The sequence below is a fragment of the Syzygium oleosum genome, unplaced genomic scaffold (genome assembly GCF_021117445.2).
Source record: "Syzygium oleosum isolate NSW1041296 unplaced genomic scaffold, Sole_v2.1 Sole_v2.17, whole genome shotgun sequence".
In the NCBI taxonomy this organism is placed as follows: Eukaryota; Viridiplantae; Streptophyta; class Magnoliopsida; order Myrtales; family Myrtaceae; genus Syzygium; species Syzygium oleosum.
Genome location: NW_026607501.1, coordinates 490,948 through 627,933, shown reverse-complemented (window position 1 = coordinate 627,933; position 136,986 = coordinate 490,948). Strand labels below are relative to the sequence as shown.

Sequence of the window (136,986 nt, the reverse complement as noted above, 5' to 3'; positions counted from 1 at the left end):
GCCTTGGTTCCTACAATTAAATGTCTATGTTTCAGTGACGTGGCACTCATTATGCTGATGTGTATAGCAAGTGGTGTATCTTCTCTCCAAAAAACTACGGCGAATCATTCGAACGATTGAGATCGGGCAATTCTGTCGTCTATCTAAAAAAAACATAGTAATGAGGGTTTCTTTCATGAAAATCAATCGATCCCTTCTTGGGGATTTAGGGTGCGTTTGGTACAGCATTTGGAATGCTACTTTGGGAATGCAAATGCCTTTGGGTGGAAGCCCTTTAGGAAAAATGCAAATGGCGTTTGGTAAAAACTCATTTGCAAAGCTATTTTGACTCAAGTGGTGTTTGGTTAATTTTTTTACAAATGGGCTTTGAGAGGGTTTTTTTAAAAAAAGGCAAAAATACCCTTCGCCGGCTCCGCGAAGGGCTACGGCTCCCGCAAAGGGCTACGGCCGCCGGCGAGCCAGGATCCGGGCGGCCGTCGCCGCCGTCGCCGAGCGACCCCGGCGAGGTCGCGCGACTCCGGCGACGAGGCTGAGGTCGCGCGACCCCCAGCCGGACGGCCGCTGGGGTCGCGCTACCCCAAATGCCGACGGCCGCCCGGGTCGCGCGACCCGAGCCGGCCGCCGCTGGGTCGCGCGACCCCAGGCCGACGGCCGCCCGAGGTCGCGGGACCCAGCGGCCGCACTGGGCGGTCGCCCGACCCCGAGCCGGCCGCGGGCAGGCGATCGCCCGACCCCGGCGGCCGTCGCCTGGGTCGGGCGACCTCGCGGACCTTCGCCGTCCGGCCCTTTGCCCTCGCCGGAGTCCCTTTGGTGAAGAAGATGAACAAGAACTTGAGAGGCAAAGCCGGAATATTGAAATTTGAGTGAGGGTAGTTTGGGAAGTATAAAAATGATTTTGGCATTTGGTTCAAGGCTGAAAGTCCAAAGCTAGTCCTCATCGAAGATTGGGCTTTCAAAGATTGAAAATGCTAGTTTTGAGCATTTTCAATGCTCAATGCTAACTTAGTTTGGTTCAAGATTTTTGGGAAGGGCTTTCGGTGAAAGCCCCTTCCCAATGCCGAACCAAACGCACTTTAGAGTTTAGGGTTTCCAAATCTCCCCCACAAACAATGAGATGGCATTGGTGTCAATTCTTTGAAGGCGACGATGATTCTTAAAGATTTTTTTTGGAGGAGATATCTTCCGTGACGTGTGATGTTATGTTGTGGCTCAAATTCTTACTACAGTAGGGGTTTGAATCGAAGCCCTGAGGTCGAGATAGGTTTGAGACAAGGTTGGAGGTGCTCGAGGTGCAAAAGAACAAAGGGTTGCGCGCCCAGACTGCTAGTCATAAGAAGCCCAATAGGCGAGGCTACCGGGCATGGGGAGGGTGTCTGGCCAGTGGCTGATTTGCTGACCATGCCTTTAGGTGGGAACCCCATAGTTGTGCTGACCCTTTGAGCGTCGTGTTTAAAATCCTATCTTTGTCTCATCTTGAGATAGAACACAATCTTAGTTGGATGAAGTTTTCTCTTAGGTTACATTTGGTCGTCCGGATAAAAGTCAGGATATGATATGTGTTATCCTCTCCTGTGTTTGGTAGCTGCCTAGGATAGGATAAAGGGGGATATAGCTAGGATAAAATAATCCTAGGGAGGAGGTAGGATAGAGTCGAATAGGATTTTTCAAGAGAGCAACACACGAGGGAACTAGTTTTTCCCACAATTACCGCCTCTCCTCCGCGTCTAACCGCCTATCCGCCGTGCCCAACCGCCTCTCTGGCGGCAGGCTGCCTCTCCGTTGTGCCCAACCACCTCTCCGGCAGCGGGCCACCTCTCCGGAGCCAGCGACCGGCCCGTGGAAAGATGAGTAAAACTAGGAGTAGATTTGATGAATAGGGAAGATTTATTACCTGTTTTCTTCTTGATTCTGGGATGTTATGTCATTCAGAAAAAGAAAGTTGATGTTAATTTAGTGTTTGATTCACAGAAAATGTTGGGACATTTTGAGATTTATTTTCATCTTTCTATGCTTCTACTCGAGTGAGATGTTAATTTAGTGTTTGATTCACATGCTTGTTCCTTACTAAGCAACTGGATTGGGGCGCTTTCCCTGATATTTTTGCGTAAACAAATCTGCAAGCAAGAATTTGCAGTGAGTGAAATATGCGATGAAGTTCTCCTTCACGTTGTGCCTATTAGTGGTTTGCTCTAGGAATCAATCAATGTTGATACTCTAATATTAGTTGTGGATTAGGTTGTGTCGGAAAATCGACATTCACTATACTTAGGTAGTCATAATGTCTTGCTAGAGACCGCTTATGACTTGTGGGCCAAAAAGAGTTTTGAGCATACTGCTAATGTTTAGTGAACCTACAGGGTCGCACACAATAACGAACGGACTTAATATTTTCTGTGCGCCTTGATCTACTTAAGAAGTAGATTTTAATTTATTCTCTTATTTAAATTATCTATGCGGTCGTGCGCGTTATGAGATAACGATTAAACGTACGATTAAAGGTGAATGGTTTAGCGGGCCCAAATCGCCCGGCCCACTTCTTTTAATTCTGCTGGATAATGATTCTGTATAAATAGATAGAAAATCGTTCTCTGTTTAGGGTTTTTCGATATAGTATCGAAAATCAAAAGGCGTTGAAAAGAAGAAACTTCAAGATTTTTCGCTAGCATGTGGATCGTTGGAGAATTCCGTTCGTGTGTGTGGATACCGGTAGAGGTGCAATACTTGGGGCGCTAATCCAGACACAATCGGTTGTCGATTTATCTTCGATTTGCAAAAGGTACGTTTCGAAATTCCTTTTCGATTTCAATATACACATGGATCCTGTCTAGGGTTCTATATTCCGCTGCGTTGTTTTTCGTTGATGAACCCTTCAGTGGTATCAGAGCTGCTTGTGATATATTGAAGTTGAATCGGAAACCCTAATTGTTGATACATATGATGTATACCTGAAGAGTCTAAATTAGGGTTAGATGAATTTGAAATACGAATTGATATGATCAATTGAGAAGGAACGAAGCAGGGATGGGTCGATCCTGTTCCGCTAGCGTCGAGGCAGAGATAGCGTCGCGCCTGGGTTGTTGCCCGAGGCGGAGACGGTGGCACGCCTGGGTTGTTGCCCGAGGCGGAGACCGCGGGCGAAGACGGCGGCGCGTCTGGGCCTGTTGCCAGAGGCGGAGACGGCGGCGCGTCTGGGGATGTTGCCCAAGGTAGAGACGACAGCGCGCCTAGTCATCCGGTGCGTCAAGGACTCGAGGCGTCCGGCCAGATGCGTACGGTGAGGGCGCGGGAGGCGGCAGCAACGGATAGTCTCCCGAGAACACAGAATTGAGAATTCTGTCTAGTTTTCGGGGGCTCTTTTCAGAAAACATAATTGTGAATGTCTAGCTTTCGGGGCGCGCCCCGAGCCCCGATGGTGGCGCCCCCTTCGAACCCCACTCGCCGACCGGCCGGTGAGACCACCAGGGGCTGCGCCTCGACCCCTTTGAGGCGCCCCTTGACCCCGCATGGAATTGGTCGTTCCCGTATGATTGATGTATCTTTATTATTATATGTGATGTTTCGTTTATGTTTATCACATGCATACATTCATCGCTAAATAAACATTAAGAGTCCCTAATAAAATTAAGTAATAATATGATGCCTTTCCAATCATACACCTATTAAGACTTGAATCGTCAATAGATGGGTCTGCTAAAGCAGGGTGTCTTTAACTATTTGAGTAAAATAGGATGGATAATGGTTATCCATATGTTAAGATTGGTTTACTTAACGAGGCTATCAAAACAGTTTTGGACCTTGAGGCATAGTGTTTGGGAATAAGATATGAGATGTCAACCCCAACAACCAAGAGTTGTATTTGATACAATTGACAAAGAGTTGTCTACCTAAATAACTTAGTCTTGAGCGGTAAGCCAAAGTTGTTGTAGATATGGATCTTGGTTCACTATACTTATTGGGACACATGTTATAAAAGTATAGTGGGAGTTTATTATAAATAATATTAATGAACAATTCACTTTGCATATTTGTTGTAGATAATGGCAAATAGCTCTGCATCACACTTTTCACTGCGATCTGTCCTTAAGAAGGACAAATTGAATAGTTCAAACTTTTTGGACTGGTATAGAAGCTTGAGAATTGTTCTCAAGCAGGAGAAAAAGGATTATGTCCTGGAGAAACCACTCCCTCAGAAGGCACCTCCTTCCAATGCTCCCCATGCTGAAAGGAATGCTTATCAGAAGCATAAAGATGATGCATTGGATGCATCATGTCTAATATTAGCTATCATGAACTCAAATCTTCAGAAGCAGTTTGAGAACGTGGATGCCTATGATATGATCATGAACCTGAAAAATTTGTTTCAGGAGCAGGTACGCACTGAAAGGTACCAAACGGTAAAGACCTTAATTGAGTGCAAGCTAGCAAGTGGGAGCTCAGTTAGCCCACATGTCATAAAGATGATAGGTTATATTGAAAACCTGGAGCGACTGGCTCTCCCATTAGCCAAGAGTTGGCTACTGACATTATTCTTCAGTCATTGCCTCAAGATTATGACACGTTTGTTATGAACTATAACATGCATAATCTAAATAAGTCTTTGACTGAACTGCATGGGATGCTCAAAACTGCTAAGCAGAATATCAAGGACCCTACCCCTAATGTTCTCATGGTTCAAAAGGGGAAAGGCTTTAAGAAGCCAGGTAAGGTCAAGGGTAAGGGCAAGGGCACTAAGCCCAAACCCAAATCCAAGACCAAACCGGGTCCAACTGCTGATGCTATATGCTTCCATTGTGGTGAGAATGGACATTGGAAGAGGAATTGCAAGAAATATTTGGAGGATCTGAAGAAAAAGGGAAGTGAGACTTCCGATTCAGGTATTTATGTTATAGAAGTAAATGTTACTACTAGTTCTACTTCATGGGTATTGGATACCGGTTGTGGTACTCACATTTGTATGGATGTGTAGGGACTAAAACGAAGTAGAACACTTGCAAAAGTGAAGTGGAACTACGAGTTGGAAATGGAGCAAGAGTTCTTTGCATTAGCCGTAGGAACATATGATGTAGCTTTACCTTCCGGCATGATTTTAGAACTGAATAATTGCTACTATGTACCTGCTATACGCAGGAATATTATTTCTGTTTCTTATTTGGACAAGGAAGGTTTCTATTTTGATATAAAGAACAATAGTTGTTCGTTTTATCTTAATGGATTATTTTATGGTAGCGCTCATATTGTGGATGGGATATATGTTCTAAATCTTGATGTGCCAATCTATAATATAAATACAAAAAGGTTTAAATCTAATGATCTGAATCCAACCTACCTATGGCATTGTCGATTAGGCCACATAAACGAGAAACGAATTCACAAACTTCATAGCGATGGACTATTAAATTCATTTGATTTTGAATCATTTGATACATGTGAATCTTGTTTAGTTGGAAAAATGACAAAAGCTCCTTTTACTAATCAAAATGAGAGGACAAAAGAATTATCGGCCCTTATACATACTGATGTGTGTGGACCACTAAGTTCTACAGCCAGAGGAGGTTATCAGTACTTCATTACATTTACTGATGATTTCAGTAGATATGGATATGTTTACTTGATGAAACATAAATCCGACTCCTTTGAAAAGTTCAAGGAATTTCAGAATGAAGTATAGAATCAACTTGGCAAGAATATCAAGGCTCTTCGATCTGATCGAGGAGGAGAATATTTAAGCCAAGAGTTCAATGACCATCTCAAAGAGTATGGAATTGTTTCACAGCTCACTCCCCCTGGAACACCACAGTGGAATGGTGTCTCTGAGATGAGAAATCGAACTTTGTTAGACATGGTTCGATCAATGATAAGTCATTCAGATCTTCCATTATCTTTCTGGGGATATGCACTCGAGATAGCTGCGTTTACACTAAATAAAAGTCTATCAAAAGCTGTAGAGAAGACACCATATGAGATGTGGATAGGAAAAGTTCCTAGTATGTCTTTCTAAAGATTTGGGGTTGTGAAGCTTATGTAAAACGTTTACTTTCAGATAAGCTTGGACCCAAATTTGATAAATGCTTCTTTGTGGGATATCCTAAAGAAACGAAAGGATATTACTTTTACAATCCATCAGAGAACAAAGTGTTTGTTGCTCGAAATGGTGTCTTTTTAGAGAAAGAGTTTCTTACTAAAGGAACCAGTGGGAGTAAGGTAAACCTCGAAGAAGTTATAGTGCCACAAGAGGGTGTTCCAGTTCATGAGGAACCTCAATTAGATCTACAAAGAGTTGTAAAGTCTACTCCAGTGGCACCTATAGTTCGTAGGTCTGAAAGAACACATCGTGAGCCTATGAGATATGGTTTTCACGTGACAGAACATCGTCATCTATTGTTAATCGAAAATGACGAACCTACAGCCTATACAGAAGCTATGATGGGCCCAGAGTCCGATAAATGGCTTCAGGCCATGAAATCCGAAATGGACTCAATGTATCAAAACAAAGTTTGGACTTTGATTGATCCACCTGAAGGTGTCAAACCTATAGGGTGCAAATGGGTTTTCAAGAAGAAAACTGATATGGATGGAAATGTTCACATCTATAAAGCACGGCTAGTAGCTAAAGGTTTCAAACAAACTCATGGTATTGACTATGATGAGACTTTTTCGCCAGTGGCCATGCTTAAGTCCATTCGGATTATCCTAGCGTTTGCTGCATATTATGACTATGAGATATGGCAAATGAATGTAAAGTCAGCTTTCCTTAACGGAAATCTAGAGGAGGATGTGTATATGATACAACCTGAAGGCTTTACATCACTAGATAACACTGGGAAGATATGCAAGCTTCAACGTTCTATTTATGGATTGAAGCAGGCATCATGGAGCTGGAATATTCGTTTCGACGAAACTGTCAAAGAGTTTGACTTCATCAGAAACAAAGAAGAAGCTTGTGTATACAAGAAGTCTAGTGGGAGTGCAATTGTGTTTCTAGTGTTGTATGTGGATGACATACTACTCATTGGAAATGACATTCCTATGCTTCAGTCAGTTAAGACATCTCTAGGAAAATTTTTCTCCATGAAGGACATGGGAGAGGCAAACTATATCTTGGGGATCAGGATCTATAGAGATAGATCTAAGAGACTTATTGGACTGAGTCAAAGTACATATGTTGACAAAGTCATCAATAGGTTTAATATGCAAGACTCCAAGAAAGGTTTTCTCCCGATGACACATGGCATAAGTCTTAGCAAGACTCAGTGTCCTTCAACACAAGATGAGCGAGACCGCATGAGTAGGATTCCTTATGCATCAGCTGTGGGATCCATCATGTATGCTATGTTGTGCACTCGTCCCGATGTTGCTTATGCATTGAGCATGACAAGTAGATACCGATCGGATCCAGAGGAACCTCACCGGATTCTTTGTCAAAAATATCCTTAAGTACTTGAGAAGAACTAAGGATTTATTCTTAGTCTATGGAGGTAAGGAACAGATCACTGTAAGTGGTTACACTGATGCTAGTTTCCAAACCAACAAAGATGACCTTCGATCGCAGTCAGGTTTTGTCTTTTGCGTGAATGGTGGAGCGGTGTGCTGGAAGAGTTCCAAGCAGGACACTATTGCAGATTCTACGACAGAAGCTGAGTATATTGCTGCTTCAGAAGCATCAAAGGAAGCTGTTTGGATTCGAAAGTTCATAGAAGAACTGGGAATCAATCCCACAAGTTCAAATCCAACGGACCTCTATTGTGATAGCAATGGGGCCATAGCTTTGGCTAAAGAGCCTAGGTCTCACCAGAAGACCAAACACATACTCAGGAAGTATCATCTCATTCGAGAATTCATTGAAAGAGGTGATGTCAAGATGTGCAAAGTTGCAACGGAGTTGAATATAGCTGATCCGTTGACGAAGGCTCTTCCACAATCTAAGCATGAGCGTCATTGTAACGCTTTAGGCCTTAGACACATTAGTGATTGGTCTTGATGTGAGTGGGAGTATATGTGATATACATTTTCATTGTTCATTAATAAAATATATATTATATTTGATTTTGATTTAATTTTAGTAAATAATTGAATGTGAAATCTTTATCCCCTGAATATTGAATATCCTTAATAGATAATCAAATACGTGATTTGATCGTGAAACTCTATTAATAGAGTGGATATTAATATTCTAAATGTCCCTAGTCAATTGACATTGTGCATTGGGAAGCAAATGGTGTTTGAGACTAGCATGTGAGTCAACTGATGATCAAGTTTCACGGGTCATGAATATAGAGATATAAAGTTGATCACATGGAATACATGTTGGAGAACATTGTATTGGACAGACCCACTATGAGAATACTGTAGGATTGTTATATAATGTCATCAGTATTTCTCATCACAACTATAGAGTATAGTCCTTTGACCTGAGTCTGCCATGGTTTCCTAGACGTGGATTGGCATGCTTTAACATTGCCAAACGTCAGCCGTAACAGGTGATTATAAAGGTAATGGCCGGACATGTCATGAATCGTGCTGAGTGATGTGAGTAGACAAGATGGGATTTGTCCCTCTCATATAACGAGGGTATGATTTCCTGCCCTCTCGTAGAGTTGAAACTGTGAAATGCATGGCCATGCTCAAGTGAGTTGAAGAGTCAACTACTTGTTTTGACAGTCTAACTGTGGAATCGGGAAAATGAGTTTAAGCTATATAAGGATGACACTTGTCCTGCCTTATGCTTAACTCGGAAATCAAGTGACAAAGGGACTTAGTTTATATGATTGGTTCTAGTGCAAGTGGGAGATTGTTAGTAGTCTGCTCTAGGAATCAATCAATGTTGATACTCTAATATTAGTTGTGGATTAGGTTGTGTCGGAAAATCGACCTTCACTATACTTATGTAGTCATAATGTCTTGCTAGAGACCGTTTATGACTTGTGGGCCAAAAAGAGTTTTGAGCACACTGCTAATGTTTAGTGAACCTACATGGTCGCACACAATAGCGAACGGACTTAATATTTTCTATGCGCCTTGATCTACTTAAGAAGTAGATTTTAATTTATTCTCTTATTTAAATTATCTATGCGGTCGTGCGCGTTATGAGATAACGATTAAACGTACGATTAAAGGTGGATGGTTTAGCGGGCCCAAATCGCCCAGCCCACTTCTTTTAATTCTGCTGGATAATGAGGCTGTATAAATAGATAGAAAATCGTTCTCTGTCTAGGGTTTTTCGATATAGTATCAAAAATCAAAAGGCGTTGAAAAGAAGAAACTTCAAGATTTTTCGCTAACACGTGGATCGTTGGAGAATTCCGTTCGTGTGTGTGGATACCGGTAGAGGCGCAACACTTGGGGCGCTAATCCAGACACAATCGGTTGTCGATTTATCTTCGATTTGCAAAAGGTATGTTTCGAAATTCCTTTTCGATTTCAATAGACACATGGATCCTGTCTAGGGTTCTATATTCTGCTGCGTTGTTTTTCGTTGATGAACCCTTCAGTGCCATCACTAAGCAACTGAATTGGAGCACACGTCCTTCACGTTGGAAGGCTTTAGCATTATTTCTATTGGCCAATTAGATTTTGAAAAGAAATGCGAGATGAATTTCTTCTTTTCCGCTCTCATAAAGATATCGAAAAAGAAGTGCAATTTTTGTCATATTTCGCCACAAAGAATAGTTTTTTTTTTCGTCGAGCACAAAGAATAGATTATGATGATAACAGCCATATCATTTCATGGGCACTACGAAATGGCATATATATTTTTATATTGAAATCCAGTTTCTACCAAACAATAGACATGATAGGATATAAAAATATCCGACTTTAAATCCGTAGTTCACCAAACAGTAGATATGATATGATAAAATCCCAGGATTTCTTATTCTATCCTGACTAGAAATCCAGACGACCAAACGCAGCCTAAGGATTTTTTAATAAAACTTGGTAAGAGAAATTCGAGAACTTGTTAGGAGTTGTATACTCGGGCTTGGGAAATACGAGAGTGATTGATTTTATTTTCATAATTCTCCTATCTAATGGATTATTTGCAACTAACTCTTCATGTGTATTAGCACTAGGACTGAACCACTTAGATCTTTAGTGTCCTTGTTGGTCTTCATCGATTTACATCGTAATTATGAATCTCTTGTGTTTGATAATGAATTGCACCATCTGTTAATTTCTGCATTATTTCACGACAAGTAAGAAGAACATGAACACTATAGATATACTTATTTTGTGAAATATGTCATAATTATTAAGATTTTTCCCCTAATCGAGTCCAATGTCTGTCATCAGGGGACAGACGATTATTCTGGGCTCCATCTTTAAGATAGTTGCTTCTGGGCCATTTGGCATTGGATGTCAAACAATTGATTGAAACTATGGTTGAAATTACCATTGAAATTGATCAAAATGTATGAATTTTGATGGGATAGAATGCTATAGCAATGTAATGTTTAGGTCGTGAATATCACTTTTAAGCTCATTTGAAAATTAGAAGCTGGAACTCTTCAATTTTCGTTTGGCATCATGTAATTTACCTGTCAAAACGCTTTCAGAATTCTCATTTTAGTGCAACGACTTGTGTCACAAACGAGTGATTCGTAAAGTTTAATCGATTTTGAGCAAGATTGGAATGAGAGTTGTTTGGATCCTTCTTGTGAATCAATGGGTTGGTTGATAGATTGGTAACTAGCCTTAGTTAACTAAGTAGACGCGACTAGGGACCGTGTTTTGTATTTTACATTGATAGGTTGGTTGACTGATGAGAATAAGTTGTTGTTAACAAAGTAAAAAAATTGAGGACTGAATTCTTGTACAAGAGGGATACATGATGGGAGGGAAGTGCGAATTGTTGAGGAAATTTCTTAATAGATTTTGAAGTTGACAAAACTATCCATATTAATCTTGTAAATCTGATATTTACTCTAAAGTATTTTGATTCAGGTAAATATATTCTGGAAGTGGCAACTTTAATACTTCAAGAGAACTTAACTTTCCGGACGCTCAAACTTTACGAGGTTCAGAAGAAAATTTCAGACTCTACGAGTTACAGAACAAGAAGTTCAGACTCTACTGAAATAGATACTTAGACTTCATCTTAAGACGTCAGAGAACTTCAGCTCTACTTTTTAAGGACTCAGACTTTACTGAAAACCTACGCTGACTTTATTTTCCGATCAGAAGCAAGAACCAGAAATTCTTTAGATTTAGAATTTATTCGAACGAAACATAACAGCTTAATAATCTTGCATGGATTTCACAAAATGAAAGTTTTGATTGACTCAATCTAAGGCTAATTGATTGACAATCAAACATTATGGCAACTATATATCACAACAGATAATACTCTACTTATGGAAACCAAGATTCTGGTTGTATGGGCGACCAGATTTAGTGGAATTCAGATTTTGTTAACCAACGGCTACTCAATCCATTTTATACAAATCTGTTCAAGGTAAAGATTGGAAGATGATCCTCTGAAGACTGTCCAACGGCTAGTTTGGAAGTGTAGGAGTATAAAATGAGACCAATGAGGAGCAAAAGGTAGCGAACGAGATCGAGAATCAACAAGTCCAAAGTTTGAGCACATTCTGATTCTATTACTTGTCTTTTCTAAGTTAAATACTGAGATTTTGAGAGACATTTTGTAAAAGTGATTGTGAGTTCTATCATTCACCGAGTGATATCATTCAGATCTTGTAATACCTTTAGATCACATAGTGGAATCCAACCAATAGGCTTCGGCGTGGGAGAGTGGACATGGGCTTGATCTAAGCCGAACCACTATAACTTCTTGTGTGTAGTTTTCTCTATCCCTAATCTCTCATTATATTGTTTACATTAGGGGTGTGCAAAAAACCCAGGACCGCCCAGGACCGCCCGGGACCGGACCGGAACCGGTGGTTCCCAAGGGGACCGGTCCGGTTCCCGATTCCAATTTTTTGGAACCGGTGGGTATCGGTCCAGTTCCCGGTTCCCAATGTGGAACCTCCCACCCGCCCACCCGGACCGGACCGGTAATATAATAATAATATATTTATTTTTTAAAATTTTAATTAAAAAAATCTGACCAAAAAAAAAAAGAAAAACGTAACTAGACACTCAAAACTCTCTGCTCTCTTATCTCTGGACACTCATTTGATGGGTACCCACTTGATTTATGGATGATGTGGTTAACAGAACCGATCATAGTATATGAATTGTATGAAAAGTTATGTTCTTTTCTTTTTGTTCCGTTGATCTGATGTTGGTCCACATATTTTTTTTTTATTTTTCTAGGAAAACTTGGTGGGACCGGTTCCATGGACCCACCCGGGAACCGGACCGGACCGGCGGTCCGGTTCTCGGGCGGGTCCATGGAACCGACGGGCGGTCCTCGATCCCAAAATTGAGGACCAACGCTGTGCGGGTTGGTCCTAGGGTTAGGGGGTGGACCGGCCCAACCCGGACCATGCTCACCCCTAGTTTACACTGCACACTAGCACATTCAGAATCTAAACATTGTTCAGACTTTACTGATTATAAATCGTTTCCGCTTTAAATTCTTCAAAATCACTCAAATCACCTATTCACCCCCTCTAGGTGATACTTGCTATCTCTAACACGGATATCCACCATTAGATCGAGAAATCGTCAAATTGCATATACGGCATCATCACTCCTCTGTATCTTCACCGCCAAGAAATGGACGAATAAGGCCGGATCCGATCAAATTCAGACGACTTGACCATAGGGCGAGCGAATCAAGCATCGCATCAGGTCGAGAGAGCATTGCACGATCTCGATCTCAAGTATCAACGACTATATTAGCCGCAAACATGATAGGAACCACCCCAAAAATGTTCTCTAAACTAACGGATGCAAGTGCCAAAATCAAGAAGAGGTCACAAGGCCGGAACAACACCAGCAAATCTAGAGCTCTCCCACACCCCTCCCTACTACTCACAAACAACAACCGATTACCACCACCTTCTATCCGCCGTATCACTCCTCCCTCACTCTCCTCCTCCTCCACCTATAATTCCTCCTATGACAAAAAGCTTTTTGTTATGTTGTTGCCTGTCCTTTTGTGTTGTGTGGCCGCTCAAGGGTTATATATTTTCGAGTGGTGTGAGGAGCTCCTCCTCTTCAAGCCTCTCCCTCTCAGTCTCCACCCCCTTCATGACACACTACAAATTCACACCCTCCCATCTCCTCCTCCTCATCTCATCTCCCATTGCCCAGCCTCACCTGCTCCATCTTCCTCCCTCTCCATAGTCTTTAATCCTCAACACCCAACCTCAAAACTTCAGCTACCTCTGCTGAGATTTCCAAATATTTTGTACCCCTCTTCCTCTTTGGTTCCTTCTTCTGATATGGCAACCGTTGTGTGCCAAGGTTTGCAGTCATGTCTGGAGTCCCGAATCGTGGAGCCAGTGTCTCTAAGGCTCAAATTGACTTCACCAAGTCCTCCTCTGTTCTCTCAGTTCTTAGATGTGCCCTCAAAGAGTAGCCTTTTGGGTAACTCCAGCAAAGGGTCTGAAGTGCAAAACGAGACCCCCAAGATGACGAGCAATTTCAACAAGCAAGATTTTGCCTATGTCCCTCCATTGACAAAGAGTCCTTCTTCGATATCACTCCGCGAGCGAAGCTTGGAGATGTGCACTGAGGATCTAGGTAATGAGACTGGTATTGTTGGCCATGTTAGCGAAAGCATGGTTTTACTGTCCGTTCTGACCGATGGATCGAGGTACGATCGGAATTTGCCTAAACCCCGTGAACATGCCGGGGCCAAGGAACCGACGCGTCGTGGCTTTCCGCCTCCGCTGACTACTATTAGAGGGGTGAAGTCCCTCCAAGTTAGGCCTCACAGAGAAGACGGAAGGTTGGTCATCGAAGCCATTGAGACACCGCCGTGTTACCCTCACTTTCGAGCCGAAAGGAGCGACGGCTGGCTCCAGCTATGTTTCCTGGGAGAACCCACTTCGTCATGCGGTGATTCTGTAGATGATGAAGAAGAATGTTCGACGACCACACGATGGAAGACGATGAAAAGGAGTGGGAAGAAAGCCGTGTCTTCGAGGAAGAAGAAGCAGATGGTGATGAAAATGATGAGAGAGATGATGCCTCTGGTGATGTCAAGGGCATCTCTCCGAGATGTGGAGGATGCAAGGAAAGAGGGCCTGAAAATAGAAGGTTGTTGACTTGGGAGCCACTCTGGGTGGCCACATCTTGAAGCTTTTTCTCTCTCTTTTCTTTATAATGAATATCATGCTTCAATTTTGTATAGTGTTGTCCTTCTTATCCATTCCTTCTTTGCAATGGTTTTTTTTCTTTTTTTTGGTTTTCCTAACTTGATAAAATCAAGAAAAATCAAGGAAACACAAACACATGTTTTAATCAAGGGGATGCCATTCTTTGTTACCAATCTCCTGTCCCTAAGTTTACACGAGTAGATGTCTGCCAAACTAAACTTCTCCTTCCCTCACTAAACCACCGCTCTCTCCCCTTAAGACCGTTGCCTGCCGTAAAATCGCAGCCGCCCTCGCCGCCCCCATCTCCCTCCCCACGTGTGTGTGTTTGTTTGTGTACGCTTGCGTATGCGCACGCGTCTCTCGTGCCTCTCTTCGCCCTCCCTAGAGCTTCCGGCTTTCATCGTCACCGTTGGCAAGGGTTTCTACAACAATTTTTATATTGGATATCTACGGTGGTAAGTGAACATAGACCACCTATTCCACGAGTGATTATGCTACATCCTCTCTAAATTGAGGTGTTTATATCCATGTATAGAGCAACCTAATTTGAGAGTTGAAGGGCATGAAAGACTTTGGATAATTGTCATAAATCTATTATACGGCAATCAATTTAGTCATAAACCTTTTAGTTATACCAATTTAGTCCTAAACATTTTGACGATTTGTCAATTTAGTTTGAAACCTTTTAAATGTGTCCATTTAGTCCTAACCATTTTGAAAATTTGTCATTTTAGTTCTAAACCGATTGTTTGGATAATTGGCCGGAAGAACTACATTGACAAATCATAAAAAGGTTTAGCATTAAATTGGAAGATCGTTAAAATGTTTAGTACTAAATTGATACAATTAAAAAATTGGAAATTGAATTGGCCACCTTTTTAAAAAATTTTCGATAATTTTTCCGAAAGAGTTGCTTTGTATCCATAACGAGACTGAAAATTACGTACAAATACGTGGCCGTGGAAAGTTAAAACCACATCTTGTCTCGCATCCACCAAACATAAATTTAAAAGGACGTCCGGTGCCACCCTCAGAAAGGTCAAATATTCCTCGATTTTCTGCTTTTGTAAATTTCCTGCTTGTTCGACGTGGCCGATGCCACTCCAGTCTTCTAATATTTGGATTAGGTTGTCTAAAACTATGAACCAAATTCGGTCTACGTACCACCCACATATGAAGCATGTGGGGAAAATGAAAACATGGTGGCGCCATCATGAAAAAGAATAATCTTTTGTCCTCATGAAATGGGGAAAAATGCACTCGAAATTTTAGAACTCGTCACGAGAGTGCAATGAAATTTTAAAACTTTCAAAGAGTGTAATCAAATCCTAAAACTCGTTACAAAAGTGCAATCAAATTCTAAATTTTTTTTCAAAAAGTGTAATCAAGTCCTAAAACTTGTATTTTTCCAAAATCAAACTTTGTTGTCGTTAGGGATTCTTAAGTGTGGCGCCGTGGTGGTGGGTCCTGCGCTAGCGTCACCCCAGGTTTACCCCTCCGGCTGTCGGCCATGCGGAGGGTTCCTGAGTTATCAAAAAAAAAAAAAACTTTGTTGTTTACCATCTTGTGCTAACTATCCCTTAGAAAGTATTGTTAAAGATCATCAATCTCTAATGAAATGGATGGATGTATTGGTGACTTGCTGCAAACCCATAGTCTTTACTTGATTCAGAATGCGTGATGTATAAATAATATTTATCTAAATTAATTAATATTTTTATATAGTTTATAGAATTTGAAATAATTTGAATTATGTTCAATTTATAAATTAATGAAATGATTACTTATAGAAATTATTCTTAGGACTTGATTGCACTTTTCGAAAATTTTAGGACTCGATTGCACTTTCGTGACTAGTTTTAGGACTTGATTTCACTTTTGAAAGTTTTAGAACTTTATTACATTTTCGTAACGAGTTTTAAGACTTTCAGTGTACTTATTCCCTTAAAATAATCTCGATGAGTAATAGGGATCATTTGTTTTAGGGTAAGTAGGTTTCGGATCAAGAAGCTAGAACAAATTCTATAATTCGGTTATTGGTTCTCTTAAGAACCGATTTGGAATCGAATCGGCTGGTTCCAAAGCAACCCAAGAACCGGGCCAACCTTTTTTCTCCTTTAAATTTTAAACACACTTTAGTTAATAGAACTACTATTTTAAGAAAACATACCATGTGTGGTAGTTAAGGCATTGGCGATTTACAATATAAAATTGGAAACTATACTAGTCAAGGTTGATTTGATTCTGTTCCTGGATTGAACCTGAGTGAGTGACCGCAATAACGTGTCTGTAATCCAAGTGTGGGAACATTTATCGCGACGATTTGCATGAAATTTTTAGGACTTGATTGCACTTTTTGAAAGTTTTAGGACTCAATTACACTTTTATGACAAGTTTTATGACTTGATTGCACTTTTTAAAAGTTTTTAAGAATCAATTGTACTTTCGTGATAAATTTTGGACTTGATGGTACTTTTTGAAAGTTTTAGAACTAGATCGCATTTTTGTGACAAATTTTATGACTTTCAATGCATTTACCCCAATCAATGAGGTTTAACTTTCCATTTATTTCGTTCAATGCAGACTTACTTTCTTTGCATTTTAAATTCAAGAATTTATTTCTCGTGATCAACACATGACTCATTACCATAAAAAACCAAAAACAAACCTTTTGGTGAGAGATTTTCACTTTTTTGGGGTGAAAATCCCGAGTGAGACGGAATGGAAGTAAAGGAGCGCGAATAGAAGGAAAATTACCAAAACAGTCATTTTCTATTGCAACCGTGTCAATTCAGTCCTAAACCTTTTCTTTTTGTGCCAATTCAGCCCATCCGGCTGTCTGGTCAACGTTGACGTGACAATTTTTAAAATATTTTTCATTATTTTTTCTTTTCTTTCACTTTTTTTTCCTCCCTTCATCTTCAACCTCTAGCCAGTTACCGTTGGTGAGGGCGAGGCTCAACCTCGTGAGTGACGGTGAGGACAGCCTTGCCCAAGCATGGCAAGGACAAGCTCGCCGGCAACTGGCAAGGTCAACCTCGCCCAGCGACAGCAAAGTCGAACCTTGCCGGCCCCTGCATCTGGCCAATCGCCGGAACCGACAATCGATTAGAGGTTGAAGATGAAGGGAGGGAAAAAAAAGAAAAAAAAAGAGAAAAATAAAAGAAAAAATAAAAATATTTAAAAAATTGCCACGTAAGAGTTGGCTGGACAACCGGCATCATGTCAGTGCCGGCTAGCCAAAATTGGCCGAATGGACTGAATTGGCACAATTACAATATGTTTAGGATTGTTTGGTAATTTTCCCTTAATAGAATCATCAATCATTTCTAATTAACGTTTGGTCACTCGGAATGAAAAAGGGAGTGGATATTGAAAGTTCGAAATGAATCCTTTAACATAGGAGGGGGTGGGAATGAAAGGAAAGGAATGGAAATAAATGGATTTGAAAGGTGACATTAAATTGGACCAATAATTAAGTTTCGAATTCGACAACTTCTATATGAAGAAAACGTGATATGGTAGATACATGTATGACTCTATTCACTTTGCTTATATTTATGGTAAATTACAACCTCAATATTTAAATCGTAAATATGTTACATTCTTATTCCAAGACTTACCAAACGTGATAATTCAAGAATTAATTATCATTTTGATTCCTTGTTATTATATATTCCGATTCCTATTATTCTAGTCCAATTAATGCAAGCGAGACTTTACGGAGGTTTCGGGTTCCAAGGCTATTTTGGGCTCCAAGTTGAGGCCTGCAACCTAGGTCGGCCCAAACAGAGAAAATAATTAAGACCAATAGTTTGACCCGAGTCAAATTCCATATTGAAAAAGAGGATTGGTTTAGACTGATCCCTCTGATTCCCGATTCTATCCTGAATCCATTTGGAACCTTGGTCATTAGTAAAATATGGATTGGATATATAGATAAACAAGAATTGAGTCAATGATGTGCACCCCTTTCATTGATACTTCACACAATATACATAGAGATATCACCCTCCTATAATCACGGTGGAAGTTGAACGCAAACAATTTGATTTACATTAAGATTGAAGAAAATCAATTTGAGGGGAAAAAGAAACCTCCAAATGATCAGATCATGAATGCTTTGCTTGATATAATATATTCGTGCTGATTTGTAAAAGATTCCGCACTATATCCGTGGATGGAAAGAGGAGGACTAGCAGGGATATAGCACCTCAATGATTTGTCCTCGAAAGGATACTAACATTATTATAAATTTGATGCTGGAGCTTCTCGTTTACATTTAAATTCAATTAGTTGTGTTGGGTATTTATATTCATTTTGAAGTTAAGTGTTCAATAGTGGATCCAAAATTCCAAATGTTTAAGCTATATCATACATCCAGCGTTTGAGAAATCAAATTAGAAACGTTCCTAAAATCTAATTTTTTTAAAAAAAAGACAAGTATTATACTTTACAACTTAACCCATCTAAATTTCTAACTGGAAATTCGTCCTTCCATGTCCGCTACTTTTTTACAAATTAAAGGTCAAGAACGGTGCATTCAAGACATTACTTGCAAGACACGAATTGAAACACATTTACAGATAGAGAACCCGCGTCAATCGCGTCCTCGGGGCTTCCGACACACCATCGGTTTAAGCCCCGTCGTTGCATCGAAACATATATTAGAAAACATATAAATTAAAAAAATTACCAAAAAAAAAGAGGAAAAATTACACAAGGTACAACAGTTCACGGGGTTTGACCAGGGCACAACCATATCCATATGTGCCAGTACAACCAAAGCCGTCGGGACGAGCGTCCAGCCTTCATCTGCCGCTCCGCGTTGAGACTCGATGACCGGTCGACGCATTGATTTCGGTCGGTGGGGGATGGATCGGTTGGCAACTGTTTTTAAAGCCCAAAAAATGCAAGAGCTTCCGGGTTTTGACCGCAAGCAAAATGAGTAACATAAGGCTGGAAAACAGGGGCTTTCCGTCCGTGAGGAAACATCGTCAAAGACGCTTGTTTTCTCTCAATGCCCTTTTGTGTTTCTCAAAGTAACAAAGGGTACCCATGCGAAGTCGGATCAACTCGTGGAAAACGATGATTTCGAGCGCTTTTCGGAGCGGTTAACCGTGCGCTGTCAATGGGGTTGGACCGAGTTTCACCGGGTCGATAGCAAGCGGATATTTTACTGAGAAATTCCGAGTCCAAACTGGACTAGTCCAAAACTAAAGCATATTCAGATTCAGCAAGGAAGGATCCTTGCATCTGTTTTGCTACAGAGGGCCTAGCTTTTGTATTATATTTATTGCCTGTCCTCTTGTGTTGTGTGGCCGATCAAGAGTTATATATTTTCAAGTGGTGTGAGGAGCTCCTCCTCTTCAAGCCTCTCCCTCTCAGTCTCAACCCCCTTCATGGCACACTACAAATTCACACCCTCCCACCCTCCTCCTCATCTCATCTCATCTCCCATTGCCCAACCTCACCTGCTCTGTCTTCTTCCCTCTCCATAGTCCTTAATCCTCAAGGCCCAACCTCAAAACCTCAGCTATCTCCACTGAAATTTCCAAGCTTTGCGCCTCTTCCTCTTGGTTCCTTCATCTGTCATGGCAACCATTGTGTGCCAAGGTTTGCAGTCGTGTCTGGAACCCCAAATCATAGAGCCGGTGTCTATAAGGCTCAAACTGACTTCGCCGAGTCCTGCTCACTTCTCTCAGTTCTTAGATGTGCCCTCAAAGAGTAGCCTCTTGGGTAAATCCAGCAAAGGGTCTGAAGTGCAAAATGAAAACCCCAAGATGACCCGAAACTTTCTTGCCAATCCCATCTCGCCAGTCAACAAGCAAGATTTTGCCTATGTCCCTCCTTTGACAAAGAGTCTTTCTTCGATATCACTCCACGAGAAAAGCTTGGAGATGTGCACTGAGGATCTAGGGAATGAGACTGGTATTGTCGACCATGTCAGCGAAAGCACGGTTCTACCGTCTGTTCTGACCGACGGGTCAAGGTCGGATCGGAATTCGCTCAAGCCCCATGAACACGTCGGGGCTAAGGAACCGATGCGCCGCAGTTTTCCACCTCCGCTAACTACTATTAGCGGGGCGAAGTCCCTCCAACTTAGGCCTCACAGAGAAGATGGAAGGTTGGTTATCGAAGCCGTTGAGACCCCGTCGAGTTACCCTCATTTTCGAGCCGAAAGGAGCGACGGCCGGCTTCGGCTATGTTTCCTGAGAGAACCCACTTCATCATGCGTTGATTCTATGGACGATGAGGAGAGAACACTCGATGATGACAAGATGGAAGATGATGAAAAGGATTGGGGAGAAAACGGTGTCTTTGAGGAAGAGGAAGTTGACGGTAACGATAAGAGAGATGATGACTCTGGTGATGTCACGGGAATCTTTCAGAGAAGTGGAAGGTGCAAGAAAAGAGAGCCTGAAAATAGAAGGTTGTCAACTTGGGAGCCATACTTGGTGGCCACATCTTGAAGCTTTTTTCTCATTTATTTTTTATGAATATCATCATGGTTCAATTTTGTCAAGTGGTGTCCTTCTTCAACTTCTTATCCTTTCCTTCTTTGCAATTGGTTTTTTTTTTCCATTTTTCAACTTAATAAAATCAAGAAAAATCAAGGAACAAAAACACAAGTTTTGATCATGGGGGTGTCATTGTATGTTGCTATGTCCTGTCCCTAGTTTAAACACAAGGGTAGATGTCTGCCATTTGTCTACAGTAACTATTCAGGTATTTGCCAAACTGAACATCTCCTCCTCTCACTAAACCACCACTCCCCCCTTTAAGACTGTTGCTCACCGTACCGTCGTAGCGCCCTCGCCGCCGCCCTCGCTACCTCCATCTCCCTCGCCACGTGCGTGTTTGTTTGTGTATGCTTGCGTATGCGTGCTTCTCTCGTGCCTCTCTCCCTGTCCCCCGAGCCCTCTCTCTCTCTCTTCTCTTCACTTGATCCCGCCTTCATCGTCGACGTTGGCAATGACTTCTACGACAATTTTAGGATTCAACAAGTGATGATGCTACATCCTCTCTAACTTGAGGTGTTCATATCCATATTCATAGCAATCTAATTCAAGAATTGGAGGGCATGAAAGAGTTGCTTTGTATTCATAAGGGTTAATATCACGAAAAACTCCAAACCGATATACTTGTGATAAATTTACCTCAAACTAATTTTCTAAGCACCAAAAATTTCAAACTGGTATACTTGTGACAAACTTACCCTATGTTAAATTGGATTAATTTCATGAAAAATAACAAAATGGTACTGGAGGGCAAAACCCCAAATTGGTATACTCATCAACTGCGACGTGTCATCCAACTCAGAAATTTAACAGTAAAATTTAACGGAAACTAATTGAGGATAAAATTGCCACAAGTGTACCAATTTTGGGTTTCTTATTATCAAAAAATTAATTCGGAATAAATTTATCACAGATATATCAATTTGAGATTTTTCGTGATATTAATCTTATTCTTAACGATACTAAGAATACATGTAAATAAGTGTACGTGGAAAGTTAGAACCACATCTTGTCTCGCATCCACCCAGCATAAAATTCAAAAGGATGTCCGTCGCCACCCTCGGAAGTCAAATATTTGTAAATTTCCTGCTTTTGTAAATTTCCTGCTTGTTCACGTGGCCGATGGGACTCCAATCTTCTAAGATTAGGATTAGGTTGTCTAAAACTATGAACCAAATTCGGTCTACGTACCCCCCACAAATGAAGCATGTGTGGAAAATGAGAACATGGTGGCGCCACCATGAAAAAGAAGAATCTTTTGTCCTCTTGAAATAATAAGATTGCACCTTATGAGCGACGGGAGTGATTCGTTTCAAGATGGGTAGATTTCAGATCAAGAACTTGAAACTTACCCTATGGTTCGGTTCTCTTAGAAACGGGCTTGAAACCGAACCGGTTAATTCCAAAGCAACCCGAGATCCGGGCCAACCTTGTTTTTTTTTTTTTTCAAAATTTAAAGAAACTTTAAGTAATATAACTATTATTTTAGGAAAACATACCATGTGAACAATTTGTGGTATAATGGTCAAGTCATTGACGATTCACCATATAAAATTAGAAACCATACTAGTCAAGGCTGGTTCAATTTGGTTTTCGGATTAAACTGGAGCGAAGCAACATCAATAACATGTATGTAATCCAAAAGTGACAACGTTTATTGCGACAATTTGCATGAACATTACTTGGTCTAATTTCGTGGTTCACATGATTTCATAGTAACCATCATACTCAAATCACGTCTATTAACTATAAACAAACCTTGTGGTTATGGTCTCAAAAAGTAATGCCACTATGCTATTTTCTATTTTTCTCTTGCTCATTTGTTGCGAGAATATTTTGGTCCGAGTGAGAAATGAATAGATCCAAAGGACATTTTCGTATAATTCTGCAGAAGATATGGTTCATGTTGCCATCACCTTGCTGTCCCAGGTGGTCCCGATACCATAAATTAATGACTTTTTTTTCTAGAAAGGTGTCATTGCTACAGGACTTCCAATTCATAACGAGATCAGTTTGCACGATACATAATTAAGCAGGTTTCGATTTGATATAAACGAGAGTGACCGGTTCAGGACACAACAAAAATCGTGTTTTACGCGGATTGACTCGCTTAACCCGTTTGGATACGAATTGGCACATCTAAATTAATGTTGTTTTGTTTAGAAAAATGTTAAATGTGTTAACACAAGTTATCACGTACTAAGTGTTTCTTATGAATATCGCTGAATATATATTCATAAATATATGTTAATTTATGGTGTCGTGTCAATACCCAACACGATGACATGCTTCGTAATCGTATCGGTTGTATTAGGCGTTCCATGTTATTGTTGAGTCGGTTCAACAAGTTCATCATATGTGTTGCATTCGGATTAGTCATATTTGCGTCACAACTTGATTCGATATGACACAGCGCGATTAATATGACACAACACGAATTGCCATCTCTACGTAAGAATATATTTTTTAATTTTGTAAGCACTAAAAGAAAATATAATTTCCGCGGTCGACTTTTGATTTCAAATATTGCTTCACGTATATTAACCTTCCATTTCTTTAAAATTAGTGCACTTTGATTGCAATACATCCATGACGTCAGCAAGATATGGACACGGCGGCATAGGTCTAACATGGCCTTCGGCACATCAACCCTGACTAAAATTAAAAATTAAAAAGTTTATGAATATATTAAAAGGTTTAATATCATGAAAAATCTCAAAATGGTATATTTGTGATAAATTTACCATAAACTAATTTTTTTACCACAAAAAATTTCAAATTGGTACGCCTATGATAAATTTATCCTTCGTTAATTTTCGCTAAATTTTACAGTCAAATTACTGAGTTAATTTGTGATTTTTTATGTATTAATGGAGGGTAAATTAGTTTGAGGTAAATTTATCATATGTGCACCGGTTTTGGATTTTTCATGGTAAAAAAATAAATTTAGGGTAAATTTATCATATGTGTATCAGTTGAGAGTTTTTTTACGGTATTAATTCATATTAAAAAACAAAAAGAAAACAAGGGAAGTGGAGCGACCCGCCATCTTTTTTTTTTCCTTATTTTCTATTTTTTCAGATTCTTTTATTTTTCTTGATTAGGGTTGAGTTTGACAACATGACATCATCCTGCAGTTGCCATATTAGCATTATTTGCAGAAAGATTAATTAAAATGTGGTCAAAATGCATTAATTACAGAAAGATAAGCCACTTGTACAAAAGAAATTGGCAAAAGTACCTGTAAAAGAGATGAAATTGAGTCAGGCTACCCGCAGGTGGGTCGATATCGATCGACGACTATTCAAGATCAACTCACCTAATTTGGAGACGCGGTCAATTTCAAGCTACTCCGAACATTTTGTCTAGTTAAATTCAAGCTTGATCAAGCTTTAACTATTCTTTTGAAAATTGTACAAATAAGATACAAAATATTTAAAATTACAAAAATGCTCGAGTTTTATTTGTAAATTGATGGCAACCTAATCCAGTTGAGTCAAGCTCAAGTATCCCGATTTTCTAATTAAGTTGAGTTCAAGCAGGAAAATTAATGCTAGATGAAGTTTGAGTAGCAACGATCTTTTGAGTAACACCACCCTATTTTTATTGGGAAAAGTGTCAAAAAAGTCCTAAACCTTTTGCATTGGTGTCAATTTAGTCCTAAACTTTTTTTTGTACTAATTGAGTCCGAAATCTTTTGCATTGGTGCCAATTGAGTCCTAAACCTTTTTTTGGTGTCAATTCAGTCCCAAACCTTTTGCATTGGTGCCAATTCAGTCCTAAACCTTTTGCATTTGTGCCAATTCAGTCATAAATATATTTTTTGTGCCAATTCAGTCCTAAACCTTTTGTATTAGTACCAATTTAGTCCTAAACCTTTTGCATTGGTGCCCATTCAGTCCTTCCGCCTAATAGCTATTCATGTTTCAAAGGATTGAATGGGCACTAATGCAAAAGGTTTAGGGCTGAATTGGCATAAATGCAAATTGTTTATGATTGAATTGGGCATAAATGCAAAAGATTTAGGACTGAATTGACACCAATGCAAAAACTTTAGGACTGAATTGGCACAAAAAAAAGTTTAGGACTAAATTAACATCAAACCAAAAGGTTTAAAAATTTTTTGACACTTTTCTCTATTTTTATTAATTATTTCAGAATAATTCCATGTCGGTGGTCTAAAAGATACGGTCCGTGTTTTCTTGCTATTTGTACCAAATTTGATGGAGATCCCTTGGGAATTGCGATGCAACACCACCTTTTGATTCTTATCAATTATTTCAGAATCATTCCATCCCATTGGTTTATGAGAGTGGTTGAGTTGTCTTTATGCTAAGTTGCTTTAGATTTTGTGTCGGATAATGGTCCAGAGATGAATTTTGGCTCATCTTCGGTTGTGAAATCCTATTGGTGGAGTCTCGATAACGGGCTTATCAACCTCAAATTTTTTGAATCACTAATGATGCAAAGTAATTATGACTTAAATAGAGTATTTTGTAACGAGTATGAGACTCTTATGATAACACTAAGAGGAGTTACCGACTTGATCATCCCTCCCTACCCTTTTTATCAATATAATTGAACCACTTTTCAGGTATATAAGAAAAAAATTGTAACCACTATTAATGTAGTGTTTGAACCAAGATTTGAATTAGACTGGATAGCTTGAGACACTCGGGAGGTTTCCCTTAGAAGAGCTATCGTTGGAAGAGTGCATAAAGCTCACTGATCGAACGGTCTTTCACCAAGATGAACAGCCATGTATTGTGCCTAAAAGGGGTTACTTTCTAATGAAGAACTTTATACTCAAGCAATTGACTGAGTGGGGATACTACTTAATTATTATTTCAAAAGCGTGGGTATAATTACTAAACATATCAAAAGTAATCTTTCTAACCTCAAATTAATATAAGCATTGTCATGCCATTACTAAAAACGTGACATATTATCGACTCTTATTAATATATGGGATACTTTTAGGATTAGGAAATATTTTGGGACTGCATTTGTTTGAGTCATGCTTGATTCAATCATTGTCATTTGGTTCAATTAGACTATAGGAAAATTCGTTACTTTTTTTATATAATTGTTTAACCTTCCGACAAAACAAAAGGTAAAAATTCCAATTTCTCCTTAGGTTGTGCTTCGATTCTCAAGCGCCCCTAAACGTAGTTTTGTTTCTCACACTGGCCCATAAATTGTATAAATTTGTCTCAATTAGCCCCAACTCCGCCCCAACTCCCATCGAAAGTTGGAAAACGTCACCATCGGCGAGCACGTGAGTATCACGAGCCGTCACTCGCGCCGAATGAAGGGTATTCGGGAAAACTATAGAAAGCTATCCATGATGAATCTTCTATGACTCCTCCTCCCATGCCCCTAATCTCTACCTTGGACTATAGGAAAATAAGGAAATCCGCATCAATAAGTTAAGGTTAATAGTACTTTGAATTTTTCATCCGTACACTACTATAGTAAATGATCGAAACTATTTTAAATGATAGAAAGTCCAACAAAAAAAGCTCAAACTGATAGGTGGATGGACTCGTCAATATTTCAATACCTCCTCTCACGTGCAAGCCGAGTTACGAGTGGCCCGTGAAATTTTGATCACGACACGTGGAATTTGACTAATGGGGGGTGGAGACACATTTGTGAAAGGGATAGCACTGGCTTTGATACCATGATAAAAAGTTCAACCCAAAAGCTTAAACTGATAGGTAGATGTAGACTCTATGATCATAAAGAGTATTTAAGACCCGTTCTCAAACAACGCAAGATAATTCCCACTCGTTTGCTTGGAATATTGCTCGTGCGAATATGATAAATGTGATTATAACGCAGATCAATTTTAAATAAAATAATTGGCAGAAGGGAAAGTCGAGGAATAGAGGTAGAATGAGAAGCCAGATAAAGACTGCGAGCTATCCGGAATAAAAAAGGTGCATGGATGTAAATCATGTACCAATCGGCTAGGACCACTAGATAGATTCCTTTGCTTTTGTTCTTTTCTTTTGATAGTGTCTCATTTGTTTCTTTCTTAGCAAAAGAAGGAAAGAAGTAAAAAGAAAAAAAACAAAGAAAGGTTTCTCATTGGTTAGTTCACATATTCTCCAAAGAACTGGGAATTTGGGTACCAAAGGAGGAGAGGGACGCACTTGTGATATTGCAATCACAAATTTCTTTTTCTAATTTGTTTCTCGAGTTTTGGCTCGGATCCCACCTTGTCTAGGTATCGAGTTCGGAAAAATTGCACCATAAATCCTACATTTTTATGTACATTATTGAATTGAGTTTTGAACCTTTCATTTCGTTCAATCGAGTCCTTAACTTTTGCTGAAAAGTGTGATCGAGTCCTAAACGTTTCAACTGATTTAGTTTAAGTCATAAACCTTTATTAAAAATGCGATTAAGTCCTAAAATTTATGTCGATTGTGCAATTCAAGCGACGAAGGCGATTTTCTAGTAATACATAGGCAATTTTAGATATTGTTAATTAAAAAGACTTGATTTCACTTTTGTAAACTGCGTTAGGACACTTAATTGAACCAATCGAAACATTTAGGATCCAATTGCATTCCGTCGTAAGGTTTAGGACTTTCATTGCACTTGTCCAATTAGTAACTAAATAGATATCTTATGGATCTAATATTTACTTAATTAATAATGGCTTCCTCGTCTTAGGAAAAAAAATGCAAAATGATAAATGCTCAACTCACCTTTGAATGAAAGAATATCCATGAGAATATTAAAATGGAGGCGTGAATGATAACCATTATATTTCTTTATTTTTCTAGTTTTCTGTTGCCGAGAATAGGTTTGGAACAGAAATTCGTTTGGCAACGCAATTTCATTTTTTTTTATTTCCAAGACATAAATTTGAAACAGAAAAGAGAAGTAGATTTTTTTTACTTTTCTATTTCTATATTCTAGAAATAGAAATAATAACTCTATTTTATTGCTTGCCTTTGCCGCCCTTGTCGCCCCCGCCACCACCCAACTGCTGGCCGTCCCCTGCTAGTCATTCGTCGCCTCCCGTGCCTACCGCTCACCGCCCGTCCCCCGCTACCACCCGCTGGTTGTCCATTGCTATCGCCCATAGTTGTCAGCCTCCACCGGCCGTCGAGAACATAAATTAAAAAATAATCTATCGAACGAATTTATATTCCGAGAACAGAAATTTAGGAATAATCTATCAAATGAATTTATATTCCGAGAACAGAAATTTTGTGTCATTATCAAACATTACTTTTTGATCAAAAGCTTGTCCTAGGAATATAACTAGATTTTTTAATTTCTAGCCAAAAATAGAGTTGGGAAAGAGAAATTTTATCATTCGCGCCCTAATTTGTCTCTCTTTTTTTGTTTTATTTTATTCTATTACTTCTCCATGACGACTTCTACATAACTATGTCGCTCTAGGATTGAAGAGAGCTTCATTATAACAGTTATAACTTTTTCTTGTGATTTTACTTATGCAAAATCCCCATTTGTCTCCGATGATATATTGCTTTAGTTAACATTATTGAATTAGTAGAATTTTTGTTAAGTTCAATTTTCATTAATCTATCTATAATTTGAAAAAAAAGTAATTTGGAAGAAAAAGCAAAATGTTCTTAATAAAATAAATTTTGAACAGTCTTAGCAAAACTATGTAAATTTACTTGATTGTCACCCTTTTTCTTTATCGGGCGCGCATAATAATTATTTTGTTTCTCTATTTTTCTATTCCTAAGAACATGTTTGGATCAAAATCCGTTTAGAGCACGAATGATAACCATTCTGTTTCCGTGTTTTTCTATTTTTTTGTTCCTCGGAACAGGTTTGGAACAAAAATTCATTTGGTGAAATAATTTCATTTTTTTATTTCTTCGACAAATTTTGGCCTAGAAATAGAGTTGGAACAGATAAGTTAAAATTTTCTACATTTCTATTTTTGGAACATAAACAGAAATAATAACTCTCTTTTATTGCTCACTCTTGCTGCCCAACTCCGCCCACTCGCTGCCGGCTGCTCACCACCGGCCGTCCATTGCCGTTGCCCACCGCCGTCTGCCATCGCTTACCGGCCGTATGTCGCTGCCCACCGTCACTTGCCGGCCGTGCGTCATCACCCACCGGACGGCCGCCGGAAACAAAAATTTAAGAATAAATTATCAAATGAATTTTTACTCCGGGAATAGAAATTTTGTGTCTTTATCAAACGCTAATTTTTGCTCAGAAACTCGTTCGGAGAAGACTATTTCTAGCTATAAATAGGGTCGGGGAAAAGAAATGTTGTCATTCGCACTTTAAGGGCGCGCAATTTCATTTTTCTATTTCTGGAACAAATTTTTAGTCTAGAATAGGTTTGGAATAGAAATGAAAAGTAAAATTTTTATACTTTTATGTTTCTGGAACAAAAAAAGAAATAAAACATCTTCTCATCGCTCGCCCTCACGTCCCATCGCATGCGGCCGTTGCCTCCCAATGTCGCCTACTTGCTAGCCGCCGCCCCCTGCCGGCCACCGCCCGTCCCTTCCTATTGCCCACCGGCCTCTACTTGCCCCCTCTCGTCGCCACCCTCGTCAGCCACCACAACTCTCACTAGCCGCCGCCCATCGATGAATGGAAAAGAGTGTAAGTGGGAGAAATTTTGTGTCGTCGTCAAACGAATATCTGTTTCGGGAAGAGAAATTTGGTATCGTATCAAACACCTCTGTTCAAAAACACATACAGGGAATAAAAATAGAATGGTTTTTATTCGCACCCAAATGATATAACTAGTCCCTGAATTTTGGTCCAATGCACAATGTAATCCCTAAACTTTAAATTTTATTTAGGCTGTGTTCGTTTGGCGGAAAATGTTTTCCAGGAAAACATTTTCCGGGTTTTCCGGTGTTCGGGGGCGGAAAACCTTTTCCCCTCAATGAGGGAAAACATGACCAAATTGGCGGAAAATGATTTCCACTTCTGAAAAGCGGAAATCATTTTCCGCCAAACTCCTCCTTCCTCCTCGGCCGCCGGCCAGCCGGCCGCCGGCCGGGCCGGGCGCCGTGAGGTCGGCCAGCGCAGCCCGCCGTCCGTCGCCGGCTGCCGCCGCCGGCCGTCGGTCTTCGGCCCGCTCGCTGGCCAGCCCGGCCGCCCACCGCCGGTCGCCGCCCCGCGCGGCCGCCATCACGCTGCTGCCGGCTGCTGGCCGGCCACTGCGGGCCACCCGCCGCCGATTTGCCGGCTGCTACGGGCCGCCCGCCGTCGGTCGCCGCCGATCGCCGCCCGCCGTCGGCCACCGCCGCCGGTGAAAAATATGTTCCGAAACTTTTTCATATTGGTCGCCGAACACCGGAAAATTATGTTCCGGGAAAACATTTTCTAGGAAAATGACTTCCGAGAAAATATTTTTCAAAAGGAGAATATTTTCCGCCAAATGAACGGAGCCTTAATGTGATCTCCGAACCTTAGCCCAATGTGCAATGTCATTACTAAACTTTTAATTTGTTCAATGTGGTCTAAATTGTATGAAAATATTCAGCATTCTCCTTGAACTTGAATTAATGGAAAGTCAACATTGAACATTTTCACAAAATCTTGAAATAAATTGAAAATACATCAAAATTTTAAAGATCACATTGCACATTAAATTAAAATTCAGGGATCATCTATGTCATTATCAAATTTTTTTTTATCTTAGCAAGTTAAGAACATTTACTAAAAGTAAAATATAATTACGAGTATTATATTTTAGCCAGCTTCTTCTTCTTCTTCTCCCTCACACCTCTTCTCCCTCACACCTCAAAGTCAAACGATCGCTCGCTCGCTCGCAGCTTTCCAGCTTTGCTTGTACCCGCGATCGAATTCTCGAAGCGTGGCAACGCCGCACCGGCGCAACCCTGGTCGCCATCGTCGCCGTCGGACCTCAGGTACCCCAGAAATCTGATCGTCTCTCTCTTTCTTGTGCCCTAGCTCGCCGATTCCCTCTGTGTGTCTGGTGCGCGTGTGTGCTGGCCGATTCTATCTGTATGTCTAGTTTGTGCGTGTGTGCGCACGTCGAAACTTGGTGAATTTGAATTTGTGGCAAAGATCGATGCTTGGCATGTGGATGTGCGATTTGTCTCTCTGAAGTTTGAGAGATTATAATTATGGGTCCGTGTTTTGAGGGGTATTCATTTGTGTATTTGGTTTCTGGGTCTAGACGGTTGTGTGAAAGGAAAGGCTAGAAATATAATTATGGGGCATCGATGAAGCAAAGGAGCTTCCATGGCTGAATAAGACTTGTGGTTGGAATTTTGCTCGAATGGGGCGGGCCACCGTTGCCTAATGACAGCTGCCCCGTGGGCGAGTTCTCCCGCTGTGGGGCAGGGCGGCCCCGTTGAAGTGATGCCCTTCGCCCCGTTTTCTTGGAACATTTGTATTTCATCAGAAGTACTCTCTGGCATGATACTAAAACATGTCTGATACATCCCCGAAAGCTCTAATGTTATAAGGAAGAATTGAATCATATGGATTTGGCAAAAACGATTCTTGCTTTTCTTGGTTTTGTATTTGAAAAGGACTCATATTTGGAGTACCCCTTTGAAGGAGTAGCTGTTAAACCTTTCTACATTTTTTAAATCCTGAGTATTTCAATGGACAATTCTTCTATGAAGCTTCTCGTTTCTTGCCTAATGGTGTTTTTTTACGGAATTAACTTATCACGAGATTGTCAACATCCCGTGACCCGTTGGCAAAGAAAACAAGTTCACATAAGAAGTACACTTTAAACCCTCCTCCATTTTTAACCTCATACCTCTTTGCATCCTCTATTTTATACAGCTTGCTCCGCATAGGCTACACAAGCCTTGCTCGAATGAATCGAAGAAGTTCTCAGGAAGCAGAATGCTTTGTAATTGAAGTTGAAGATAAAGAGTCAGTGAAGGGAGAAAGATTTGAAAGCTACCATTTGGACTTGGTTCCTAGAATCTAGTTCTCAAGGAGAAAGGAGAGGCATTCCGTGAATGTCTTGGTGTGGTTAGCATCAATTGAGTAAGGGGTTTTTGAGCAAGGTCACCCAGTAGGCATCTCGCTGAAGAGTTTCCTCACCCAATTTGTCTCTAGTAGGAACCTGACTTCAACCTTCCGCCCACCGTAATTACCACTTTGCATCTTGAGTTTTCATCTTGGAGACCAAATTGCACCTCACAATAGTTGACATCTTCGATTTATTTACAAATTCACCATTTCTTCCTAAATTACCCCCGTTATAGTTCTGAAATTTCCCACACTCCATGAAAACCTCCCTATTAAAAATTCATAACCCTAACCTCCCAACCTAGCTTACGCCGCCACTTCCGCAGCCACCACACCACCCACTGGCCCAATCATCTTTATTGACTGGCTGGTGGATTTCTGAAAGTTGTGCATTACTAGGACTTTATCATCTATTCCTAGGTTTGAACCGGTGTCGCCACCGATGACATAGTCTTCGGCCCTTCTCTTGTGGATTCCAGTTGGTCCTAGGATTTATTGAGATGCTCTGTGCCAGGTCCGGTTAAAATTCTGCAGTTGAATGAAGTCGTGAAGCTAATTTTGAGTCAATTAAAACACATGATAATGGAGTTGGAGTTTCAGTGAAGTTCTGCTGGGAAATTCTAATCTCGAAGTCTTCACTTTTTGTTTGCCTTAGAACCGTTATCATCCAAGGACATTACTCGTAGAATGATGTAGTATTCTTTTATTGCTTGTTGTTTTGGCGATCTTTACACCATGTTTTTATGCCATTTTCTTTCAGATATGGTCTTGCTATCGTACATTAGTTTGTATTAGTGACGAACTGGCATCAATCGCCAAAACTCAATTAATGCTACTGATTCAAATATTTTGCACAATTAGCATAGGCCCTACACTACCTTTGGACTATGGAAAGGCTATGCTTGCCCTTTTTCTTCGACCAGTAAATATGCTAGCCCTTTGTCCATGTAGTTGTTGCCTATGTAAAAGCCAGATTGTTTATGAGAAATCTATGCTTCTGTCGCCTGTGTAGCTGTTTCTTTATCTGAACTTAAATGAAAATAGTGGGCTTAACAATTGCTTTTGGAGACTCACTATGACATAGCCGTACAAACAAAGGTAGCCTACTATAAGCACCTGATGAGCAATAGATGGCAATTTGTATAGGATTCACTGGTTTTAGATCTATGGTTATCTTCTGTCATTCAGAAATTTGAGCTAAGAGTTGTAAGATTATTATTCCAAGATAACCTTTGTATCGTGGTTGACCTTACTCCAAGTTTTGCATGAGAGTTATGTCTACATATAATTCAGAAGCATGCTTCTTATGAGCCCAATGTGCTTTTTCTGTAGGAATTACTTGCAGTAAATGGCTTCTTTCCGAGCTTTCCTGAACAGTCCTGTTGGCCCCAAAACTACTCATTTTTGGGGACCTGTTGCAAACTGGGGATTTGTGGTCGCTGTATGCTTCTCTTCTACTGTCCATTTCTATGTGCCCCAATGAAACATCTTATAGTTTTAGCTTTTCTACTGGTGATTTATTTATTTGGTGCTTCCAATAGGGATTGGTTGACATGCAAAAACCGCCAGAGATGATATCAGGCAACATGACAGCAGGTTAGCAATTTCTGATCCAAGAAAATGCATCAATTTTATCTTCTTTTCATGTCCTGCCAGACAGTTTTCACCTCCTAGTCTTTGTTGCAGCTATGTGCATATACTCAGCGCTGTTTATGAGGTTTGCATGGATGGTGCAACCACGCAACTATCTACTTCTTGCATGCCACGCGTCAAATGAAACCGTCCAGCTCTATCAACTCTCCCGTTGTGCGAAGGGTCAGGGGTAAGTACCAACCACAATATTGGTTTAATAACTCTTTGCATGTTACCTCCAGTATACAATGAAAATTTCTTTGGCCCATTCATCATTATTGTTTTTATCTGATGTCAATTATTGTAGTGCACATGACTGGGAGATGCGTAAACAGATGAACATCATTTTACTTTGCTGTTTTCTCTATCTAGGTACTTGTCAGAGAAGAAAGATGAAGCCTCGTCACAATGATATGTTGCTGGGTCTATCTCTCCTCGTTCCATTTGTCTTGTGATTTTTTCACAGAAGTTCCTCAAAACAGTCTGCTTTTTATGCTATCAAAACCGCAATCGGCATGACTTGAGCGATCAAAACTGGATTTGCATATTTTGGTGTTGCAATTTACAATTTATGTTCAACAAATGATGCTTACAAGTTACGAGTGCACGTACGTGAATGGATAGGATCACGCTGTCTATTTGTGCTTGCAGTGAAAAATGACATCATACAATCTATGAATGTACTCTGCAATCAATTAGTCAAAGATTATTTACTTGTGGGGAGAGGAGTCAGGAAGCAATCTCTGTGGTTTAATGGTGAAATTTCCCCCATCCGGTTTAGTTTGGCATTTGGGTTATTGGGTCTGTCGTATAATTAGCAAAATCGATTCTCGTGGTCCCGCATTGATATCGATCTAGTCATCCTGATATCATTTGCTTGGAAAAATATTGATTCATGTATTTCTCCAGATTTATAGACTTATAATGCATTGAATAGGCTTCTCGAGATTCTTCGGAAGAACAATCTTAGGTAAAAGAACAATCTTCTGTTTCCTATTTGAAATAAATTCAATGTACAAGTCCTAGATTCTAAGGGTGCGTTTGTGTCACGGAAAACTCAAAATTTGGAAAATAATTTTAAAAAAATAATTGGTTATATCATTTAGAAAAATTAGTTAATGGTAAATGTTATCATTATTCACAATAATTTATGATTAACTATGCTCGTGGGAAAATATTTTTCTTTTTATCATTTTTGTAAACGGCACAAGCGATTATTTTTCGAAAAATATTTTACAAATTTTGAATTCACCCCCTCAAAATCTTTTGTAGCGTAGCTAGATTGAAAGCTTTCACTCTAGAATATAACCTGACAAATTTATCTCCATCAAAAACCCAAAATTATTACATTTATGACAAATTTGCTCTCTGTTAGTTTCCGTTAAATTTTACCATCAAATTACTGAGTTGGATGACACGTGACAGATGTACCAGTTTAGGGTTTTATTTTTCATTTGTCATAGATGTACCAGTTTGTCATTTTTCGTTGTATTAATTCAATTTAACGGAAATTAACGAATGGTAAATTTGTCACAAATGTATCAATTTAGGGTTTTTGGTAGTAAATTTGTCACAGGTGTACCTGGATTGATGGTGGTCAAAAAATTAATTTGGGATAAATTTGAAACAAATGTACCAGTTTTGGGTTCTTATATGATATTAACCCTATAATTTATCCAAGGCTAGTGATTTCAAATTAAAAACAAATAATTCGAAATGGGTTGTCGATTTATTGGTTGGTTTCGGTTGGGGTAAGTCAACAAATTGAATTCCAACTTTAGTTCTAAAATTTGAGTAAACTCCATTTTTTAGACAATTAACTAACATGAGAGAAGCGAAAGAGAAGTTGCACAAAGAGAAGCGTCTCATTCAGATTTTGTATCTTTAATGCTATCCTCGTAATCAGTCAAAATGCAATTTTCTTTTTCATGTAAAAGCACATGGGCTAATTAAAATTTCTTTAACTTGTTTGGATGCATATCGATTGGAAATGAAGAAAGGTTGTTCAATTTGTGAATGGACTCAATTATCTTTTGTCTTATTTATTCAATAAGTCATTATGAAAGAAAAGGGCAACATTTGCATTTTTTTTTTCCATTTTCTATTTGTTTTTGGAAGGAAATAGAAGGTCAACTATAAGGATATTTTTCTTTCTGTTCAAAATAAATTTGGGATAGTGTACCACTTTAGAGGTTTTTGTGGGTCCAAAAATGGTTTGGGATAAATGCGTCTAAACAATATCCATTTAGAATTTTCTGTAGTATTAGCCCTAAAAATAATAATTCATATTCCACTTTGTGAATTGAGAATTGAAATATTTCTTACTTAGTTATTTAATAAGTGTTGCGGATACTCTCATGAATTCCTTGATAAAAACACTAATTGAAATAAAATCACAAAGATATCAAATAAGATTTTCTTCAAACGACATCTTTTTAGTTATTTTAGGAAATTGAAATGGCTTTTGATGCATTCAAATGGTAATCATTTCATGCCCGGAAACTAATGCTAGGACATTAATTGTGTGTTTGGTATGGCTTTTTTTTTCGCAAATGCTATGGTTGTGAAATGAGGTGTTTTGGCTTTTCAAGGCGTTGCGTAATAACCACGCAACTGAAGTACTTTCACAGCAGCTTCCACAAAGGTGTATATAGTAGTTTTGGGTGTCGTAACTTTCAATCTTTTTAAAGATTACTTTATTAGGACAACAATATTGTGAATATCTCTCCATAGGACTGCCAATGATCTTTCCAAAGTGAAACTGACTTTCCGTTTCCAACAATACATTTGACACAAGACTTTAGAATTGTTAGAATATGTCTTAAGTTTGAGCAATAAAAAAACCCCATTTTAGTAGATTTCCTTATCTGAGTAGGTTTCTTAATTTGAGATTGAATAGATCTTTTAAAAGGATTTTCTATTTTAGATATAAATATTATGCATATGTAAGATATAGAATTCTACTCGGTGAACACACACTAGAACATACAAAATGAGTGTTAGGTTTTCGTTCTGTGAGTTGTTCAATTGAGTTTTTCTTGAGAGATTGTGACACGCTTGTGGGTTTGATTTGGGTGCAATCTAGGGCTGAGAAAACTTTACCGATTGAGTAATTATAAACTAGTCCCTAAACTATATGAAAATATTCAATATTGTTCCTGAACTTAAATTAACGGAAGGATAAAATTAAACATTTTCATGTAGTCTAGATAATAACTTGAACATGTACAAAAAGTCTGAGGATTACATTAAACAAATTAAAAGTTCATGGACCACATTGCATATTAAATCAAAATTGAAGGACCAGTCATTTTCCCTTTCAACTAATACTTTCAAAATTAATGAGAGAACATGGTTAATGGCTATTCGAAAAATTTCATATTACGGGGACGAGACAATAAATTCTAAATAAGGGGCCACGACCATTGCCATCAGCCGTAGGTCCGCCAATGCACATGGTAGAAAGAATATTTTTAGGGTATTTATGAATTGAGGTCACACATTTTGTATAATCTCCCTCAAATAAAGTTAATCGCGGATAAATGTTCCGTCCTTGTTCGCCCGCACCTAATTTCACTTTGTCTAATTTTTACATCTAAAATGTCATATTTTATAAATAATTTAGGACATCTCATTTTTTTTTGTTGAAAGGTCATATCATTTGAAAATTACGATATATATATATATATATGTATATAAATCTATACATGGTAATAATAACGGTATCTCGACATCAATGGAACAAAAGGGAAACCCATTTGCTGACGTTCACGTTTTCGATTCCCAAGAAGAAGCATTGTCGCACGGCACACTCTCTCTGTAACCCAAGCCCAGCACTTCACTCCTCCATCACTGTCGCTCTCTCTCTCTCTCTCCTCTGTAATCTCTTCCTTGAAGCAGCTGCTAACCTCCCGAAAGACGACGGATGTCCTTCTATACCGAGTTCTTGAACTGGGCTGATGGATGCGGCACGTGAAGTGCGGCAGTAGCTCGGTTCTCCCTTTTCCCATCGGCAAGAACTCGCAAGACTTTTCTTGGATCATGGCGTTTAACCTGGAGTCCATCGCGGAGGCCACGTCCGGAGCCGTCGGAGCTCTGGTCAGCACCACCGTGCTCTACCCGCTCGACACCTGCAAGACCAAGTATCAGGCCGAGATTCGATCCCGCAACCATCAAAAGTACAGGTGATGAGATATTTCTCCCTCCTGGGTCCCGCTCATGAGCACGAATTTTTGATGTTGTTGTGTTTTATTTGAGCATAGTTTCATTTTAATCATGATGGTTAGCGTTGCTTTCTTGATGTTTTTGGATCAGGGTCTTGTGTTAACAATGATAGTTTAGCTTGAGAAGATGCTCTTGCGTGAATTTATTTTAAGTAGTATTATGCGTAGTTTTCTGATTCAAATGGTGCGAGTGTTTTCATTAATGTGATGTTGTTGGTATATAACAATGGAATGAGTCAGAATCAGCAATGGAGATATCAAAATTGCAGTTCATCTCACTGTTCTGTTTCTGCTTTTGACGCGAGTCGAGATGCTATATAGATAGAATGGTCGTCGGCGACTTCAATGAGATTGTTCAAAGTTAATGAGTGTCTAGATGGATCCTTGTACCATGGACATAGAAATGGCGCAATTGGCGTGGCCTTGGATTCGCCTGAGGAATTGTTTCGAGTTTCAACTGAAGGTTTTAAGAGCACAGACATCCGCTGGATGCTAGACTTTGAGGAAGCCTTCATTGTGTCAGGCAACTGTTTTTGCCGAGAAACGTCAGGTTGTATGCAGGAATCATGAATTCAAACTCAGTCCCTTATATCTCATGCTTCTTATAGCTTTCAGAAATCCACTGTCCATTTATTCTTTGATTTCTGCTGGAATTATTCCTCCAAGTACTCCATTGTACTCTTGCCGATGAATGAATCTGAAAAGTGCACCGTGGAGAACGTTCATCATTGATGGGATAATCTAGGACCAGGTCACATGCAAATACTAGGGGATTGTTTTGTTCAGAGCATATAGTCAAAGTGGGTAAGTGACAGTTCTCACACGGCTGAAATATCACAATCTATGCTTGCTGGACTTTGATTCCCAACTTGTGGGACTCTTTGGAGGTTTCTGTGTGGTTGACTATAAAACCCAGTTGTTCATTGTCCTTTAGTTTTCAGCATGTCAGTGTTTTTTTGTTTAAAACATGTTTGGTTGTTTATATATGTATCATGCAAGATAACTTGATGCTGTGCATTTCCTGGTTTCTGCTAAAACTGATTTGGTAGGTGTCTAGTGTTTATGTTAAGTGTTGATTGTACATTGCTTTTGCAATGTCCTTTGTAGTTGGATGGGTTTGAATTGTCATCAAGTCTGTAGAATAGCAAAAACAAGGTTATTGCTGACAAGATGTGAAGCCAGGGTATATGTGTTTTTATTACACCAAGGACTAACTAACTTGGAATTTTCGAACTAGTTGGAGTCAATGTTGCTGGTTCCTTCATGTTATTTCAAATTTCTAGACCTTCCATGCTTATGGAGATGCCTGACCTGTTTCAGTGTTCATATCCTCATCCAAGTTGCTGACATGGAACTTCTGAAGATAGCTTGTATTCTGTGTTTTGCTTCTTCAGAAACATTTCAGATGTCCTATGGGAGGCACTATCTACTCGTCAGATTCTTTCATTGTACCAGGGACTTGGGACGAAGAATCTCCAATCTTTCATTTCACAATTTGTCTACTTTTATGGATATAGCTTCTTTAAGAGACTTTACTTGAAAAAGAGCGGCAATAAAAGTATTGGAACGAGAGCAAACCTGATTATTGCAGCGGCAGCTGGAGCTTGTACTGTCATTGTGACTCAGGTAGTTAACATGGGCTGTTCTCGTGTCTAAAATGATAGACAATATGAGAGGAAGGGATTGGTATTATTTATCTTGAAAACACAAGGGAAATATGGAGAGGTGTCACAAGTAGAATGCTAACAAAGGAGTCAAACCATTAGGTTAATGTCTAATGCGATGCCTACAACATCTGCTAATCTTTTTGTACCATTGATGAACTCACAGACATTGAGACGACTGAAAAGGCACTTTTTCGCCAATTTGTTTAAAATTCACTTCTTCCATAATAGTGTTAATGTCAAGAGTGAATAGATCTGTTTCCATTTGATCTTTTTCAGTAGTCTAATATCAAAAGCATGATGCAGCCTTTGGACACAGCATCATCCAAGATGCAGACAAGCGAATTTGGTAAATCTAAAGGACTTTGGAAGACCTTTTCAGATTTCACATGGGGGGAAGCATTTGATGGTCTTGGCATTTCTCTCCTCCTAACAATAAATCCATCTATTCAGGTAGGTGATTCTCTTTTAATATGTAGTCACATGTAGAGAGCACCTACTTTACAGGGCTGTGAGAATCTCGAGGTTATCATGTATAAAGATGACTATGGGCGTTCTGTCCTAAAGACAAAAAATTGGCATCTAATGCATTCTCACATCCCCAAGATCCGTCTTCATACATGATGTTACTGGAATAGCTGATTTCAGGAACTTATTGCTGTTGTAAAATTTAATGTTATTTGATTCCAATTCTGCAACTTTTTGAGAGAGGGTTAAACTGCATATCAACTGTTACATCCCAAGGAAACAACCTGATGGCAGCTAGTAGAAATTAAAATCCACCTGATAGAATCATTCCAAAAATGAAAAAAGAATCCACCTACTGGAACTATAGATATATGTTTTTCTTATTTTTATGTCTAGTTGAAAAGGTTAAATGCAGACAGCATAGTTAATAATGGAAGTACTTTTGTATTCTACAGTACACTGTATTTGATCAGTTGAAACAGAGATTGTTGAAGACAAACCAGAGCAGAAGTAGTGGCACAGGGTCATCTCCTGAGTCTCTTTCTGCCTTTTCAGCTTTCGTCCTGGGTGCAGCTTCCAAGTGTGTTGCGACCTGCATAACATACCCAGCTATCAGGTGAACTTATTAATTTTTTCTTTTCCTGACACATGGTCTAGTTTAACCTAACTCTTGAATACATAGTTATGTTACAATAGTCAGTTGGGATGAACGAATGGTAATAATTACAGATTTTTTCTTCGTCTTGTCTGCTGATTCAGTTTATGCAAAATACGTTGATAGGAGGCCTTTCATAAAAAAAGTTTGATGGAAAGATACTGCAATCGCAATACTGATCTGTATAGATCACTCCAATTTTCTATAGAAACCAAATACTCAGATATTGTGATAAGTTGTCGACCTAAATATGAGCTTAATAACTACTATCTGCTTGGAATAGTTTTCCAGAAGCTTGATAGAAGATATTTTGATGATGACTTGTAAGTGATGGTTCATTGAGCGATGTTAGTCTAAAAATGAGGGGCTTCTTTGGTAATACATGCTTATTCACATGCTATCAGTCAACCTTAATTAAAGGAGCAGTAGTAAATCTATGAGATACTTAATTCCACATATTTTCCAGCCCTTTATGAGGTTTAGAACTTCAAGACTCTAATTGTGTGTTCCTTGGTTGTTCTCAACTCCCTTTTGTTTTTCTGTGACTTCTACAGTACCGTCGACAAAACTAACTTTATCTAATTTTGAGACAGGTGTAAGGTCACGATTCAGGCCGCGGAATCAGATGAAGACGAGACAAAGGAATCTCAGCCTAAAGCCGAGAAGACAGTTTCTGGTGCAATGTACGCGATTTGGAGACGAGAAGGCTTGCTGGGTTTCTTCAAAGGGCTGCAAGCTCAGATCCTGAAGACAGTGCTAAGTTCAGCATTACTCCTGATGGTTAAGGAGAAGATCACAAAGAGCACGTGGGTTTTACTGCTTGCACTTCAAAGGTATATTTTGGTCAATCGCATCAAATTAAAGAATGCTTGATGATTAGTGCATGTCATCAAAGTAGCGGGTTGTAGAACGTCGGGATCCCGAGGTTGTGATTAAGGGCCTGTTCCGGGGGAAAGGGAAGAAAAATCAAATTTCTAGCCAACGGCGACGTCGACCGTTTCCCCTTGTTTAATAATGTGGGAATGGTTTAGGTTTGTTAAAGGATCATTAGTAGATATCTTGCTAGATTTCTCTTAATGCATATGTGATGTTACTTTCCGGATCGGATGTGATTTGCTTGCGTGCTAGAAAATCAAGTCCAGAAACTCTTTCTTTGTGGAGAAAATGAGCTCTGTCAGCCAAAGAAAAGAATTCTTATTGCCTCGCACCCCCCAATTTCCCCCGTATCTTTGTCTTCGCTGGGAGGAGGGAATACCCTCTTGTTGCTTTACATCCTAGGGATCCCGAGATACGGACGAGCCTAGGATGAAGCAGTTTAAGGACATATTTACATCCAAGAGAAAATGAGCTCTGTAAGCCAAAGAAAATAATTCATATTGCCCGTATGAGTGCTGATACTGATTCAACCGGGTATTTGCACTGTTAGATTGATGCCATTGGCATCTCCCTCGTGTGATTTTTTCTTAAACAGGTTCTCTTCTCTTGTTTAAAATGTTTGAGGTAACTTACGATTCACCGTATGTATTATGTGTTGTGATATAACACAAAAGCTAATGGGATCTCGCAATTAAATCAATGCGAAAATCACTAGAGAAATAAATGAGGAATAACAAAGGATATTTAGAGGTTTACGTGGTTCGGTCTCAGATGTCGGTACTTATTTCACGGGGAGAGCTAGCAACAAATAATCTACTGATCAAATCGAAAAATTAGAGTTACAGTCGCTCACGTGCTCAAATGTTTTCCCACACTTAAGTTTTATCCAAAACCACAGTGTTTACCCTTATGGAGAATTATTTCGCAGCTCGAAACACTCGCGTCTCCGTCAAGGAAACATCACAACAGGGCGTAGGATCTCTGCACAAATCACCATGTGTTTATGGCCAAGAAAGGAGAAAATTATCTAAAAAATTCTAAATTTGTTGCATTTTTGTCAATTTAGTTTTAAATTTTTTAATTTTGTCAATATAACTAAACATTTTCACGTTTTGCAAAATAAATAAGAAAAGAAAAGAAAGGAAAAAAAGCAAATTAATAAAAAATTCGAAAAAATATTAAAAAATGTCCACGTCAGCAGTCATATCACGTAAGACGGATTTCCGATCAAAATTAGTCGGATTGACTCAATTGGCAAAACATAAAAAGACTTAGGACTTAATCGATACAATTAAAAGGTTTAAGATTAAATTGACAAAAGTATAAAAAAAATTTAAGATTTTTTGGATAATTTTCCCGCTTAAAATGTCCCTGCTTGAAAACTTCACCGGGCGTGACCTTGAACGATGAATGATTTTTCGGTTTTTAGTAAAGACGTCTGTTTTTACGCGGCCATAAGGTGATGATCCCCTTCTTTTCTCCTCTTGCGGCTTTCTTCAGTCTCCCGCGCGGCTTCGTAAAAGGAGAGCCCACTGTTCGGCAATCAACAAAGAAAGTCAAAGCTCAAGTTGGGATCCTTCTTTTATCCGGTCAACCTTGGAGATTAATCTCCAATAGATAACAAACCCTCATGTGACTTTGTGTCTAATTCAATTAAGAAAGTGATCCGTTGGGATTTCTTTTATTTTCTAACGAATTCCGTTTAGCAAAACGACCTACGTTCTCCAACTGGATCGGGTTTCGTACACGGGATCAAACTCGACATAATATTAGCAATCTTCATCTTGACGCAACGTTTGTAGCCCAGTCACAGTGTTTATCAATCATGGTAGCTCTCCCAACGCACCGATGGGGGCTCAATTATCATGGACGTTTATTAAGCCCAAGCAGAGCTTGAACTTGTTTGGAAATGAACTCGGTCCACAGGATTCTTTGACGCAAGAAACTTCTTTGTGGTCACATTCTCTCTTGACATGTTATATCCGACATAGAAATTTCGGTCACCAATGAACTCGATACTCCAGTGATATCCCTTATTTCTATCGAACACCACATCAACCGGATGTCTCACATCAACATTATTAACCAAGTCATTAGACTACACCACATCTTCAACTCTTTCCATTGTTACCACATTTCAAGTCTCAATTGTCAACGAATCCATTGTGTCTCCCAATGACGCCTTCCAACTCATAGCACAACTAACATAAGTAGAGGCATAGCTGCTCAGTAGTTGACCATCTTTCAAGTTCCTTGTGTGACCCTGGTTCACAAACCTAGTTACAGCCACACTACCAAAACAACATCCTCCAAAAGGTACCCCAACGTCTATTGTCCTCATAAATCAAGAGAATCCACTTGACACCATCAAAATGCATACGTAGATTAATCATCTAACTTCTCCTGACTGCATGTGATAGATCAAGCTTAGTACTATCCATGGCATAACTCAGACAACCAACAGTACTAACATTGAAGCATGGGACAAATGCTCCACCTCCATCCAAGTACACAGTGACACATTAAACAATTTATAAGATGTAGCGAAAGGGGTACTTACAGAATTTTGAAACTGCATGTTGAAGTGCCTCGGTGCTTTTCTGACGTAACTCTTCTGAGTCACTCGCAACATTTCAGCATTCTCTCTCTACATCTCCATACCCAAAGTTGTCTATATTGCACCCAAATTATCTATTTTAATATTTGCATACAATTGTCGTCCTATCTCATCCACTTCTGCCGACCACCTCGAAGCTTCATCAACTACGACCTCGAAACAACCATCAACTACTATGAAATCTAGTGACTTTGCAGACACTGTCACGTGTATTGTACTCTGAACATCTAAGCTCTATCTGAAGTTCCACTTGTCTAAACACTGTCTAGATCTTTCTCCAGAATTGATCTCTCACTCCTCTTTGAAACAGAGCAGATTCGTCAAAGATGACATCTTTGCCAAATATAAAACTGGGTGAATCCTCTTCAGTACACCATAGCTTGTATCCCTTCACCTCACTTTCTTATGCATAGTTACAATGCACCATCACTCACGCGAGCATAAGTAGGGCAAACGAACACGATCAATTTGGTCTCAGGAGTTTCCAATCAATTGTTGGAGATGGTGAATTGTTCAATAACCAACAAATGGTATTTATTGCTTCAGTTCAGAAATCTTCATCTAATCCAATATTGAAGGGTAAAGGGCGAGCTCTTTCCAATATAATTCTATTTGTTAGTTTTGCCACTCCGTTTAGCTGTGGTGTGTTGGTAACAATGCAATGTTTCACTATGCCTTCCTCTGTGTAAAATTGGCCAATCTCATCAGTTAAGAATTCCAACTCTTTATTAGTCCTTAAGCACATGATCTTTCTTCCTATAAGCTTTTCAATTATTTCCTTCCACGACTTGACCAAGCACCTCACTCTTGTGCTTAAGAAAACAAATGCAGAATTTCCTCGAAATGTCATCAACAAAAGACAACACATACCAGGCACTCCCCCAGGACAAAACTTGAGAGGGTCCGTATAAGTCTGAGTGTACACAGCCTACAATCTTCTAGGTCAGTGAGCTGCAGTAATGAACTTCACTCTCCGCTGACTACCCATTTTAGAGTATTCACAAAAGTTTAGTTTCTCAATCTATGGCCTCCTAATAAACCCCTATGACTTAGAATAATCATCTCACTCTCACTCATGTGTCCAAGTCTCTTATGCCACAACTGTTGTATCTTGACCTAAAGCATAAAACAATCTAGTAGATTAGCCAATTACTACCTTTCCCTCGAGGCTATACAACCAATAGTCTATCTCTCCCGCATCACAAAAAGCATGACTTGAGAAACCTTCAAAACTCCAATTTTAGTAGGAATTCGGTATTCAAACTTGTTAAGAGCACTCAATGAGATAAAATTTTTTCTCAGCTCCGGTAAATGCCTTATGTTAGTCAATGTTCTCACCACTCCATGGTGCATCTTAATATGAATTGTTCCAATCCCTACCACTTTACAACCAGCACCATTTCCCATAAGCATCTTACCACCCTCTGTGTATTTATAGGTAGTAAAACAGTGTCTATAAGAAGTCACATGATAAGAACATCCATAGTCAAGTACCAATCATCACCTGACGAACTCGTGGTGATTGTTAACACAACATCAGCATCACTAGAACTATTATCTGTTGTGGTAACATTATTATTATCGGCTACAGACTTTACCTTAACTCCTTTACCGTTGTACTTTGGGCATTCTTACCTGTAATGCCCTACCTCATCATAGTGATACCATCCACGATATTGGACCTCGATGTAGGACGGCTGTTCTTGCTACCTCCAAACTCTTTTTGTTCGTCTCTACCTTGGATAACCAAACCTCACACCGTATTTTGGGCTAAGTTATCTTCTCATAGTCTCTTTTGCCACACTTTAGAAAACAATAATCCAATAATCGTAGTGAGCCCGTTTAGCAGTGAATCTATTAAGTGCTCAAAAGAATTCGGTATAGATGCCAACAATATAATACATTGTTTCTCATCAGGCAAAGCCTCACTGACATTCTTCAAGTCCATCATGAGTTTATTAAACTCATCTAAGTGGGCCCTGAAGGCAACCGTCCATAATCGAAACATCCTTTTCAACATATACAAGCGATTATTCAAATCCTTCATCAGATAAAGTGCCTCAAGTTTTGTCCACAATGCTGCAACATCCTTCTCTTCGGCCACTTCAACCAATATCTCATCCGATAGGTTCAACATGATTATACTCCTTGTCGTTCTCATTAGCACGTCCTTTTTGGCATTTTTCAATGTTTCATGCAACTTAGTCTTGCTCTCCAATGCTTTAACCAAACCTTGAGTCCTTAACAGCGCCTCCATCAAATGATGCTTCATAATCTAAAGTTGTTCCTCCCGTTAAACTTCTAAATTTATACTTTTGCTTGAGAGATAATTGCAACAACAAAATTTCCAAATAATAATTAGACAAGTAAAAGCCCTTAATCAAAATTCAGAAAATCCCATCCTCAATATGATCTTGCAATTAAATCAATGCGAAAATTACCAGAGAAATAAACGAGGAATAATAAAGTACACTAGAGATTTACTGGTTTGGTCTGAGTGTCGATACCTACTTTACGGGAAGAGCCAGCATAAATAATTCATTTATCAAATTGAAAAATCAGAATTATAATTGCTTATGCACTCGAGTGTTTCCCATGCTTCTATAATACCCAAAATCAGAGTGCTTAGGCTAACGAAGAATTACCTTGCAACTCGAAACGCTCACGTCTCCGTAAGGGAAATGTCTCAACTGGACGTAGGATCCCTGCACAAATCATCGTGTGTACAAGGCCAAGAAAGTTCGGCTCGAAAACTTCACCGGAGGTGACCTTGAACACATAGTTTTTGTGCGGCCATAAGGTGATGATCCCCTTCTTTTGTCCTCTTGTGGCTTTCTTCAGAGAGCTCACTGTTTTGTTCTGGCTTCATAAAGGAGAGCCCACTGTGCGGCAATCGATAAAGAAAGTCAAAGCTCAAGTTGGGATTCTTCTTTATCCGGTCTAACCTTGGAGACTTATCTCCAGCAAATAACAAACCCTTAAGTGAATTTGTGTGAAATTCTAATTCAATGAAGAAGGTGATCCGTTGGGATTTCTTTCATTTTCTAACGGATTTGGTTTAACTAACCGATCTTCATTCTCCAATGGGATCGGGTTTCGTACGCAGGCTCAAACTCGAGACATAATATTAACAAAATGAATGAAGAATGGATTTCAGCTCTAGTTTTGATCAACAAATTCGAACGTCTATTGTAAAGTTGGTATCCTTTTAATTGTTTCCGATATGTCAAATCCTATTCTTGGATTGCTCTAGTAGTTCTTACGCACACAAAAAGGAACTTGGATGTGCAAGAACCAATTCAAAGAGATGAATCACTCAGCAAGATAAGAAGGCGAAATATATTAAAAGTCTTTTATGTTTCGTTGACATTTGCTACACATAATAAAAAACTCATTACGATTCTAAACATATAATAATGTAGCAGAGTTGAGCTCCTATTTCGGTAGTCGATACTTTGGAAAATGATTTCTTAACGACCCGGTCAAGATTAGGTCGATAAGTCCAATTGTTTTGACCAAAAAGAGAGGGTAGTCATCAAACGGACCGAGCTATCTGGTGAATGAGAGCTGCTCCTCAAATGATCGTTCTTGCCATAAGCTTTTCTTAGTCCAAAATTTAAACTGTCAGGATAACAGGGTAGGTTAAAATTATTCAAAAACGAGTAACATGAAGTATGACCGGCCTCATATGAACTCTTTCTTCTAAATGACATCATTATTCATCATTTTATATGCCCAATTGTTACAAATTTTGGTTAACGTTGACATAGGGAAAGCAGAAAGAAAACCAAATGGGAAGACCTTCACGTTGTTTCTCAAGCAAGCTTGAATTCAATGATCGTCTCCTGCGAACCGCCGAGAATTCCTTCGGCAATGATTCACGGCAGCATCGCCTTCTCTTTCTCTACCTTTCGAATCTTCTCTTTCACCCTCGTATTGGTTTTCGGGTTATTACAGTTTTCTTACTAAAGTTTCTGTTATATCCTCAGCCAATAGAGTTGTTTTTTCCATTGATCTGCCATTTGAACATCTTTGATCTAATTAGCATCATAATTAGTTACCCAAGTGCGTGTGCACACATGACAAATCTTTACCATTGTTGATCACATTCGTATTATCAAATTCTTCAAAAAATCCAGGCTTAGAAAGATGGATGGTATAAATGTGTGCAAGAGCGACTTTATCTCTCGACCGGGGTTATTAGCAAGATATACATTCTGAAGTATCTAATTAGAAGAGCTTGGCAATTGCTTCGGTTGACATTCAAAATATAAAAAATACACTTTAAACTTCAAAGCAGTGCATTACATTGATACAGACACAGACTAGAAAATGCATTTATTTGCCCCAAAACCAAAGTTAGCTACTTGCTACTTTTGGTTAGGAACCACATTATTGTTTCTTATTCTTTCACAAAACCAAAAATTTCGAACACACAAGCACACAGCATTATTGCACACAAAGGCTCTTGTTTCTTTGAGGGCCACACCAACTTAAACAGATCCCATCAAGGTTTAACTGTGAAGTCGAAGTTGGCGCAAGTAGTGGTGTAGCCCAGCAGCGAGGAACTGAACCCCAACGTCGATTGAGCCAGATCGAACACGAGGAAGTTGTCCTCCATTTGGTGAGACCCGATCGCCACTGCATGCTTGGCCGCCTTCCCTCCGTCTACGAAGGCCAGGCAGGCCACATCCTTGTTCACTTGCTTCATCGAGTTCGCTCCATAGATTGTCCAGGTCTTCCCACCCGCCACTTGCAGACTGATCTGGGGAACCTGTAAACCTAACCGAGTCGACGCAATCGTGCTTGACTTGAGACAATACTCAAAAGGCTTCACCTTTTTCGTTTCAGGAATGCCCTTGGTGGCTATCTTGAACTCCTTGACGAAGACATCGAAGATATCGCTCCTGAGAATAGTGTAAGGAATCACTGTGCTCAGCACCATGCCTCCTCGGCCAACAGAATCAATGGAAAATGCTTTTCCCGGGATACGGACCGCCTTCCCAGCAATTGATATGCTGTCAAGGCCGATGTAGTAGTCAGATGATTTAGGGTTCTTTATCAATGGGGTGTAGGAGAGAAATCTGGATACATCAACCAAGGCAGGGCTCCTAAAGAAATATGGACCGCTTCCAAAGAAAAGCGTGCCCTTACCATTAGGAACACTAGGAAGACACATTGCGAATCTCTTGGTTATTCCCAGCTGAGGAGGGGTTAGTTGTGTAGAAAGAGCGAGAGGAGCCCACGAAAGGGAAGCCCAACCGGTAGTGCCTGAAGGAAGAGACTTCAAAAGGTACCCAGGAGCACAAGACATGTATATGTCATTCAAATTTATAGAACTTGTCGGGTTTCCGCCATTTGTTAGATAAAGCGTGATGTTCTGGTACGTGAGGTCGGAGAGACCGCAGGATTTGGTAAGTGGGTTGACGGGAGTCGTGATGCAATTTTGGCAAAGGTTGTTGGTGGAGCTGCTGGATGGAGGGCAAAGCGGGGAGAGGTAAGGCCTCGCCGACACACATGGCGGAGCCTTGCAAGTCACGAGAGGGTGCTTGTACGGGCAAGTGTACCACGAGAATGGAGCGCCGAGATCGACGATGTAGTTCTCCCGGAAGTTGAGGGTCGTGGAGTAGAGAGAAGTGGTGGTGTCTTTGGTGATAGGTGCAACTAGGGTTTTGTAGGGCTGAAATGCTGAAACATGAGAGCCAGCAAGGGCAAGTGCAAGGAGCACTAAAGCTTGAACTAGATACATTTTTTCTCTCTTCTTGGATTGGATTAGTGTTCAGGCCTTGAGGGATGATTTTGCGTGATTGGAGCAGGTGGCTACTTATAGGGAAAGATAAGCTTTGACTTCTTGAGATCGATCAAGGAAACAATCGGTGGGACTAGAGAGCATATCCTCATGATAAACAGTGTGCTTACGCGAGCACAAGACTTCTACTGATTCTGACCAAAGCTACTAAATACGGGCAATTGCTGTTATCTAGCTGCAGCTGTATTGACTTCTTCATTATTCGAAGAGAGAACTAATCTCTGTACGTTGATGAGATGAGTGTATTAAATAATTCAAAAGAATTTGCTTGTTAACCATACTTAATCATAAAAATTCAATTTGCAAAATATTGTTCACTCGTAAAATGAGAAAAGTACTGCATTGAAAATTAAGAATTTTACTAAATTGATTGCTTAACAATTGCCCGGTAATCCCTTAATAGACTCCTAATAAAAAATGAATTATTAATTTTGCAATTATGAGAGTAGGCTTTCAAAAAGCATCATCAGAGCATTAATAAAGAATTACACAAACTTCTTTTTAGAACAAAACTAATAAGTAAAATATGAGCAGGTATTTATATTAAGACATAACAAAATGATGAAGAGTATCAACCTATTGAGAATTACCTCGCAGCACGAAACACTCACGTTTATGTAAAGCAAACGTCTCAATCGGACGTCGGATTGTGGCCAAGAAAGGAGAAAATTATCCAAAAAAATCTTAAACTTATTGCACTTTTATCAATTCAGTCTTAAACTTATTAACTTTTCCAATTGAGTCATAAACATTTTTACATTTTACAAAAAAAAAAGGAAAAAATTGAAAAAATATTAAATTATTATTAAAAATTATCTACGTCAGCGCCGGCCGTGTCACATAAGACGCCCGATATCCACGTCAGTGGTTTCCGGCCAAATTAGCCAAATTGACTCAATTGGAAAAACGTAAAAATGTTTAGGACTCAATTGAAAAAAATTAAAAGGTTTAGGGTCAATTCCACGAAAAATCTTAAACTGATACACGTGATAAATTTACCTAAAACTAATTTTTTAGCACGAAAAACCCCAAACTGGTACACCTGTGATAATTTTACCCTCCATTAGTTTCCGTTAAATTTTACCGTCAAATTTCTGAGTTGAATGACAAGTGACGGTTGACGAGTGTATTAATTTGGGGTTTTACCCTACGTTTATCACAGGTGTACCGGTTTGGGGATTTTTCGTGGTATTAATTCAATTTAATAGAGGGTAAATTTGTCACAAATGTAATAGTTTACGGTTTTTTGTGGTCAAAAAATTAGTTTAAGGTAAATTTGTCACAGATGTACCGGTTTATAATTTTTTATAGTTAAAAAATTAATTTTGGGTAAATTTGTCATAAGTGTATCCGTTTGGAATTTTCGTGGTATAAATTTAAAGATTTATGACTCAATTGATAAAAATATAATATATTTAGCAAATTTTGCTGCCAAGAAAGTCCCGCTTGGAAACTTCACCGGGTGTGACCTTAAAGACATCGTTTTTATGCGGCCATAAGATGATAATCCCCTTCTTTTGTCCTCTTGCGGCTTTCTTCAAAGAGCTCACTGTTTTGTTCTCTCTTGTGCGGCTCCATGAACGAGAGCCCACCGTGCGGCAATCAATAAAGAAAGTAAAAGCTGAAGTTGGGATTCTTTCTTTATTCTGTCAACCTTGGAGATTTATCTCCGACAAATAACAAACATTCTTGTGAATTTGTGTGGCCTTCAATAAAAGAAATTCTAATTCAATTAAGAAAGTGATCTGTTGGGATTTCTTTTTATTTTCTAATGGATTTAGTTTAACAAAATGATCTGCATTCTCCAATCGGATCGGGTTTGATACACAAGCTCATATTTGAGAAATAATATATTAATAATTTGCACCTTGGCTCGATGTTTGCAGCCAAATCACAGTGTTCATCAATCATGTTAGCTCTCCCAATGCTCCGACAACCGCTTAACTATCACAGACGTCTATCAAGCCCAAGCAGAGCTTGAACTTGTTTGGAAGAATGAACTCGATCCACATGTCCATAGGATTCTCTGACGCAAGAAACTTTTTGGTTTCTCTCCTGACATGTTATATCTGACACAGAAATTTCCGTCACTAATGAACTCGATACTCTAGTGATATCTCTTATTTCTATCGAACACCACATCAACCAGATTTCTCATGTCAACATCATTAACCAAGGCATTAGACCACACCACCTCTTCAACTCCTTTCGTTGTTGCCATGTCTCTATTCTCAATCATTAACGAAACCATAGTGTCTCCCAACGATGCCTTCCAACTCATAGCACAACTAACAGAAGTAAAGGCATAACTACTTAGATTTACCTTCTTTTAGGTTCTTTGCAAGAACCGGGTTCATAAACCTAGTTACAGCCACACTACCTAAATGACATCCTTTGAAACATGTGCCACCATTTGTCATCCTTAATAAAATCAGGAGGATCCACCTAACAACATCACAATTTATACCTAGATTAATAGTATACAATCTCTTGATTGCATGTGATAGATCAAACCTAGTACTATCCTTGGCATAACTCAAACAACCAACAATACTAACGTGCGAAGCATGAGACAAGTGCTCCACCTCCATCCAAGTATACAATGACATATTAGACAATTTATAATATGCAGTAAACGGGATACTTACAGAATTTTTCAATTACATGTTGGAGTACCTTGACGTTTTTTCGATGCGACTCTTCTGAGTCACTCGCAACATTCCAGTAGTCTCTTTATACACCTCTATAACTGAAGCTGTCTCTACTACACCCAAACTTTTCTATTTCAATTTCTGCGTACTATTATTGCTCTATCTCATCCACCTTCGTTGACCATCTCAAAGCTTCATCAATCATGATATCGGAACATCTGTTAACTACTATGGAATCTAGCGACTCTATAGACACTGTCACATTTATTGTACTCTGAATATCGCTAGATCCTACCTGAAGCTCCAACTGTTTTTGAACACCTTCCAAATCATTCTCCACAATTGATCTCTCACTCCACCTTTGAAACAAAGTAGATTCATCAAAGGTAACATCTCTGTTGAACATAAAACTGGGTGAATCCTCCTCAATGCACCACAACTCGTATCCCTTCACCCCATTTGCATAACCTAGGAATATGCACTTTCTTACCTTCGGCTCTAGCACGCCATCACTCACACAATCATAAATAGGGAAACCAAACACTCTTAGTCTAGTATAATCAGCAGACTTACCTGACTATGTTTCCTCAAGAATTTTCCAATCAATTGTTAGTGATGACTAATCTGTTCACTAACCAAAAAGTGGAATTTAATACTTCAGCCCAGAAACCTTCATCTAATCCAGTATTGAAGCGTAAAGAGCGAGCTCTCTCCAATATAATTCTAGTCATCATTCCTGCCACTTTGTTTAGCTGTGGTGTGTCAGCTACAATGCGGTGTTTTACTATATTTTCCTATGTGCAAAACTGGCAAAGCTCATTATAATAGAATTCCAACCATTTATCAGTTCTCAGGAACATGATCTTTCTTTCTATCTGCTTTGATCATCGCCTTCCACGACTTAAACCGACGAAGCACCTCACTCTTGTGCTTAAGAAAATAAATCAAGAATTTCCTTCAAACGTCCTCAACAAAGGACAACAAATACCTAGCACCACCTTCGGATCGAAGGGTACCCATAAGTCTGAATATACACAGCCCACAATTTCTGAGGTATGGTGAACTGCAGTACTGATCTTCACTCACTGCTGACTACCCATGTCTTAGTGTTCACAAAAGTTTAGTTTCTCAATCTAATGACCTCCTAGTGGACCCCTCTAACTCAGAATAATCATCTCCCTCTCATTCATGTGTCCAAGTCTCAAATGATCTGGCAGTCCAACTGCTTGACACACTTCGGCAAGCTTGAATAAGGGAGGTGCGTAGAGAGGAGCCTCGGTTCCTCCATGTGATCAAGATCGAATCTCGGGTTATGCACGAACAAGTCAAACTCGAAGCAAGGGATGAGTTTATGGGGGCTTGAAGTGAGCGAGGGCATGCTTGAGACGTCGAAGCGGGAGCGATTGACAATGGAGAATGCTATGGCCATTAACTAGGTGCTCCCCAATTTGGGGTCAGAGGCAACAACAATGTCCTTGTCTTTGGCCTTGAAGTGCCTCTGGGACGCGACCACATTAGGAAGCACGAAGATCGGGCACCAAAAGTTTTGGAAAAGGCAACAAGGAGGAAGGCTTGGAACTTTCTCTTGGGGAAGTGAAGCAATCAGCTCATCAATGCCCTGATGCTCGCCTTCTCCCATTCCCATGGTGTTTCCGGAGCGAAACTCTCAATGGTTTTCATATCCTTTTTCACTGTTTTATAATTGTTGCATACCCCCAATCACATGAAAAAAACGACATTATGAGCCCCATGTGAGATTATTATGATCGAATGGCTGAGATAAAAAGTCCCAATTGTACCGCATTCACGCAAATCATGTCTATTGACTTCTTGTGCATGCGCCTTAATCATGTTAAGAAAATGCACGTTTCTTTGGGGGACCTCCGGGTGCTTTATTAGCATGCTGGTTGAGTCATTGCCACATCTTCGATTGAGTAGTTGATTGGGTTTGATTTGAGATGTCTCCTGCTGCTTTTTTTTTTCTTTTCCTTTTGGGGTCCGAAAGTGGCAATTCGATCGCTTGATGGATTCAGCAAGCATGGGTAGGGAACGGGTGAGGAGAACATCCTTGGTTCCGGGAAGTCATGAGATTGGTTCTCGGTTTATTTGCATACCAGGTGAAATCCAAAAAAGAGACAAGTTCGTGGGAATTGGAAGTGAGCAAGGACAAGTTTGAGATATTGAAGTGGAGAACACGGGCTTTTAGCCAAGCGGTTCCTGCTTTGGGCTGAGAGGCTAGAAGAATGTCCTTGTCTTTGGCTTTCAAGTGCCTCCATTGGAAGGATGATGATTGGGTACCCAAAAGTTTTTGTGAAGGCATAGATTAGTAGCCAGGAACCTTCTCTCTTTGTGAAGTGCTTACACTAGAAAATTGCCAACCTTTATTATTGATGAGTGGTGAACTCAATTGTCTATACTAAGGTTTGGTCAGGATAATCAATTAATCATCAAGGCAATTGACTTGAAGAATCGACGGATCAGCAGTAAAGTCATTGACAACGAACATGGAGTAGATTATCAAGGAAGACCGTTGCCAGTCGACAAAGCTCATCACTAGTCCACTACTTCAGTTTTTTTGCCGAGTGTTTGAGTTAAAAGACAGCAATGATGTATCGACTTCAATATCAAGTGGTGGTTCCTGTACGGCGTGACAGTTGGTTATCTCGGTGATCTTGGAAGTTATAAATTTGTTTTGGATGAAAATTACTAGAGTACAAAAAGCACGTCTAAAAACTCGGGGAACGTGTAGCATCAATTGTAATTAGTGTGATAAATATTTATCTGTAAAGGCTGCGTTTGGTTAACCGGATAAAAGCCATGATAGGATATGTTTTATCATATTTTTTATTTGGTGGTGGTCCAGGATAGGATAAGGTCGGATATAGACCGGATATAGCCCGGATAAAAAAATCCGAGGGGGGGTGGGATAGACCTGGATAGGATTTCTAATATTTATTTTTCCAGAAACCCTATGCTCCACTTGCCGTCATCTTCATCCCCACACCTTGTGCGCTTTCACCAAAAAAATTTCTCGGCTTTTTTTCCTTCACCGACTCCTCCAAACCCGTGAATAGCAAAAAAAAAAAAAATTATCCTATCCGACTTTAAATCCGTAGTCCACCAAACAGTGGATAGAATATGAAGAAATCTTAGGATTTCTTATCCTATCCTATCCAGTCCTATCTTATTTAGAAAGCCGGGCAACCAAACTTAAATTGTTGTTAGCTGGGATATAAATACCGACGGTGAACTCTTGTAGTGGCGATCAATCAACCATCGATACCATAACACTATTATTTACAGTTTTAAGCCTTCGTTTATCTTCTTTAACTTTATAGTTCTTTAAATTTCATAACTTGTCTTTTACTTTCTTTTGGTATAAGTCATACAGATTTTCCACCCAAAAATCAACAAAGAACCCCTTTTCATAAAAAAAAACCAAAATCAATTTTTTCTTTTGATATAAGCCATGAAGATTTTCCATCCAAAAATCAGCAAGGAACTCCTTTTCATTAAAAAAAAAACCAAAATCAATTTTTTTGGTGAATTGTCTTTTACTTTTCGGGTGAAATATCTTTTTAGTATACACGGTGGGACCTCTATTGTTAACATGAGGAAATTGCCATGGCAAAAATATGATCAATAGGAAACTGACAATGCCGCTGGCAACAATCCATTGCCAACATGTGAGGGGGTTGTGCATTTTGAATCTTCAGCCGCTCCAGGAATGAAAGATCCTTAATTGTATGGCAAGGATTAAACTAGCATGGTAACGAAGCACCATGGATCCCCCAATGAAAGGCCTTTCGGGATTGTACCTTAATCAATCTCAAGAAAAGAAATTGATCGCTCGTGGAATTTCATGATGGGTAATGACACAAATGGTCTATAAACTTTGGCTCGATGTGCAATGTAGTCACTGAACTCTTAATTTCTTCAAGGTGGTTTCTAAACTTTAACACAATGTGCAATGTGTTCCCCGAACTTTTAATTTGTTCAATGTGGCCCATTAACTTTTGGTACATGTTCAACTTAGTCCCTCAATTATATGAATAAATGGAAGGATGATATTGAACATTTTGATATAGTTGAGGGACCAAATTGAACATGTATCAAAAGTTTAAGTATCACATTAAAGAAATTGAAAGTTCAAGGATCATATTACATTTTGAGCTTCAGTTCAGAGGCCACATTAAATAAATTAAAATTTTAAAATTTATATTATATATTAATTTAAAATTTAAAGATTATTTATGTAATTTTTTCAGGACGATTGGGACAGCAGGTTGGCATTTAATTGTCCATTAATTGGTGACATGACTACTTGGTCGGTACATTGATTGCCTTCTATCGGGACTACCGGCAACGGTGGGTCCAATCAAATTGCTGTGGCTTTCGTTGTCTGGTTTACGTGAAGCGACCATAGCCATACATTGGAGCTAAGTGAGCTACTCATATTTGAGGGCCCATCAAGAAATAGCTGCAAGGTGTCGAAATAATCTTGCTAGGCCTATTTTAAGAGGTATATTATTGTCTCGATAAACTTCACTTTCTTTTTCTTTCCTCACTCTTTATGTCCAACAAGACTCAAGATTTGGTGTATCGTGATGATTAATCGTTCGTTCACGCTTTGTGGAATTTATATCTTAAACTTTGTGCCATATTGTTTCACATGTTTTAGGCTATATATGACAATCATTCTGTGCCGAAAAATAGATTCTGGGCAAAAATAATTCTTTTTGATTCCGTGCCCGGAAATTTCTAAGCATTTGAAGACATTTAGTAACTGCCCAAAATTTTTGTTCTTAAAATAGAAAAAAACAGAAATGTGTTTAGTAACTACACAAAATTTCTTTTTATTAAAATATTTTGAATTTTTTAATATCTTTCTTTTTTTTTCCTTTTTTTTTTTTCTTTTTTTCCCCTCCCTTCACTGGCCATGGCCGGCTGCTGGCGCCGGTGACCAGCCACAGGCTAGGGCCGACGAGGGTGTCGCGGCCCTTGCCGTTGCCCTCGCCGGTTGTGATGGCAAGGTCGGCCTCGCCTTGGCTGGGCGAGGCTCGACCTCGCCGAGATTTGGCGAGGCCAATCTCGCCGTCGCCAACCCAAGCGACGGCGAGGTCGGCCTCGCCAACCCAGGCGACGACGAGGCCGACCTCAGTGTCGCCACCCAGGTCCATCGCCTGAGTGGCGACGACGAGGCCGGCCTCGCCTTGGCTGGGCGAGGCTCGACCTCGCCTAGATCTGGCAAGGCCGACCTCGCCGTCGCAAGGGTTGGCGACGGCGAGGCCTCGCCCAGGAAAGGCGAGGCCAGCCTCGCCGTCACCACCCAGGTGACGGACTTGGATGGCGACGGCGAGGTTGGCCTCGCCATCGCAGTTGCGAGCCGCCGTTGCCCAAGCGGCAAGGGGGACCCTCGCCGGTCATGATGCCCTCACCGGCCCTAGCCTGTGGCCGGCGGGGCCGAAGAACAACAACAAATAAAAATAAAAGAAGAAAATCAAGAAGAATCAGTTCTGGAAAAATTGTTCCAAAATCAATAAGCTACTTTTTTTTACTTCTTGATTCTGTTCCAAAACTGATTCTGAACACAATTTTTTGCAAAATTCTGCCCGGGCACAAAAAATTTAACAAATGGATTTCTATTTTAAAAGTGATTCTGGAAACAAAAGAACAGAATTAGTTACTATTTGGTAAGTTGTCAAACGCACTTGTTGACACCCGAAATTAATTAGAGATTTCATCGTGAGGATATATGTATAAAAGGACAAGAGATGACATCACCCATACTAAAATGGCAGCTGGTAGGTACGGACAGTCATAAGCGGGAAATTTGAAATTCAGATAGAGGGGGATGAAAAATACTGAAGGTATTTTCGTCAAAGATATCAACAAAGGAGAAGACGGAGAAGAGCTATAAAAGATTCGATGGAAGCCTTTGCTCCAGAAAAGACAGATGTCCAAGTGCTAAAAGTGCTTCTCATCGATGAAATCGATGAAAATGGTGATGGATGTTAAGTCAGAAAAGCTCGATGAAGGTCCTTATCTCTGTTAAATAAGTGCCAGACGGAGAAAAGCTATAAAAGATTCGATGAGAGCCTTTGCTCCAGAAAAGACAGATGTCCAAGTGCTAAAAGTGCTTCTCATCGATTAAATCGATGAAAAGGGTGATGGATGTTAAGTCAGAAAGCCTCGACGAAGGTCCTCATTTCCAATGGACAGGTGTTAAGCGGAGGAAAGACTCGATCACGGTTATCATCCCGAAAGACATGTGTCAAACGGAGAAAAGGTTCGATGACGGTTATCATCCCGAAAGACAGGTGTCAAATGGAGGAAAGGTTCGATGACGATTATCATCCCGAGAGACAGGTGTCAAACAGAGGAAAGGTTCGATGATGGTTATCATCCCGAAAGACAGATGTCAAACGGAGGAAAGGTTCGATGACAGTTGTCATCCCGAAAGATAGGTGTCAAGCGAAGGAAAAGCTTGATGACGGTTATCATCCTAAGAGATAGATGTCAAGCGGAAGAGAGGTTCGATGATGGTTATCATCTCATGACAAGTGTTAAGCGGAGAAAAGTTCGATGACGGTTGTTGCCTTAGAGAACCAATGGGCTCGATGACGGTTGTCGTTTTCAGAGACTAAATGGGCTCAAAAGCAATTATCATTTCATACAGAAAATAAGATCGATAACAGTTGATGAATAAGTTCATGTAAAGATGAAATCAACGGTAGAGACTAGATAAAACACCAAGAACGGTTACCAGGTCTGCACTATAAATAGCATCCAATTATCAACAGAGGATCCCCCGGCACACATGAACAAAACAAATGTTGTCTTTTATCTTTACTTCCCAGTTTCGCACTTTCAGCTTTCATAGTTATAGTCTTTATTCATCAGTTTCGCACTTTCAATTTCTTTAGCTGTAGTTGCTCAGATCTTTGTAAAGTTTGGACGCCACCAGCAATTGGATGGATTTGTCTAAATCTTCTGTGAAAATCAAGTTCCTTATTTACGCCTAGATTGCTCCTGTCCGGAATTAGATCTAGAATTCAGCCTCCTCTCATTAAAAGCCGAAGAACGACTTTCGATGAATTATATTTCATCGTAAAGAAAATTTTTGCGACGAAACAGCACCCTTAGTTGTGCCGTGAGAGCTCCCACTTTAATTTCCATGGAACTACCATTATCCTCGTGATGGGTGGACACAGTTTCTTCTTTGTCGTTGCTCCTTCGAAACCCTTTGTAACATACTCTATGGCGATTGATTGATTTCCACGTCAACCCAACTATTAAACAAGCAACTTGCGCCACATTTATTTCTTCGACAGCTGTCATATTTTCTTTCCCGATTCTCCTGCGTACTTGCTGTTTTTAGAGGAGATTTCATGCCACAGTAGTAAAATACAGATGTATCATTGTTGATTGAGGGACGGCCGTCATTTATTGCGAAGAATTTGTCGATCTCTTCATGGATTTAGATGTCGCCAAGACAAGGATTGGGGTTTCTTTGGGGAATTAGGGTTCAAGCACGAAGGATTGATTTGGAGATTTTGGAACTAATTTCAGGCTATTATGCAAAGCCAAGAGACAACACTGTTTATCTAAGCAAAAACAACGTGGTCTTGTTGCAATTAAGTCCACGTCACCCCGTTGCTATTATACCTAGATAGTCGGCTTTTACTGGACTACCATATTAAAAGATAAGATATGTTCTTTTAGAAATAAGAGTAGCGGGTAATTAAAAATAAATAAATGTTGATAACTAACTCAAATAAGAGTTGTTAGCCCAAAACGAGTTTATAATTTGATTAGAGGAAAATTGGTTACCACTCTAAGGTTGATATTTCTTAAAAGAGTTGTTTGTTTAACATGTTGGTAGGAAAAAAATAGAAGCTGGTAATTCAATAAGAAAGTTGATAATTACACAATTGTGAGCAACTCAAATGAAAGCTAGTAAAACGAAGTTTGTTGGTAGTCTAATAAGAGAAATGCTAGTAAGTCACACAAATAAAGATTGATAAATTCGTATAAGAGTTGGTAAATTAGGAAGTTGATAAATGACAAAAAAATAGTTGATGAATCTAGAAAAAAATCAAATGAGCGGTGGTAAATAACTCAATGATTAGTATGTCACATATACAAAGATGAGTAAAATAATATAAGAGTTGATAAATATAAGGAGTAGATAAGAAAAACAAATAAAAATTGGTAAGAGATGAAAAGCTTGTAAATTATCCAAAAAAGTTAGCAATTTAATAAAAATGTCAGAAAGTTATCAAGAAATTACAAAAGAAATTAGGTGATCGGTATTACCAACAGTTTTTTCACACTTATGAACATTTTCAAATATTTACCAGCACGAAAAAAAAAATCCTAATATTTTTAAATGGATCAGTAGAACCGTCCTTGCTCATAAAATGGGATTCTTGTTTGTCAAATATTCGCAGTTTTCCGTTGGTCGATATTGTAATTTTGGGACACGAGACGTAGAGATAGTAGTTTCAATATTAAGATTGCAGATCAGGAAAGTTTTAATTGAACAAAAGAATGCATTTGATCAGCATCCGATTCTTGTCTGATCTTTAGCCCATAGAAAGTCGGGGTTTCTTTAGATCAACTGGGAATGATTCTTTTTCTTTCTCTATATTAACCAAATAATGAAGAGAAGCCCGACATGAGAAGCTGATTGCGAAAACCATTCGATTTAGCTTTCAATTATTTCTACTTATCCATAGAGAAAGAAGGGGCTGAAAGCAACCAACATGTTCAACATGTGTTGAACTCCAACCCAAAAGGGCTCATCTTCTCTTGCATGATGCTATTGAGGTGATCCACTATAGAAGGAGTAAGATGGTTAACCCAATCATGGACCTCGCCTTTCTTAATAAACTTCTCTTCTCAGCAGTTCTCTATACTACACCAATCAGGAGGATTGAAGATCCATCCATTATTAATTTCGTTTATTTCTAATGACACACATACGGAAAGGAAAGTAATTAACACTCAACATGTTTTGAACTCGAACCCAAAGGGGCTCATCTTCTCTAGCATGATGCTATTGAGGCGATCCACCATGGAAGGAGTGAGATGGTTAACCCAATCACCTACCTCGCCTTTCCTAAAAAAGCTTCTCTTCTCAACCTTTGTATTTATAACCAGTACTTTGTTGGATTGGTTGGCCTCTAGGTCCTTGAGGGTCTTGAAGCTGCACATTTTGGTTATCTCTTCAATCACACCTCCCTCCTCTTCCTCCTCAGTGAAGGGAAGCCCCACAAACTCAGCCACCTTTTTCAGCTGCCCTACAATATCTTCCTTCAAGTCCTCATACTTGAGGAACAATACCTTGTGTGGCCTCTCCAAGCTCTCCTTCCAATAGCCCATGATTTGTTCCCAAAAGGGTCCGTACCATATTTTCCCTTGGCAATAGGTCTCGAAATGCTCTTCCAAGGACCACTCCGGTTGGCCCTCCAATCGCGCTATCGCAAGGAAGAAATGCCAAGATGAAACCATGGTGTCCAATGGGTTCCGACAGATGTAAATAATCCGGCAGTCCGACCGCTTGATGCACTCCGGCAAGGATGGGTAAGGGATGTGCGTCGCAAAGAGCCTCGGCTCTGCCAAGCTATCAAGGTCAGGCCTTGGGTTGTTTCTGTACTGCTGGGACTCAACGTGAGGGACGAGTTCATGGGGGTTCAAAGTGAGCAAGGGTGTGTTGGAGATGTCAAAGCGGGAGCGGTTAACAACAGAGAACACCAGGGCCTTTAGCCAGGTGGTCCCTGCTTTGGGCTGAGAGGCCAGGACAATGTCCTTGTGTTTGGCTTGGAAGTGCCGCTGGAACGCGATCACGTTGGCAATCCTGGAGGTCGGGCACCAAAAGTTTTGGTAGAGGGACAGGAAAGGACCAACCACGCCTTTCGTTTGGGGAAGTGAAGCAATTAGTTCGTCAATGGCCTCCTGGTCATGTTCTTCACTACCTACTATGGCGGAATGTGAAGAAAGTTGCTGGCATGCCATTGATGTTTGAGTAAGAATCGAAACAAGCCGATGAATGTGAAGCACTATTCTTCGTCACTGCTTTATATAGGCGAAGAATGACCACAGGCCCCTAGTAAATCCCGGCTCATTTATTGCACGATACGAGTTAAAACACTTGTGTCGGCTTAGGTGACGTCAAAGAGGGCACCAAACTCATGATTAACATTGTAATGGACATTTCTAACATTGTGTGCGCCACAGAACAGATTTGTTCGGCGCATGGTAAATTTCAATAACCGATAGTGAATTTGAAATATTGTTTAAGGTAAAAAATTATTGATAACTTATTGGTCCAGTCAATTGTTTGTAAGATAACAAAGAAATAATAATTTTAACTTAAATCCATTATTAGATTACCAATTGTTTTTAAATTTTCCTAGTAGACTTTTTTTTGGCTTCAAGATCACGAATTGCTTACCTACTTTACTGATAATACTGGTTAACGGTTATAAATAACGATCTAAATAATTATTTTCACACGGTAAATTCCTAGTAGATTATTATCATTGTTTCAAGATTTGATGAGTAACGTGTATCTATAACATACTAAGGAATTAGTTCATTTACCAAGTTGAAATACCCTTGTAGATTACGATAATTATTCTTTTTTACAAGTGGGCATGTATTTCTGCTAATAGATTACTAGTTGCACAATACTCTACTAATGTTGCCATTTGATGGTTGTTTGTAACTTATAAAAACCACTATATCCATAGACTATTGACATTTGTGTCGTTTGACAAGTAGCAACGACTATTTATCAGTAACATGCTAAGTAAATAATCGATTTGCTTCTGAGACTATGGGCACAAAAATAGAAGTCCATAGGCAAGCAAATCTCCTATGAAGAAAAAAGTATGCAAGGAAGTGATATGTGCAAAAGTTGACCATTGCAAATGTAAAAATGTCTGCATGGAAATAATTCGTGCAAAATCCGATCATTGCATTGTTCTCATGGAATTTCATTTCTGCCAAGCATGTCCACGATTACAAAACGGGCACAAAACATGTATTACAACTCATACATGCCTTTACACAAGCAATTTCGACCAACACAGTCTATGGAAAACTCAGCACATCTTTCCCCTTCAGCTTTCCACAAATGTGAGCTAAAATCACACTAACAATAAACACCCACGACAAAACCTTATCTTCAATCGAGAATTTTCTTTGTTGAGCTTTGTCGCATCTTGTTTTGCATGTTTCAGTTGTGTTTTGAGGACTATCACTTCAGCTTTTATGGAGCTGCCATTATTCTCGTGATCGGTAGACACAGATTTTTCTTTGATATTGACCCTTGGAAAATTATTTAATACAATCTTTGGCGAATGAGTGATTTTAGCATCAACTCAACTGATAAATCTGCATCTTGCTTGAAATTTTATATCTTTGACAGCTATGATATTTTTTTCTTCGATTCTCTTTTTTCCTTGCTCTTTGCAAAGGAGATTTTAGGCCACAAAATCAAATCACAAACGTACCACTGTCGATTGGAAAGGGTATTGTCCTTGATTGCGACAACTCAGATGAATTTTTTGTGCATCTGGATGTCGTTGGAACTTCTCCGGGTCCGCATTTTATACATCATATGTCAGAAAGCTAACCAGTGGCTTGGCCAGGACAATTGGACAGCTAGTCGGCATTAAACTTTCATTACTTTGTAACAGGACTACACAGTTGGTGCATTGATTGCCTTGTCGCAGACCCCAAGCAAATCTTAGACATGCATAAAACGCTGGCACGTTCCACGGGTGGGTCCATATCAAAAGCAGCCATACCCATACGTTAGAGCTGAGTGAGCTACTCATATTTGGGGGCCCATCGAGTAATAGCCACAAGGTGTCGAAATGATATTTTCACTCCTATATTCTCCGATTGTTTGCCTTAGTTAGCAAATCAGTAAGATAGACGGGAAAACTCCACTGTTGCCTGTTCTTTAGGGAGCGCTTGAACAGATTCTAGACCTGTATGATGGACACATTTGCTCAAGCTTTAAGGTTCATTTGATTTCCTGTTGGAGGTTAGGAGAATGCTGGAGTTTGTGCTCATTAAATTGAACTTCCACTTGTTTGTTGATTCTTAGTTAAAACTACGGTAATGCAATTCAGTGACTTAGTTGTCGAATATCTAAATTCGATCCTATCAACGATGCAAAAAAGTAATGGAAATTCGCACAACACAAGAATTTACGTGATTCAGCAAGGGAGATGTTCCGCCTACCTACACGTACAAAAGTGTACAGCCACTCTTTCTCACCTTCTGCCTCTAGACCCGTTTCGCCCTAAATATATATAGTGAAACCCTACATGGCATAAATTATAAAATTGCCCACATAGCCTAAAATATTTAGCTTTCCCATATAAATCATTCTATGACTGAACATAAAACGCCTCTGGAATTAGCGACGAATTTGAATCAGTCGCTAATTAGTGACGAAAATAAAATAGTCGGGAACGTGCCGCGAATTTTATAGTTCATCGCTAATTCCGTCGCTAATTTGCGACGAATTTAGCAACGAAAATAAACTTTCGCCACACATTCGTAACTATTTTTATTGTTCGTCGCTAATTAGCGATGGATTCAAATTCGTCCTTAATTTGCGATGGAATTAGCAATCAATTTTTTTTCGTCGTTAATTTTTTGTGGCAAAATTCTTTTTTGTAGTAAAATTCGTCACTAATTTGCCACGAAATTTTTTTTTCGGTCAGTAATTTGCGACGAACTTATTCGTGGCAAAATTCGTCGCTAATTTGCCACGAAAAAATTTTACTTTTGCCACGAACATTGTTCTGGAATGAATTTAGCGACAAATTTTTATTAATTCGTTGCAAATTAGTGACCAATTTGAATCCGTCGCTAATTAGCGACGAAATTAGCGATGAAAATAAAATAGTCGGGAACATGCCGCGAATTTTATAGTTCATCGCTAATTTGCAACGAATTTAGCGATAAAAATAAACTTTCGCCACACATTCGCAACTATTTTTATAGTTCGTCGCTGATTTCGTCACTAATTAGTGACTAATTCAAATTCGTCGCTAATTTGCGACGGAATTAGCAATGAATTTGAATTCGTCACTAATTTAGCAACGAACTATAAAAATAGTTGCGAATGTGCGGCGAAAGTTTATTACAGGTTGGCCTCCTACTAGTCAAGATAACCACGTGCGTCGTAATCACAACTGGCACAGTGCAAACTGTATCTAATCCATGGCTGAAACCTGGTATATCTACCACAAACTCAGCCTTGCAGAGTTCCTTCTAACCTCTGATATCAAGTACATGAATATTAGCAGCAACAGTTCATGCTCTAATATAAATTCTCAGTAAATTACAATCTTTCCATGAAACTCTTGATACGAAGACAATTTGCACAAAAATTACATAGGTTGATAACTTTATTTTAGAATGGTGAAGTTATGCTGCTGAAGCTAAGCTCCAAAGTGTTTTCTAGTATAGTGACCAGGGGTCCACACATTGCCTTAAAGAATTCTACAAGGCATCAGCAACCGGCAATAATGTCAGGAACCCGCAAGAAGTCAGTCTAGAGGGCCTTGCCTCAGTAGTAATATGACATCAAACAAGTGAAGCTATCACCATGTCAATTGTCAAAACTATCCACATGATAATCATTCTGCAAGCACATTACACGGCCGCCTCCTTCTCTGCTTCTTATCAACATCAAATTGCTGCTTGGAAAAAAGAGAAGAGTAAAGATGGTTAACATGTGAGGCAATGTTATGATATGATTCCCTATTCTATTTCATCACCAGTAACAGAATGCAAATACAATGTTTCAAGAAACGGCATTGACATTTAGGTTACAACCACTAGAAGATATGTAGGTGAGGAACTTCACCTGTTGGCACAGAAAATGGGGAACCTGAACTCTCTTGGAACCATCAGCCAGACATTTAAAGGGCAAATGGTTTTCCACGGGAAAAGAATCATTGTTGACCTACAAGTAGATGCAATACAAATGTTAATGCTTTCCTCAAACCATTGAATCTTTGAGATCAAAAAATTTATTTAATATATAAATAAATCTTAAGTTACTGTAAGAAGGACAAAGAAAAGTGGGGGATAGAGCAAGGTATAACTTCTCACATATAGGATTCTCAAGACAAGGGTCTCAACAAGAAAGTGCGACATATAGACTTTCACGTCAGTAGAATATCACATCAAGTTTCCAGCAAGGTTACATTGTCTATGAGGTAGGTTTGTTCCGCAAATTCAAGTTTTAAAGTGCTTGATGATGTAATCAACAAGCTCATATAGGTTATAGAAGCATATTGACAAGCAGCACAAATTGATGTTAATGCTATATTCTGATTAAATTCAAATCGTACCTGATTTTGAGTAACCTCTATTAACAATTCTTGACAACCTGACGCATATACATTCTCTAAACTGGGGCACTAAATTAGCAATCGATCTGAGAATGCAAAGAAAATTAAAGTTAGATTAGGATGCAAATTAGGAAAGCATGTGAGATGCATCAATATCCCATTAATTAAAGTAAGCACTCAATCAAGACCAATACATTTTTTAAAACGTACCAGGGAGCAAATTTTTACAGGCATTGAGATTCAAGTCATTCAACTCTGGGCAGTTCAAATACAGGGCCTGCATTTCAATCAACAAAATAAGAACCACAAGGAACCCATGGTAATAGAATGCAATATACAAATTATAGGATCTCGGAGTCTCACATCTAAGCCACTACAACCCCACAAGCTGAGTTTTTTTAATTTGCTGTGCTTTATAATAAGCTTCTGGTGTATGAGGTGAAGATTGCTGTTGGGCCCTTTCTCCATCCCATGTTTGATGGTTTCATCAGAGATGAGGCTTTCGTCGTTACTATCACATACAGTCATACCACAGTCCACGAGTTCAAGAAGAGGCAGCTGAGCTGTGGCAAACTGAATTCCACCTGAGATATATAAACTGTTAGTGAACCAAAATAAAATGCAAGAAATGATTTGAATAGATTCACGTTCAGCATGACAAACAATGAACCTATAGTGCTAACTGAAAGGAAATGCCATTTATTTACAGAGTAGTCCAGGAAGTTGCTTGAAGAGATGTTAGGACAAAGGGCAAGTAGGAGTCTTGATAATGTTTCAGGAAACACATTGCATATCATCCTGATGCCACTGTCACTAATGCTTGACCTGCACGTAACAACAAATTCATGGTTAAAAAAGAAGTGCAATTGTTGGGGCTGATGATTAAATTATATTCCTTCATGCTCTAAGCTTCTATGGTCATTACCAATGCGCCTTATTTGTCACACTATTTGAAACCAAATGTGCTTATATCATGTACGGGAACTTTTGCAAAAGAAAAAAAAACCATGAATTGACATGATGAAGCTCAATTTTCTATACCACTGTGATATCTCATAAATCAAACAACATAGGACCTCACAGCAGAACATACCCACTGAGATCAAGCAATTCTAAATTCGAAAAGCTTGAAGCTATAGCAGCAACAGATGCATCAGTGATTTCTGATCCAAGCACCAGTGATAGCATCCGCAAACCCCTGTACAATGAAAAAATTTAGCAGTGGTCATCAAAGCTGTATCTAATTAATGATGCTTCAATGCTCTCATGGAAAATTTCGGTCTTTAGTATCTAGGAAGTGAACTTAGGATCTATATGATCACTAGACAGCAAAATGTGTGGAACAAGGACTTACAAAGCTCTAGAGCTTAAAGGAAATAAATGCTTGTTTGAAGCTGTTATCATATGCAACATGCATGACCAAGTTACAGAACACACCTTAAATTTGAAGCTGTAAGAGCTAGTACAACCGCATGAGAAAGCCGAACCGATGCAATGTGAATTATTTGTAAAATTGGACAACTCCTTCCCAGACCATGAACTGTGGCAATCAAATCTGTACAATCATTTCCATTGCGAGAGAATTCCAAGGAGATTTCTCTTAAGTTGGGGCAGTTAAATACCTGTAGGGATGTGAAAATGAGTCAGCATCATTTGTTACAACTATCAAAGACAGGAATAAACATGCAAGATACAGAGGAGAGATCCTAGTACATAAAAAAGCAAAGGGATGCAATCACCATCCTTGAGAGGGAGTTTAGATCAGAAAGCCAGAGTGTAGAAAGACTCGATGAGCTGAGAACCAAACCCCCAAGGTTAGAGCAACCTTCCATTTTAAGACACGTTAGGCATCGTTTGTCAGCAACAAAACGACCCAATTCATCTCTGCAGAAGTTTGCACAAGTTAATATCGTAAATGAAGAATACATTTCCAAGATTTCTGCGTGCACGAATAAGAAAATGGAGATCAAACTGCTTAGATATTACTAAAAACCATTAAACAGACTATGTAACCTCCTTGCTGGAAACAAACAAGATGTTATTTAAGCTGTAAAATGGATATTTACTTGCGAAACTAAGATGTTACAAGCATGAGCAACCAAGAGTAAGATCTCAACACGTTGATCTCTTAAATAGTCGGTTCAAAAAGCAGCATAAAAAACTGACAGCTTTCCTCTCCTAGCCATTTCTAGTCAAGGACGAAATAATGATGCACACACCACAGTTGGAAGAGCCATCACATTTTCTAGTGGCCTTCCTAGAGCCATCACATTTTCTAGTGGCACACACCACAGTTTATTTTTCGTCGCAAATTCCGTCGGAAATTAGCGACGAAAAATTTTTCGTCGCTAATTTTCCGTGGCTAAATCCTTGTTTTTTTGTAGTGTATATCCTTCCAGATCGTCATCCACAACAGAGGCGTGTCCGCCCTCATTACTCACTACCCTAGTGCCGTCCACTAATGGATCTTCGTCCACCTCTTCTTTGCCCATCGTTACCCTAGATCGTTGGCTTTGACATCAAGTGGCACCTGAGCTTCACGTGTGGCATCCACCACCTTATTGCCACCCTTATATTAGCCATTGTTGCCTTCTCTGTCAGATCCTCGTGGTCGCTATCCCCTGGTCGCTCAGCGACCAGAGGGTCATCTTTGCCGGTGTTTGAATCGCTTTTGATACGGTGAAGCTAGGCGGGGACTATAGTCTAGAGGTGGAGATGGCAATGGATCTGGTGTAACTGGCGATGAAGGAGACGAACGGGAGGGAGTTGAAAAGAGCGGGTTCGAGATGCTAGTGAGGGAGATCTCAGCGGTGAGATCTGGATATTGCGTTAGATTGCTATAGACAAGTGAGACTTTCAAAGATTTTAAATTCTATCTTGAATTACACCAGACATGTGATGGGATTTTCTACGATTCAAAGGATATTTGGAGGATTTATTAACCCACCTCATCCGATCATATCCCAATCCAAATTTGAACGGCCAAATGCAACTTTAATATCTAGAACTCTGTAGCTCAAGGGTTGTGGACACAGGACAGGGTTTGCCATATAAAGTTTCCGGTAAATTGGAGTAGGCTTGATTGGTTTTGTCACTGCCGGTGCTTGTTATTGTTTGTTGGATCTTTTTGTTAAAGCAATAGTGAAAATGTTTGATATCTATATGGATGATATTCATATTGTTTTACATGTGCCATTGAATGAACGGGAAAAGAGATTGTGTTATCGAATGCGTATATCAAATGTAAATATGTAGTGGTTTACACTATTGGATATAGGCTACCATCATAACCAATAGGGTTAATACCATGAAATATCCTAAACTGGTATACCTATGATAAATTTACCCTAAACTAATTTTTTGACCACCAAAAACTCCAAACTGATATACCTGTGATAATTTTACCCATTATTAGTTTTCGTTAAATTTTACCATTAAATTTTTGAGTTGGATGACATGTGATAGTTAACGGGTGTACAAGCTTGGGGTTTTACCCTCCGTTTGTCATAGGTGTACCGGTTTGTGATTGTTCATTGTATTAATCCAATTTAACAGGGGGTAAATTCCCCACAAATGTACTAGTTTGGGGTTTTTGGTAGTCAAAAAATTAGTTTGGGGTAAAATTACCACAGGTGTACCAGTTTGGGGTTTTTGGTAGTCAAAAAAATAGTTTGGGGTAAATTTGTCATAAGTGTACCAGTTTGGGATTTTTCGTGGTATTAACCTTAACCAATAAACCTTTCAGATTTTTTTTTTTTGGTTATCCATGTTCTAGATAAATGCATGTAATGTCTGAGGGAAAAGTTTCAAATAGGGGACAGATAAGTTGTTTTTTTTGGTCAATGGGACAGATAAGTTGGATCACAATTATTATTTCTATTTTTCGGGTGCTTTCAGGTCACAAATCTCCCAATTCTGGAGTTTCTAGGTTATCACGCACCAGAGTAACTCATCCCTTGTAACGTAGATGTTGGAGTAAACTGATCTTTTAGGGTTTAGTGCAAGAGAGAAAGACACAGGATGCTTTCCTTATATCTAGTCCTCATCTCATTTTGATACTTGTTTACTCTTTCAGCAACAGAAAAATCGAGGTATCTCAGCGCAATTGCTCATTGAATCTTTTCCACACAGTATAGTATTTGTGAGGAGATCCAAGACAAAGAAAGATCGAGTTCAAATCATAAGAAACGTACTATAATTTTTTTTAGTACCAAAAACTAACTAGACAATTAATATGGGAAGGAGGAGTAGCATGTTTTGAACTTTAAGCCAAACATACTCATCTTCTCTTCCATGATGCTATGTAGACATGCTACCATGGGAGGACTGAGATTGTTAACCCAGTCACCCACCTCTCCTTTCTCAAAGTAGCTTATGTTCTCAAAGTTGGGCATGAATTTGCCAAATTTGTTCACCTCCAGATCCTTCAACTTCCTCATGCTACATGTTTCAGCTATTTCTTGAATCACACCTTGCTTCTCTTCCCCAATTAAAAGATGGAAGCCCCATAAACTCTGCCACCTTCTTCACTTGCGCCACGACATCTCCCTTCAAGTCTTCGTATGGTGCGGTCCATATTCAAGACCAACTGAATCAACCGAGAAGGTTAGCACTCATTTAAGCTCGACGAAACTCTCATCAATAAGCCTACTATCAATAGACCTCATCGATAATTGAAGCTGTTGGGACTAACTATGCAACCTAAAGGGGGGTGAATAGGTTGCTTTGGAAGATTTTACAACTTTCGCGGAGAGCAGTGTGTAACAAAGAGATATCACAATACACCAGCTGTATGAGAGGCAATGTATCACTTGTATGCTAGAAATGATAAACAGAAGAATAAGCAGCTGCACACAAGGATATATAGTGGTTCGGCTTTGATTCCAAGCCTAAGTCCACTCTCACCACTAACAGCCACAAGTCGTGCTGGATTGCACTAGTAATTTACTGATCAAGTTACACTCAACAATCACCACTCCTATCAGTTTGTAGATCACACTACCAGGAGGTGGATGCTGCTATCACTTGGTACACTTGAAATTTTAACACAATTACAATCTAGCAAGTGCTATCGATAAGTAGGAGCTTTTACCTCAGTACATAGCAAGTAAGATATTTCGAAAATATTGTAAGCACACTTTTCTCTTTCTCTAACTTGTTGGCTTCAAGGACCTTCTCTTTTATAGGCATCTTCAAACTAGTCGTTGCTGATGTCCTGGAGAGATAAAATAGCCGTTAGAGTCATTGGAGCTGCTGTCCTTGGAACTGACTGCCTATATAGCCTATTCCTGAACTTCTGCAGACCTTCCTGAAATAGCTTCTACGATTATGCTGTAGATGCGATTCTGACTACCTATTAGACTGACTGATCTCCTTTTTGCCAGGTCTTTTGTTGTGCCTATCTAGTCCCAACGGCTATAATAGTGACATAACGGTCATATTAAATGAACCGTTACCTAAACAATACCATTTACTAGATCTCTTCAGCTTGAGCACGACATCGTCATTTGGCTGATCTTTGAGATCGATGGTGTTGTTTAATTGATCATTCAAGGACAGTCTTGTGATCCTTTCTTCAATGAATATCATTATGAGTATCACTCAGTCCTTTGAATATATCTACACTTAGACAATGTAGATATTATATTAAAGATAGTTTGGGTATCATCAAAATTCATTTGAAGAAGTTTCTCCAACAATCTCCCCCTTTTTGATGATAACAAAACCATCCTAAAGATGTGAAACAAATATATTGAATTGAACGTGTTGTTAATGAAAATCTACAGAGTGAAGATTTTTCATAGAGAATATACTTTGCAGAATGTCTCTTAAAAAGTGTTTGCAAGAAATATTAGAGACGAAATCTAGACGACCTTTTAATAATATACCAGTTTAAGAAGCAGATCTTCTAGATTGAAGTGAGTGAATATCATTAGAAATAGATTGCAAGAGATTAGAGTCTATCTACGCAGTTCCTTTATTTATCTTGTTTTGATGTTGCCCCCCCTGTTTCGATGCGATTTAGTATTTCGCCATCTTTCACATCTAGGCTCTCTCCCCCTTTTTGTTATCAGCAAAAAGACAGTGCAAATAGCAATAGATATCATATGAGAAAGAGAGTACTTTCATTGACAAGGAAGTCATACATAAGTAGATAGGTATAACAGAGCTAACATCAAACACAAGCAAAGAAAAACATGAGCTAATAATAGAAGTTATGTGCGAGGGCGTTTTCTTTGCTGAGTGGTGGAGGGTTGAGCGGCTGGTTCCTTAGGGTCAGGTCGGGCAAGGTTATAGCAATCTAAGCCAAGCAACGTTCATTCGATTTTCACCAAGTAATTGGTGAGAGAAATGATGGAGCTGTTGATTTCCTGAACATCAGCGTGAAGCCTCGAGATTGTAACAGCAGGAGTAAGCGAAGGTTCGACTGGAGAGGGGGACCTCTCTGGTCTGGGTGGACGAGCAGACTGCCTCTATATATGTGCCTTGCCTTTCCCTTTGCTAGATGATGCAGCCTGTGCTGCTAACTTTTCTTGAAGAACCTTCTTTGCTCTTTCATCATCTCCTTGTCTTACGAGAACAACTTCATTCTTCTGATTGACCTATCCTTCAGGTGTCATTCTCAGCATCATTTTGTCCAAAGTCTTTTTCCCGATCTCCACATGAGGCATGCTACGATGGGCAACATCATAGAAGTCGATGTGCTTGTACTTGAAGATGCGAGTGATGAGGGCACCATAGGGTAGCTTGCCTGTCTTGCACTTGGCAGTGCGGTACATGTGGATGAAAATCATGTGTGCCAGGGAAAAATCTTCATATTTGGTGAGAATGGCCCAAATGACCCGTGCTTCATAATGACATACATCGTTGGTTGAGGACAATTTTGGGTGCAGGCAGAGGGTCAAGATTTTCTGAATGAAGTTTGCTTTGAGGGGCAATAGGTACAAGGGAACAATTTCTCTAGAGTCTCGAGTAAAATCAAGAGTTTCGAAATGAAGCTGTATGCAGTGTCTGGCTCAACAGGAGTCTTTTTGAAAACATTAAACTCGGTGTTGATGATCTCAGCTAACTCATCTAATGTAACAATGTAGTTTTTCTTGGCAAAAAAGAAGATGAAGGTGTCTCTGTTTGGAAAATGTAAATTTGAATAAAACAGGGCCACGAGAGTGGGGTGTACTTCATCTTGCATGGTACAAAAATTTTTTAGCCAAAGATCTTCAAACAGCTCAGAGAGAAAGATGTCATGTGTATCAAGATAGTTGAAATTCATAAAATGACGTGGAATAGTACCGCGATTGTCAAAAGATTCAAAAGCGTCCTTGTGTTCTTGATTGAAAAACAGTTCAGAATCGAATGAGGGGTCGAGAATGAAACCTTTGCTAGGTTTAAAATTTTGAAATACCCTGTCATCGTCATCTTCTCGCTTTTTGTCTCTAGCAGTTTCTTCTGTTTTAGTCCTTGAGTAGCTTTGTTCAGTAGGAGCAAGAGATTGAACAGGTGGTGATATCTCTTTTTCTGCTTCTAGTTTCTTGGAGGGTGTAGTCTCTTCTTCTTTTTCAGTGGAAGATTTTGTGGATGCTGATGTTGGTATTGGTTGCGAGGACTCCCTAGCTGGCAGAGCAAGGGGGTAATATTCAGTAGCTTTGCTTTCGGCAGGTAAAGGCACGTATCGTTTTTCTTTGACGAATGCTTGTATTATTTGTTCAAGAGAAGCGCTAGGAAAAATGGTTGGCTAGGAAGGTGCTTCTAGTTGTAGAAGTGGAAGATTAGATGGGATAGCCTTTCCCTTTCCAGAGTGCATTTGTAATTCTGGAGTTTTGGGACTTGGAACAATTTCTTCTGTGGAGGACGGAAGAACCGTGCTTGCAGTGGCAGATTCACCATGTTCACCAATAAGTGGAGAACCAGGAGGACTCTGACTTTGACTTACTTTAGTCGATCCTTTTGGTTGATCAGTAATATCAATGTGTGTTGGTCCTTGCTTGGAGACTCTGGCTAGCATCGTACTGGTGCGAGTGGATTTACGTGTGCCAATGGCTTTGCGAGACTTGGGAGACATTAGAGAGACGGTTTATGTGAATGAAGAAGTTGAGAATGGCTTGGTAAATTATAGAAGATGAAGAGCGGTTTATCCAGGCGGTTTATGAGATGAAAGATAACGTGAGCACTATCTCCTTATAAATAGGAGCAGTTTAGCCACATTAATAAGGTTAGTCATTACTCAATAACGGTAACTTTCTTTTTTATTTTGATGGATTTTCAAGAAAAATCGGGACAATAACAGATCAGGTATAACGGCAGGGAATCAGCATGTCAGAAAAAAAAATCCCAGGGGCAGTTACGGTAACGGTAATAAATTTTTGAATTTGGCGATTGCATACCTGAGGTCCATTGTTCTTGTCGAGTAGAAGTTGATGAATCTTACCTGATTTATTCAAGTGGATTACATATTCCTAGCTCTCCTCTGATGAATTCGAAAGCTTGTTTGTCTAGTGGCTTGATGAAGATGTCAGCCAGCTGATATTTCGAATCAATGAACTAAATGGAGATGTCTCTATTATTTACTAAGTCTATGATGAAGTGATGTCTTACTTCAATATTCTTGGCACGAGAGTGTAGAATTGGATTTTTTGACAGATAGATTGCACTTGTATTATCACACAATACAAGGATGATTACATTTGTTTCTCTAAAATCATGAAATTGCTGTTTCATCCACATGAGTTGAGCATAGCAGCTTCCTAATGCAATATATTCAACTTCCGTCGTTGAGAGAGCAACTGTATGTTGTTTTTTTGAGAACCAAGAGATCAGCATATTTCCTAATAGTTGACACGTTCTAGATATACTTTATGATCAATCGTACATCCCGCATAGTCAGCATCTGAGTATCCAAGTAGTGTAAAATCTGAATTCTTGGGATACCAGATATCAAACTTTGAATATGAGCCAATGTATCGAATGATACATTTAACAGTCGATAAGTGAGATTCTTTTGGGTCAGATTGAAAACGTGCGCATAGACAGGTTCTAAATAATATATCTAGTCTGGATGCTGTTAAATATAATAAGGAACCAATCATGCTCCTATAAAGCTTGGAGTCAATAGATTTACCTTTCTCATCTTTGTCCAGCTTGTTAGTGGCAGACATTGGTGTTTCCACTTTTTTGCTTTCTTCCGGACCAAATTTCTTCATGGCATACTTTTCTTGGTAGATAAAATTGCCATCTTTTGTTTGCTTTATTTGGAGACCGAGAAAGAAATTGAGTAATCCAATCGGGCTCATTTCGAACTCGCTTTTCATGATGTTTGCAAACTCCTTGCATAGATCTTTGTTAGTGGATTCGAAGATTTTATCATCAACATATATTTGTATGATAAGAAGATCTTTATCTTCCTTCTTGATGAATAGTGTAGTATCCACATTACCTTTCTCAAAATTATGTTCCTCCAGAAATGTATTTAATCTTTCATACTAGGCTCTTGGAGCTTGCTTAAGTCCATACAGGGCCTTTTTCAGGCGGTGGACATCCTTTGATCTGCTTGGGTCCTCAAATCCTAGAGGTTGCTCAACAAAAACTTTTTCTTTAATGTAACCATTAAGAAAAGCACTTTTGACATCCATTTGATATAAATGAATATCATAGAAACATGCATAGGCAGTTAATAGCCGTATAACTTCTAGTCTGGCAACAGGAGCATAAGTTTCATCAAAATCAATACCTTCTTCCTGTGAGTAACCTTTCGCAACTAATCTTGCTTTGTTACGAGTGACTTTACCTTTGTCATCAAGTTTGTTTCGAAATACCCACTTTGTTTCGATGATAGGATAATCTAAGAGTCTTTGCACTAATTCCCAAACTTCATTTAGTTTGAATTGATGCAATTCTTCTTGCATGACTTCTATCCAGCTTTCGTCAAAGATAGCTTCTTCGATCCTTTTGGGTTCTTGTTGGGATATGAGAGTCAAGGAATTCATCAGATTTTTGAGTGAAGATCTGGTCTTGATTCCTTCATTCATGTTTCCAATGATTTGTTCTTTGGAAATTATTTTCTGCTCTGAAACATCAGCATTTTGATGCTGTTGTTGTTTATGCTTGATAGGAGAAGGCAAGAGCATAACTTCATCACAATCATTTACTTGTATCCCCTTCTAATTATCCTTGAACTTCACATTTATGGATTCTTCAACTACCTGTGAATCTTTATGGAACACACGATAAGCTTTACTAGTAGTTGAGTATCCCAGAAAAATACCTTCACTTGAACGAGCATCAAATTTCCCAATGTTATCATTCTTATTTTTAAGAATGAAACACTTGCAACCAAATACATAGAAGTATGATATATTGGGTTTTCTGCCTTTGAAAACTTCGTAGGGAGTCTTTTCCATCAACAGTCTTAGTAGTACCCTATTCAATGTGTAACAGGCAATAGCAACTACTTCAGCCCAGAAGTATGTAGGCATACTACTGTCAATCATCATAGTTCTGGCCATTTCTTGTAGAGAATGATTTCTCCTTTCAGCAACTTCATTTTGTTGAGGGGTGTATGGTTTGGAGAAATTGTGTTCTATTCCATTTTCATCACAATAATCAGCAAACATTTGATTTTTGAATTCTCCTCCATGGTCTGTTTCGATAGTTGAGATGGTGTGTCCTTTTTCATTCTTGATCTTTCGAGCAAATTTCTCAAATGAGTGAAATGCTTCGTTCTTGTGGGATAAAAATTACCCAAGTAAATCTAGAGTAATCATCAACAACTACTAAACAGTATATTCTTCCTCCTAGACTCATGGTCCTTGTAGGTCCAAATAAATCCATGTGCATGAGCTGCAGAGATCGATTAGTAGCAATTGTATTTATTGATTTGAAAGACGATCTGACCTAGTTTCCCAGAGTACATGCATTGCATGAGTCACTTTTGCTGAAGTTGATTTTTGGAAGGCCACGCACTAGATCGTTTGATGAGATCTTAGAGATTTGCTTAGCATTGATGTGTCCCAATTTCTTGTGCCACAGATCACATTCATCCTTAATAGACATTGAACATCATCAAAATTTACATTTAGTAAGTAGATATTGCCATACCTTTTACCTGTGAATGATTGGGATTTATCTTGACTTATACCGATACATTTACGTTCCTCAAAGCTGACCTTATATCCTTTGTCACAAAGTTGGCTTATACTTACAAGATTGTGATCTAGTCATTTGACTAGTGAAACATCTTCAATGATCAGATTTCCTAACTTGATGTTTCCATTACCAATGATCTATCCTTTATCTTTTCCTTCGAACATGACAGTGCCTCCGTATATGGTGACGAGACTTATAAACTTGGAACTATCTCCTGTCGTGTGCCGTGAGCATCCGCTGTCTAAGTACCACTTGTTTTTCTTTAAGATTACCTGCATAGAGAGAGATGCTCATCTTTCTTTGATACCCACTTAAACTTGGGTCCTTTAGTGTTAGTTTCAAGAATGTCATTGAATCTTTTATGAACCTTTTTGGGCATCATCTGCTTGTTTGGACATTTTAACTTAAAATGACCATATTCATTGCAGACCGAGCAATCAAGAAATTGCTTGCCAAAAGATGTGATGAATTATTTTTTATAATGACTCTTATAAAGATGTGTAGGAGGACGTTTAACTAATCTTTCCTCGAATTTTGGAAAAGGATTCTTCTCATCTTCATTTTCTCCATGTCCTAGACCACATTTATTGTAGTGAAGAATCTGAATTGAGAGAATGTGCTTCAACGTTTCCGAACCAAGAGAGAATTTTGTGCTAATTTTTGAAATCTCTTCGTTGAGAGACTCATTCTCAACTTGAGAAAGCTTAACTTCCATTTCTTGGAAAAAATAGTCCTTTTTCAAGTTATCAAATTCAGTCTTGCAAGTAAGTTTTTATGTGGTAAGATCAAGTACTTCCTTTGTTAGTTCCTTCATACGTGAGTTCCAATAGATCCCAAATTTCTTCAACTGTGATACATGTACAAATTTTGTTATATTTAGTCATAGATAAAGAACAGTATAGAAGATGTTTAGCTTTTGCATTATGTGCTGCTCTTTTTCTTCGTGCTTCATCTATGTTTTATGTTGCAGGAGCATTGGCAGTAGCATTTTCTGCTAGAACTTCTTGATCAGCTCTTTGAGCAGCAGCAGGTGTAGGTACTTCTACATCATGTTGGATCACATTCCATATTTCGAGATCAGTTGCCTCAAGATAGGCTTGCATTTTGTTCTTGTAGTAACTGTAATTGCTTCTATCAAAGTAAGGCGGCTTGTTAGGAGCAAGAGCATCACTAGTGATAAAAACACCAAAGTTAGCCATAAGAGAGGATCTTTATACTCAGAAGAAATACTCTTCTCAAGTCAAGCAACACAACTCTGATACTAATTGTTGGGACTATCTATGCAACCTAAAGAGGGGGTGAATAGGTTGCTTTGGAAGATTTTACAACTTTTGTGGAAAACAGTGTGTAACAAAGAGATATCACAATACATCAGCTGTATGAGATGCAGTGTATTACTTGTATGCTAGAAATAACAAACAGAAGAATAAGCAGCTGCACACAATAATATATAGTGGTTCAGCTTTGATTCCAAGCCTACATCGACTTCAACACAATTACAATGCAGCAAGTGCTATCGACAAGCAGTAGCTTTTAGCTCAGTACATAGCAAGTAAGATATTTCGAAAATATTATAAGCACACTTTTTCTCTCTCTCTAACTTGTTGGCTCTAAGGACCTTCTCTTTTATAGGCATCTTTAAACTAGTCATTGCTGATGTCTTGGAGAGATAAAATAGCCGTTAGAGTCATTGGAGCTGCTATCCTTGGAATTGACTATCCATACAACCTATTCCCGAACTTCTGCAAACCTTCCTAAAATAGCTTCTCCTACTGTACTGCAGCTGCGATTCTGACTACCTGTCAGACTGACTGATCTCCTTTCTGTTGGGTTTTTTGCTATGCTTGTCTAGTCCCAACGGCTACAATAGTGACATAACGGTCATATTAAATGAACCGTTACCTAAATATTACCATTTACTAGATCTCTTCAGCTTGAGTACAACATCATCATTTAGCTGATCTTTGAGATCAATGGTGTTGTTTAATTGATCCTTCAAGGACAGTCTTGTGATCTTTTCTTCAATGGATATCATTATGAGTATCACTCAGTCCTTTGAATATATATGCACTTAGACAATGTAAATATTATACTAAGGACAGTTCGGGTATCATCAAAATTCATTTGAAGATGTTTCTCTAACAGAAGCCCCTCATCGATAAGCCCTCATAAGCAAGAGTCTCATTTTTTGACTTTGTCATAAATTTTTTGTCATTTCCTATGCATTAGAAGCTTGCAACAAGACTCCTTGATTTGGTCACAAGTGTTCAAAATATTATACTTTTAATAGATTCTAGTTTTTATGTTCTTGAATAATTTCTAGTTTCTAGATTTTAGTCTTTTCCTTTGTTTGCTATAAAAGGCCATCAAGTTTATGTAAAGGGAAAACTGAATTTTGATTAATTCCTTTGAACCTCGAAGAGTTGAAAACCTAGAAGAGTTCAAACCCCTTGAAAACCTAGAAGAGTTTTCACTCCGCTCTTGAAGAGCTAGAGTTTTTAAAGTCTACATCATTGAAGAGTTTAGCCATCAATCTAGGAGATTGATACCATTTCGACTTCCTTAGAGGCCTAGAAGAGTAACCACCGAAGTTCCTATCTTTTTTCGCATCTTGAGTAGTCACAACCGTCCACTTCCTTCTGAAATTGACAGCTCCATAGTGCTTTCTTGAGAAAACTCAAAACATAAAAGTTGTAAATCTACTTTTGGCTTTGGAATCAGGTCAATTCAATCTGTATCGACAAAGTTATGACCATTTTCCTAAACTACCACAGAATTGAAATTTCTGCTCGTATTTGTGACGGAGTTTTTGTGTTTGCAAGTCACTCTCTTGAATCTATTGTTCAAGTAGTTGACCCTTGGGCTACATCATCGTATTTCAAAAACAACACCTTGTCTGGCTTTTCCGGGCTCTCTTTCCTATACCCCACTGTGTGAACCCGAAAGGGTCCAAACCTTGTTTTTCCTTTGTCAAAAGGTTTCAAAATACTCTTCCATTGACCTCTCCAGTTGATTGTTTGACCGCACCGGAGACTTGAAAAAGTGTCACGACGAAACTACGGTATCTAGTGGATTACGACAAATGTAAATAATTTGGCAATTTGATTGCTTCACCGATTCAGGCAAGCATGGGTAAAAGAGGAAAACGGAAGGACTAGGTCTAGGCGGGGAAAAAAACAAAAGGAAGGGGGCTTGAGCTCAGGCACATGTGGCTGGGTCGGACCGGCCTTGATTGGGCCAAATCACACCGGCTCAATCTTTTTTTTTCAAAGAAAACCCCGTGACTACTTGCTATTCTATATTTTTTGTATTTTCATAAGGAAATGATAACCTACTGGACTGGCAAAATTAGTTGTCAACAACTATCAATTGAGTTAGTGCCGAACCAATATCACCAATCCTCATATGAGTCACTTATCACATATTTTATTGAATTATCATATATTATTATGAATCCTCATTTGAGTTATTACCGACGTTTATTTTCTTTACAATTTGCTAGCTTTTGTTATCGTTTGTAAGCTTTTATTTGCATTTTTTTAGCAGTGCGTTAACTTTATAAATTTTTATTTAGAATTTACCAACCTCAATTAAAGTGACCTACCAACTTTCTTAGAATAAGTCAGCAACGAGTTTTGGATCACCAACCCTCATTTGAGTTATTTGCCAAGATTACTTGTCTTTTCAATTATCAACTTTTCTTACCATTTACCAAAATTTATTTACATTTGTTAACTATACTTTAAATTTATCAACTACTATAATGACATTACTCACTTTAAAATGTATTACCAACTTTTCTCTAATGCAATTATTGGCTAATTGGCTACTAACTCTCATATGAATTAATTACCCAAATGCATTTTTTTTTCATTTACCAACTTTTCTTTTGGGAAAACTTAAAAGAAAAAATTAAGTTGGTAATTAATTTGTATGAGTACGGGTTTTGACACATAATCTGGCGGTCCGACCGCTCGATGCTCTCCCGGAAGGATGAGTAAGAAATGTGCGTCATGAGGAGCCTGGTGACTTCACTGCTTTATAGGCTTTCCATACCCTCAAAACACGTGAAAAATGACGAACCTCCTAATTAATTCCTGGTTAGTTATTTCTATTAATTTCTTGTGCGCACAACTTCATTAATTTTAATATGGTGCTAGGTAAAATTCTCATCGCCGATTGCACCAAACACATGATTCGCGCATTGTAATAATCCGGAAGGCCTTTCTTTGGGGGAGTCGAAGGTGCTTCATGAGCAAGGTTTAGTCAAAATTGGCATATCCATAACTCAGTTTTCTTTGTCATTAAAAACATATATTTTTTTTTACTTGTGTCCTCTGCAGGCATAAACGCTGTCGCCCTCGATTTCTGGTTTTATATAATACGAGGTGACCCATATGTGGAGCTACTAAGATTTGAGGTTGCATCAAGAAATACAGGGGTGAAGGATTCTAAATAAGCTTCTGACTGAAACCCCAGAATTTCTGATCATTTTGTACATTGATGGGGCGGTACACATCATGAGCTACCTTTTGTGCATTAAAGTAAGTCCACATCTCACGTATGATCAAAGCAGGCCATCCACGTTAGATTAGGGAATTTGCAAGAAATCGAATAATTAGTAAATAGGTTCCCTTCCATGATTTTGCGACATTCGGTTGGATCGTAATCGTTTTATGTCCAGCATGAATCGAATCGAGACAAAATTGATATGCATTTCACATTTGGATGAGTAGACTACACAAAGTTAAGGCCGGAAAAAATGAATTAGGTTTTGTGGTATTATTTCCCAGTATGGCAATCAATATTATGTGATTAAACCGGATCATTTGCCTTAAATGGCTTCTTAATAGGCCCGATGGGATCACTCCATTGTTGTCTGTTGTGTTGGGAGGGTTTGAACAAGTTTTAGACCTACATGGACAAAGCTGCTCAAGATTCAAGTTTTGATTGATTTCCTGTTGGGGGTTAGGCAAATGCCCAATTTCGATTTAGTGCCCGTGGAGTATGACGTGCTTATTGAGTCGAACTCTTGATTCTTTATTTCGTTTTTAATTTCCCAATCTTCACATGAACCCTTGTCATCGTAGGGACTAGTAAGACAGTTTAGTGTTTTCTTTCTCTCTCACCCCGAATTTCAAAATTCCTCTGAGGGCAAAGCAGTGGCTGAGCAGTAGGCAGGTGACATTAAAAAACGGAGTCAGAGCTATTGTTCGACCAGTCTTATTGGTCAAGAAAGCGTTGAACGAGTCACTAAAGCCATTAGTAATGACAAGTACATGCAAAAATGAGTCGATCGAGTCTTGAGGAGGGGGAGTGACAATATTGACTTGCCTCTTTTTATTTTTGTCTAAACTAAAGGGAAGATGGGAAGAGTCATAGGATCATCATGTTCGAAAGACATAAGAACATGAGAGGATTATCTTTCACTCATGCAATGGCTTTGATCAATTAATCTCGAACTTTATAGCTCATGGGTATAGTAACAGGGTTTTGCCATAATAAGGTTTGAGGCGCATTGGGGTGGGCTTGCTTGGTTCCTTTGCTACTGTTTCGCCGAAATTTCTCTCATGACGAGATATTTTTCACTGAAAGTAATTCTTCGATTATTAATTAAAGGAGATCAGGATCATGTGGTGACTCTAGATAGGAAATATCCAAGTAACTGAAGGAATCGACAACTTTATACGTAATAGGACTGTACAGACGCAAACCTTGCCAGAATTTAACTGACGACAAGACTTGGAAAATAAAGACTTGATGACATAACCATATGTTAATAAATTATACTGGAATTGAATTGACAACATAGGTTGATAACACAAACTAAGACATTACGTCAGAATTTAATCGATGACACAGCACCCAAAATAGAGATTGCACGCCAGAATTTAATCAATAACACGAATCAGAAAGCTACAACTAAGAAAATAAAGTAAAGTGCAGGAAAATAAAGAAAAGATAGTAAATTGTTCGATTTGTGTGCGGGGGTCTCTAGTTGGCTATCTAGTGGTATTTATAATGATACAGTGGTAGTCGCCTTTCGACGGTTTCCAGCAGTTGCATTTCCTTAAGCGGTTTCTATCGATGGCCTTCATGTTCCTCCATTCCTGAAAGTTCGTTGTCCATGCGTTCATGATGCTATAGTTATGCTTTTAAGTCGTTGCTTTTGTCATACTACATGATAACTGCCCCGTGATCTTGTCTTCAATGGTTATTGACTTTTTCATGAACCTATCTTCAAGCAAAAATTGTTCCCTTCAAAAGTGTCATCTCATTTCTCCTCGATCTCAACGGCCTAATACCCTAAAAAACTTCCAATTTTAGCTTTTGTCCAAATTTTACCTTTTGTCTTATAAAAAACCTCCAACTTTAGGTGCAGTCCCAATTCTAACTCAAAATTTCTTTTGTCCTATGAAAGACCCCAAACTTTAGGTTTTTTCCCAATTTTATTGTCCAGTGCCAAGTTTACCCAAAAAATTTTACAGTCTCATAAAAAATCACAAACTTTTACTCGAGTCACAAATCCGCCCCCATTAACCTTTGGTCCAAAATTTCTTGTTGACAACTGAGAGATGGAAAACTCTTGAGCATGTGCAGTCAAGCATCCTAAGCGTGAGCCCTCCGACCGCGAGAGATTGATGAGGGGTGATTTTGACGGAGGGTTATTGAAGAGCAGATTTGGGATTCAAATAAAAGTTGGTGATTTTTTTTAGTCAAAAATATTAGAGTGATTGAAACTGGATCTAAAGTTGATATTTTTTTATGAGACAAAAAAAAAGTTTAGGGTAGAATTGGTATTGGATCTAAAGTTGAGGGTTTTTTATGAGAAAAAAAAAGTTTATGGTAGAATTGGGACTGGACTTAAAATTGAGAGTTTTTTATGGAACAAAAAAAAGTTTATGCTAGAATTGAGACATGTCTAAGTTGAAGGTTTTTTATGAGACAAAAGGTAAAATTGAGACAAAAGTTAAAGTTTGAGGTTTTTTAAGATATTAAACCCAATCTCAATTGCTTTGCTAATTTTGAACTTTGTGGTCACATTTCGCTTGTTCTTCAAGTAGACATCTGCTGGTGGCTCCGTCATCCTAATTGCTCCATCTTGATTGTTGCGTCATGCCTTTTCCACGAGCCTATGGAGGTACTTTTGTTTGTCACAATTGAGGAAACTGCCCCCGAATAAGCTACTAAGGTCCGAAACGGATATTTCGGCCAAACGTCTCACAGATATCTCATCATGAGGGTCTCTCCCAGACCATACCTCATGAGACAGTGGGTATTTGTTTTCTAATCTTTTTTATTTAACTTACGTTTTGATTTGGAGTTGCCACTAGTCATTATTGGTAGGTTGACTAGAAACCTAATCGAGATACGGGAGAAATATCACGATTCTGCAAACCAGAGATTCCATGGGTACGGGGACTTGGTTACGCTAATGATCCCAAATTGAAATCCCTAACGTCCTTTCGGTACCTAAAACAATACGAAGTGTCTAACGTGTCACGCAAGTTCGCAAGGCCTATTTACTAATTCTAACAATTCTAATCGGGAAAAATCAATCAATCAATGATTAAATGCACAATCAATTTCAATCACACAAAACAATCCTAAAATGGTCTCTAAAATGAAAATCAATCAAAACACCAAAAACCTATTAAAGCCCTCTAATGGCTTATTCATTTAATGAATTGTGTAATTTTGGGTTTTATAGGGGTTAAGACCCCTTTTATTTCTAAAGTGAGGATTCTTCAAAAATACCACTTGGACATCTCAAAAAAATTCAATTTCACTCAAAATGGGTGGTCACAAGGTTTCTAAGCCATTTTGTGAATTTTTGAATTCTTTTATTTATTTTCGGAAAAATTTTCTTGAAAATTTCTTTTCCAGAGAAATTATTATTTTTTTATTTTATTGGAAAGTTTTTATTTTATTTTTTATTTTTTTTAATTAATTTATTTTTATTTTTGGGAAAAGTTTTTCTGAGAATTTCCTCTTTCCCGAAAACCTTTTTTTTTTTTTTACATTTTCTGAATGTTCTAATTTTTTTTTAAGATTTTCTGGATTTTCTGATTTTTTAGGATTTTTCTAATTTTTCTTTTTTTTTATATTTTTCTGAATTTTTCTATTTTTTTTATTTATTTTGATTTTTTTAAAATTTTTCTGCCAAGGGATTGAACCGGGTTGAGCCGGTTCAGACCGGTCTGACTGAGTCAAACTGGTCGGCACCGGTACCGGCTATCTCCCCGGCGGGCACAACACCGAAACAACGCCGTTTGGCCTCTTTTTCTCTTCGGTATTATGCCGAATAGGTGGCGGGCATGAAACTGAGTTAAGAGTTCTTGAGGCTGCCGATTTGAACTCATCGCCGACGACCTTCCGGCGAGTTTTCTGCTGTTCTTTTGAGTTCTAAGTAGAGTATACATCACCCCATATCAACCTTAGCCTACTGATTCTCCGCCGGACCACCGTCGGCCAGCGAAAAAACGATTCTAAAAACTCTAACTTGCAAACTTATCCAAAACAAGCTGTTCAAGCCTTCAGATCATCATACAGATCACCCTAGCCGTCTAAATCGTTCAAAATGAGCATAAAATCATCAAACAAAGTCAATGATGACTAACTTGGGTGGCCAATGGCCACGGGAGGCTCTCCGGTGAGGATCTCCGAGCTCTGGCGAGGGGGTTTAATGATGACCGACTCGATTCATGCAGATTTAACCAATCAAAATGCAATCAAACCATAAAAACGTGATAAGAAACTTGTTTTAGACATCAAGGAACTCGGAATCACCAAAGAAATTGCATGATTAATAATATCAAGCTCAATCTCATTTTCTGAGATTCTGGAAAACCGTGATGAAGATCAAACATTACCTGCTTCGACGGAGGGTAAATAGGAGTCTCCGAGCTAATCAGCAGACGTGACGCGGTTCCCTGACACTTGATCTTCAAGTTTATGGCCTTGGTTCCATCGGAGAACTCCGGGATTCGCCGGCCGGGATCGATTTTCAATGCTACTCAACTAGCCTCGTACTGACCACCTGAGGAGGAGATCTTATCACGCCCCGAACCCTATCGAGCTCGCGACATCCCTCTTTGATCGAATTAGTGCGACGTCCCAGGAAACGTCGCCGACCCAAACGATCACATCAGAGTTTGCACACGACGAAAACAAGAACATAAACCCTGACAGTAAAATCATGGGGTAATAGGGAGAGATAATTCACCAAGCCACCAAACATAACATTACACCTCGATATATATACAATATCCATTCTCATCCATTACACAACCACTAGTCGCTTCGTGCACTCACCAAATTTACATCAAACTATGATACACATACAAACTGGCTTCTATGGATCGCGTCATCAACTCCAAAAAGGTTAGTAGTCTGGGTATATTCTATTTCCAAAAATGGGACACTTCAAAAGGCTTGGGTACCCCTAGTCTAGCCCCTACGCCCAGTAGACGGCGTCCATTCCGATTCGGTCTCCCCAGAATCCGAATCTGAGTCCTCCTGAGACACGTGCTCCTCTGAAGTCTCAGAGTCTGCCTCGATCACGATCGGGTTATCCTCATCCCCCGACTCTAATGGCACCTCAATCCGTTCCTTTGATTCAGACTCCTCCTCCAAATTCTCCTTATACTCCTCTCCTGGTTCCTCCTCTGACTCTGCTTCTGGTTCCTCCTCTGGTGCCTCCTCATACTCCTCTTTGGGTTCCTCCTCCGGGGCCTCCTCATACTCCTCTTCGGGTTCCTTCTCCGGGGCCTCCTCATGCTCCTCTTCGGGCGGCTCTTCTATAGGTTCCTCCTCCGACTCTACATCTAAGTCCACATCCATCGGGTCGTATTCGGCCTGCGACTCCTCCGGCTCCGAATCCGGCTCCGCCACTGGAGGCTCGGGTGCTGCAGGAACATGCTGATGCCCTGACTATGCGAGACTAGTGTCTAAGCTAGTCATCTCGCCATCGGGAGGGGGTATAGCTGACGGGTCCCAGTCCCCCACTCCATCAAAGGGGACATCAAAACCTCGGACATGGCCAAACTCATCAAACCCATCCCTAAAACACCAGGCAGTATAGGTGTGGGCTTGCCAGAGGGGTTGCCCTATGTCTACCCAGACTACGGTCGTATGTTTGATCCAAGCCATATTGTCGTCTACCGGATACTCTACAACTGAATGCTCGGTGTGCATCGGTATACCAAAACGCTGGGGCGGCGGCGGCGGCGGCGGATTCATGGTTCAGGGCAGGGTTCTGAAATGATTTGATTAAACAATCATGAGACGAATCTCAATAAGTTGACAGCCTAAACCCCACTTAAGCTACCACGTATCTCCAGACAGGTCCAAACACACAATCATTCAATACATACATATCACACACACAAATGCACTTACCTGGGCTCGACCTGCACATTAGTCTCAAATACACGAATTACAAACCACATGCACATTCCAAGCTATTCTCATGCCCAAAAGCACATGTCGTACACGTGACATTTCTGAACTCCACATTTCACACTCATTCATGCACTACCACACCATTTTCATTTAACTTGCCAACGATCCACGTAAACACGCCTCAGGTCCGATCTCACTTTCACTTGCCACAACACACATCTCATTCTCATTCTCTTTCCACAGCCCGCGTAAACACGCCTCAGGCTACACATTCTTATCGCGACCCGCGTAAACACGCCTCAGGCTTCACAGTCGTATCACGACCCGCGTAAACACGCCTCAGGCCGGTTCAATTCGCAGCGTAAACAAGCCTCAGGGATTTAGTGATCACGCGAATATGCCAACACGCCGTATTTATCTATACCCTGCGTAAACACGCCTAAGGGCTTTTTAGTGATCACACGCACATCGCACGCCTCAAATCTCACACATTCACATACTCGGGCATTAAGTACATGCACTCAAGCGCACTCAGATCGACCGTCACAATTCAGCCCACATACATACATACAACCATCATATAGTACGCTATTTTTCACCACAAAAATCATGGCACAACAATCACGGCGTTACACGGCAATTTCACGCAATTAATTGCCGAATCAAACTATCCATTCCACGCGCCAAACAGAATTTTCCAGCATTCAAACCAATCATTCTCAGCCCTTATTTGGCCTCTAATTTTCCCCCAAAATGCCACAATTTCATCCCTAAGGCCCCTCATCCAAATCAGCCCCTAAACTACACTAAACCGCGTCTAAACGAGTCCGTTAATACCCGATATTCTAAATAGGGTTTAGATTGTAACTTACTTGAAATCCTAAGCGCGTCCAAGTAAGAGAAAGAGGGTGGCGAGCCGGCGGTCACACGGCGGCTAAACGGCGACTACGGCGGTCCGGCGAGACGGCGACGGCGGCAGCTTTGGCCGGTTGGCCACGGTCACGGCCACGGGAGGGAGAGAGAGATCGACCGAGAGGGAGAGAGAGAGACGGCGGCGTGAGGGTGGGGGTGCGGCTGCGGCAAGCCGATGCCAGCGGCGGGATGGGGCGGACGCTGAGAGAGAGAGGGAGAAATGAGAGGGTGAGAGAGAAAATGGCTTAATATACCAATAATTGTCCCCCTTTTGGCAAAATGACCATCTTGCCCCTCTCTCTACTTTCCAATCGACGGCCACGATTCATTCTTATCTTGAGATCAACGGCCGAGATCGAATCTTTTCCAAAAATATCCAAGGGTAAAATGGGAATTTCACAAAAAGTCCAAGGGCAAAATTGTCCAAAAATTGTCATTTCTAAAGTGAGGGTGAAATGACCAAAATGCCCTTCTCCATTTACACTTGGCCTTAACAAAGTCCCAAGGGTAAAACGGTCATTTTCCATTTCTCGTCGAAATTCGATTTTTCTGAAGGATTCGGATAATTCTAAGGCTGATCATGCCAATAACAACGTCGTCCAAATGTTCTGTCGTGACTTTCCAAATTTCCAATGCCCAACTTGGTCTCTAATTAACGACTAAATTTTAAATAACGTAACTTGAGCGTATCTCAGACTAACGGGTGGCTTTTGGGGAAATTCGCATATTCAACCCATGACCGATACTAAATCAAGCCACGTTTAAACTTACTCGGATCGTGATGACCTCGGTTGTCATGTAATCGCGAGGATCGATCGCTAGTTCCGACGGGCGCGATCTTTGGTGTAGGTTCAGGGTCATTCGTCAATTCATCTCGTGGTCAAACGGAATCACCCGTGATGCACAGCGACGAATTGATCCCTAGCTATCCTTAGATCGGCCTACATTGGCTCAAAATGTCACCTTGATAATTTCTATGATCGAAAGTCGGTTCACGATCGAGTTTCTTTGGTCTCGCAAATTTAAATCCCTAATTAGCCTTTCCCTAACGGTTAGTATCCCAGGAGTGATCAGTTCCGAGCGAGATCTAACTACAAGTACGTCTATAAAATTATCCATTTCATAAATCCCAAGTGGGTAAAATTTCAGAATATCACAGATCTTCCCTGTGCGATCGATTTGCCGGCGCCATTCAATCGATCGGTGCTGATCACTCGATCTGGGGATCTCAACTCCTCTCTCTCTCTCTCTCTCTCTCTCTCTCTCTCTTTGATTCTACTATCTTTCTCTCTCTCTAACTCTCTCTCTCTCTCTCTCTCTCTCTCTCTCTCTCTCTGTAAAATCATCGAGCAGGTTCTGTGCTTTTGGAATAACTTTCCCACCTTTTTGTGGCCCTCACTGGGGCAGCTCCCACCTCTAACTGACTTCCCAGTCTGTTAGAATGGATCAGGTTGGACAGCTGGAGTTTCTCCAGCTGTCCAACTCGTTCATCACGTGCTGGATTAGCCTAGCTAAGTCGGCGAAGAGGCGAGCCAGGAAGATATTTTCTCTTCTCCTTCGCGGGCGAGCTGATTGGGTGAAGGAGAAGGCTGATCGGGTCGGGTCGGGTCGGGTCGATCCGACAGACCCAGTAGGCCCGGTTTGGTCCAAATTTGCGAATTAAGCCCAATTTTGTAGATTTAATCCCAAAATTGGATTCCTCAACACATTTTGCATCAAAATATGGGATTTGTCCTAATTTTTGCCACAATTAAACCCAAAATTTCCAAATTTTGAATTCGGATCGCTAGGGTTTTTTGTTCAATTCAGTATCCAAGTGAACTAATTAGGAAAAATTGATGCCAAAATTGGATTACCCATGACTTGTGAACCCTAAGAATGGTGTGGTCCTGGTACGAAAATTTCGAATTGAACAAGATTCCCAATTTGGGCTTAAAAATCCTAATTTTCAAATTGATTTTTGGGGCTTTCAATTTTCTTGTTAAATTGTAAAATTGGACAGACAAATATGCAATTCAAGGTCCCTGAATCATTTTTTGTGAAGACACTATAGACTAAAAATGACTCAATTGAATTTTTGGTTCAATTTGGGTGTGAATTTACCCAATTTTGGGAAAAAACATATCCCCAATTGAAATTTTCCAAAATTGAAGTTGTAGCGATGAAATTGGATTTAAAAGAAGACTAATGGATAATTTTATGTAAATTTTTAGTTCCATTAGTTATTTTTCTTGATTTTTCACTCATTTTGGCCAAAAGAAAATAAGGAAAAATTCATGAAAATTCTAAAAAAATTATTTTTGATTTAGAAGTAGGTTCCTAAGCTTGGCCAAGGTTCCTAATCCTAATTTTGTGATTTTTAGGAAAATTTGAAAAATAAGCAAAAAATCGGGTGTCAATAGCTGCCTCTCTTTGAAATTAAACTCGTCAGAGGTTGATCTCAAAGATAAGGTGACAACTGAGTGTTTAGTTGACTCAATTGACAAAATAAATGAAAAGTTCACAAAAACTAATTAGGGATCTTGCTTTAAAGTTCTTGACCCAATCCAATTTTTCACTTTTGGCGCATTTGAGAAATTTTTTAGTAATTGAGGGAAAGAGAAACTTACCTGTTTGCGAGAGCTTCTTTGCTGATTATCTCAAAGTGTGAATTGATGATGGTAATGATTGTGATGAATTAAATTATGATCTCGTGATTAAAGGATACACCCACGAAACCCTATGGTTTATGGATACATCCACTAACCATGTGGTTTTGTGGTTCCACTAACCTTGTGGTTAACCATATGAGATAGTCTTATGAGGCTACGGATTGCGATCACTTGCGGGGAATCCCAAGGCTGCTAATCCGTGATCACTTGCAGAAGGACTATAAAAAGGCCACTATACTTGACGGGCCAAAAAGTCATCCAAGGCTATAGGCTGCGATCACTTGCAGAGGGTGATAGCTCCGAAGCTACAAACCTGCGTACACTTGAAAAGACTATTATAATCACAATATTCAAAGCTACAAGCCGCGATGACTTGCGGAGGGTAATAACTCCAAGGTTACAACTTGTAATTTGCTTTGGAATACCTATTTGAAAATGTGGTTTAAGGATAATCCCACAAAACCTTTGTAAAGTCAGGCTTTAAGAAAAGATCCAGAACCGTGATTACCTGAGGTTCCTCGCTCGAGGATTTGGTAATTTGCCTGGTGGGTCCTCGCCAATAGGTCTTGAAAAGACTCAAACAATGAGTACATGAGGCTCCTCGCCCAAGGATTTGGTGATTTGCCTTGTGGGTTCTCGCTAGCAAGTCTTGAAAAAGCTCAAACAATGATTGCCTTATGGTTTTAGGTTGACCATGAATCATGTGGTTTTAAGGATCCACTAACCCTTGTATGGTTTTTAGTTGACCATAAACTATTGGGTGAAACGTGGTTTTAAGTTTGCCACAAAGTAGTTTAAAAATTTTGGTTTTAAGTTGATAAAAAACTGTTCGAAAATTTGGTTTTATGTTTACCAAAAACTGATGAACGTGGTTTTTAGTTAACCGCAAACTATTTTGAAATTCAGGTGACTTTGATTTGTAAACATGCATTCCTTGTGTCAATGCATTTAAACAATCAAATTCTTTTTGAAAGGATATATCGGAGAAAATTGTTTGAAATCTTTCAAGAAATACTTAGAATAATCATTTGGAAGACCTTCCTTAGAAAGGATTTATCTCAATCTATGAGCTTGGTCTTTTTTCTTCATCTATCAATATGGGAATCACTCTGTGTTTCTCAATTTATCCCACATAACCAATTTTCGGGTATTCGGAGATATTCGTAATGTATACAATCCGATTGATCCGATAAGGTCTTTATGGAGGATTGTATTGTAGGCTTGGTCAATGGCTATTCAATGGATAGGCATTTTGATGCCAAGAAGGAATTTCATATTCTTTCGATTCGCTTCGGGTTTACAAGTTAAGAACCTCGAGGATAAGATAAGACAAGATTGCACACACTTCTTTAAGCAATGGCTTCTATCATGAAATCATGCTTTCACTCTCAACATCCCAATCTGAAGAGTCTTTGAGGTGAGGTTGTAATGTTGGTATTGGGTAGGCTCAAAAGGCTCATTTGTTTTCGAAATCAAGGGTTTTTGTAAAATTGGTGATCTTCTTAGCATCACCACCATTTTCTTTTGTCCATTGAGGATTTTTTTTCTTTTCATGACCACAAGAGTCCTCTAAATGCTTATCATGGTCTTTCTTTTTCACCTTCTAGCTTGTTGTGATCTTTGATCTTTCCCAACTTTTGTTTTTCTTTTGTCATTCTTCTTTTGATTGCTTTTTCTTATCTCTTGTCTTTTTCTTTTCGTTCTCTTTTGCTGGGCATTGGCTTTGCTTTTACCAGGCACACTGCTTTTTCATGCCCTTGACTCTTTTGCATTTGCATTTCTAATCCTTTTGGCCTTTGATCATTTTGAGCTCTAAGGACTCTTTGTCATGCCTTTTTGTTACTATCAATATGAGATGGATCACATGCTTTGCCCCAGTGTAAGGAAATGATCACTTATTCGGGTTTGGAAATGAATATTCAAGCTCAATTAGGCTTTGCAAAGGATAATATGTTTGGGATATGAAAATGAATTTCTCTTCTTCCTTTTGGGATGTTGTGAGCTTCCATATGACTTCATCTGAAGTTATCACAGAAAGATTGATGCAAGTATATGCAATAAAATCTTTCTTGATCCTTTTCTCCATAAATGTCAACAACGAACCTCCTAATTTACTCCAATATGGGGTGGTTTTTAACAGGGTTGTTTTGAAAGATTTCTTCATTGTGTAGGCTCAAATTTAACTTGCAAGGGATAATCATGTGTTTGAGATAATGAAATGATTGCCTTTCATCATTTCAATCCATGTAATCATTGCGAATAGCTCCTATCTCATTCGGATGAGGTTTTTCTCACTTTTGACACTCATTCTTTCATTCTACTCGAGCGTTTCTACTCGAGTGTATAAAAGTTGTGTTTGGATATGGTTTACCTTTCCTTATTTGAAGGTCTTTCCATTTGATTTCATCCAAATATTTTTCTTTGAAAATTTTCATAACCTTTTGTCAAATCATCCTCTTTAGGGAATTCTGATATGCAATACATGCTCAAAGAATACGTGTTTTAAAGCTTTTTTGTTTAAAATTCTTCGAAATGCTTATTGAAAAGATTTGTTTTTGATTTCAAGATATTTCACTTGGGGAAATAAACTCAATCCTTTTTAGAAAAATAAACTTTTGGAAACCTAAGTTCATGAGTTAGGGATACTTACCTGATATTCTTGTTAGGATTCTTGATCGGCTTGATGAGATCCCTGTAAAATTAAAACCCAATGTTAATATAGGTCCATGCATTGTTCATTTCAAATTGAAACGATACAACCAACCTCTTGTTCATCTTGAATTGAGTATTTATGAAATATTATCTCTTTAATCTCTTGTTTTGATTTGCCCCACTTGGGGAATTGGGCTCTTTTTGAATGACAACACACTTTTCGACTTGATGAGGATCTTGCAAAATTAGGAATCAAGTGTTAGAATTCATTTGGACAATTCTTAACAACAATTGGAACGATTACTGCCAACTCTCTTATGTGCTTCTATTTTGATTCCATTGGGAATTTACTTTTCGTTGCTTCCTTTCTTTGAGCTCCCTGGGGATGATAGAAAGGAAAAAACATATTAAAGGATGATATCAAGGGAAGTAAATTGGAATGATACATTCATTTACCTTTTAGATTTTGAGGATCTTTAATCATCCTAAGCTCATTTTAGCTTTATTCTGCAGAACGAACAAACATGCACATGTGATGTATGATATGCATGATATGCACATGTTCTAAGGTGGTCCAAATCGACTTCTGAAATGTTCAATCAAGTTTGTCATTTCATTTCATGGGTAAAATATCTTGACTGCATTTGCATTTACAGGATAAGCCAACTCTGTTCCATCTATATCTACAAGAATCAATGCTCCTCCAGGTAGAACTTTCTTAACAACATATGGACCTTCGTAATTTGGAGTGAATTTCCCATGGGAATATGAATTATTGGGGATGATGTTTTTCACCACTAGATTCTCAACTTTGAAATGCCTTGGTTTCACTTTCCAATTAAAGGATTTGGCAACTCTTTTCTGATAGGCTTGTCCGTAACATATAGCCCTCAATCTCTTCTCGTTAATCATGTTGAGTTGTTCATATCTCTGTTGAATCCATTCACCTTCTGAAAGATTCAATTGAGATAATATTCTTAATGAAGGAATTTCCACTTCAATAGGTAACACCGCTTCCATTCTATAAACCAAGGAAAACGGAGTTGCCTCAGTTGATGTTCGAATTGAAGTTCGGTATGCCATTAGAGCATATATGGTAACCTTTCATGCCAGTCACGATAGTTCTCAACTGTCTTGGACAATATCTTCTTTATATTCTTATTTGCTGCCTCAACCGCTCCATTCATTTGCGAATGATATAGAGATGAGTTCAAATGTCGAATGTGGAAATGTTCAAGCAAATCATCCATAATCTTGTTGTTTAAATTTGACCCATTGTCGGTAATGATTGCTTCTAGAACTCCATATCTGGCAATGATGTCCCGCCTAATGAATCTTGCGACATTCTTAGCGGTAACATTAGCATATGAGCTTGTCTCGATCCACTTGGTAAAGTAATCAATTGCAACCAAGATAAAACGATGTCCGTTTGAGGCCTTAGGGTTGATTGGACCAATCATGTCAATTCCCCACATTGAAAACGGTCATGGCTCAGACATTTGATGACCAATTCTGGATAAGGTACCACTTCAATAAACCCAACCTTGAGCAATTTCATTACTTCTTTTATTTTTTTTTTGCCAATTTTGGCTTTGTTCGCCGAAGTTTTTGCTTCTTTGGATGAATACTCAGATCAACTAGTAGAGCATGTTCAACAATCTTTGGATCAAGACCTAGCATGTCAGCATAAGACCATATGAAAATATCTTGATATTCTCTAAGTAATTCAGTAATTCTCTGTGCTTCTGCAGGAAAAAGGCTTTCTCCAATCTTAACTTCTTTGGGATTCTCATCATTGCTCAGATTGACAGTAACTATTTTCTCTAATGTAAGCGGCTTTGATTCTTCAAGACTGATCCATTCTTTCTTGACCCATTCTTCATCTTTGTTGACCTCTTCAATATCACAAGTGATTTTCTCGAAAGGATTTGGGCCACATAAAAACCTATTATGAATATGCGAATGCTCATGCCTGACATGCAACAAACATGGTTAGTAATCGCATATGAAGTATAATAACGCATGAGGTTTTACGAAAAGTCCTTTTGGAAATTCATTTTGAAATCTATTTCGAAAGAACGAAAAGATAGAGCTAGTCCTCATATCCTTGGACATTTTTGCTCTTAAAGTCCACTTTCGCAACTAGGAGCAATACAGAAACCTAAAGCCTCAAGCCTCACAAGTAAGGGCAATATTCATCATAGGTTTGGTTTTGTTTCCATACGTCCTAAACAAAACATTTGAACACTTTTATTGAATTTAAGAGAACATATTACAACTTCATTGTTATGAATGGAAACTTCAACTAAATTGAAAATGCATACAGAATCAAAATGAAACTGGAAACTATGAAAGCAACAATGCAATGGAAAAGACAACAAAACAAGTAAAGGTTTGAGAGAATCTTCCTACTCCAGTGTGTAGGTATCTTCTGCTTCAGTTATGATGTCATTGATAATATTCTCCTCGAATAACTCCAGCAAAGCAAGTTTCTCCTCTGCATGAATATTCTCTTCTTGGAGTAGTTTAGAAGGACCAGGAAAAGTTTCCTTGATGTAAATTTGATGATAGGGAAGCTCTTTGACTTTACCCTTCTACATTGACGGGTTGATGACGTGATCACCTCGGCTTCCATAGCCACCATGGCTCTTTCGACCTCGACCTTGGCCTCCATGGTAATCATTAAAACTTTCTATAATATAACCCACCACATATCTCTTTTGTCACGCTCCAGACCCTTGAGCGTGCAGACATCCTTCCTTGGTCGTAGAATTGCGACGTCCCAGGACGTGTTGCCAATCCATTCATTTTAACTTTCAATTAAACGCAAGCGGAAGCAATCATAATTCACCCAATCACAACAACATGGATAGTTAGGAAAACACACCTCAATATATACAATATCATCAGATATACATCGGGTTAACATATTACAAGTCCGTTACGTGGACCTTCTCAATTACAACCACAAAAGGTAGGGGGTTAACCTAGCTCCTCTATCTATGAAGGCAACCTCAAAAGGTGTTCTCCCTCAAAACAGCCGGTTCCCATAGAACGCAACGCGTACTCATACTTGAGTACCTGAAAAATGGTTAACAACAACGAGTGAGATAAATCTCAGTAAGTTAACGACCTAAGCCTCGGTTAGGAAGTCAACTAGCCTCAGGCGCTCCTAAACATACAACAACCTATCGATGGCAAATCAATAGCAAAGCAACCCCTGCTTTGCCTTAATTATAAACACAAGCAGGTTATCCAACCCAGCATAAACAAACGTGCCATTAAACAATCACGGGCATTCTTACCTTGCATTGGCACACACACACGTCCTGCACATAATAAACCAACATGTGTAATCATAATGCAACAAGCACGTAATACAATCAAAACACACTCAGCAATTCTTATGTACAAGGTATCCACACAAGTCCTGATTATGGAGTGAAACCGTTTTGGCTTGTCCCATATCGTGTCTCACAATTTTATCTCATAATCAGGCGCAATACAACATACTTTTTCACGCGAGTTCTGATTACTACGACCTCACTGGGCCACGGCACAACCCGCGTTACTCACATCAAGTTGGCCATCTATTAACCATTATAACTCTACAATCGCTTTAACGAGCATATAACAAGATCACATGATTGCATAAATCAGAGGCATATCATGATGCATAAGCAGACACAATATCAATTTAGAACTCCCGCGACATGTCATCGTCTAGAACCCTCGCCTAGACGGTATCCGAACCCTCGCCGGGCATCGTCTAGAACCTCTGCCTAGGTGGACTTTCATGTGACCATGCAGGCACACCAACCACTCAAGTCAATTCTTTATCTTTGAATTTAGCCAATGCAACAGGGTATATGATGTGTTATTTTCTTATGCACAATGTCACATATTGCATCCCCAGACCCCCGATGGGTGACAGGTTCCTTTATGTGATCACATGAGTACAACAAACACACAACTCATTTATATCTCAGCATTTAGCCAAACACAAACGTGCTTCCTGCTCACACAATAAATTACTGCAACTTCCACACATAAAATGCAATAATAAATTCACACGTGATCACATACACACAATCAACCCATCAAACTTTGCACGATTTCCTTTTTAGATATCCTCGCCCCATTTAATTCATAAAACCGGACATATAAACCCAATACCTCGGGGTTTTCCACTTATATGTCCTTAACAAACCCTTGTAAAAATTAGTAAACAGGATTTATAAAATGGGCAAGTATTTTTCAAGGCATCACAAGCTTGAAAGCACATAAAGCATGCATAGAATCACCACAATTCACTATCACTTATTGCCTAATTGCTATAACTCATTAAATAAAAACCGATAACTTATCACTCCCCTCGTGATAACTTATCATCCATTCCTCGATAGCCTATCGCCTATTTGGCGATAGCTTCTCCATAGCTTATCACCCCTTTGGTGATAGCTTATCAACATTTCTCCGATAACTTATCGCCCCTTTGGTGATAGCTTATCACCAAATGCCCGATAGCCTATCACCCCTTTGGTGATAGCTCATCTATCCTTTTCCCGATAACTTATCGTCTATTTGACAATAGCTTATCACATTTTTTCGATAACCTATCAAGTCCACTTATCACCTATCGCGATAGCTTATCACTTCCGTCTATCACTTATCGTGATAGCTTATCAAATAATCCTTCATTAATTAGCACTAAGCAAGATTAACTTAATCTAATCTAACCCTAAGCAAGTTTAATGTACTAATCAAGGAATTGGAGCGTTAACTCACCCGAAATGATTCCGACGACACGGGTGCGATAGTGGCGATAAGGGCTACGCATGGCTCGGTTCGGAAACGACACGGGATGACGACGGACGGCACACGGCGACGGGCGGTCACGGCGCACGGTTAGTGGCCCGGTGGTGGTTCCATGGCTATAAAACCAGCTACTAGAGGGGCAGTAATGGTGGTGGCTAAAGGTGGAAGCAAAGAAGAGAGGGAGAGAAAAACGCGAGAGAGGGAGAGAAAGAAGAGAAAGAGAGAAAATGAGAGAAATGAGGAGGAGAGAGAAAGTCTCTTGCAATAAAAACCAAGACTGGATGGCCAAGATTAACTCTTGCTCACCAAGCCAAGATCAATGGCTAGGATTCCATCTTGCAAAAGCTTCTAGAAGGGGCAATTTGGTAATTAAGAGAAGATGATAGGGGTATTTTGGTAATTTCACCCATTGACACTATTCACGTGCACTATTCACTCGGGCTTGGGCTTGAGCGGGCCCAATTTGAAGAGAAATGGGCTTGAAAAATTTAATGGGCTTGAAAGACTTAATAGCCTTAAACTTGGGCTAAGCCCATTCTTCTTGGGCCGAAATCCCCCTTGGGTCCTGTTATTGGGCTTAGTTCCTTGCGGGCTTCTTGTTTCGGACTTTTCTTGTACAAATTCTCAGGAGAAGAATACTAGAAGTGCCAAAACTTGTGTACGGTACTCACTTTAGTGCCAAAAATTTTTACCGGCTCACTTAAGTGCCAAATCGAAGAAAAAACGATTACTTAAGTGCCAACGGCGAGAAATTCCGGTCAAATTAATACGTGGCTTTTATAATTAAAATTTTAATCTTAGTTGGATTTTTTTTTAAAAAAATAAGTCTACGTGGCATTTCCATGTGTACATTTAGATTTTTTAAATATGTCTTCTGATTTTTTTCCTTTTTTTCTTTTTTTCTTTTTTTGTTCTCTTTCTTCTTCTTCTACCTTCGGTCACCGGCGGTGAGCGGAGGCCGGCTGCCTGGCGTTGCCCGGACGAGGCCGCCGTCGCCCGCCACAGGCAAGGCCCGGCCGACCCTCGCCTGGGCGAGGGTCGACCTTGCCTTGCCTGGGCGAGGTCGAACCCCGGTGAGGCCGCCCATCGCCCAGGCCACGACGACCTCGCCGGATCTAGAGAGGGGAGCCCTTGCCGGGGCTCACCCTCGCCCAGGTGAGGCAAGGCCGACCCTCACAGGGGCTCGCCCGCCCTCGCCCAGGCGAGGGTCGGCCGGGCCTCACCTGTGGCGAGCGATGGTGGCCTCTTCCGGGTGAGACCAGGCAGCTGGCCGCGGCTGATGGCCGACCTCCGGTCACCGGTAGTGACCGAAGGTAGAAGAAGAAGAAAGAGAAGTAAAAAAGAAAAGAAGGAAAAAAAATCAGAAAAAATATTTGAAAAATCTAAGTGTACATGTTAAACTCGTCGTTTTGATGTGTACATGCTGACTAAATCCTCTGGTGAGCCACATCAGCTTCAGAATTAATAAAAAAAATGCTACATCGGATTTCCAGCCAAACTGACCGGAGTTGGCACTTAAGTGATCGTTTTTTAAAATTTTTGGCATTAAAGTGATCCAAAACAAACTTTTGGCACTAAAGTGAGCGCCGTACACAAGTTTTGGCACTTCTGCTGTTCTTCACCCCAAATTCTCAAAACTTCTTAATTTGGACCCAAAAGGGCAAAATTGTAATTTCCCTTCCATTGGGCCCTCGTGTCCAACTATATAGTCCATGAGACCCATTGGGCTCTTAGAAATTCGTGGGCCCTCTTGCGGGCCCTAGTTTCTGGCCCGAATTTCACTTTTCCAAGGTTTCTCGGTATACTGATAAATAGGCAATTCCCAAAATTTTTTCAATAATTGTCTCTTAATCCTCTAGAGTCCAATACCCTCAACTGGATTAGAATTCTTTTACCTCAGGCTATCTTGCGGGCCCTAGTTTCTGGCCCGAATTTCACTTTTCCAAGGTTTCTCGGTATACTGATAAATAGGCAATTCCCAAAATTTTTCCAATAATTGTCTCTTAATCCTCTAGAGTCCAATACCCTCAACTGGATTAGAATTCTTTTACCTCAGGCTAAATGTAAGGTATTGCACTCGCTTTATAAGTGGTGAAATCTGTTTCTCCATGCACAGTGATCATTTTACCATTAATGGCAAACCAAACTTTCTGATGAAGACTTGAAGGGATGGCACCAGCCATATGAATCCAAGGCCTTCCTAATAATAGGTTGAAAGTCCTCGGAATATCGACCACTTGGAAATCAATCAAAAAAGGCACAAGACCTATATTTACCTCAAGCTCAATATCACTAATGACATCTTTCTCCATTCCATCAAACGAGCGTACGATCACCTTAGAAGGCTTGATAAGCTCTTCACTAATCCCCAGACGATGCAATGTGCTTAGCGGGCACAAATTAAGTGTGGAGTCATTATCAATCAATACTCGCGATACTTCTTTGCCCCGGCATCTGACGGCAATATATAAGGCTTTATCATGTGAACGTCCATCAATTGAGAAATCTTCATCATAGAAAGCGATTTGATCCTTTAACAGAATGGTGCGAACGAAATCTTCTAGCTGCACTCCGTTGATTGTCTCCGGGACATGAACTTCATTAAGAAGTTTCATGAGCACCATTTTATGACTCTCTGAGGTTTTGAAGAGATCCAGCAAAGAAATTTATGCTGGCATCTTTCTCAATTATTCAATCACCTCGTATTCACTTGTGTTCATGACCGACAGCAATTGCTTCACATCTTCTTCGATTACACCCTTCATCTCATGCTCACCCTCTTTTGGGACATAGCATCTTCCTGATCGAGTTATAGCATCGACCTCTTTCGGTGCGTAATCCCAAGGTACGCACTTAATGTGAAAGTTTTCTTTTAGGGGCAAAGTAATGATCACAGGCTAAAGTTCTTTTTCCTCGATCTTCAGTTGATCGATTGGAAGTGGAATAGCAACCGATTCTATATGACCTCTTTCCTTCTCGTACTTATCCACTTCATCAAGTTTGATTAGGAATGGAGTGATCATGGACACCACGCTTCTATCGGCTTCATCGGCATCCATTCTACCCCAACCATTAGGTATGATGATTTCATTCTTAAAAGTCCATGGAGGGGGTGTATACTTGACACGATAGTTATACCGACCGCTATCCTGACCTAATAAATCCACGGTCTCAAATGACTCCCCGATCACGCAAGTCGATTAGAGTGAGACGACTGTGAAGTGACTCTTCGACCATAAGAGCCGTTAGCGAAAAGGTCCGAGACGACCATGGATCAGTACCGTATTGGCATGTGTCAGTCGCGGGTTATTCCGCACAGCCATGCATCGGTCCCAGATGACCATGGATTAATCCCGTGGTACTATATTCCATGAGGCTACATGACAACCGAGGGTCGATCATAGGTTGTTGATACTCGAACATAGACCGGTCGCGAATCGGCCATGGATCGTTGTGTTGAGTCGGTATGTCATGGACGAGCCAAGTGCCAGGTCACGAGCCTAGTGGCTTGGTCACGGATTAGGCTATGTGCCAGTCGCGCCAGCCAAGCCTTATGCCCGGTCATGACCAAACATTGTGCCCGTTAAGTAGGCAACGGGCTGGCTACGTGCCCGGCTGTGTGCCAGTCATTATGCCTAACCCATGTTCCAGGTAATGTGCCCGTCAGATCCGGCTTCGGCCTAGTTTCGTGCCCAAGATATTTGGCCATGAGCCATGCATGGTGCCCATACATGAGCCAATGCATGTGTTTAGTCCATGAACCGGTCCCTTGCTCGTGTAGCTCGGCATCGTGCTCGGCGCACTGCTCGTACTGCCCGACACCGCGCCCGTGCGCTCGACCACGGGTCTGGCTATGTGCCCAGTCGTGTACTTGTGTGGCCTAATAGTGTACCAGGCCCTGCACTCAGTCAAGCCTGATTGTACAGGCCACGTGCCTGGTCAATCCGATTGGCCCGAACTTGCACAGTTGAACATGGACTTTTGCTTGGTTGTGCTTGGTCACATTTGGAGGTTTTCCTACACCAAACCTCGAATTGAACGGGATCAATGAGCATGTTTTAGCATGGAAAACCCTCAGGAAAATAAGATGAATAAAAATGATGCAGGATTACAAGTTAGGTAGGACTAGAATTAGGCCTCACGCTTCAGAAGATGGGGGGGACTAGCAGACAAAATTGACCCCAAGTCAAATCTTCATGCTCAAGCCACAATGATTGGAGCCAAGCTTAGGTGTCCCCTTCCATTAATAGTCACAAGCTGAGTTGTCCACCCTCATAATTGAAGCTTGGTGACTTATTGTCACCAATAATGAGCTAGAGACAAGAGAGTAAGTCGGCTAAGGAGAAGCCGAGAGGGTGGAAGCCAGCCAAGAAGGAAACCGAGAGAGAGAGAATGAGAGAAAGGAAGAAAGCCATTAATTGTTACGATTTGCTAAGATCATTTCATTTTGGCCTTTCTTCATTAATGCCAAGATCTTCAAGATCAAGATAATCATGGCTTTGTTTTTTCTCCTTGAATAATCGAGTGTCGACCATTATAAATAGAAGAGACCCCATTTGATTTAGGAGACACATACGCATATACACTCACACCAACCAGCCATCACCTCTTTCTTGCCTTCTTGTTTCACGCCTAGAAACCTCACCGACCATGCCCTTTTCTCTCTTGTTCTTCGGCCAACTAGAGAATCTACGTCCAAGACCCGCCTTGCTCACGTGTTCAAGCCACATGCCTCTCACTTTCTTTGTTTCTCACGTGTTCTAGTTTTATTATTTGTGTAAGTGAATTCCATAATATCGGGAAAGGAAGATGAGATACGTTGTGACGTGGTTTGCTCGGACCGTGTTCGGTCATTTGGTTGGTCGTGGTTGATTCTTTCCATGGCTTATTTCTATTTTGTACTTGAATAGAAATCGGAACTTGACTAGTGATGTTCACGTGTGATAGCCATGCTTGATGTTCTCTAGTTAATTGCTGGCATGAACTTTGCTATTGATCTGCTATCGACGCCGGTGCGGTAAGAGCCGACTCATGTTAACGGCGATTGATTCATCCTCACTTGATATTAGTGAGTTTACTTATCGAATCTCCCCGACTCATCTCCCGTTGTTTTCCCTTTTCAGGTCCGTAGGATGGCATCACCCCCAACTCGTTTTGTTTATCCCATGGAGATGCAAGTTGAGGTGCTCACCGTGATTGACGCCCGTGAACGCCGTGCCTACCGCCAGGTTACGACCCATGTTATGGTGGACGAGGGCCTCGAGAGCTTGGTCCCCCACACTTATGCGGCGTAGTACCGCTGGTCGAACGGAGACCTAATCGGACCCCTGCGCAGGTTCAACGGACACTTTGGCGGAAACGGCGGGCCGGTTCCGTGGTATGCCGCGGGTGGGGTATAGGATGGCCAAGCGGACGGGTCACGGGGAGGGGGCGAGCTAATGGACGGAGTTTAAAGCGCGAGAAGATGAAGTAGTGGGAGTAGATCACCTAAGACAAAGTTTTGTTTATCTATAGTCGGTTTGTGTGCGGAATAGCCTTTGGAATAGGCATGAAAAATATGTATGCTGTTTGCAAGGGCCCGAGAGGCGGGCTTGTTAAAAATAAGCACAATCATGTAAATACAACTTTCGATGGTTTGCTCATGCTATCTTGTGATGTTTCGTTTAGAATTGCTTCCACTTGCGCATTGAATACAATGAATGGGACATACTAACTCATTTTCGTGAGTCACGGGCTCGATCAGATCGTGATCGTCAACTAGCATCGAAAGCGATTCCGGGTCGGGGCATGACATGAACCAATCACTATCTTTCCCTCAAGGTAATACAACCCATATTCTATGTTCTCTAGCATCACAGTAAGCACGCCTTAAGAGATCTTTAAAAATTCACCTTCAGCAGAGATCCGGTATCCGAACTTGTCAACAGCACTTAATGAGATAATATTTTTTTCTCAGCTCCGGTACATGCCTTACATGAATCAACATTCTCACCACTCACAAGCAACACCATTTCACATAACTACCTTACCACCCTTCATGCACTAATAGGAAGTAAATTAATATCCATGAGAAGTCACATGATAAGAACATCCAAAGTTAAGCACCTAAACATCACCTGATGAACTCGTGGTGATTGTAAACACAACATTAGCATCACTAGAACTAATATTTGTCACAGTAGCAATATTACCATCGCTTGTAGACTTCACCTTAACTTATTTAGCCTTGTTCTTTAGACAATCTCTCCTGTAGTGCCCTACCTCATCATAGCGATGACATTGACGATTTTGAATATTGGACCTCGATTTAGAATGGCTCTTCCATTTGCTACCTCCAAACTCTCTTCGTTCATGTCTGACTCGGATAACCAAACTTTGCACCGTATTTTGCGCTAAGTTATCTTCTTGTAACTTCTTTTTCCACTATTTAGAAAACAAGGTAGAATTTACCATAATTGTAGTGCACCCTTATAGCAGCGAATCTATAAAGTGCTCAAAAGAATATGGTAGAGATGCCAACAACATCATATCTTGTTTTTCATGAGGCAAGGCTTCATTGATGTTCTTCAAGTCCATCATGAATTTATTAAACTCATCTGTGTGCATTCAACCCTACAAAACAGAAACGTCATTTTCAACATATACAAGCAATTGTTCAAATCATTTATTAGATAAAGTGCCTCAACTTTTGCTCACAACGCTGAGGCATCCTTCTCTTCAGCCACATCAATCATTACCTCATTCGATAGGATCAACAAGATCACCACGGGCAGCAAACAGTACCCAACGACGCTCGTATATGTGTGCAAATTCAGCTTGTCGTTACACCCAACGAGCATGTTGAACACCACATAGAGGAACATCGAGGAGACCACGATCCACCCTAGGATCATGCCGAATTGGATCTTGCCGGCGAGCAACTAGAACAGGCAGAGCGAGAGGTACAGGATGATTGGGTCAGACAGATCGAAGTCCTTGTGGACAGCCGGGTTCACGCAAAGAGGGTTGAGGATCGATATGGTCTTCTTCTAGATCTGTTCGGGGTGGATGCCAAGCTCATCGAGGAAGGGCTCCTCATCGTCGAAGTTCGCGGTGCCGGAGGGGCCCCCACCGTAGATGGTGGAGGTGGCGACGGAGGTGGCGGGGCCGATGTCAAAGGACATGAAGGGGAGGCTGGAGCTTGAGGGGGCGCGAAGGTTGGAACGGCGCCATGGGGATGTCACACTGCTGGAGGTTCCCAGTGGCAGGGTTTCTACCGAAGGTTCAACAAGAATTAAACGAGTTTACTACTATTTGTGGGTAACTTGCATCAATCGATGTCAATTTGGATGAGGAAGATAAAGCGTGTACTTTGTTGTGTTCATTGCTGAATTCACAGGAACATATGATTATTTCGAATGGCACTGGTGTTAGTGCGTTATCCTTTGAGAGCGTTATAGCTGCTCCATTATCTGAGGAGATGAGGAGAGCAGGTTCTGATAGTGCAACGCAAGATGCTCTTTTCGTAAGAGGAAGGAATAGTGAACAATCCAAAACCATATTTGGTGGCAGAAATAAGTCCAGAGGAAAATCTAAAAGTAGAGATTGATTGGATATAATGTGTTGGAAGTGCAAAAAGCCTGGACACTTGAAGAAAGATTGCAGAAGCAAAAGTGTAGTTCCAAAGAAACGAAATGAGGCATCATCATCTAGTACAAAGAAGGATGATGACAGCAGCACAGGAGACATGTAACTCGTCTGCAATTCATCACAGGGTGACTGCAGTGCATGGCTAATTGATACTGGAGCATCTTTCCACATGATGCCTCATAGAGATTGGTTATGCTGTTATGAACCATATCAAGGAGGTATGGTGCGAATGGGAGATGATTCGACGCTTGATATTGTTGGTCGCGGAAAGGTGAAGCTGAAGTTGAAAGATGGGACAATCAAGAGTCTTCCTGATGTGATGCATATTCCTGGTCTTACCGGGAATCTTATTTCTGTGGGAACTATGGCAGATCCTAGCATTACCTTCACCAGTGACAAATATTCATGCAAGCTAACTCGTAGATCTGTGGTAATCGCCAGAGGCAAACGGTATGGAAAATTGTGGAAATTCTTGGGAAGCACAGTGATTAGCGGTGTGAGTTATATCTCAGAGTAGATAGAAGATCTTTTGATGCTATGATATCGGAGATTGGGTCATATCGATGAGAAAGGGCTGATGACCCTTACCTCAAAGAAGATGGTGGATGGAATACCAAACTACTCTATCGGTTTCAGATTTTGTGAACATTGTTTACATGGAAAACAGAATTGGGTATCTTTCGAATCCATAGGAGGGAGAGCGAAAGGGATTCTAGATTTGATCTACAGTGACGTCTTTGATCCTACACCTGTAGTATCGTTTGGAAAATCAAGGCATTATGTTTCTTTCACCGATGATTTTTCCATGTATGTGCGGATATATTTTCTGCAGCGGAAAGATGATGTGCTTGAAAAATTTTGCGAGTTCAAAACTTTGGTGGAAAATCAGTTTGATAGGAAAATCAAAGTCTCACAGATTGATAATGGACGAGAATTTTGTTTAGCGAAATTTGATTAATCCTGTGCAACCAGTATCATTGCTAGGCAGAAGACAATGTCCTATACACCTAAACAGAACGGGGTGGCAAAAAGACTTAATCGATCTCTCATGAAAAAGGTAAGGAGTATGCTAAGTGGTGCAAGCTTAGCAGCTGACTTTTGGGCGGAAGCAATGACTACCGCGTATTATCTGAAAAACAGGTCTCTCACATCATTTTTGAAGGATCAGACACCGTTTGAGACACTGTTTGAAAAGAAGCCAAACATATCTCATGTTAGAGTATTTGGTTGCGAAGCATATGTACATGTGCCAAAGGAAAAGAGGAACAAGCTTGAGACCAAGTTAGAGAATGGGGTGGTAAAGAGACTTAATCTGTCTCTCATAAAAAAGGCAAGGAGTATGCTAAGTGGTGCAGGCTTAGAAGCTGAATTTTGGGCAAAAGCAATGGCTACCACGTGTTATCTGAAAAACAGGTCTCCCACATCAGTTTTGAAGGATCAGACATCGTTTGAGGCACTGTTTGAAAAGAAGCCAAACATATCCCATGTTAGAGTATTTGGTTGTGAAGCATATGTCCATGTGCCAAAGGAAAAGAGGAACAAGCTTGAGAGCAAGTCAGAGAAGTGCATCTTCGTTGGGTATAAGGATGGTATCAAAGGGTATAAGTTGTGGAATCCTGATACTAAACGTATCATCTACAGTAGGGATATGGTGTTCAGAGAATCTACGACAAATCAGATTGTTTGCCAAGCTCTTGGAAAACCACAGGCGATTGAGTTAGATGTTGGTTTAATGGAAAAGACAGTGCCTACACTAGTTGGAACAGAAAATTCGGATTTTGAAGCTAATGAGCCTAACGAGGCGGATGATGTAGTAGATCCTGAAACTGAGTTTGGAGTTGAAGCACTACCTGAACCGGTCTTAAGAAGGTCCACACGATTGAGAAAACCACCTGAGAGGTATACCATGTTTGCCAGCAATGAGAATTGTGCTCTAACCGTTATGGATGATGATCCAAGTACTGTCGAGGAAGCAAGAAGCGCGAAGAATGGCAAATAGTGGGAGAAAGCTATGAAAGATGAGATGGACTCACTAGAAAAGAATGAAACTTGAAGTTTGGTAAAATTACCTAATGATCAAAAGGCAATTGGTTGCAAATGGGTGTTCAAGAAGAAAATATTAGCAGATGGAGAGATAGAATAATATAAAGCTCGTTTGGTTGCGAAGGGATACTCGCAAATAGAGGGAGTCGATTATGGTGAGATTTTTTCTCCTATTGTTAAATCAAATTCCACAAGACTTGTCTTATCTGTAGCAGTTGCATATAATCTGTAGGTACAGCAGCTTGATGTGAAGACAGCATTCCTCCATGGTGACTTGGAGGAAGATATGTACATGAAGCAATAAGAAGGTTGTGGTACCAGAGAAAATTGACACACAGGTGAATAGTGCAGATTTTTTTACCAAGGCAATGAGTGCAGAAAAATTTGAATGGTGTACAACTGTGTTAGGTTTGAAGAAGCATGTGGAGTATTCACCAAGTGGGAGAATGTTGGGGTATGGTTCATACTCTCCATCGATAGGAAGGCACGGGGGTCTCACTCCCTGGTTAGCGGGTGAGAGTCGTGGGAGCAGCGATCCTAAGTTGCTAGAGGGCTTTTATAGTTTGAGCCCGAAAAATGAAAGTTTCCTGATTCAATTAGGTTTCCTATTTTGAATATGTTTCCTAATTGAATGGTTTCTTAATTGGATTTCCTAATTAGAGTAGGTTTCCTAGAAAGGGGTTTCGTATTTTGAATCAAACTATTGCCTATATATAGTCTATTTCTCTTGTAATTGAGAGATGTAATGAAAGGTGCGATGTGCTAATTATAGTAGAATCTTCAGCTAGACGTAATTCTAATTTAAGGGTGAACCAGGATAAAACCTTGCGTCTTAAATTCTTTTTCTCGCTTTTACTTTCTATTTTCTTTGTGATTGTGCGGCGAATCCTAACAGTTTCTATTATATCCTCGGCTAATAAAGTTGTTTTTTCCATTGATCTGCCATTTGAACATCTTGGATCTATTTATAGCATCATAATTAGTTACCTAAGTGCATGTGCACACGTGACAAATCTTTACCATTGTTGATCACATTCGTATTATCAAATTCTTCAAAAAAATCCAGGCTTAGATTGATGGATGGTATAAATGTGTGCAAGAGCAACTTTATCTCTCGACCGGGATTATTAGCAAGATGTGCATTCTGTATTATCTGATTGGAAGAGCTTGGCAATTGCTTCAGTTGACATTCAAAATATAAAAAGGACAATTTTAAACTTCAAAGCGTGCATTACATAGACATAGACAAGAAGATGCCTAATTTGCCCAAAAACCAAAGTTAGCTACTTACTATTTTTGGTTAGGGGCTACATTATTATTTCTTATTCTTTCACACAACCAGAAATAACAAACACACAAGCACACGGCATTATTGCACACAAAGGTACTTGTTCCTTTGAGGGCCACACCAACTTAAACAGATCTCATCAAGGTTTAACTGTGAAGTCGAAGTTGGCGCAAGTAGTGGTGTAGCCCAGCAGCGAGGAACTGAACCCGAATGTTGATTGAGCCAGATCGAACACGAGGAAGTTGTCCTCCATTTGGTAAGACCCGATCGCCACTGCATGCTTGGCTGCCTTTCCTCCGTCCACGAAGGCCAGGCAGGCCACATCCTTGCTCACTTGCTTCATCGAGTTTGCTCCGTAGATTGTCCAGGTCTTCCCACTCGCCACTTGCAGACTAATCTGGGGAACCTGTAAACCTACCCGAGTCGACGCAATCGCGCTTGACTTGAGACAGTACTCGAAGGGCTTCACCCTTTTCGCTTGAGGAATGCCCTTGGTGGCTATCTTGAACTCCTCGACGAAGACGTTATATATATCACTCCTGAGGATAGTGTAAGGAATCACAGTGCTCAGCACCGTGCCACCTCGGCCAACAGAATCAATGGAAAATGCGTTTCTCGGGATACGGACCGCCTTCCCAGCAATTGATATGCTGTCGAGGCCGATGTAGTAGTCAGATGATTTAGGGTTCTTTATCAATGGGGTGTAGGAAAGAAATCTGGATACATCAACCAAGGCAGGGCTCCTAAAGAAATATGGGCCGTTTCCAAAGAAAAGCGTGCCCTTAACATTAGGAACACTAGGAAGACACATTGCGAATCTCTTGGTTATTCCCAGATAAGGAGGGGCTAGTTGTGTAGAAAGAGCGAGAGGAGCCCACGAAAGGGAAGCCAAACCGGTAGCGCCCGAAGGAAGAGACTTCAAAAGGTACCCAGGAGCACAAGACATGTATATGTCATTTAAAGTTATAGAACTAGTCGGGTGTCCGCCATTTGTTACGTAAAGGGCGATGTTCTTGTGTGTGAGGTCAGAGAGAGCGCAAGTTTTGGTAAGTGGGTTGACGGGAGTCGTGATGCAATTTTGGCAAAGGTTGTTGGTGGAGCTGCTGGATGGAGGACAAAGCGGGGAGAGGTAGGACCTCGCCGACTCGCATGGCGCAGACCTGCAAGTCACGAGAGGGTGCTTATACGGGCAAGTGGACCAAGAAAACGGAGCGCCGAGATCGACGACATAGTTCTCGTGGAAGTTGAAGGTGGTGGAGTAGAGAGAAGTGGTGGTGTCTTTGGTGATGGGTGCAACTAGGGATTTGTAGGGCCGAAATGCTGAAACACGACAGCAGGCAAGGGCAAGTGCGAGGAGCACTAAAGCTTGAACCAGATGCATTTTTTCTCTCTTTTCTTGGATTGGATCAGTGTTCAGGCCTTGAGGGATGATTTTGGGTGATTGGAGCAGGTGGCTATTTATAGGGAAAGATATAAGCTTTGACTTCTTGATCGATCAAGGAGAGTAGGTACTTCACTGGGACTAGAGAGCATATCCTCATGATAAACAGCGTGCTAACGCGAGCAGAAGACTTCAACTGATTCTGACCAGAGCTACTGAAACAGGCAATTGCTGGTATCTAGCTGTAGCTGTGATGACTTCTTCATTAGTCGAACAGGAACTAATCTGTGTACATGTCATTAATAAATCTGTATTTCTCTCATAAGTGAAGTACATTGATGAGCTGACTGTTTTCAATAATTCAAAAGAATTTGCTTGTTGACCTTACTCAATCATAATAATTCGATTTTCAAAATATTGTTCACTCATAACACGAGAAAAGTACTACTTTGAAAATGAAGAATTTTTAGTAATTTGATCGCTTAACAATTTTCCCGGTAAACCCCTTAATAGAATCCTAAAATAAAATTGAATTATTGATTGTGTAATTATGGGGGTAGTCTTTCGAAAGCACCATCAGAGCATTAATAAAGAATTACACAAACTTCTTTTCAGAACAAAACTATTAAGTAAAATATGAGCAGGTATTTATATGATAATATCAAAAGTTTGATTAAGACATAACAAAGTGATGAAGAGTACATCCAGTTATATTGAGAACCAAGCCAATATATATTTTTATTTATTTGAAAACTCAACTAAATAAAAAAAGCCAAAATTTTAAAATGGATTATTTATTTCAAAAAAAATCACACATTGTTTTTATAAGCCCATGCGCTAGGATGAGAACATGCTAAAGAAAGTCAAACTATAGAAACAGCAATATTATCACTCTTCTGTCTAGTATTTTAAGGGCACTTCTGAAATTCCCAACGGATACGATTCTTGGAGATTGGCGATCGTTGGATTATTAGAGAACAAATCTCCGTCTTCCATTGAGAGCCTTTGAAGTATTTGTACCGTAGGACAATTGGGGAAGAAGATAGCGCATGATGCAATCGGGGAATCGGTCTCTCGAGTGACCATTCGAATCCCCGTTCATATTTTGAGGTGAGAACTATCCTCCAACATGGTTGATTTTAGCAGTGGTTGCTAGATTGAGCTAAACTGTGAACCGCTACTAAAGAACTTTCAATCAAATCCTCAAGAGGGTAAGAGCGATGACTGGTTTGATCAGTAGCTTCTTCTTCTCGTTGGTCAAAATACATGGGCTTTGGCTTTGGCCTTATACCTTTTCTCCTTTCTCTTTTCTCCTCTTGATTTGCCTCTAGGAGTTGAAAAACTGGTGAGACATCCTGCGGGTAGCCGCGAGTCTGAGAAAGCATTCTTCACAAAGCCTGGCCTTTTGTCTGAACTTAGGAGCCTCAAGCACGCTGACAGCTTTGACCATAGCCGTAGGTTAGAGCATAGCATCCATCTACTACACTGTCACAAAGTGACTCGTTTGTCTAGGAGATGGCCGGATTCAATAAAAACAATCAACATTTTGCAATTCAAGGGATGGTGTTTAACAGGATGCTTTCGCCCAACAAAAACGCGCGACCGTTTCGGGTCGAAAGTCCACCATCACCATCACATTGAAGGCAAACGTGCCATGTATCCGAGACACGATGCCCAGCTGCCTTTGCAACTCGATAAGCTGTCGGCGATTAAGACTGGCCTCTCCGGGATGAAGTTTCTGCTTTCAAACTCTAGCGGTTGCCGCATCATGTACACAATTGACATATGAAGTAAAGCAAGTGTAAATATTTTGGAATGATTAATTTGGCGACGATCAGTGATAGCACAAGAATGTTGCAGATCCATAGACTTTAAGCTCGATCTACTGCACTGAGTAAACCAAAAACAACTAATATCTCATCGATGCCACACAGATTTGGTAGAATCCCGCCCATAGGCCCCAGACCGTTCCTTAACATAAGGTTTTTCTAAAGGAGTGTGAACCTTTTGAAAGTAAGAAGAATGCTTCCTACCATGAAGGCTATTACCTTTGTTCGGCGAAGCTATTGCATTTTTAATAGCTACACATAAGTTCTAGAAATAGCCAGCTGAAATATGCCACGCGGGCGGTTACCGCACGATATCGTCCCGCGGTTCCATCATTCATCAATTGCAGTTTAGTCATACTATCAGAGACCAAGTAGTTAGCTCCTGTTTTCTTCTTCTGAGTTTTTTTATTGACCACATAAAAGAACGGAATTCAAAAGCAACAAAATGAATAAATGAATGAGTTTCAATATGCAGATAGGCTGTCCTAAACCTATTGGCATCCAGCCTCACTCAACCACACCCAAGAATGCCCGAGCAACCAACAGCATGGATGATACAGTTCCTGTCTCAATGGCATCGTGCGACAGCCCCCGAGTTAGACTCTTCACCAAGGAAATAATGAGCAAGAGCAACAGATAATTCAAGGTTAATCACTACTCTAGGGCTTTGAACTAGAGGCCAGCTGCTCTTATGAGAAGTGCGAGGTTCGACTCTCAGTCTCTCGCCTTTGATGGGGTTGGAGACAAAATAGTCTATGAGCTCTCGAGATGCAATGTAGCAACAAGAAAAAAAGAAAAGAAAAGAAAAGGTTTATGGTCTAATAGCAACAAATGGAGTAATGAGGAAAGCTTTTGGAAGGACAGAACCAAGCAACCTGTAACTCTTTTGCACTAATTCAATTGCAAATGAATCGCAGGATTCAAGTAAAGGAAGAAATTAAGGCAAAACGAAGAACACATATAACATAGTAGAATCCTCAAACCAAATCACGTGTTACATATTTCCAGCCACAACACAAGCTAATACAAAAAGAATGTACTCTCGATTATTCTGCAATTTCACCTTTCCTTCAAATTAAAACAAGGCAATGAATCCTCTGTAGTTATGCTTTGATTGCTCTCAGTCAAACTGCCATAAGGCCGTGTTATCACCAGTTTCACAATAGGAGCACAAAACCGATGAGTAGAAAGAGCAATTGATAAATGAAACTGCTTTTCAGAATCAAACCGGCTGACTTGACAGTCAAGTAGGTTCCTTCGGGTGTATTCGTGGTTAAGATGACTACCATCCAATCATTTTCAGAACTAATTCCAATTCCTGTATACTTGCTATCATTTAGGTTACCTGAATACTGAGACTGGGTGAAGTTAGTGAGGACAAGGCTTGGGACCAAGTTGGGAACACAAGCAGGCATTATTGCCCCATCCCTTGTGACAGAGACGTTCAGATGGCAGTTGGCTAAAAGTGTTGGAAAGTTGGAGAATTGAGGCTCAGTCCCGGGTACAGTGTCAGCACCTGTTGTATTAGTACAAGGTTTATTCTTAAATTGATCAGCTATTTCCTTGGCAAGGCATTCCGCATTATCATTCTTCGTAAGGGCTGTTAAGTTCAAAGATGTCCGATAACCGTTAATGCCTTGAAGAAGATTATCGTCCTCACCTGCAAGGACAAGGACAAGATAAATTAGATGGTAGTTTGGGAGCACGAGCAGGTGCGCATATGAGAGATGGGAGAGGGAGTAAGGGGGTTGTTCCTTGGAGATGTACTATTCAATGCATTATGTGGCACTGATTTTCAACAGCATACCAGCTCTGAAATACAAAATCGTTCTAATTTTAGCATGTCAGTCATTCAACTAAATAGGCTAGCAAAGTTATGAGAAACAATGAAAATAAGAGAACATGGTGGGTGGGATTAGCCCATTGCAATAGAAGGCCTTAACCATGCCCTTCATGACAATGAAAGACATGGCCCGTCCATATGCAGAAATTAAAGGCAAAACTTTAGACTGGCACTCCGCATCGAGGAGTAGCAAAAAGCAGCAGAAGGTGACCAGCTACAAACTCACATGGCACTCTGCATCGAACTACCAATGGAATCAAAATCTTGCGAAGTAGGATACATCAAGTCATGCATTACAAGATAGTGTACTGAGAGGAGTAGCAAAAAGCAGCATTACATAGTTTGAGGCATTTATCTCTCCTGGATATTATAGAACTGCTCTGATGGCAAGAAAATCAAATGACTTACCTAATGAAGAACAAATTCAGCTCTAGTGTAAGGATCATAGGAACTAAAAGTAAACATATGGCTCAATAACCTATTTACTGCAAAGTTACAGATTGACAACATGGATAAAGAATCAAAACCAGTTCATCAGAAGGTTTGATGATAAAACAAATTGTGCAATGACGATGGCTGAGATAAATCTAGTCCACTGACAGCAATTACCATTTTTTGTCTCCAGATGATTCTGTCCAGTTAAAGAGAGATGATTCCATTTCACTATGATGTGAGTGACAGTCTGACAGTGACTTGGCATTTCTAATTGGAAAGGCATGTTCCTACAAACTACGCGAGATTCAGTTAAAGTCAAGCAAAACGATGGACTGCTGAGACTTGGCATCTGTGTGTGTGTGAAGAATCTACTCCATGCTCTTAGTCATCAGTTTAAGACACCTCAGAAACGATCTCTAAGGACAAGTGGCAAAGAAGCACCCAAAAACACTTATGGAGAAACGACATCGTGACATATGGAAGACTGTCTATTATCAACAAATTCGATGACAATCGTGTAGATTTCCATGGCCACCCAAGCCTGGAAAAATTCAGGTCAGATCTGTTCCTACGAATTAAGCGACTGCATAACACAAATCCAAACTCTCAATTCGCTTGCTTTCAGTAATAGTCAACCACTCATCGCATCGGACATTTACGAATTGCTTCAAACATATACACATCCACCGACTACGTTCACAGGATAATCAAAGATCACTTTTTTTACCATCCAAGTTCCCATCCAAGTCTAAATCTTCCTAAGACGAAGAGAAGATTCAGCAGCACCCCGATAGATCGAAGCACAAACAAACCATCGCTAGCAGCCGCTCCCACAACCCACATTGGTCCAGGACGAAAATCAACCGCGAGGAACCGCAAGAGTACTCCACTTTTCCCGACATGCAACGCCGATCGTCGGCTTTTACCGAACGATAACCGCGAGATCGCTACCGAACCGAAGTCGAACCGACACTTGCGGATACGAACAAATAACACCCCGAGCTCAACAGCGTCGCTCAGATCAAGGACGCTCAGATCTCGCTACTAATCCAGAGGCCCACGATACCGACAGGAACTCCGCGAAAGCGCTCGCGATGTTCAAAATGCGGCGTAAAGGAAACAACGAACGAACGGACGAACGAGCGAGCAAAACAAAGCAGCGGAAGCAGCGCGAAGCTGCGGACGGAAGGGACGCCGGCGAGAGCGCGGAGAGGGGCGGCGAGCTTACCGTCGCACTTGACGAGGCGGCTCGAGGAGAGGATCGAGAGGGCGGCGAGCAGCAGCGCGGGGAGGAGACGGTGGAGCGCCGAGGAGGAAGACGACGGCGACGACGACGGCGACGACGCCATTGCTGCTGCTGCTGTTGCTGGTGGTGGGACGGACCTGAAGAGAGAGAGAATGCTGGTGAGCTCGCTCGCCCTGTTTCTCTCTCTAGCTCTCTCTCTCTCTCTCTCTCTCTCTCTGCGCTTCTTTACGTGCTCCGCGGAGGAGAAGAAGAAAGAGAAGAGAGAGAGGAAGGTGGTTCGCGAGGAAGGAGACTGGCTAACCGAAAAGCGGCCGACGGCGACAGCCTAACGAGGTATAAGCCACTTTTTCCGGTGGAGGTCAGGACCGGGGCGGCCGTTCTTGCCGTGACGGTCGGACCGGGGCTCGACCGGTTGGTGGCTCGAAGCCTTCCGCGAGGACCGCGACGCCGGTTCTTCTTCCCACCGTGTGGGCCAGGGCCCGCTTCCCAAATGGGCCTTGATAGGTTTGGGCCCAGGCCCAGGCCCGAATATTTTAGAATTGGTTGAAAGCGCAGGGCCCAGCGACGGGCCGGCGACGGATCGGGCCGCGCGGCACCGGCCCTTACTAGGAACACTGGCTATAGATGTAACTACCTACTCTTTAGAGCTTGGGATTTCAACTATTCTGTTCAATAATGAAGTCCCGAATGTCTGAGCAAATCCCGGGTATTCGAAGCGACGGGTTTCCGTGGAATGGTATACCTCGGACCTCGAGAACCGGGATTGGCCCATGTAATACTTGTGTATCCGCGCCGTTCAAAAATGACGTAACTGCACGCTTAGACTGATTCACTTTGTCACTTGCGTGCGCAATCTCGTACGTGCATGGTGAGTTTTTTTTTTACCATATAATGGCACAAATGGTCTCTGAATTTTGCTCAATGTACGATGTGATCCTTAAACTTTTAATTTTTTTCAATATGGTCCAAAACTTTAGCCCGATGTACAATGTGGTCCGTGAGCTTTCAATTTGTTTAATGTGGTCCATGACCTTTTGGTACATGTTCAATACTGTCCTTCCATTAACTCAGGTTTAGGGACAACATTGAATATTTTAATATGATCAATGGATTAAATTGAACATGTACCAAAAGTTTAGAAATCACATTGGACAATATAAAAGTTCAAGGACCACATTGCGTATTGGGCTAAAATTTGTGAACCATATTGAACAAATTAAAAGTATATGAACTACATAAGTATGGACCATTAGTTTCGTTCTCTCTTTTTTTTTTTTTTTGACAAAAGAGAAGTTATTTCTCATTTGTAAGTGTTCCCACCAAAAGGGGAATTCAAGTGAAAATGGACCGGGTTTGGGTCGAGTCCATTAGGGCAAACCGAAGCTCAAAACCCGACAGCAAGTCATGTGAAATCTTTTCATAATTATTTTAAAATCGAAAATTCTTGTCCATTTTGATGAGAAAGGCATGAGTACTTTCGATGAGTTCAACCGAAACTATCCTCCATCATTTTTTTTTTTAATTTTTTGCGAATGTTTCAATTTCAAGGTGAGCATATGTTTAAGTTCAACCCAAGTATAAACCCCCCAACAAAAGAAAAAGTTTGAATCGAGTGGAGTCATTGCTTGGTTTTACTTGAGGGAATGTCAATGGTGAGAGATGGTGAAATTTGTAGTTTCTTAAACACGGATTTGAGTCTAGATGATGATTTTGTGTAAAGCATCGCAGGGTTTGACAATTCGTATTGGCATGTCTTTATCGTATGTGTAATTTGTGTCGGTTCGTGCTAGTCTAAATCATTTTGATTTTGGTGATTCCACGTGTCAAATAACTAAATTACGATGAAAACATGTTAATTCATATCAAATTGTGACGACATATAATGTTGAAAGTATTGTACCGTGTCATATCCGGATTTCCTCTTTAAGGTCAGCTTACCTAAAAAAAATTGTTACCCTCCATTGTTAAAAAGATAAAGTTTTATTTAAAAAGATGGGGTAATTTACTCTTTGGCCCCCAAGTTTTTAAGGTTATTTCAAAATGCCCTGTCGTTTGAATTTTTAAAAGCGGTTGCAATTTGCCCCCTTGGTGTGATTCCAATCAAATTCTAGTTGGAGCTTCAAACATGTGATTGGAATCATATGGCAAACTGATCACACACGCAAGCACATATATGTACACATACATTGCATGTGACCAAAATTCTGGTGAGAATATGACAGAAGTTAAAACCAGCAACATATCTAACATAATTTTGACATATTTTCTTTAGTTGATATATATATGTAGTCAGATAACGAGCAAATTTAGATGGCGTCAAAGCTAGGGGCAAATGGCAATTGATTTCAAAAAATTCGGAAGGTAAATTACAAAGACTTAAATGTCATAGGGCAACTTGCCCTACTCTAAAAAATTTAAGAGGCATAATGTGTTTCAGCTAATATAATTGATCACCTAAATCCAGGGGACTTGGTTAGCCAAGATAGATGGGCCGTGTCGAAGAAGGGAATTGATTGTCCGAGCCCACCTATATGGCCCTTCGAACTAACAGAGTCTAACTGCGCTTGGGCGAGCTGTTGGGCCACCTGCTCAATGATCATGTCTAGCCATCGGGTTTTCGAAGAGTTATGATACATTATTGTTAGCTAACCGCACGGTAGACTTGTTAAACAGGTGGGTCGGGTCGGGTTTAGGTCGAGTCATAAATGGTCCGACCCAAATTGACCTATTAACCCGTTTATGACCCATTTATTCGTAGTGTAAATATCCCGACCCATACCCGACCCGACCCATACCCAACCCATACCCGATCCGACCCATATTGTTAAAACACTTTTATATTTAACATAATCTAGGAATACTTGTTTCGTATGATTTTTTTAAAAAAAATTTATAATTTTTTTTTAAAATTGAGGTTCTGTTTGTTTTGCGAAAAATACGACATTTCTAGAAAATATTTTCCATAAAGTCATTATCCAAGAAAATAAAAAAATTTCTGACGTTTGGCTGAAACCTGAAAATAAACTAGAAAATATTTTTCGATATTTGGTATATAAAATCTTATTTGATTTTACTTTGTGCATTCATTTTAATAATATTAATATTTTTTTATTTTTTAAATCGAACTTTTAATTATTTTTTTTTTCTTTTTTTCTTTTTCCTTTATTTTTGGCCGATCGCCGTTCGCCGTGGCCGGCGACCGACCACAGGCGAGGACGAGCTCACCGAAGGCCAGTGAAGCCCGTTCTCGCCGACCTCAAGTGAGGCTCCAGCTCGCCCGATTCCGGCGAGCCGAGCCTTGCCAGCATCTGGCAAGGCTCCACCTCGCCAGATCCGGCGAGGTCGTCTCGCCCCGGTGGCCGGTCGCCGTGGCAAACCACCGGCTGAAATTAAAAAAAAAGAAAAAGAAAGAAGAGAAAAGAAAAAAGAAAAAAGAAAAATAATTAAATTTCGATTTTTTTTAAACATTTTTATAAAGAGGAAGAGAGTGTGTGGATGGGTCTAGTGGGTGGGTTGGACATGGGTTCCAAACTCAATCCATTTAGACTCATTTATCTTTAAGTTTTGAAGTTTAAAACCCATTTAATGTTGACTCTTTAAAATTAAAGTGACCCATATATGACCCATTTATTTTTAAAATAGGTCATATATGGGTTTAAGACCCATTTTGACACCTCTACCGCACGGTGACGGGATATATCGTGTGGTGAATCTTCTTAATGAGCAGTATCTTGGTGTCACTGCAATGATGGGCTCTTCGTTTTTGGATCTTCGGATTGAGGGTGGTGTGGAGTAATTATGACTCGATTTGAGCATTCCACAGTGGGATCGTCCATACGGAATCCTAAACACTCATCAACCATCTCTACTCTTCTACTTATAAAAAAAAGGGCATATTCCCCTATACATGGTTTCTGATTCAAAAGGAGAATGGCCAGGAGTCACTAGTTACAAATTTGTACCATGCAAGTTCTTCGAGAGAGGACAACAAGCGAACACAAGAAACTGGTGGACGCCATTTACTGAAGATAACGTGGCCCAATCTTCCAATTCCATGCAAATCCCTCTAACCAAATCTCCCTCTCCCCCTCTCTCTCTCTCTGTGTGCCTTCAATGTCCCCCTGTTCAGTGTCCATAGCTCATCGTCTACGTGAACACACAAAACACTAAAAGCCATTGGCACTTCTCCAGACTTCAATCTTTTCTCCACTTCATTTTTGAGTAGGAGATGGCGGTCTCGGCGGATGGCCGGGTGTCGCTCTCGGCCACCGGGCAGCTGCGCGGCACGACCGGATTGGTGGGCCGGAGCTGGAAGATGGCGAAGTTCTGTAACGGGGAGTTGATGGGGAAGAAGCTGAAGATGAGCCAAACGGGTCGCGGGGTCAATGGAAAGAGCGATGTCAAGAGGCATGTGTGCATGTCTCTCACTGCTGATATCGCAGGCGAGTCTAAGGTAAAGGTAAGAGCTTGATGGCCGCTAGCCACTTGCAGTTCAAGAAAATGCGAGAGCCATCTAACCATGCATGAGTGCACTCTGTGTACTTTTTATTTGTTCAGTAACCGTTGAGAGATCATATTAATTAAAGATAGTGTAGCTATTGCATTATGTACAAACAGGACAGGGCTCTCCGGGCTGCAAGCATATGGAAGTTTTCTTCATGGTTTCAACCATTTAAAGCTTAAGATGGCAGACGTTTTGTCTACGACCCTTTTTGCCCTTTTGTGGTTGAGGAAGTAGTTAAGCATGAAGAAAGAGAATCGTCGAACCAAAAGACGTCAGGATACCATGTTTGGAGGATTGCGGAATATCGACTAGAAGATCCTATGTTGTGTGTACGATGTACATGTTTGAAACGCAAATTGCTGGATTGATATTACTGTTTTTAGTTACAAGGTTTGGTATGTTTATACAGGACATTTATGCATCGGCCGGATGTAAAACACTTTGCAACTTCGTTCACTGCTTGAATAAAGCAATCTATTCTCACAAACAAAATGCGACCCGGAAATGGATTTTGAATGCCCGAGTGAAATTGCAAATTAGTAACATAGTTCTACTTGGCGATGCAGTTGCATTGAGCAAAAAATGTAGCTTCTAAATGATGTTACATGATGTAGTTGAGGAACTTGGAGATGGAAAGGAGGGATGCAAGGACAGTTGTGGCAATTATATTGGGAGGCGGCGCCGGTACTCGTCTTTTCCCTCTTACCAAACGCCGTGCCAAGCCCGCCGTAAGTGTTATGACATCATTTCTTTATCTCCGACCTTCTCTTGAATCTGTCCTATACTTCAGTGACAAACACAAGGGGCCTACATTGGGTTCATAAATGACTTGCCACATGTTTGTTGAGTTTCTTGAGTTATGTTCGCTGAAAAGCGATTCTGCCTAGCAATTTTGCCCGACCTAAGTATCGCAGGCGGTTTCATGATTCTACAAATGAGTATCTTATGGGGATTGCAATTAACTGTTTGATAGAATGACTCTTACCGAATTTGCGGTGTTTCTTTTGCTCCTACTTGTAGGTTCCAATTGGGGGTGCGTATAGGCTGATTGATGTGCCGATGAGCAACTGCATTAATAGCGGAATCAACAAAGTCTACATCCTCACTCAGTTCAATTCAGCATCGCTCAATAGGCACCTTGCCCGCGCTTACAATTTCGGCAGTGGAGTCACCTTTGGAGATGGCTCCGTTGAGGTAATCACTTTTCTACAACTCACTGTTGCTCGTTGCGTGCTGTTGATTTATAACGTCTCTTATGAATGAAACTTGGGAAGTGGAAGTCAATTTGGAGTAGTTAACTGAGGCTTACTAGGGCTGACTTTTGGCCAGGTTCTTGCAGCAACCCAAACTCCAGGAGAGTCAGGTAAGAGGTGGTTCCAGGGCACTGCAGATGCGGTTCGACAGTTCCATTGGCTTTTTGAGGTACTGTGCCACACTACTAAGATGCTTAGCTCATAATCTCAAGGCATTGAAATGATATGCACTTCTAATGTTCTACAGGAGTTGAATTTACTCAGATAGTCTGTTTGCTCAGAGTCGAATGCTCTCGAGATACCTTAAAAGTGGAATGTTTCAGGACTCATACAACATATGGAAGTGGTTTGGACGAAATTATAAGATGTTCTGGACTAGCTAATTCACACATTAGCTGATGATCAATTTTAAGGTTGCCCCTTTATTTCTATGCTCCTCAAGAATGAACCTTAGAGACAGGCAATGATGCTCTTGCTATTCCAATAGGATGGTGCAGTAACAGCTAATGTTCTATATTTCCTGATAGAAACTGGATCCGAACATTAATCAACACAATGGTATGATCCATCCCAGTTTGACCCTTTTCCTTCTAGACAAAAACTATATGTCCAATGAGAATGTCCATGCATTTCACCTGAAATGATATGTCCATCATGCGACAACGATGCCAAATATCTTGTTCCTTCCTGATGCAGGACGCGAGAAGCAAGGATATTGAGGATGTCCTTATTCTATCTGGGGATCACTTATATCGGATGGACTATATGGATTTTGTTCAGGTGATGAACCATTGCAAAACTCCAGGGTATCTTAATGGGATTAGTCTCATCTCTTAACGGCGTTTTATATGTTCATAACACTCTCACACATGATTTTATATCTTCATTTCAGAACCATAGAGAGAGTGGAGCCGATATCACCATTGCTTCTTTGCCAGTGGATGACAGGTAGAGTACTGATTCAATCAAACCCAGGTCTTTTTCCATGCCTAATAACATATCTCCAACTTACTCAAAACACCAAATTTTCCTTGAGTATACTTTGGATCATGTCCAGTTAAGCTTCAATCGTATACCAAACTCATCTGTCTCCATTTGCCGCATCCAATCAGCAGTTGCTGTCCTTCAATGTTATATTACTAGCATTCATTCATAATGAAGATTATCTATTTGACAAGCTTTCTTGTGTTTCTACACAGACGGGCCTCAGACTTTGGTTTAGTGAAGATTGACAACAAAGGAAGGATCCTTTCCTTCAGCGAGAAGCCCAAAGGAGCTGAGCTCAAAGCAATGGTACTTTCAAAAACCAGGATACTTAGTCATATTCAGAAACTGGTAACGTGCTGATATAAATCAATGCTTCAGCAAGTGGATACCACGGTTCTGGGTCTTTCACGGGATGAAGCAAAGAAGAAACCATATATCGCATCCATGGGAGTCTACGTCTTCAAGAAGGAGATACTTCTGAATCTCTTAAGGTACTGATTGACTCAGAGACGTGTTTCTCATGCACGAATGTGCAGAACTTTGGCACATCTTTGGCTGATCAATGCAAATTAACTCTATGCCTCTTTGTCGAGTCAGATGGCGCTTTCCCACTGCCAATGATTTTGGATCTGAGATTATTCCTGCCTCTGCCAACGAATTCTTCATAAAGGTCAGAATTGTTTCATGCTCATTGTCATTGATGAAGCATGCTTTTGGTCCATTAGCTACTATCTTTAGATTGTAGCATTAACAAATAAATTGAAACACTCTTGCAGGCTTATCTGTTTAATGATTACTGGGAAGACATAGGGACCATCAGATCCTTCTTCGAGGCAAACCTCGCCCTCACCGAGCATGTAAGTGCATTATTTAACTCGATTGTATCTCATTACCGTCATCAACCTCCAATGCCTCTTTCTGTTTCAATCTGGAACAAAAAGTATGACTTTGAATGCCTTTTATACATGGTTGTCTGTTCTTATTAAGAGCTCTAAATCATACAGAGCATTTCTTTTTTATCTCTCAGCCACCAAGATTTAGCTTTTATGATGCGACAAAGCCGATATACACATCAAGAAGGAACTTGCCACCGTCCAAGATCGACAGCTGCAAGGTGAGGTTAGGTTACATCTCCCATTCCATGAACCTGGTAACATCGCATTTATCTTCACATAGTTTATATCGGGGAAGGAAACAATGTGCTGCGATATCTTTTGTCCAATGAACCATTGGCCAACTGTTCATCCTTTCTTCAGGTTGTTGATTCAATCGTGTCACACGGGAGCTTCTTAAATAACTGCTTCATAGAGCACAGCGTCATCGGTATCAGATCGCGTATAAATGCTAGCGTTCACCTAAAGGTAAGTACCAAAGTTTACTCTGATATTAAGTGAATCAAACATGTCGGAAATTGCTACTTTGGCAAGTTTTACCATGTCGCTTGCTGCTTAGTATGAAATGTTCTGCTTTGACTTATTACATTGCGTTGCAGGACACGGTGATGCTCGGAGCTGACTTTTATGAAACTGATGCTGAAGTAGCCGCGCAGGTTGCTGAGGGAAAAGTCCCTATTGGCATCGGAGAAAACACGAAAATCAAGTATCACGATGCTCCTAATCTTTCCATTATTTTCGTTCGGGCATGTTAGGAGTATTTGCACGTGCATGCAATACAAAGGAGACTGAATCAAGTTGTGATCATTATGCACTCTCGCCTTCGACTTGATCCTCGTTACATATTTGTGCAGGGATTGCATCATCGACAAAAATGCAAGAATCGGGAAGAATGTCGTCATTGCGAACTCCGAGGTACACCGATTTAAATTCCCCTTGCTATGCAACCTAAAAGATGTTCATTTCATTAAGTGATATCGACCCGTCGCTCACACTGTGGACTAAACTGGTCAGAGTATATTCATCAGATTCTCAGATGATCAAATTTCACTCATCCTGTTGCAGGGAATACAAGAAGCTGACAGATCTTCGGAAGGCTTCTACATCAGATCGGGCATCACCATCACGCTGAAAAACTCGACGATCCCGGATGGATTTGTAATATAGACGGACCGCCTCATCCTTTCATTTTGTTCTGCGATTAGGACGGGATATCAAGGGTACCAAAAAAGACGACGAACATAAGATTATGTTTGCTTGAGAAGGGAAAGAAACATGTCACTGCAATAAGCCAGTGTCCTCAAGGCATACATCAGTATGCGATGCGAACGACCCAAATCCTCGCCCGTCTTTCGATTGATTCTTGTAACACAACTTACATTCAGATTCTCTCGACAAGTTTATGAAACAGTTACCGGACGACGATAAATTTGTTAGTACAGATTACGAAACAAGAAGAGATTGCCAATTGCTTTCATAAAAAAGATCACAGCTGCATAGGTAAGACCCAAGATCATACCCCAATGTAGTATAGATGCATGTTGCAGAAATCATGGGGACCAGAATCAATTGGACCGGCAGCAAATGGGCGGGCCGGAATCAATTGGACCGACCGACGACTCGGCCCCGACTAGGCTTTTTAATTTGGATTACTTAAATCGAACCCGCCCATCTGCTCTTCGGGCTCGGTGGATCTACTGGGCACGTGAACAGGTATACTATCAATCTGGGGACAATTACAGCGGGAGTCCTAAAACTTGTACTTCTGAAGTACTAATGTCGTCAAACTTTCATTTCGTGCGTTTTTTTTGGGTTCTAAAACTTGTCCCCATTCTCCACGTTTGGCTTGTGCTTCTGTTAGCTTTGTTTGTTAGCTTTTTGGTGGACCAAAAGTCCAAGATAACTTTTTTTATTAATTTTTTAGTCCACGTAGGGTCGAATAAGCCAGTGGGAGTTCATTAAAACCTAAAATGGGGTCGTTTCGTGTTACAGATAAACCAAAAAAATAAAAATAAATTAAGAAATAAAGAAATAAACTGAAAACTAAAAAAAAAGGTATATGTTTATTGGAATTCGTAAAATTTGTTACGAAAGTGCAATTGAGTTCTGCAACTTACAAAAAGTGCAATTAAGTGTTCAAACTTGTTGAAATTGTATAATTGAGCCCTTCCGTTAATTCTATCCAATTTGACTGATGGAAAATGACGATGTGATTTTTTTTTTCTCTATCATAAGTGGCGATGGCATGGTTTAAATGGTGTTATTTTGATCCAAATCAGTTTTTTAATACAAATTATTTAAGTCGTATTAAAAATAAAAAAAATAAAAATAAAAAAGGTTAGAACGAGGTGGCGAGGGCTTTGCAGGCCTCGCATTGCTACCGCACCATCTCTAGGGGCCAGCGACCCTTGCTAACCATTTCCACACCATTGCCAGCCCTTCTCGGCGATGGTGGGGCGGCGGCGACGGCGGCGAGGGTCGTTGTTTGGATTGCATTAAGAATCAGATTTGAACCAAAACGATGTTATTTTAGCTTTATGTTTTGTGTTTTAGCCACATCATCGTCACATAGGAGAGAAAATTTTAAAAAAAGTCGCGTTAACATTTTCCATTGACCAAATTGGACAGAGTTAACAAAATAATTCGATTGCACAAATTTGACAAGTTTTAGGATTTGATTGCACTTTTTGAAATTTTTAGGACTGGATTGCACCTTCGTAACAGGTTTTAGGACTTCCGATGCACATATTCAAAAAAAAAAAAAAGAGGGGATAGGGGCGGTGACATGTGCAACAGGGTCGGGAACCCTCGCCGAGGTCGCTACGAGGGGCACGCGATGGCCAGCCGACCGACCCTTTTGCCCCTGCGGCGACAAGCCGCACCGCCCCAACCGTCGAGAACAGGGGGTCTCGCCATCTTTCCAAAATCTCTACACAATATTTCCCAAAATAAAAAAGAAAAAAGAAAAAGTAAAATCGCAGCACCACCTTCTACGGCGGGATCTCCTGCAGAAAAGGTCAAAAAATCCAAACCGGGGTTAAAGCACATCTTTTTCCACGATTTAACTCGCCCAGTTTTTTCACCTTTTGACGGCCGTAACTTTTGTGGAAAGGTCAAATGGACAGCCAACGTGTTCCCACGAAGCTGTTGCGAAAAGTCAAGATTCGTTTAAAGACTCGTCGTCACCGTAGGAGTTCGCACGTTGGGCCATACACTCTCCTCCCACTTTCTTCCTCGTGCTTTGGGAAAATTTTCACACTCGTTCAAGATGACCTCATTGTGTCCCTTCCTTTATTTTAATTTTCTCCCCCACCCTTTTTTGACCTCAATTTCCGAGCCATATTATTATTATTATTATTTAGGTGCCCGCTATATATATATAAAGAAAAATGAGAAAAGGAAAAGAAAAAAAAAAAGAAAAAGAAATCGACGTGGGATTCACGAAGGAGAAGATTCCACAGGACATGTCGGCATGTCTACTTCGGAGAATATTATTTTTCTTTTTAGGGTTAATACTACTAAAAATTTCAAATTATGCCCACTATAACCTGCTCATCTCAATTTTTTTTTGTGTCACTAAAACCTTTAAGTTGTGACACAAATACCTCAAACTTTTCTTTGAGTCGTAAAATACCCCGGATTATATTAGTGTGACAAATATATCCTGAATAGAATTGTAATAAAGAGTATAAATGTCATATATGTATAAGTTCAGGTTTTTTTCGTGACACAAAAAAAAGTTAGGGTATCTGTGTCACAGTAGACATAATTTGAAATTTTTTGTGTTGTTTTACCCTTCTTTTATTATTACTTTCGACTTTTTTCAAGTCTTATAGCGGGTGCGTTTTGTTTTTTTTAATGTAAAATATTTGAAATCTTTAAATATAGTAGTCTTATATTGAGGTTTAGATTTACATATAACTTTTTCACGCTATTTTGAATTTTGCATGAAAACCAAAAGATTACTTCCGACTAACCCTAATTATGCGAAGAGTGCAGTAGTCTTCCCCATTCCCATGTAATTGGATAATTTTCGGGATAGGAACTCAGGAGGCTCGTTACGTCGCGAACCAGCAGCCGGCACCTTCAAGGCTTGCCCGGTCATCTTGGCCATCTCCACGATCTGTTGGGTCTTGAAAACTTCCGGTCTATGACATGTAAATCTATAAAATATAAGTTTCGAATGGCTGATCTTAATTGTAAGCGGCACAAATTATCACGATCCCGAGGAGCCATTATTTAGTTAGGATGGTGAATGTAAAGAATTCCATCAGACATGACGGTTCACATGCTTTCTAAATAGAGAGCCGTTGGATCGGAGGTGGAGAACTCCTGCCGGCGGCCGTCCGATCACGGAGGATGAAAGCTCCAAAGCTTCGGTTATAAAGGTGGGGAGAGGGAAGTGGGGTTGGTGAATGGATTTAGATTTCTTAACCCTTGATTTAGAAGTGAAGTGACATCACTGCCAAATCGAGTGGAGGACGAAAAGAGTAAAATAGCCCAAAAAACAAAAACGTATGAATTTTAGGTGACGTGCAATAATTAGGTGATGATAGCCAAGGAAATGGACAAGGTGTTATTATTGCTTCTCAACTTTACCTTTTCTTTTTTCATGAAAGATTTTATATTATATTGTATTTATATTATAGTATACACATATATCAAAATCAGCTTTGTAAGAAATGAAAATTGACCCAGGTAGTGTTCCAATAAATGAAAACTGCAAGAAATGTGTCACATAGGTCTCATACCTAATTGGGTTTAAGCCATGAAGATTTTGACTTATCATTTGCTTGTAGGTTGCGACCTTCGATCTAATCGCGGCTTTGAAAACAAAAGGGTTTCTGTCGGTTATGAGTTAGCAAAAGAGAAACAATTATAATTAGTGAAAAATTTAAATCTTTCCTTTGCTCTAAACGAGCACAAGCAATTTAAGTTAATGCAAGCGGGTTTTTTTTTTTGTGGGTCGAAAAAGCAGGCGTAGTTGATCCGATGATATTTTGTGTTTTTCTAAACTTGAAGTGCCTTAACTCTTCAACTACAAAATTGGACTTGCCGATATATTATACAAATTTCGTCTCGACTCAACTTGACTCGATTTGATTTTAGGGTTAATATCACCAAAGACTCCAAACTGATACATTTGTGACAAATTTACCCTCCGTTAGTTTCCGTTAAATTAGATTAATACAACAAAAAACGACAAACCGGTACACCTGTGACAAATGGAGGGTAAAACCCTAAACTGGTACACCCGTCAACTGTCATATATCATCCAACTCAGCAATTTGACAGTAAAATTGAACAGAATCTAACGGAGGGTAAATTTGTCATAGGTATATCAGTTTTGGATTTTCGCAGTATTAACTCTTGATTTTATTATCATAAACGGAATTTTAGCCAAAAACTCAACCTCGAAGTTCGATATATGGTTTTTGCAAGCACACTAAATATGCAAAAGTAAATAATTTTTATATGTGTTTCAAGGGTAAAATTTTCTCAATCCCTTATATTATGCAATTCATCTATGGCACCCAACATTACTTTGCCTTAATAACCAAGGGGAGGGTGGGGGAACAGCTTTTTGAAAAGCAGTGTCTTTTTTTTTTCTTTTTTTTTTCCTCCCATTAAATTGAAATTAAAGGGAGCCTAATCTTGATATTTGATAAAGAAAAAGTGATGAAACAGCTGAACTCTTTTTGTTTTTGTTTTTGGGTGAGATTTGATGGAAAAGGTAAGATGAAATGAAAATGAAATAAAATGATGAAATAAATGCAGGAAAGGTGGGGTTTTTGATCCCACCAAAAAGCAGAGCAGCACCGCCTGAATCGGATGTTTTCCTTCCTCCTCTGTTCTTTCTTCTCTTTCTTTCCCTCGCCCCTCGCCACACTTCTCCTTCTCCTCCCCCATAAATTTCTCTTCTTTGACTCTTTCTCTCTCTTCTCTCTCTCTCCTCCGCGTCTCCGCTTTTCCAGGGTGCTTTCCTTCTCCTTCTCCGCGACCCATCTCCCATCGCCTCCCTGTGAAGCGACCCAGTTGAGCTCCCATGGCGAATTTCGCCCCCTTCCCGTCTTCTTCCCTGGAGAAGCCCCCGAGCTTCTTCACCGCCTCCTCCTCCTCCTCCTCCTCTGCCCCTCCGGCTGATGCTGCTGCCGGCGGCGGCGGCGGCGACGACGTCTTCGAGGAGGACGGCTGCAGCATCTGCCTCGAGTGTTTCACCTCCCAGGACCCCGCCACTGTATGATCATTACCTGTCGTTGCGTCGGTGGTCGTTGTTGTTTTTGGCTTTGTGGGTCGTGTGCGTGTGCGTGTGCGTGTGTGTGACGGTGAGGGATGGTGTGGGTTGATGATAGTGTCGCTGGTGGATCAGTGTGGTGGAAGTGATTTTCTGGGGTTTTGGGAACGTAATGGGGGGTAGTGGGAGCTTTATGGTGTTGGAATTGTCGGAATGTCGGATCGTGTTAGGAAAGAGGATGAATTGCATTTGGTTTTGCATCCGGTAGATTCGTACTGCCTCTGGTTTAGGATATGATGGCAATGGTCTGAAGTTCACCATCTGCTTCAATACAGGATGTAGAACCTGGGAGGTTTGGGGATCATTGGTGGGTTAATTTGTTTCTTCCTGCTCTGCCGGATTCGAAACGAAATGTGGGTTAGTTTGTGTTAGCAAGTGTGAGCAGGATATGTTGTTTTTCTTTGGTCGGCCCAAGGTATGGTCATGGGGGAACTGGGTGCCTGATTGTTTGAGGCTGCGCTGCACTGTCCTCTAGTATGGTCCTGTTGATCTGGGTGCAACTATTGGAATACCTGGTGCATATTTGGGAAATGATAGATTTCAATAGCCAAACATTCTTTAGTGGATGAGACAAAAACCACTTGTTTATGAATGCGTGTCACTCTCTTTTGGATGCATCAATTATTCTGTTTTCGCATTAAACTTCTTTTTGTTCAGCCGATGATTTCTTTTTCTGGGGAGAACTGCTGTGTAATCGAAGTTATTTTCTAAGTGGGTTGTCTCTATCCTTTTCCTGTTACAGGTTACGACTTGCAATCATGAATATCACCTTCAATGTATTCTTGAATGGTAAAGCCTAACCTAATATTATTCGATTCTAGGTTTATAGTTTCTTGGCTTGTTTCCCACCGTGTGGGATTCTGGTTCCACGTTGTTTGTGGTGAATCTATTACATCCAGGCAATCACCCAGTCACAATAATTGAGATCACTTTCTTACAGGTCACAAAGAAGCAAAGAATGCCCAATCTGTTGGCAGTTACTTTCCCTGAAGGACCCTGGCAGGTATGCAGTCATTGTGGCTGGTTATTCCTTGGGATTATTCTTGCATTTGTAATTGGAAGCCTACCTCACAAGCAAATAGGATGTTTGCATGTTGATTCAAGCTTTTGTTTCATCAAGCACCGCTTCTCATGTATATGTTCCTTTTTCCGTAGCCAAGAGCTTCTCAGTGCTGTTGAGCAGGAAAGAAAGAGAAGGTCGAGGAACAGATCTACCCCTTCACCGACCACTGTCATCAGTTTCCCTGAGGATTTTGGCATCGGACAAGTATTTCACATATAAGAGTCATTTTTCTTATGCTTTCACAAGTGTTGTTAGAGGCACATTAGATGAGTGTGTACTTATTTTGTCCCTTTACGCTCCCTACAGGATCTTTCCTCACAAGATGTCTCAGATATTGATGAGCGTGTTCTGCAGCATTTAGCTGCTGCAGTGAGTAGGGCTCATTATGTACGCAGAAGGGAGAGACAGAGATCCTCTGGACTTGGTTCTTCCAGAGTCCGTGTTTCTAGCTCTCCAGACAATTCCCCCGGGATGCACCATTCACACCTGACTAATACAGAAGGGCAAGAAGGTTTAATTGTTGAATCTTCTAGTAGTGATTTAACTTCTGGAACTCCAATCTGTCTAAACATTCGTCCTCAATCCCCAATGTCCTCTCCTATTGCAAACATGGCTCCCGGCGCTGCAGTCAATGGAGGAACTTTTGGTAGCAGGTAGAAAGTTGAAAATTGAATACATTTTTCAATGTCTTGCCTTCCCTGATGAATCTACTCTCTTTATATTATTGATATATCTTTCTTTAACTCATGCTGATCGAAAGCGTCGATAGATTTTTCATGATCTTGATTAATAGTAGGATGATACATCACATGACATATTATCTGTAGCTTGTCATCCTATATGTGCTAGTGCTAACTTCAATCACCCTTGTAGGATGTTCTCATATCTGTTGAACACCTGTGGAAAATGTCCTGTGTGGTATGGGTATTCTTAGGGGGATTGATTTTTCAGAGTGGTGCCTTTGTTGATTAGTGGTTTTCAAAGATGTTCTTATGATCGACATTTAATTTTTTACAGAATTCTTCAGAGCCAGATACGAGTTAACAGTCATCAGAGCCCACAGGAACCTAGTCCACCTGAAATTTCCTCCTTCTCAGAGTCTTTAAAATCTAAGTTCTCTTCTGCAACTGCCAGGTAAAAGTATTTTGCAACTTGATAATGCTGGAGAATTACCTTTTGTCATGGTTATTCTGTGAAGAGTCTAACCTATGATATATGTGTATCAGATACAAGGAGTCAATCTCAAAGGGCACTAGAGGTTTGAAGGAGAAGATACTTGCACGCAACAGCTCAGTCAAGGAGCTGAGTAAGGGAGTTCAGCGTGAGATGAGTGCTGGAATTGCTGGTGTTGCCCGAATTATTGAGCGCCTAGACCTGACTCCTAAGCGATCTGGAACCTCTGCTTCTGTCGCTGGTCATGTCGTAGAAACTTCGAATTTCTCCACCAGGGAAAAGAGTTCTCTGGAGGATCTTCTGACTCAATCTTTTAGAGATGGTACAGAAATAGTGCACAACATAAGTCCAGATGCAGAATTGCATGACATGGGTAATATCCCAGGTCGACTTGAAGTTATTCCAACCCAGGTAACAACACCCTTCTTTCTGCAGTTTGACTTTATACTTAATTTTCTTGCGGAATGTATTTGCATGAGCTGTTTGCTTAGCATCAAAAGGGCGATTTATTTTTTGCACATGGAAGCATGATAAATCGTTTTCATCTTATATTTCTGCAGGAGAGACATTGACGCTGCTGTATTGTGGGATGGCCGTGAGCTATATTGGTTTTTCTACTTGTGGCTCGTGCGAAGGCAAGTGAAGCAAGTGACGTACTGTTAGAAAACCAACTTCCTCATTGGTTTCTGCGTCCTGCATCCACTGTTCATGTGAAGGAACCATCAGCTGATTGTTTAACATATGAAAGCATTCTTTCTATGTACTTGTGGGTATTGAAGAGTCATTGGATAATTCTCATATTGCTTATGTTTCTATTCACAAAGTCGCTTGCACCTTCAAGAATTCAAAGATACTTCCATTTCCTCCTATACAATTTACTATGGACAGACCAAGATGCTGAATGTCTTTCACTATGGGGATCATACAGAAACACTTCTCCAAGCCTCAGCATCTCGTCCTTTTGTTTTGCAACGGTAAAAGCATAACACTGGCGCGAGAGGAAATTTACAAAATCCCAATACCATTGTGCAAAAAAAGAGAATTTTGTAGAGGGCTTCCAAGGTTTAAACCTTGACGAACTGCGATTGGGAAACGACACTCGCATATGCAAGTTCAAAGAGATATGGGATAAGTAAAGGTTGTGATAACTGCAGTACTCTGGTGGATCTATTTACAAGGTCATTTTTATTTCTGAGATTCTTGAAATGCATATTGCTGCATTTTTGTCCTCTGTAAGTTCTTGATTGCCTTAATGATTTCCCTCGATGCCTCTTTTGGTCTCTTTTCTCTGCATCGCTCGTCTTAGTGATGATTCTGCTCATCTAAGTGGCGAGCGTGAGCGTCAAGCTACTGACCTATATGTGCTCGATTTGTCGATTATTCAAACTCGGCTCATTTTCTTTTCGAATTAGAATAACTGATTGAGTAAAGCTTGAGCCTAGAAAGCTGCTGTATATCTATCATTACGGAGAAGATCCAGAAATACTACCACGTCCCCACATCCCATCTTTTTCAATAGCAATGGCAAAAGCAGAACAGATTCTACTTTAGTGCGCTTTCAAAATTCTACTTCGAGCTTGAGATTGGATTTCAATGGGAATCGAAAATTTGTTGGCTAGCCAAGTTGAGCCTGATGAAAACTTAGTCAAGTTGAGCTCGAACTTGAGAAGACTCGTTCGAATTCGCGTTGAACATCCAGTTACACATTCGAGTGTGGTCACACTAAGTATTGAATTCTGGTTGACTCAACTTGGCTCAACTCCACCCTTAACTACTCCCGTGAAATAAAATCTTCAGCTGCCAATTATCAAATCAAAGTGAAGAATCTTCTATCGCAATTAAAAGAGTGGTTGAGCTTAACTGGTTCTCTACAGAGAACTAAGCAAGGCCGCTTCTGTCAAATGCCACATTTTACGCAAAATGCGTTAATCAAGGACAATTGACCTCGAGGATAGAGCCACAAGGCGTTTTGAGGCTAGTCAATCATTGTACTGTGCAAAAAGCATCGATAAAATTTTTCATTTTGGTGTAGGAGGAGCACAAAAACCTTGTTTCTCATTGTTCACAATCAACTTATTATCATAATACCTGAGAGTCAAGCTGCAAGTGATCATCCTACGCCTCATAAAACAGTGTATCAATGAACAGACAACCTCATGTAACTTGTGCAAGATAGTACACAGCAGCTAGTCATGACATTCTTTCTGAGAGTCAGGCCTCAGTAAGCAAGTGCTTCTCGGAGGATCGCAAAAATAGGAAACGTGCCTCATATCTGTCCCAGAATAACCTCGGCACCAGAAACCTTGAGGTCGGATGGAGCTTCTTCCACATTGAGAGCCTTCACTTTCCCGTCTTCCACATAAGCTGACCATCTACACCAGAACAGCCATTTGATTACATAAAAAGTAAATCCAAAGGTAAAATTATCATTTAGTTAGGCATTTCATCCATAAAGTTCTGGTCCAAAGGTAAAAATGACAGACGGAAGGAGATTCAACAAGGATGTTTGATGTCCAATATTAACTTATTAGAGCCTAGGGTATACCTTTCAGAGCGAAGTCCAAGCAAAGCTGCTGAGAGATCTTTAGTCAAGTCCAAGCTCTTATGGAAGCTAGCATCAAAATCCCCATAGAATTCGATCTATTATGTTTAGGACAAACAGCACGAGTTCATGTAAGAGCCTTCTTTCACTTTAAAATGTGGGGAGGTACAGACGAGAGATGTTCACAAACAAGGCAAAAATCAAGCTTCCCTTGTTGTGATAGATACATGAACCGCATTCCTTCACTGTGTCATACACATACTATCATAAAGAAGCATCATTTGCATCTCTGGAAATGCATTGTTTTGCCCAAGGAAACTTCTGTAGTAGTACACTTTCTTTAAAGATGGTGCTAATAATAAAACTGAGGTAACTATTCTAGCTGCTCTACTACCACCAGTTCACCTCTGATTGTGATCAATGCACGTCCTAACGATGTGCATTTACAATTTTGCAAAAGGGACGTTGTGACAAAACGGAGAATTATCTTCTTGAAAAAAAGAAAAAGAAAGAAAGTAACCTCATACTGATGTTCTACAAGTTGCAGGAGTAAATGTGAGGCATTACCAGAAATCTTCACAACAATCAAATTTTTCCTCAAGAAATTATCAAAAAGGCAAGGCAAGAAACTCAACACCCAACTCAACCAACTCAAACATTCCAAAACTGTTCATAATTAATTTAACAGAGAAAAGACTGCCAAAAGGATATTTGGATGAAGAAAATATGTAAGCCAGACACAATAGCTCATCTCTAGAAGCAAAGAATTGGGTTTCAAAATTAACAACTTACAGCATCTTTCGCTTTGAGAGTTTCGGCCCAGCCGTTCATGGTGTAGGGGTCATTAACAGCCACACAAATCACAGAGTCTATGCCTTTAGCCTTAAACTTATCGACATTATTCTTGTAGCTAGGCACATGCTGCTGTGAACAAACTCCTGTGTATGCACCCTGGGAGACGTCAAGTATGAAAACTTGATTAGAAAGCACCAAGAGAGAGAAGAAAAAGTAAAACCAGTAAAGAATTCTTAAATATTGACTCGCTATTCTTTATTATTTGACTTGCAGTAGCTACAGCTTCAATATGTCAAATCTTCTTACATTTAACGTGTCTCAGTTTCCGAGGTTAAAATGGCAAGACAATAACTGGATTATGCATTCCAAGAAAGCATATGCAACATCATTAAGAAGAGACTGACATAAACAGTTTTAAGCTCATATACAGTTCTCTTGACAAGCGTGGCATTAGATGCAAGATGAATTCAGTATCAGGGACCTGGGTACAA

At 40.1% G+C, this 136,986-nt stretch overlaps 13 protein-coding genes and 1 pseudogene across 15 annotated transcripts in view; 6 read left to right on the top strand and 8 right to left on the bottom strand.

Moving 5' to 3' along the window:
- The first annotated feature begins 13,114 nt into the window (after window positions 1–13,114).
- On the top strand, window positions 13,115–14,277 carry LOC130140271 (protein FANTASTIC FOUR 3-like). The gene has a single exon (XM_056319274.1). The coding sequence runs from the start codon at window positions 13,350–13,352 to the stop codon at window positions 14,175–14,177; it is 828 nt and encodes a 275-aa protein (XP_056175249.1). The 5' UTR covers window positions 13,115–13,349; the 3' UTR covers window positions 14,178–14,277.
- Window positions 14,278–19,334: 5,057 nt separating this feature from the next.
- LOC115688713 (protein FANTASTIC FOUR 3-like) lies at window positions 19,335–20,754 on the top strand. Its single transcript, XM_030614623.2, has one exon. The coding sequence runs from the start codon at window positions 19,823–19,825 to the stop codon at window positions 20,699–20,701; it is 879 nt and encodes a 292-aa protein (XP_030470483.1). The 5' UTR covers window positions 19,335–19,822; the 3' UTR covers window positions 20,702–20,754.
- A 9,756-nt stretch (window positions 20,755–30,510) lies between these two features.
- LOC115688715 (mitochondrial pyruvate carrier 1-like) lies at window positions 30,511–34,042 on the top strand. The gene is made up of 5 exons (XM_030614625.2): window positions 30,511–30,648; window positions 33,068–33,176; window positions 33,277–33,331; window positions 33,422–33,557; window positions 33,740–34,042. Exons 2-5 carry the CDS (start codon window positions 33,084–33,086, stop codon window positions 33,777–33,779), a joined length of 324 nt encoding a protein of 107 aa, XP_030470485.1. The 5' UTR covers window positions 30,511–30,648; window positions 33,068–33,083; the 3' UTR covers window positions 33,780–34,042.
- A 3,160-nt stretch (window positions 34,043–37,202) lies between these two features.
- On the top strand, window positions 37,203–41,542 carry LOC115688712 (peroxisomal adenine nucleotide carrier 1-like). Its single transcript, XM_030614622.2, has 5 exons — window positions 37,203–37,551; window positions 38,985–39,216; window positions 39,561–39,707; window positions 40,178–40,338; window positions 40,971–41,542. The coding sequence occupies exons 1-5, from the start codon at window positions 37,331–37,333 to the stop codon at window positions 41,248–41,250; spliced, it is 1,041 nt and encodes a 346-aa protein (XP_030470482.1). The 5' UTR covers window positions 37,203–37,330; the 3' UTR covers window positions 41,251–41,542.
- A 6,835-nt stretch (window positions 41,543–48,377) lies between these two features.
- LOC115688725 (probable aspartic proteinase GIP2) lies at window positions 48,378–49,619 on the bottom strand. Its single transcript, XM_030614637.1, has one exon. It carries the CDS (start codon window positions 49,617–49,619, stop codon window positions 48,378–48,380), a length of 1,242 nt encoding a protein of 413 aa, XP_030470497.1.
- Window positions 49,620–61,022: 11,403 nt separating this feature from the next.
- LOC130140256 (cytosolic sulfotransferase 15-like) lies at window positions 61,023–62,407 on the bottom strand. Its single transcript, XM_056319228.1, has one exon. It carries the CDS (start codon window positions 62,348–62,350, stop codon window positions 61,340–61,342), a length of 1,011 nt encoding a protein of 336 aa, XP_056175203.1. The 5' UTR covers window positions 62,351–62,407; the 3' UTR covers window positions 61,023–61,339.
- Window positions 62,408–66,010: 3,603 nt separating this feature from the next.
- Window positions 66,011–68,848, bottom strand: LOC130140301 (F-box/LRR-repeat protein 17-like). 2 transcript variants are annotated; one of them, XM_056319345.1, is made up of 8 exons: window positions 68,460–68,848; window positions 68,158–68,342; window positions 67,814–67,918; window positions 67,391–67,545; window positions 67,084–67,304; window positions 66,931–66,997; window positions 66,231–66,329; window positions 66,011–66,060 (listed from the first exon to the last, which is right to left on the bottom strand). In XM_056319345.1, the coding sequence occupies exons 1-7, from the start codon at window positions 68,646–68,648 to the stop codon at window positions 66,319–66,321; spliced, it is 933 nt and encodes a 310-aa protein (XP_056175320.1). In that variant the 5' UTR covers window positions 68,649–68,848; the 3' UTR covers window positions 66,011–66,060; window positions 66,231–66,318. The 2 variants fall into 2 exon arrangements, with proteins under 2 accessions (XP_056175320.1, XP_056175319.1); XM_056319344.1 differs by lacking the exons at window positions 66,011–66,060; window positions 66,931–66,997 and having other exon boundaries at window positions 66,095–66,329.
- An 18,461-nt stretch (window positions 68,849–87,309) lies between these two features.
- LOC115688724 (uncharacterized) lies at window positions 87,310–88,056 on the bottom strand. The gene is made up of 2 exons (XM_030614636.1): window positions 87,891–88,056; window positions 87,310–87,767 (listed from the first exon to the last, which is right to left on the bottom strand). The coding sequence occupies exons 1-2, from the start codon at window positions 88,054–88,056 to the stop codon at window positions 87,310–87,312; spliced, it is 624 nt and encodes a 207-aa protein (XP_030470496.1).
- A 17,932-nt stretch (window positions 88,057–105,988) lies between these two features.
- Window positions 105,989–107,096, bottom strand: LOC115688723 (uncharacterized; annotated as a pseudogene).
- Window positions 107,097–110,210: 3,114 nt separating this feature from the next.
- On the bottom strand, window positions 110,211–111,911 carry LOC130140317 (probable aspartic proteinase GIP2). Its single transcript, XM_056319410.1, has one exon. It carries the CDS (start codon window positions 111,635–111,637, stop codon window positions 110,396–110,398), a length of 1,242 nt encoding a protein of 413 aa, XP_056175385.1. The 5' UTR covers window positions 111,638–111,911; the 3' UTR covers window positions 110,211–110,395.
- Window positions 111,912–114,332: 2,421 nt separating this feature from the next.
- LOC130140197 (uncharacterized GPI-anchored protein At3g06035-like) lies at window positions 114,333–117,221 on the bottom strand. Its single transcript, XM_056318945.1, has 2 exons — window positions 116,973–117,221; window positions 114,333–115,126 (listed from the first exon to the last, which is right to left on the bottom strand). The coding sequence occupies exons 1-2, from the start codon at window positions 117,091–117,093 to the stop codon at window positions 114,624–114,626; spliced, it is 624 nt and encodes a 207-aa protein (XP_056174920.1). The 5' UTR covers window positions 117,094–117,221; the 3' UTR covers window positions 114,333–114,623.
- Window positions 117,222–121,076: 3,855 nt separating this feature from the next.
- LOC130140330 (glucose-1-phosphate adenylyltransferase large subunit 3, chloroplastic/amyloplastic-like) lies at window positions 121,077–126,056 on the top strand. 2 transcript variants are annotated; one of them, XM_056319470.1, is made up of 15 exons: window positions 121,077–121,443; window positions 122,109–122,222; window positions 122,515–122,688; window positions 122,824–122,916; window positions 123,444–123,527; window positions 123,640–123,695; window positions 123,947–124,040; window positions 124,113–124,225; window positions 124,332–124,404; window positions 124,511–124,591; window positions 124,762–124,848; window positions 124,991–125,095; window positions 125,227–125,333; window positions 125,482–125,542; window positions 125,693–126,056. In XM_056319470.1, exons 1-15 carry the CDS (start codon window positions 121,219–121,221, stop codon window positions 125,792–125,794), a joined length of 1,569 nt encoding a protein of 522 aa, XP_056175445.1. In that variant the 5' UTR covers window positions 121,077–121,218; the 3' UTR covers window positions 125,795–126,056. The 2 variants fall into 2 exon arrangements, with proteins under 2 accessions (XP_056175445.1, XP_056175444.1); XM_056319469.1 differs by having other exon boundaries at window positions 121,078–121,449.
- A 4,377-nt stretch (window positions 126,057–130,433) lies between these two features.
- On the top strand, window positions 130,434–134,100 carry LOC115688706 (E3 ubiquitin-protein ligase RHF1A). The gene is made up of 8 exons (XM_030614611.2): window positions 130,434–130,865; window positions 131,665–131,711; window positions 131,863–131,925; window positions 132,078–132,189; window positions 132,292–132,638; window positions 133,003–133,119; window positions 133,212–133,569; window positions 133,719–134,100. The coding sequence occupies exons 1-8, from the start codon at window positions 130,674–130,676 to the stop codon at window positions 133,728–133,730; spliced, it is 1,248 nt and encodes a 415-aa protein (XP_030470471.1). The 5' UTR covers window positions 130,434–130,673; the 3' UTR covers window positions 133,731–134,100.
- A 1,050-nt stretch (window positions 134,101–135,150) lies between these two features.
- The window catches only part of LOC115688741 (peroxiredoxin-2F, mitochondrial), a 3,325-nt gene continuing 1,489 nt past the window's right edge, over window positions 135,151–136,986 (bottom strand). Inside the window, exons 3-5 of the mRNA XM_030614650.2 lie at window positions 136,493–136,651; window positions 135,704–135,798; window positions 135,151–135,530 (exon numbers count right to left, since the gene is read on the bottom strand). Of these exons, the coding sequence (XP_030470510.1) occupies window positions 135,425–135,530; window positions 135,704–135,798; window positions 136,493–136,651 (360 nt within the window). The 3' untranslated portion in view covers window positions 135,151–135,424. The remainder of the gene's footprint in view (window positions 135,531–135,703; window positions 135,799–136,492; window positions 136,652–136,986) is intronic.

Coding starts and splice junctions, on each gene's coding strand:
- LOC115688715 (XM_030614625.2), top strand. CDS start 33,084: ATGGCTTCTTTCCGAGCTTTCCTGAACAGTCCTGTTGGCCCCAAAACT. Junction 33,332..33,421: donor ATCAGGCAACATGACAGCAG/GTTAGCAATTTC, acceptor TCTTTGTTGCAG/CTATGTGCATATACTCAGCG. Junction 33,558..33,739: donor CGTTGTGCGAAGGGTCAGGG/GTAAGTACCAAC, acceptor TTCTCTATCTAG/GTACTTGTCAGAGAAGAAAG.
- LOC115688724 (XM_030614636.1), bottom strand. CDS start 88,056: ATGCACACCGAGCATTCAGTTGTAGAGTATCCGGTAGACGACAATATG. Junction 87,768..87,890: donor TGAGTTTGGCCATGTCCGAG/GTTTTGATGTCC, acceptor ATGTTCCTGCAG/CACCCGAGCCTCCAGTGGCG.
- LOC130140317 (XM_056319410.1), bottom strand. CDS start 111,637: ATGCATCTGGTTCAAGCTTTAGTGCTCCTCGCACTTGCCCTTGCCTGC.
- LOC115688706 (XM_030614611.2), top strand. CDS start 130,674: ATGGCGAATTTCGCCCCCTTCCCGTCTTCTTCCCTGGAGAAGCCCCCG. Junction 130,866..131,664: donor CCTCCCAGGACCCCGCCACT/GTATGATCATTA, acceptor TTCCTGTTACAG/GTTACGACTTGCAATCATGA. Junction 131,712..131,862: donor CTTCAATGTATTCTTGAATG/GTAAAGCCTAAC, acceptor ACTTTCTTACAG/GTCACAAAGAAGCAAAGAAT.
- LOC130140330 (XM_056319469.1), top strand. CDS start 121,219: ATGGCGGTCTCGGCGGATGGCCGGGTGTCGCTCTCGGCCACCGGGCAG. Junction 122,689..122,823: donor TTGGAGATGGCTCCGTTGAG/GTAATCACTTTT, acceptor ACTTTTGGCCAG/GTTCTTGCAGCAACCCAAAC. Junction 124,226..124,331: donor ATACTTCTGAATCTCTTAAG/GTACTGATTGAC, acceptor TTGTCGAGTCAG/ATGGCGCTTTCCCACTGCCA.
- LOC115688725 (XM_030614637.1), bottom strand. CDS start 49,619: ATGTATCTAGTTCAAGCTTTAGTGCTCCTTGCACTTGCCCTTGCTGGC.
- LOC130140197 (XM_056318945.1), bottom strand. CDS start 117,093: ATGGCGTCGTCGCCGTCGTCGTCGCCGTCGTCTTCCTCCTCGGCGCTC. Junction 115,127..116,972: donor CCGCCTCGTCAAGTGCGACG/GTAAGCTCGCCG, acceptor TTGTCCTTGCAG/GTGAGGACGATAATCTTCTT.
- LOC130140301 (XM_056319344.1), bottom strand. CDS start 68,648: ATGTATTCTTCATTTACGATATTAACTTGTGCAAACTTCTGCAGAGAT. Junction 67,919..68,157: donor CTTACAGCTTCAAATTTAAG/GTGTGTTCTGTA, acceptor TTCATTGTACAG/GGGTTTGCGGATGCTATCAC. Junction 67,546..67,813: donor GAATTGCTTGATCTCAGTGG/GTATGTTCTGCT, acceptor TGTTACGTGCAG/GTCAAGCATTAGTGACAGTG.
- LOC130140256 (XM_056319228.1), bottom strand. CDS start 62,350: ATGGCATGCCAGCAACTTTCTTCACATTCCGCCATAGTAGGTAGTGAA.
- LOC115688712 (XM_030614622.2), top strand. CDS start 37,331: ATGCGGCACGTGAAGTGCGGCAGTAGCTCGGTTCTCCCTTTTCCCATC. Junction 39,217..39,560: donor GTACTGTCATTGTGACTCAG/GTAGTTAACATG, acceptor AGCATGATGCAG/CCTTTGGACACAGCATCATC. Junction 40,339..40,970: donor ATAACATACCCAGCTATCAG/GTGAACTTATTA, acceptor ATTTTGAGACAG/GTGTAAGGTCACGATTCAGG.
- LOC130140271 (XM_056319274.1), top strand. CDS start 13,350: ATGGCAACCGTTGTGTGCCAAGGTTTGCAGTCATGTCTGGAGTCCCGA.
- LOC115688713 (XM_030614623.2), top strand. CDS start 19,823: ATGGCAACCATTGTGTGCCAAGGTTTGCAGTCGTGTCTGGAACCCCAA.